General features: G+C 36.1%; 1 protein-coding gene across 1 annotated transcript; it reads right to left on the bottom strand.

The window, feature by feature from the left end:
• Window positions 1-16974: 16974 nt before the first annotated feature.
• LOC131061005 (uncharacterized) lies at window positions 16975-87189 on the bottom strand. Its single transcript, XM_057994506.2, has 6 exons — window positions 86261-87189; window positions 85521-85622; window positions 49928-50032; window positions 18296-18422; window positions 17990-18043; window positions 16975-17659 (listed from the first exon to the last, which is right to left on the bottom strand). Exons 1-6 carry the CDS (start codon window positions 86830-86832, stop codon window positions 17588-17590), a joined length of 1032 nt encoding a protein of 343 aa, XP_057850489.2. The 5' UTR covers window positions 86833-87189; the 3' UTR covers window positions 16975-17587.
• Window positions 87190-144179: the final 56990 nt, after the last annotated feature.

Consider the following 144179-nt stretch of genomic DNA (forward strand, 5'->3'; position numbering starts at 1 on the left):
AATTCATGAGTTGTTGTTCAACAAGAAGTAAAGAACAAGCTTTGTAAAGTTCTTCTTCAATAATATGGTTTAAATCTCCTACTAAAAAAGGTGATTTAAATTGGAAAAGGAAATCTTTGTTCTTCTCCAAAATAGAAGATGCTTAACATAATAGTTTTACAGGTTTGGGAGAAACTGGTATTGAAGTCTCAAATATATTCTTTGGCAACACACAAAGTTCCTTAATCTAGGACATGAATTCAATAGGGAGTTCAAAAGATTTATGACTTCCGCTAGTCAAATAATGGTCATTAAATTCCTTATTAACATGACTGGCCATTGCTTCTAAATGGTTTCACCTTTCCCCTGAAACACCACACAACCCTACTGCTGAAGTGGGTTTAAAATGGAGTTGAAGATCTTTGAACTCTTTCAAGCAAATGGACTGTGAATGTAGATTTGTTTTATAATTTGTGAATATTGGTAATGGAGTCTAAAACACAATATCAACAAAGGTATTAGAACATTCCTTAAACCAAGCCATCATATCCTAATTCAGTCCTGTATGTGTCTGCCTTGATATGATAATAGAAACCCCAAATAAATCATCTTTTACAGGATTTTCAGAATGTCTGAAATGCGTCCTCTTCAAATCCGATATTTCCCACTCATTAACTAGTCTATTATGAATTTTAGTAACCATTGAGTAATCTTTTGGATCGGTGGAGTGATCATCACAAACTTTGACATCTTCACAATTTAGACTTTAACACTCTAAAGTAAAATGACCCAAGGAATTTGAATGTTGATCTGGAATTTGAGGAGCTTGTACTATTATTGTTTGGTTCCATAACTCAAATTTTGAAACCACTGACAAATATTTTGGAATTGGCTTAGACAAATCCAGTAACAAACAAACCCTTAGGACGAGATGGGTCGCTTCAAAAGGGAGAAGGTTATGTTTGACAAAAATGCCCAACTGATTTGCGAAAATTTATATGGGATCTAAGTCCCTATATTCCAATGGCATACCAGGAAAAACAAGCCAAAAAGGGGCATACTTAACAGACATCTCCTTTGGGATAAAATTTGGGGTCCATGCCATTGTAAAAAGACCAAAACCTTTCCAGAACCAGCCTTTGAATCTATGGGATTTGCCTCTTAGAACTTTAGATTCAAAAATTACTTTAAAAAATTCAAATCCATAGTCAATAAAGAAAACTTCCTTTACTCCTTCACAATGTTTCTTAGCCCGTGAAAACAAATCAGAAGATTGAGGAGAAGTATCCCAAAACTTACCAATAATCACTCTCTCCCTTAGATCTGATATTGGGGCCTCCGATAGATGATCTAGCAAGGTAATCTTGAAACTTACTCCCTCTTTGTATCTTCCTACATTAGCCACCGCTAACTTTTCTTGTGGAATGACCGAGTGGACTACTCTCTTTCTTCTCCAAACTTTAATAGCAGTCAGTGGGTATTGTTTCTTCATTTTCACCTTATCATCTTCTGATCTCTTTACTTGAAGTGAATCCTTCAAATGTCTAGGGTAGCTTTCAGAAGGAGGGTTTTTCTATTTCAAAGGATCTCCCAAGGGTATATTATTTGGGGATGAGATAAAACCAGTATCCTTCCTTTTTCCAAACCATTCCAATGATTAAATGTTTTCCTATTTGTCAATGGGATATTATTAGGGTACATGACCTTCCTTCCCTGAAAGCCTGTTAGACCCCCAGTGCTTTCAAATACCCTGACTCTCTTGCAGTCTCTTCCCCATGGCGATATGGGATCCTATCATCTACACAAATGTCAAAAACAAGTTGCTTACCCTTACTAAACCTACATATTCCTCTGAACCGAATCCAGTTGGCTTTTGAAAATCTGTGGCGCTCAAACTCCTTGCACTGCCAGTTAGAGTTCAATCTCGGTCCCAACCTATGTATTCCTCCGAAAGGGTCCATTTGGGTTTTGAAAATCTACGATTCACAGAATCCTTGCACTGCCAATAAGAGTTTCATCTCGCTCCCACCCTGATTTGGAAATTACTTCTAGCTAAAACTACACCCAATCCATTAGCATGTCATTGTCCTGCCTAATTCTGCCCATTTTTTAATCAAATTTTGTCATTCTACACCTTCAAATTATCAAAAAAAAATCCCTCCTGGAGCCATCCGCCCCCGCCCATCTCGAAAAAAAATATTACTTCATCAAATTTGTCAGTATGTTGATTGCTTCGATTACTTTGTTGGTAGGTGGCTAGGTTTTTTGAACAGGTGATTCAAGCTACTATGCAGTTGGTCAAATCTCCTGCACAGGTGGTCAAATCTCATTCACAGTTGGTCAAAGAGAGGATTTAACCAATTTGTTCAATCTCATTTATAGGGTTTGACTGAAAAACTTGTTATATGCAGGGTTTTGATCATTTTGACAAGTTAATTTGTGAGTTTTGAAAGAGTTGAAGAGCATATTTGCAAGATTTAAGGCTTTCAATTTCACAACTCTCATCTAGGACCTAATTAAATCTTAGACTAACTCTTTTAATTTTATGTTGGAAAAAATTTCATCTGTGACCTAATTAGCTATTGGATTAATCTTTTTTATTTCATGCAACAAATTTCACATAGTTCTAATTAGGAGATCAATCAACTTTCAATTTCAGCCATAATCTTCATCTAGTCCTAATTTGAAAGCTAATTCATTTCAATTCAAGTTACATTCTTCATCTAGTCCTAATTAGGAGGCTAATTGGTTTCAATTCAAGCTACAATATTCATCTATTCCTAATTAGGAGGCTAATTGGTTTCAATTTCAGTCACAATCTTCATCTACTCCTAATTAGAAGAGCAATTGAACATTCAATTTCAAGTTGCAATCTTTTCAATCTTCAAAAAACAAGACCAATAAAGAGAACATGAACAAGAAAAAAGGAGATTTGAACAACAGCATGAACAACATCAAAATCAGACCAATCTTGCACCTCAACAACAAAATTTAAACCTTCTTTCACTCTCCTTTTGTCAATTTATGCTTAAATTAGGGTTTTATTTGTCAAAATTGAAAAATTGAAGCTCTATCAATTTGTTGCACAGGTGGTCAAATCTCTTGCGCTAGTGGTTCAATATGTTGCACAAGTGGTCAAATCTACTGCGCATGTGGTCAATTCTACTGCACGTGTGGTCAAATCTACTGCGCAGGTAGTTCAATCTGCTGCACAAGAGGTCAAATCTGCTAAGTAGTTGATCATTTTTTGGGCAGTTGCCAGGAACATCTAGACTCTTGATTTATCTTTGGCAATCAATTAAATAAGGTTTGATTTCAATTTCTTGGGTTACTAATCAATACTTGCAGCATTGTGGCATTTGTGGGACAAAGATTAAATTCATAAACAACTAATTTGTTTGATGCAGAATTATTGTCAAAGAATGAATGTCAAACAAATGTTTTAGTGGTGTAACTCACCACTACTATCTTTTCAATTTGGTTTAAAATGGACATGGGATTGCCTTCTGATTAGAGTAGCTTACATATTGCTATCTTTAAGGGAAATGAACTTTGTCTTTTGTCTCTAGAGTGGTTTCTCGATCTGTAGGGTGGACCAACTGTTGCATTGAGTACCTTTCCACCCGCCTTCGGGGCTGGGAGAGAGGGAAAGGTGATAACGATGCTCGCATTTTCTTTTATAGTAGAGGGGTATCTTTCACTAGGTATTTCATCACCTCACAAGGGTATCTTGAATTGGGACACGTTGGAGATATCGTCTCTCCCAACAAGATCTCAAGTGGTATTTTTTGAGCCGCTATATAAAAAACCCGATCGTGCAGATGAAGTGTTGAGTGAATTTGACGCATGTGGAGGCCTTCTCTACACCGATAAGCTTAATTAAAACCTTAAGTGGCTTGCTTCGAGAATCCATTGTTGGACTGGACCCATCAGAATATTACTACAAACCAACTATTTTTTATTGTCAAAAACCTTCTACTTGTTGACTCGGGCATTGTGATACATGCATGCCGAAGAAACCCCTCATGTACCCTTCAACTTGAGATAGAAAATTTCTCAAGATCTTCAGGTCTTTAGAAATTTGAAGCTTGGTATGCGTGAGAAGTGTGTGTCGTGGAGGGGAGCCAGTGCTACCAAGCTTCTATCTATCCAACTGGATGTGTTATTCTGGGCAATGGGATTCAACAAGTATTGTCTTTGCCTAACCTAGGGCTGTACTTGAATGTGTTCATTTCATAGTCAAAATCAAGTGGCCACTCTCTATTTTGTGTTTGATAATTACTTCGAAACAAAGACAAAATCCTTTTTCAGATTCAAACACTTGTCTAAAACACTTCAAACATTCCAAACAATCAAACAAGAAATTTGTCCAACCAGACAAACTCAAACATTGCAAAAATCTCAAAACTTGTCCAACAAATTCAAAATTGTCTCCAAAATCAAAACTGTTTCAACCAAGCATAGATTTCATCTTAGATTTCCATAACATTTTAATTATCCTTAGTTTAGGATTCATTTCCATATCATTGCATTATCCTTAGTTGGATTCATTCAAATATCATTGTCATTAACCATTATCCTAAGTCTTAGAGTCATCTTTGCATTAATCCATATCAATTTAGTGATCATTATCCTCCCTAGTCTCTAGGTCGATCCTAGCATTGTACAAATTTCATTGTTTACATCAATTCCATGTCATTTTAGGATAAGATTTTACATAGTCTTTATCCTCATAAATCATAGGGTCAAATCATTATCTCCATTTTGCATTATCTTCAAAAGTAGGGTATTCCCTAGTCCAAGTCCAAAGTTGTCATACTGGTCCATTTGCATTTCCCCTTAGCGCATATCTTTGCTATCCTCATTTTAAGTGATATCATTTCCTTAGTATCAATCTTCACATTTGCATTTAGTCTCCAAAATTAGATTTGTCAAACTTGAAGAATCATATCTTTAGATCATATCCAAAGTCATTGTTAAGGAGTCTTGACCTTGAGCAACCCTTGTCCTTTTATCAACAACAATATCTTGTCAAACCTAGCTTAGTATCCAAGCAATATGTGAGACTGTCAATTTGTCCCTTTGTCCTTTAAAGGTCTTGATACCATTTCAATCCCCTAGGGTATCTCTTTAGACTTGCATTCCTAAGGTTTTCCATAATCTTAAAACAACAAGAACATAAGTTGCATTGGCATTCTTTAATAATACATCTTGTCATTCCTTATCCAATTTGTCAAAAATGCCCAAAATTATAGGTTGCATTTGTCATCCTTAGCTGCATTTGTCCATTGTCAAAATTCTCAAAATCTCAAAAACATAAGTTGCATTTGTCATCCTTAGTTGCATTTGTCCATTTTCAAAATTCTCAAAATCCAAAAAAAAAATAGGGTTGCATTTTCATCCCTTATTTGCATTGCATTTCATCCCTAAACTTCAAAAATAAAAAAAATGGCATATAGTGCAATGGTAGAAACAAGCTCTCAAGCTTCTAGGAGACAACATTACCCCTATCAAACTTCCAACTTTCATGGGACCATGTCATTGCAATCAAACAATCAATCATGTCAATCTAACATATACATGTCCCAAGACGTACACCAAACTTATCAGGAACAAAAAAGTGTCATGCTTATTTCTCCATCACTTGAAGAAAAACTAGCTCGAGAAATAGAGATCTTAGAACAAAAAGTTAATAAAAGTGAAGAGAGTATATCCCAGATGCCCAAGCTATTTCAAAAATTCAGAGGTCCCAATACAAACTTAAAGCCAATAGACATACAATCTCTCATTGCAAAATCAAAAATACCATCTCTCCTCTCAAAAATAAACATGAGAAACAAATCTCAAATGATGAACCCAAATCAAGTTTCATTTGACCAAACTCCAAATCAAACCTCATATAATCAATTTCCAAATCAAGTCTCATTTCATCAAATTTCAAATCAAACCTCATTCAATCAAGTCCCAAATCAAACTTCATCGAGACAACTCTCCTATCAAACTCCTTTCAACCATGTCTTGAATCAAAATTTGTTCAATTCAACACAGCCAGAGTTTGGCATAATTCAACTAGGGCCACCACCAAAGATTGAACCAATTTTTCTTTTGAAGCAATCAAGTGTTCCTTAAGCAACTACACAACTCCCAACAACACAAATTGTGCAAACAAGCCAACCCCTTCCAAGGTCAAACACAATCACACAATCAATTTTTCCTTCAGTCACATCACATGTCAGTGAATATCCTCCTATATCTTCAAATACACCATCAAGGGTGTCCCAAACAAACGCAAGTGTGATTACAAATGTGTCACCCTTTGAACATCAATCTAACATAGTCAATGTGTCACCTATCGTGTAACAAGGTCAATCAACAACTACATTGGAACACATAAACGTTTGAACAATATCACAAACATGATAACCTAAACAGTGAAAATGTCAACCTGAAACTTTCAATGATTTACTTCAAATACTAGTTTGTGTGCAAGAGACTATTTCAGAACATGATCATCTGCCCATGTCTAGCAATGGCTCATCTTCCTATCAAGAACTTGACTCTAAGGTAGCCTCAATAGCTCCCACCATTTCCTCATCCCTTGAACTTTCACAAAAGCAGTCTACACCATCTCTTTCCAATCACACATCCAATGATGCAACCTCGCAAGGGCTATCCACAATAGGTTTACAAACTAATCTAATTCATGATGCTAGTCACTTCCATGATTCATAAATTCAAGACCCAATCACACCATATGCTCCTATTCCAGAGAGTCCCCTGCAAAGTCCATCACCCTCGTGTCAAAACATTGATTCCTTCACATAATCCCCTATAAAATTGCAAAGTCCAACCCCATGTCAAGAGGATGATCCAGAGAATAAATAAATGTCCCGAAATAGAACAAGGTCAAGTTCTTACAGCTTTCCCATTGCATCCAACGTTTGATCAAGATCTCATTTCCTTTGATGATCCCACTGTCCTTGCCCATCCTATCCAAGGTGATCCCTTTTTGCCTCAAGAACACATTGTCCTTCCAAGTCTTGTTGACAATCGGATTCCTAAGCAAGATCATTACGTCCCTTCCATCCTTTCTAATGATTCCATTCAAAAAAAAGAGAAAAACACCCTTAAAATGGAGTTGGATGATCCATGTCCAAGTCAACATCAAAGTATCCATTCACTTTCATATCTACCACAAGATCCTATAATCCCTTCAAATCCCTATCAAGATCCATCTATCCCTTCATCTCCATGTCTTAATCCTCCATGTCTCCCTCAAGATTCCATCTCACCAAATGAACCAACCATTTCTACTAATCCCCCTAATGATCCCAATTCCTCTGCGCAAGTTGTTTATGAACCCCTTACATATCAAGTGGGTTCCTCCACCTTTATCCAATCTAGTTTACTCCAATAGCCTATCATTTCTTCCATACCATATCCCCCCTCAAAATAGACTTGCGTCTTTTTCAAAATTAAAAAGTACACTATTGGTAAAAAGATTTGTCAATACATGCATTATCAAGGCAAAGGGTTAGGCCTACATGAACAAGGCATTTTAGAACCCCTCCATATCAAAGAAAATTTTGATGGTCATGGCCTTGGCTACATAACTCACTCTCAAGACATTGATAGCCCTTCTAAATCCTTCATTCATCCATCTAAGTCCAAACATTCATATTCCTTGTCCTCCAAATCCATTTTGAGTCCTCATATCCCAAAATCAAATCTTTCATTGCTTCCATCCATCTTAGTTCAATACATTCCTCCATCCACTAGCTAACAATACACATATCATGTCATAGGTCAAGATCAACAAAGGCACACATGTCTTAGAAACTTCCCACCATCTACTTACATCAACCCATCTAGAATACCTTCATATAATCCCTATCCATACATAAATTTCATTCCCGTTGGAAGCAATTTTGATGCCAAGCATAATATCCATAAGTCTAGAAATCAACATGTATTTAAGGATCAACATGTCTCATCTAATTGACATGTGAAAAGAACAAAGTATCATATGATCCAAAAAGAAAAAGAAAACGAAATATTCAAAAGGCCACAAAGGCCCATTGCAAAAAATAAAGGAAAGTCAAAATCCATATGGGTTCCTAAGTCCATTGTACAAACAATGCGTTCCAAGGAACTACAAAAAAAAGAAATGTCAAAAACTACATGGATTCCCAAGCAAATTCTCAAAGAACGGTATCCTAAAGGAAAAACAAATTTTCTATCAAAAATTGATATCCCTCCTTCTAAACACCTTCCACCTTTCAAATACATTTTGGGTCTTTATATCCCAAAATCCATAGTCATTCCTCCATCAAAATCTCAAAATCCATTATTCACTTTTCCTCCATTTTTCCACCACCCCTCGAGGTGTGTGCCAATGTTGATCTTGCCACCATTTTCCTCCACTCACACAAGTCTTTCAACATCCAATCCATTATCCAACACTTTTCCATCCTTCCATCCCTCTTATCCAGTCCTTTGCATAAATCCCTATCCCATTTCATCCAATCATCCATTTCATTATCCTATCAACGTCTTTGAGTATACCTTCATAACCATGGTCTATTGCAACACATGGTTCAAGGGCACTATCCAAACAACAAGACGCTTGATTCCTTCCTCCATGTCCTATCATGCATCCATTGTCTTCTGAAAATGAAAAATACAAAAAAAAATAGAAACATGATCCTAAAAAAAATTAATAATAAAAATTGAAAAGGGATCCTCAAAAAAAAAAAAGTAAAGAAAAATAATTCGCCACCGGTGAAAACCTAGCAAACAGATGCCTTGGGAAAATATCATGATGCAAACGGGCATGATGTGTAATCCTTCATCTTCTTGCATTCAATACTTGGGGGCAGGTTCCTTTCATGGTATCCTAGTGCATCTTATCTAGCATGTCCTTCATTATCCTGTCTCCATCTTCCTATCTTGTCGTCCTTCATTGTCTTTCATACTTCATGTCCATCATCCTTATATTCATCCATATTCCCTTTTCCATCTTTGATCTTGACAATGCTAAAGATCTTCCTAAGCACCAGACATTTTTATCTACCTCACCTTGTCCACATCCCTTTTGTCCATATTGGTTCCCTTATCATGCCCTGATCCTATTCATATCCCTTATCCATTTTTATCTTTCTTATCACATCCATGTCTTATTGTTATCCCCCTAATCCACCCTTGATCTTGATCAAAGCTAAGGACAAATAGAAAAATAAATAAAAATATATTTTCAAAAAAACATCTTGGCATGTCCAATCCTGTGGACCACATGCCATTTAGTGCACCATCCTATCATCTTATCTTGTCATGTCCAATCCCTTATCTTGTCAAAAACTTGTTATCACATCGTAAGATAGTCCTTGACAATTGAAGTAGCTTTAATGCCATCATAAACGCCCAATATCTTTCCTCTATCCATTTCCATTCTGACAGTTCGTTCATCCATTCATAATGTCTCTACCTTGCTAGACACTAGGGGCATCTTCTTTATCATGATCAATAAAGGGGGTCCTTCTCATTGTATAAACAGAGGATGCAACATGTACATAGCCTAATGTCCTGAAAAAATCTTTAAAATTGTAAAATATCTTGAAAAAAATCCTAAAAATTGCAAAATGTCTTGAAAAAAATCAAAAACATCTAAATAATGTCCTGAAAAACTCAATCCAAATATATTTGAAAAATGATCCTCAAGAAATCTCCGAAAAATATTAAATAACCACAAAATCCAAAAAAATGTCAACAATCAAAATTTTGAGCAATAATCATCATTATCATTCTTTCATCAATAAACTTGTTCTTCACAAATGGACAGATATTTGAGTAGACACGAACGGAAAGCTCGTAACACTGCACTTATCAAATCACGTATCAATAGACAAACTATCAATCTAGTCAGCAATCAATTAGATCAGCATGTCACATCAATCAACCTATCAAGTCCTTTTTTCGACCATCATGTGTCTTATATAGGTTGCAGTATACTCAAAACCAAACAATGTTTGTCTTAAACGAGGTACTTCATTCCTAAAACCAGACATCATGATCGTCTTATCAAACACAAACAATCAAACTATCAACTTTGACAACAAGATCAAAATGGTTGTTGGCTCGCTTGGTCTAGTGAGTCTTATCTTTTATTGATTTATCTTAAATCATGTTCCTATGCTACTCGAGGATATCACCAAGTGATGAGAGTGGCTAGGATGGTTCATGACCTCTTTTGTTTTTGTCTTCTGTTTGTAAGATGTTGTTCATGATGTTCTGAAACATGTATCTCTTGGGTGTCTGTGTTGGCTCCATCATTTTATGACTACTGAACATACCTCGAACCTTGACGTACAACCCAAATTTTTCAGAACATATCATGGATAAATTCCTTGTCTGCAATGTATCTATCTCTTTTGCAAAAAGATTGCATTATCGCTCTGACCATATATATGTCACGATGCGATGTATCCATTTGCCATATTAAATAAATCTCTCTATTGCCAAAGGTGTACAAATGAAAGCAAGGATTCATCATTACTAATTGTTCCTTGTCCAATGTTTTTGTTCCTTACTAACCTTTTTGATCTTTCATCATTTCTCCTATTTCATCTAACATTCTTCTTTTCTTTCAAGAGATCATTCATTTCTTTCATATATCAACAATCTCTCGAGGGGGCATTTGCTTACCTCCATCCCTCAATCTGCATCCCTTAGTTTGTTGGGGCATGATTTTTTTATATTTTATTTTATTTTTTATTTTTTTCAATTTTCTTTGAAACAACACTTAAAATCACAATCTCGAAGAGGGGCAAAATGTAGACACTTAAAATCTACATCACCTTCGTTCTTCGTTTTTAACCTTATCACGTGTATAATCTTTTTTAATCATGTGATCCCGTCCTATCCAGATTAATCCCTTGCCTTCCCATTTCAAGTTTGAGATTGCATTTTACCCTTAAACCTCATCCCTTTTGCATTGGATTGTTCCCTTGTCACTTTCGCAGTGATGTTTTATCTAATTGTACCCCGATTAGGTTTTTTTGCCCCTAATTCGGTCCTCCCGTTCAGCCTTTTTCACGCCTATCTAAATCTTTCCCCTTTCTTCCCGCTCTTGATGCAAAATTTGCATTTCAAACTCTGCTTCAGCCCCCTTGCGTTGGATTTTTTCCATCTCACTCTGACAGTGTCCATTTTGACCATTTTCTCCATCTTGATTTTAGGGTTTTTAGGCCTGCTTTTTAAGGTTTAGTCGCTTCCTGCCTTCCATTTTTTATCCCGTTGGATCCCCTTTCCTACCTAGTCATATGAAAAAGTTTCATTTTAACATCTTTCCCAGTCCCATGGCATCGCATTTGTCCCTTCTCCGTCTGGTGACCGCTTTGACTCGGTTTTGCTCGGTTTTACCCCAGTTTGCAATAATTTGCAGTTTTCACTCGAATCATCTCATTTCCTATCCAAAATTTCTCATTCATTCCAATTTCATCTATTTTGACCGAAATTGACTTAATTTGACCCCTTTTAGGTCCTCAAATGTCAGTTTGATTTATTTGCCTTTTTAGGTTTAATTCATTCATTCATTAATTAAGCCCTTTTTAACTAATTATTTTGCCCTAATCTTTCATCATTTCATCAAACCTCTTCCCCTTTTAAAATTAATTAAATAATATTGCATTATTTGATTAATTTTGATGTATCTCCTTTAATTAAACAATCTTAATTGAATTAAAGGTTCATTTATTTTAACCTATAGACAAATTCATTTAATTATTCAATTATCGAATTATCTCTTCGAAATAAATAAATATCTTTATTTATTTAATTTTCCTATTTGTCTTCTCGCATGAGGATAATATCCGCTTTTTTCAATTTTTTAATTGAAAATATCTTCCCAATGTTCGAAAATGGCAACTTTGTCTCATGAAATATCTTTGATTTTTGAAAATCTTAATATCTCATTTTAATTCAATTTTTAATTCGAAAATGAGGTATGCATCCCCGAAAATCCTTTTTTTTCTTTTTTGTCAATTTTTCCTTCTTCTCCTTCATCCTTCCCCAAATGGCAACTATGTCGTACATTCGATCTCATACATCCACCTGATCAAAAATCTTTTCGATCCTGCCCATCTGTCGAGTCTCTGGTTTTCTATAAATTGAGGACTCCCCTTCAATCAATTCATCTAACTTTCATGCATTTTTACTTTATTGAAACATTCATCTAGTTTTTATGCATTAATATTCTGTCAATCTTAGAATCTAACTTTCATGTAATTTCATTCTGTCATTTTGTCCATAAATCTAACATTGGCATTGTAATTTTGTCAATTTGACTAGACATCTAGTTTTTGAATAGCTTAACTCTGTCATTTATGTCCAGTTCATCATCAACAGTTAGCAATTAGCAATCATCCTTAATCAAATATTCCTAGTAAGGTTCGCACACCGACTCCTTCGCTTTCATTGTTTCATGCACCTAGCCTCTCAAGAGCGACATATCCACATTAGAACCAAAAGGAAGAGCATCGAGGTCTACCTGAAGAAGCGATGGATGGTTTGCATTCATTTTACACTTTGTTTCGGTTACTTTGTTGGTAGGACTAGGAATTTTAGCTTACAATCTAAGTTTTGTGATTAGCTTGAATAGATTGTATGCATATTTTGGTTTTCAAACTAACTCCCTTTTTCCTTGTCTACAACTTAAACCAATTAGAAAGTTATTTTTTTGTTAAAAATGTTGCCAAAAGTAACTCTATTCCATCCTCTTAACTTCATTTTTTGTCAATTTGATCTTCTAGGCCAAACAAAATATAGGGTTTCCCTAAACATGATTATTACACAAATCATAAACTAGCTACCTGAAATTCAGATGGGATGCCCACCTATTTGAAATCTAAGAGGAAATGAACTTATTTTAAGTTGATCGTCCAACTATAGGAGAAGAGGATTATGATTTAAGTCAACCCTAGAGATGGCAGTGAGAACAAGATTAGCCAAAGTATTTCAAGCATTAGAGATGATAAATCTATCTAGTATAATTTGAATAAGGTTACTCCCCATTCTTCCATTAGAACACATGAAAGAAGTATAATACAACTCAACATCAATGAGGGCCAGTATAAGATTGAAAATCAACAAATTCCACCATATTGTCTAAGTAGTCAATAAGACCTCCCAACTTTTCAAAGAGAAAGAGAGGAGTATGAAAATCTCTAGCAACCATCCAATTACAATCTCCTTGACCACATATCACATTAGTTAACTCATCCCACAATTGTTTCTTAGACAACTTTGAATTAGGAGCATAGACATTAATCACCATCCAATTTTTATTAGTTATCAAATAAGTGAAAGACATAATCAAATCGATTCTGCATGAGTTCATCCTCTTAGAGAGGCAATCAAGGTCCCTCAAGAAGCACCTTTCGCAAGGCTAATACAATACTCAACAACAAGCCAAATTTTACAAGCAATTTGAAAAAAAAGGAGAACCCTACATCTTGACATCTTGAATAAGAAGAATATCAACCTTATTGTCAAGGATACAAATTTTCAAAAGATGTCTATAAGGACAATTGAGGCCTCTAATTTTTCAAGATGAAATTTGCTTGGAGACAACAAAAAAAAAATCACTACCAACTAAAACCATGTCTATACCAATCCAACTATATTTAATAGGGCAAACCTTCCCCGAAAAGAAAAAAATGAAAAAAGAAATTCATTTATTAGATTTCCTACACCCTCGAAGGTTTTCAATGGTTCTTTGATTTCCCATTTCTACCTCATTTATTGTTTCTCGAAAATAACTTTCTCTCTTAGAAGACTGCCCCTGTTTAAAATTCTACAAGGCATACGATGCATTATTGGGTCAAGGTTGGTTGGTAGAAGTCAAAACAAACCACAAATGGAAAAAGATTGTAATCCCCATTAAAAATAAAGGTTGTGCATATATAATTGATCTAAAGAATCAATTTGTAAGTAAGGAGGTAGCTTCGAGGAAGTAGCTTCTCAAGTCATTAGATTGACTTTTAGATTTTGACTTTGAAGTGAATGGAGAAAAAAGCATGATCAAGACACCATGGAGCCAAATGTCAAAGGAATCTTGTAATTAGATGTGTTTGGAAGATGAAACAATTTCTTAAGCGGTATATTCCATTGACAAATGGAGGACTATAAGGTATTCTACCAAACTACAGTTTTTACTTAAGCCATGGATGTTATTGAAGATGGGCACAAATTACATGGTGACAAGAAGCAAATGAAGGAAGCAATTATAGTTTGAGAAAATTAAACAGAATGATTTAGAAAAACTGAACAATACAAAAAAGAAAGATGACATAAATGGTTTGTAGTTAACAAATTATTCTCGAAAGGCCAAAATTTATTTATTATGCAAGCCCAACGAAACTACCCAGCATGAAATCAATGGGCAACAATATGAACAAAAAAATTCAAGAAAAATTGAAGTTATTAAATTTTTTGATGTCTGCAGCCAATTAATATTTGTGGTAACGAATTATATAAGGACCTTAGTCAAAGTGCATATGTTAACAAACAAGGTGGCTAAAAGAAAAACCACCATACATTATATTAGTGGGTCTTCAAAGGAATTGAAAAATTATGTTGAAAAGGCCTCCATCGTAGGACAAAAAAAAATAGTTCTTTCTCCCAGCATATGGCTTTGTGATCATCATACTTCTACTGTGCACCCTTTGACTTAGTCCATTCCATAAGTATGGTAGGAAAAATGCTTTGAATGCCCTAAATCATTCACTATACAATCAGTTAAAATTTCTACAACTCCCTGGTATGCAGTCAATTTTAGGTTATACAATTCCCTGTCATACAATCAATTTTATGTTATACAACCCCATGTTGACCATTTTGTCAGACCGCCATCTATATCTATTCAATACAATTTTTTTAACCATTAAATACCTGCACATTGATTTGCTGTACAACCCCTTGGGTTATCTTTAGTTATTCAGCTCGTTGCAGTACAGTTGCAAAGCACTCCTCATGCCGTCCACTCTAAAACCCCTACCAAGGTTGTACACCTGTAGTTATACACCATCGTACAACAGAGACACTACCAATTTTCAATCATACAACCATGGTATAGTAATCAGTTTGCAGAAGCATTTTCAGGATCTATGTAATCGAATGGCCATTGGCACATACATTCCCTACACAATGCACAACTCAATTTTTTGTATGGCCATTGGCGCATACATTCTCTGCACAATGCACTGCATTCTAGATGATGTGATGATCAAGGTAAACTTAATAAGTTCTCATTTCTACTTTTAGCTAAAAGTCCATTACAAATTTCAAGTTGATTGTACCAGAAGATCCACATTCCATTGCCTCTTCACTAGTTCTTCATTGTGACACATTCAGGTTATGATTTTATTATTTTGGTTTAAAAAATGAAACATCAACAATTGGAACTTTCCCCTTCAATTACCACCAAAATTATGGAAAAAAATTAGTGTAATTTGTTCCAATTTTGTTTTACTGCTTGTTAGCTAGGAATCTGATTTTTTATTTTTATTTTTTATTTTTTGGGGGGGATGGACAAGCGAATGTGGGATGACGTAGTCTGTAATACTTGACTTTGTTATGTTATGTTTGTACCATGTATTAATTACTTGTCAACTTGTAGGTATTTGTTAGAGATTAGTTGTCAATGGGTGTCAACGATAGTGTTTTGCTTAACCACCACCAAATACTTGAAATTTGATTTGATTTTGTTCACAATCCTTCATGGTCTATAATTGGATTGTACAAGCACTTCCTTTGAATAAAACATTCATTGATCTTCATCTATGATTATCTCGTATGTACAGTTACATTCCATTTAGGTTACAATACATAGTGTTATTATTTGGCAGTTAACAGTGTTAAATTTGTGCCCTAGATCAGTAATCAGATTTGTAACATTTAATCATGCCCTAATTTATTAATCAAATTTGTAATTTAGTAAACTATAATCAAGTAAATTCAAGAATGAAACAAGGAACCAAGAGACAAACACAAATACCCTGGGAAAACCTCCAAGGAGGAAAAACCCAACATTAAAGACCCACAGGTCAGATTATGTATTCACTCTTATTGCACAAATACAATACTTAGCTTGCTTTTCTGAATCTGATCTTTATATATCAAATCTGCCATTTTTGCATGCTTCAAGACTGCACCAAAATGCCCTATATCCTCTTGAATAAGTTAGCCCAATCCTTGGACAAATTCGCACAACCTTCTTTGGTGATTTCGCACCTCTTATTTGCAGAGCTAATTCGCTGATTTCATGGATAACTGAATTGTATTTGCATTTGCAATTTAACCTTCATTTATATGAGTCCTTAGCCTTTATTAAATCCAAGTCGGCCTCCCTCTTTTGGCACCAATTTATTTATTGTGGCGTGGAGTATTTAGGGTGGCATGGAGGTATAGGGCTGGGCTCAACTTGGGGGCACGTTACCCCTTTAGGATAGGACCCAGTCCTATATGGGTTCAGATGTTGCCTTAAGGCAATCCGAACCCATTTTTACCTAGTTACAAACAACAAACAGTGTGTTCCCACGCATGGTGTGCATTCATGTGTGTGTGGGTGTTTGTGGGTGTGTGCGTGTTTGAAGGTACCAAAAGATGAATAAAGTTTATTACATTAGACAATGTAACTATGTTTATTACTCTTCTACGAGAATGGTTGCAATCTTAAGAACAACAAATTAGCTTCCGCTCTAACTTCAATTAATTTATCTACAATACTATTAATAATTATTTCAAAGAGTAAAGATCCTAAGATCCCTTCACAAGGATAATCATATAAAATTACAAATATTTCTCTAAGAGATGAATAAACTTAGTAAACTATGAAAATAGATGAAACAACAGTCCCCTTGCAATCAAAAAATTTATCAAATGTAAAATTAAAGTGGTAATGCAAAAAGTAAGAGAAGATGCATTGACTGAACACCATCATTACCTACCATAGTAACTGTGACTCTTCATACATGGATCTTCCTTACTTTGTGCATGTACCTCTTCACTCAAAAGAGTAGTTGGGACTTCATATATAATGACATAATGTTACTGAACTTTGAGCGCATAGACTCAAAATGGCAGATGCACGAATACATTTTATTGTGCTCAATATGTATGAAATCCGAACAAAATTTCTTTTGCGTGGAACCCCAGATCAAATCTGAAACTGGAGAAGCTTCACTTAAAAATTTGTAACAATAAATCATAAGGGCAATTAGAGTGGCAGTTTTACTGCCAAAGCACCAATTGCCCTTCAATATAAATAAAAAAGGCAATGTGAGCATGCTTGCATAACAAAAACAAGCAATGGCTCATGAGACTATGGGATCGCATGATTTGCATCTCTCAACGATTAACATTATAAAATCACTAATCTCGATTTTCATTGCCCAATTGATGCCCCCTTCAAAGGGGTTCCCATATCCATCTTGCGGGCAATGAATGAATGAATTTTTTCAATGGATTCTATATTGTGTATGTGTATTTACTTAAATCTGATGTATCCACTTTATCTTCTTCAAATTGCTGCGTATGATATATATATCACACCTTAAGCTAGAACAATGAGTATCATTCCCACAACCATCAAAATGACAAAAGGGAGCTTTTTCCAAATCTTCTCCTGAAATAAAAAACAAGATTCCCAAAACCAAATGAGGTCATTAAATCATTCATTATATTATAATGTATTTGTGCATTGATGGTAGTCTATATATCTAGGCATGGGAGCATATGCAAAGGTGAACATAAGTATGCTTGTGCATGATAGTTTATTCACATATGCCAATTTGTATATATTTCTGTACAGAAAATATGCACTGATCCCAATTTGCATGCATGAGTAGTGAAATTCAGCATCTAAGCTAGCATCTTAGATTTCATTTCTTTAATCTTCCAGACCAATGAGGAGTCAGTATGGAGCAAAAGTAACACTTTTCAGATCGAGAATTACCTTGAATACTACTCTTCCAACTATAACTGACAGTAGAACGTTACTCCTCTTTGCCTGAAACAGGTAAAATTAGAGATCAGTCAGGAGTTGTGAGGGATAGAAAACAGAAAATATAAACTCCCAGGCTTTTATCAATTCTGATAGAATTATATGTGAAATTCTTGAATCACGTGGAGTTTTGCAATCTCTCTTTTTATCTAGACATTCCATGAACTCCTTATGCACAATTTCAAATACACCTGTTTTCAATGTTTCTTCATTGCCTTTAAGTGTAAAACTCTGGCTGTTGAAGGGACAGTAACTCACCGCAATTGCATAGGAAACCAGCAAAGACTCCAAGCTCTTGAGATAGCAGATAAATGCCACTACTTCGAAAAAAGAAACGATCAAAAATGCAGGGAACCAACGGAATAGATGCTTAAAGGATCTGGGACTGCACAGGCCACAAGTACAGTCACTGTCTCATAACTCTCTATAGAAATAAAAAAGAAAGAAAGTTCCCTACAAGATAATTCAAAAGACAGACTTGCATTTAAAAAGGGCATAATATGGATGATGCTCCTCGTATGATGATAAATCACTGCAAATAAATTCATTGATTTCTGAACCTTTGAAAAAAATCTCCAACAAAAGTTCACCCAGGCAATCATGAGTAGGCAAAAATGTAAAGATGGAACCAAAAAGAAACCGTTAGAAAGCTACAAAGAAGCACCACAAGATTAAAAGTGTTTGACTTTGAGGGTTAGCCATTTTTTGGTAAGTGCACTAAACTGCAGATCACAAACAATGCAAAGGAAGAAATTTTGCTCATAACTAGCTAATTTTACAAGCATCTGCTATCTAAAATAAAAAATTATAGCTATAGAATATCGATGAGCTTTGTCCAATCAATTGACTCAAATCCTCTTGGATGAAGAGCGGTCCATTTGGCCCGCACAGGTGGTAGAGTTGGTTTGGGCCGTGGGTTTGCTCCCCATTGGTCCCGGGTTCAACTCTCTGCCCGGGTTAACCTGATGCACGGGGCTTGCGAGGACTTAATGCATCCTCAGGGGACTAGTCTCGCCTCTGCTCGCCTCGCGAATCGAGGACGCTGGGCAGGATTGTGGGGATACCCCTGAGTTAACAGAAAAAAGGGCAGTCCATTTAAACATTTGGTCAAATTAGTGATAATTCACTAACTAGTTTTATGAGGAGAGGGTGAAAAAATAAATCTTTGTTGCAACGAAAGGTTGTATATATGTATGTCTGTTTCAAGAAGGAGAATAGTATCATGGCATACCCCAGATTTGAACACATTAATCATGCAATCTTCCCAAACACTTCACAATGAACATGTAGTGAATCAAAAAGGAAAAACTCAGGTTTCTTGTGTGAATTTGAGAAGGAAACACTCAAGACAGATTTGACCTCATCATTTGCATTAAATGTTCAATGCTCTCAACTCGTAGGTAGCAAATTAAAACAAGTGTAATATTGGATAGCCCTTGTTAAGAAAAACAGCCAATTGAAAAAAGTGCAGAAAATGTAGGAAACCTATCAAATACAACAGATTAAGGACCAAATTTACTTTCGTTTTTAGTAAAATACTCAAATAGTAAGCTCTCAAACCATCATTAGTAAAAATATTCATGTACTTTATAAAAAATAATAAATGTAATGTTTAAATTTGACATGAAAATTTTAGACTGACCAGGACCTGCATTGCCAAAAACAACCTTCCAAAAGTAAAAGACATGGGTTCATCAAAATATTGTCAAAACCTGACACAAAAATACAAGACAATACTATTTTATGATAATAAATTAATCATCTATATTAGCCAATAAGAATATTATACAATGCCAACATACATTTATATAATAGAATATACATGCAAATTTTAAAAAATGTCCCCTATTTAAATTTAGAAGAAAACAAATAGGATATCAAAAAGAAAGAGCATATATGCAAGTGGATGCATGCAAAAAAATGATTAGGAGTAACTAAGACAACTCTAGTCAAATTAAAGTTGTAGATATTCATTTAATAATCTCCAAATACATTATTTTTTTTATTTTTTTTATTTTTTTTGATAGGTAATTGGCCGAAGCCTGAATAGTTTTTGACTGGAGCTATGAACTAGTGGGGACACAGTAGGGGGGCCCATCCCCATTACATATCTTTGAATTATTATTATTATGTTTGATTAGATTGACCACAAGACCTTCCCCATCCTATGGAAGGCCAAGAGTCACAGCTTAGAATTCCACTTTAGATATCCCTATTGGGAATTGAACTTGGGTCTCCACAATGAGAACCCAGTGTTTTAACCAGTTAAGCTCAACCCCTTGGACTCTCCAAATACATTATTATTAATAGCTACATGAAAAATAAAATATGCTTAGGGAAAAGAGAAACTACCCTGTCTAAGATGAATTAGTCCTCATAAAGACAAATGAACCAACATCCCTTTTTAAAATTATCTTGAGGAATCTTGAAAGGTGAAACTGTAGACTAACCCCCCTTACTAATAATATTCTGCACTTCCAACTTCAGACAACAGAGAACAGATCTGATGAAGAAGCCAAAGAGAGCCTAATGTTATAATCGACAAAAAAGCTTCAAAATGAACTGGTGCTGATAACAAAGCTGAAGTGATTTGGCATAAATGGCAGTTCAAGCAATAATGTCCCAACCAGCAGAAAAGGCTCAAAAACTAGAAGAGTGGTCCATAACACATGCACAAGGCAAGCGAAAAAGAAGAAATGTCAAATGTCAGCCTTTTAAGAGAGGCAGGAGTGTGTGTTTTAATCTTTGTTTGCCATTAAAATGCATATTAAGACTGGAAGTGCATATTCTAAATTTCAATGTTGCAAAAATTTGCAAGTACTCGCAGGACTCACAATTGCCCATGTGTCCAAACCCTAAATGAGCGCTCCCCATAGAAACTCAGGCATGAATTTTAACAAAAAATCACTGCACAATTTCCATTCAAAAATACAGAACTCACCAAAAAAACTGCCATACTCACGATTATGAAAAAAAACTGGCATAAAAAAGCACATAAAGTTCATATCAACACAATTTATTTTTGTAGATTTCTGGTCTTCGACTGCATTTTAATAAGGTCATCGGTCTGGTGTGAGGTTACAAGTTGATCTTGTGTGAGGCCGCTGCTCTCCAGATCACCATAAATTGTACAGGTCTGTGCTGGGGGCAGTTGCATATTACCCAAACTATAAAAACAGCAATTTGTGATTTGTAATTTTATTGATGTTGAAAATATAATTCAGATGTATTGAAAATTTGAACTCAATTTTTGGTCTATAATTTGTATTGAACTCTAATTGCTAGTCTTGAAACATGCTCCATAAATTCAATGATATTTGTGTTTTAAAGAATATTTTTAAAAATTTATGTTTTTTTTCATGTTAATAAATTTTCCAAGTTTTTCCACAAAAATTTGCTAGACTTGAATTTTTAAAATTTTTTGGGTTAGCCAAATAATTACTAAGTCTGAGTTTTTCAACTATGGTTTGAATAGAAACCTTTTACCTCTCTTTCTATCTCTTGATTATGTATTGCTTAGAAAATGAACCATGCTTAGCATATGATAACATCTCTCTTCTTATGAACATCTTTACTTATGAAAGAAAAGTGAACTAATGAAGTACATATCATATTATACTTCCTTTCCAATCTGATTATACATTAAAACTAAGAAATGTGTGACATGAATCTAGAGGTGTTATGATAGATTTATGTTGTTGTGTAGCTAGGTCGGATCCCTTCTAGGGCCAACCTAGTGCACAAAATGCCAAGTGGCCTGTCGTCCTTGGCATTTGGATATCTCAGTTGTATGAGTCTAATTTGGGGCAGGCCCTATTTGGGCGAACCACTTGTGTGTAACTTGTGATTAAGTTAAGAGTAACTTGCAACTAAGGGAGACTCATATATAACTTGTAATATATAGGTCTGACCCTATCCTTGGCGCCAAAAGTATATGACCGACTTAAGGTCTATTAGGAGGTATTGATTCATATATGTGCAAGGTCATGATTGCATCAATAGATATGAATTTAATAACATGAAGGACATGTAGTGTGCTCGGGGGTGATGATAAGAGCTTATCGTCTATGGTTGGGAAAAACAAATCTGATGTTTGCCTGTGGTTAACGAGCACTACCATAAAATCAACATGGTATCAGAGCAGGTTCCTTCTATAGAGCCTAACCTCTTGAAGGTAGATCTTGTGCTTTTGATTGAGTTCAATCAAAGTAATTTGCGGACTGAGAAATCTAAGTGCAGGCAAAAGTTGATTACCGAGCCTCCCAACTTAGTCGTGAGCATTGCATATGCTCTGTAGCGAGTAATGACCGTTGAGGTGCCAATGATTTCCATAGATTTGTCGTTAGTGCTCAATGACAGATTCAGTCTGATGCCTTGGCATTGAAAGTCGCCAAGCCTGGTATCGAAATGTTGATGGTAAGTGGAGTCGCTATGGACATCTCTGTCCGTTTTAACATTCTATATTCAAATTCTTCATTCGGGGAGGAGAACATGCTGTGGAGGATTCTCTCCGGCAATCGTAACATTTTACTAGCAAATGAAAGTGACGGAGATCGCTCACTTCACGACGCTCGTGGCTAGAGACATCGACAAGGTGGCAGCAAGCATTCTGAGGATTCAACGAAGCGACGTGAGTCAGGACGCGTGCTATCGACTGCTCAGTGTAATGGAAGGTTGAGATCGAGCAGTAGCATAGTGGCAAGTTTTGTGATGATCACATTAAGCCGTACACAAATGTGAAATGTGTGCGTATGGGAACGAAAGCGAATGGAGGCACCTAACGATCAAGAATAGTGGAGAAGGCCTCCGTGCCATAACGCCTTGCAACAACTCTCACATCATCCCAGAAGCTTCAAGAGTCACATGAAGCATTCATTTTGCTAAAGTCTGCATAGGCATAATTGGATGGGGTTGCGAATCGGATGATATTGCAACTAAAGGTCCAATTATTCGAGTTCTTACTTATGTCGCTCTTGAAGATCATCTGACATTTGTCCTAGGGTGGGCACTGCAACTTAGCATTCTGGCACACCCTACTACAGGTGGATTTATGTCGCATTTATGTGATTGGTCCATCACTTTGCTATGGATGGTATTAAAGGTAGTTCTTCAGATGATGCTTAAGCTATGCATGGAGCAGATATTGTGGACAGATGATGAGTGATGGCGAGGGCCAAAGGCCACGCAGCCATCAAATCATCACTAGGTGCTTTGGTGTGATCAATCCAAGTGAATGGAAATTCCATTGCTGAGCAAAATTATAAAAGATAAGTACTCTTTATGTTTGAATAATGTTCATGAATTTTTCATTAAGTCATGCTACATCATTGAATAGTGAATCATGTATTGACATTTCCCCTGACTATCATTATCTCTCTTTGAAATTCTTCTAGTACGAATTAGAGATTGCATTCAAGGAAGTAAGATGCTTGCATCTCCTCGCAGAGGAAGAATCAGCATTCAGAGGGAGTTTGACATATCGTCAGATGTAACATTGGACAAAGAGGTCAGAAGGTTGATATCTGCTTCAGAGGGAGCTTGTTTTCAGCTTCAGAGGGAGCTACATCGTCATGAAGATTTGGTTAAAGCATTTTTCTCTGTGAGGGAGAAGTTCGAGGTGCAATCCCTTGTTAATGAGTTCTTCTTTGTGAGGGAGAAGTTCGAGGTGCAATCCCTTGCTAATGAGTTCTTCTCTGTGAGGGAGAAGTTCGAGGTGCAATCCCTTGCTAATGAGTTCTTCTCTGTGAGGGAGAAGTTTGAGGTGCAATCCCTTGTTAAATGCATTCTTCTCTGCGAGAGAAGTTTGAGGTGAAAGCCCTCGTTCCACCCTCTGTGAGTAGGTATGGTGGATCCACCCTCTACGAGTAGGCATAGTGGAGATGCATTCTTCTCTGGGAGAAGTCTGAGGTTAAAGCCCTCGTTCCACTCTCTGCGAGTAGGTATGGTGGATCCACCCTCTGCGAGTAGGTATGGTGAGCCCACCCTCTACAAGTAGGTATGGTGGGTATCATGGAAGAAATTCCATGATGTGCTTGTTCACCCTCTAGGAGTAGCTATGGTGAACGTATTATTCATGGGAGTAGCCATGGTGGTAGTCACTATGTGACTTGGTTATTCAAAAGGAACTAGCTAAGAGGGAGTGTTGTGTAGCTAGGTCGGATCCCTTCTAGGGCTGACCTAGTGCACAAAATACGAAGTGGCTTGTCGGCCTTGGCATTTGGATATCTCAATTGTATGAGTCTAGTTTGGGGCAGGCCCTATTTGGGCGAACCACTTGTGTGTAACTTGTGATTAAGTTAAGTGCAACTTGCAACTAAGGGAGACTCATATGTAACTTGTAATATATAGGTCTGACCCTATCCTTGGCGCCAAAAGTATATGGCCGACTTGAGGTCTATTAGGAGGTATTGATTCATATATATGCCAGGTCATGATTAAATCAATAGATATGAATTCAATAACATGAAGGACATGTAGTGTGCTCAAGGGTGATGATAAGAGCTTATTGTCTATGGTTGGGAAGGCAACAAATCTGATGTTTGCCTGTGGTTGACAAGCACTACCATAAAATCAACAATTTATACCACACTTGCAAGACTTGCCAAGACTCGATGAGTCCTGAGGTGGTTAAAACTAAACAAATACCAGGGACTTGTGGCCCGAGTACCCGAAGAATCTTGAAGGGAAGACTCAGCCAGAGCAATTAAAAACAAAACGAAAAAAGAATAAAAAGACTTCAAATGACCTCTCACACCCTAAAAGCATATCCATTCCTTTTTTAAACAAAAGGAGGAGATTAAAAAACACTTCTGGAACAAAAAATACATGCCATTGAAGAAAAAACTAGCACATAGGTTGAATAAGAAACAGTGATTGAAGACCATTTGGTCAGGTTTGTAGCATCCCTTGGTGCATCTAAAGTATCCTACAGATAATTTCGAAGAGCCTGTTGTTGGTTTGGAGCAGCCTATATGCAATTGCTATTTCCTCAAGTTAGCAGAGTTGGAATGCAAATAATCATTGAGATTGAAATCTTCAGACTTGCACAAAGAGACCTCTTTGCACGAGAGATATGCAAGACAACTCAAACGACATTGCAACCCAATAAAGATCTATTAAGGCCATAATAAGTTAAAAAATTAAAACTTTTCCCTTTTTTACATGAATATTGAAACTCAAAGTTAGACAATGAGATTGTTGTTTCTTCTTCCCATTTCAAATGCATGATAGGTAACGTTTGGCAGTAAGGTGCCAAATCTTAAAAAGATTGCAATTCATGTTTTGAGCCAACCATGTAATGTTCCAAGGTGTGAATGCAATTGGAGTATGTTTAAGCACATATACTACAAAAAGCACATTAAGTTGTCAATGAAAAGGTCAAATGATATTATTTATGTTCATTACAACCTTCGCCTCCATCACAAACAAAAATTGAACACTAACTTATCTCCATCATTTTACAAGAGGTTGATCCACAATCAAATCGGATCACCGGGGTTGAGGATCCCACCTTCAATGATGTGGACCTTGAATGGGTTAATCAATTGTGTTGAGAGGTAGAAGCTATAGTCGTGACAAAGGAGGATAGAGCATGAGCAAACTCCTTGGATGTTGTGATGTCCCCATCCTCGACATATTTAGCATCAATAACATGTGTGATCAAAGTGTGGCAAACTTTGGACACTTCCAAGTATTTAGCAAATAAAAGTAAGAGTGTACATAGCAAACAACTAGTTCAAACAGTTAAATTAGGAGAAAGCTCCTTGTATTATCTTTATAAGTAATTATAAGTCTGTGAGACTTAAACAATGATTCAGCCTTACACAGCGATTCATTGGAGATAGTGGCAAGACAACATGACATATAAGCAATTGATCGATGGATATCATGAAAAGACAGAAACAAAGCCAACGATTCACTAATGATCAATAATCCATTACTATGACATGAAAAGAACAATTGATATCGGGTTGTGATCTCTCTATATGTGAGTATCAAAAAGGCATCACCACAGGTCGAAGAAATAATCCAACGTGGAAAGGAGTCAAATAGTCAAAGACTATAGAAGGAGAACTTAGTCAATCAGGAAACGACGTCTGTGATTAAGGAGAAGGTAAGAATCAAATACTTTAAGGAATCATGAGAGTTGATATAAAAGACACCAATAGTCAGCGATCTCTATTAAGTAGATGAAACGACATCAACAAATAAATAAAGAATATTATAATCGATATCTAAAAGGCATGATTATTAGTGACATTAATGTAGTGATACGATGATAGTCTAATTGTCATTGATTAAGTTTGATTATACAGCGATTATTGTTTGTGAAGGGTGCGATTACCAAAAAGACATGAGACGTGCCTTTTCCAATGCATTTCCATCGATCATCCAAGGCATCGGATTTTGTATTTTATTATATTCATCCATTATTGGATCTGCCCACATAAGCGATAGCTTTTTTGGAACTTTCAGGTTAAAAAAGTTTCCATGATCACTGATCAAGAAGGAATTGATTAAGGCATTAAGCAGTTCCCATATCAATGTTACAATGAGAACCACCAATCACAGCAAGCAAGCATAAACAGCCATCAGCACAGCTCCATAAGGAAGCATGTCCTATTGAATATTAAGAAACAAGCCATCTGATTAGACCTATTGAACTAAGTGTAATCAGCAATCCAAGGAAAGATGGTATTAGGTTGGAGATGGATATATCAAAGAGACCATGTGTACCAAGCATGAAACAAACCTTATTGCCATCATTAATATCATTGCTTGTAATAAGAGTTGTCAAACATGTTAACTAATCACCATGGGTGTCACCACTGATGGATTAGTTATTGAAGAGATGCGTTTGACAAAGGGCATGTTGGTTCGATCAAACTCAACATTACATATTAAAGGGAGATCTTTTATTTGTCCAAAGAGCATCGTCAAATTGTAATTTTCTTCTACTCATCCATATTTGGATCACTCATTTGAGCAGCACCCTTACTGGCAAAATCGGTTGCATACAATTAAAGCTAGCAATCAGGAACAGCTATAAGCGATTGAGAGGAGACTTAAAACATAAATTACATGGCCACATTAGAGAAAGCTATCAAGATAAGTTCCATCTTCCGAACTAGTCTTAGAATTTTAAGTTAAATATTGTAATAAAATATCTTCAGTTTTGATAAAATTATATTTATTAATAGATTACAATTCTCACTTTAAGTTGGAATTGTTGCCTCAGGACTAAATTAGGTAGATCCCAAAAAGAGGACGTTACAGATGTTGGTGTCAATGAGACAACTTGAAATCATCACTACATCATCATCAAAGACCTATCTTAGATGCCAACACAAAACCTCTTGTGGTGTTGGGATGAGTGATTGCAGGATCATCTAAGCCATAGACTAATAGTATTAGTTTTGACATTTATTTTAAATCCATGGCTAAATCATACTCCATGAGTTTTGTAAAAATTTGACAACATTTATAATTTATTTATCTAACAATGTTGTTTCATTCAACTAAAATCTGTTTTTATACTTATATGATTGATTTGTACTTGTGTAGCTGATCAAAGCAGCTTATGTTTAACTAGCTTATTATGTCCTTGAATCTTATTTATTAAAGGGTGCATAAAACAAGTTTTAAATCCTTAAAAATCTCTATATTTCATCGTTTTTTCAATTTGTTGAGCCTTGGCTGAATCTTGACCAAGTCTGGGCGCTAAGTCCAAGTCAAAAATTAGCTTGTTGAGTCCAAGCAACTGCAAGGTTTATAATACTTGTTTATACATTTATTATTGTGTGAAAAGGAGAAAGGATATGCTTTACTCTTATTGAATCTACCATCCCTTTCATTCTAAATGTTGATTAATAAGGTAAAAGAATCAATTATTGTTAGTTTATTTTTCCTTCTTACTTATAGAGTGTGGTGGTAGGCGCAATTGCATATACACTTATTTGAGGGTGAGACCCTATTTCCACAAAAGCATTATTTTGCTTGCTAGTGTGTGTGTGTGTGGTGCAGATGCATCAAGATGTGTGCCACCTTCATAGATTGCGGTGATGAAACCTCTCTATATTAGTGTTTCCTAAACATATCTTCCGTATGCGTAGAGTGTTCAAGTGCGGTGTAGTCATAGGTAACAACTACACCTATGTGTGAACATGCATTCCCTTAGTGTTCCACGGGGACGTGTCTCCCCCCCCTCAGGCCCACATCTCCAAGACGGGGACATCTCTGGGATGGGAAGACGGGGACGTGGTGTCCATTGCTGTCCCGCCACCGCCGCCGGAGAAGCGGAGACGTCTCGGCATCTCCAAAGCTCCTTGGAGACATCCAAGTGTCTCCAAGACTCCTGTGCTGGGACGTCACAAAAAGCAATTTAAAAAAAAATTATCTAACACCTTGTGCAACTTATCATTGCTACCCCCCAAACCCATTAGCATCTTTACTAGTTAGTGGGACCTACCTTAGATGCCTTCATAGGAGGGATGTAGGCTCCTAGTTATTGTTTTGATATTTGCTTGGAACATTTGATGTCATGGATTTCATATTCCAAGAGTTTTGTCACCTTCACCAAGTCCAAGTCTTGATTGAAGGAGTGAAAAGAGATAGATTGAGTGGTTTTTCTTTAACTAATTTGCCAAAGTTTCATTTGACATGTAATTCTTATATATCTTTTCAATACTAGTTTTTCAAGTACTATATGTATATCAACAGTGCTCCCCCCCCCCCCCACCCCTTTGCCACCACCCTGCCGCCGTCCCTCTGTCGTCCCCAAACTTAGGCTCCTTGTCTCCCCGTCCCCGAAACATGTCCCCCCCCGAAACATGTCCCCCAATCCCCAACCTCTGTGGAACACTACTATTTAGTGATGCAATTGTTAACATGAAAAATGATGGCCTTCCCTACTTGAATTCCTTAGAATGTTGTGCTACCAAACCATAATTCATTTAACCCTTGGAAAATATCACCTCAATTTGAATGAGCTTGGTGAGATCCCTTGTTAAATGCTCATTGAATACCTTGAACAATGGAATTTGGAATGACTTATCCAAGGCATCAATTATGAAGTAGATTGTGGAGTAGAACATGGACCACTACACCTATGTGTTGTCATGTCCCCTCCTTGATCATTATATATAGCATAATGAAAAACTTATTATTACTATTATTATATTAATTATTAGCAAATGATTATTTGAAATTCCTTTATTTATTAAATATTATTATTTAATTACTGGCAGCCTTGACCAATCTAAGTATTTAAGAGTTAAAAAAAAAAATATTAGAAGATTGAGGAGATTATCTTATCTCAATAAGGTGGGACAAAATAAGGAATCAATATGTATTAATCCATCAAAGAATAAAGACTTACAAGCATCAAGTTCACACGATCAGTAATGATTAGTCTTACAAGTGACTTAATTAATATACTGGTCGTTTTGGCCAAGTAGACTAATACATATACTAGTATGCAAGACATCGATCAAAAGAAGAAATTAATACATAAGAGGATAAGGCAGTAACAAAGACATAAGGCAGTGATCTCAATCTCAATATGACTGTCGATTTCATCAATGTATGAGTAGCAATCCATATATAGAGTGATATTAAGGTAACAACGATTGTAAAGAACAACGACCAATATATATGAATTGTTGCAATCACCCTAAAATCCAATATCATCTATTATCAGCAACAAGTATTTGAGTCTTCAGCGATCAAGGGGTTGACGTCTCAAATACGATCAGAGTTTCTAAGTTAACTATCAGAACACAAGTCTACGGTAATGTGAAAAAATGTTATCAAATGAAATTGCCTTAGCCGTAGAAGATGGAGACATCCTGAATAAATACCCAGCATTGAAGGCTCTCAATTATAAGTACGCAGATTAGTATCAGGATATAATTTTAGTAGCATCAATTGATCTAAAACCGAAAATTAATAATTACGACCATCATAAGCAAGTCTGGATAATAATAACAAGACCGATTCAAACACTTCCGTGCCACCGTAAATATTTAGTGGCCCTCAAATTAAGTCCTCTAACGAACGATGCATCCAAAGAAATATAATTAATTAGAACAAATGGTAATTAATTATGGGGAGGTGCGCTTTGGTTAATAAAGTCAATCTGTAGGGAAAGACGTGTCTCTTGAAGATTCAAAGGATGCAACCATTCTTTTTGCAAGATATATATTAAGGAATTGACCTCATCCTCAAGGGGGGAGGAAAATGGGAACATAATAGAGGGGAATAATCGAACAGGAAGGAATATTACCAAATATCGAAGGCTGTAATAACGAGATCAGAACTGTTATTAAGTTACAGGCAGTAACATCCTTGTTCTCGGTAGTATGCATAGGGATATGCTTAATACATATGCCTAATTTATGAAGTCTGATAATGTCTTTATGCAGAATTTTAATGATAATATTAGCATAGATTGAAATGTATATTAAAGTAATACATAATGTCATGACAGTGGCAGACCAGATCTGACATGCTTCAGATCTGTCAGCCATTACCAGCCCCTAAACATATTAATAACTAGTAATGTTTTAAGTAGTAATGTTTTAAGTAGTGGTAGTATTAGTAATTTATATAATAGGATATTAGCAAATACATAAATAAATAATTGGTAATATTATTTAAATCATTTATTTATATATATATATATATATATTCAAATCAGAATAAGGAATAATATGAGTGTAAATATAGATATTGATAATAATAGATGTTAATATAATAATTATAATTAATATAATACTTTTAGAAACTGCTCGTAGTAATACATAATAATTCATATAACTAGTAATTAATAAATACGTAAATGATTTATAAATGAATCAGAATAAGATTAATTATTTAGTATGGTAAGTTAGCAAGGACTTGATAGACTAAAGAAAGATAGAACATCACAGATTTGATTCATAAACTTGACTCTTAATCAAGTTAGTTTAAGTCATAAGTACTTGTAAATAGATTAATTATGGTTAAAAATAGACCAAATCCTAGAAGGGTACATTACATGTGAGAGCATGCTATGTCTGAGCATGGATTCCTTTACTATTTAGTGATGCAATTGTTAACACAAAAATGATGGCCTTCCCTACTTGAATTCCCTAGAATGTTGTGCTACCAAACCCTAAATCTTTTAACCCTTGGACAATATCACCTCAATTTAAATGAGCTTGGTGAGATCCCTTGTTAAATGCTCATGAAATATCTCAACAATGAATTTGGAATGACTTATCCAAGGCATCAATTGTGGAGTAGAACACGGACACAATCCATAGATTCATTTGCTTATTTTCCTTCGCAATTCCAAAATCTTGCAATTGAGATTATAGAAACTCGAACTTAGAAAGGAATTGTTCAAAATCTAGGAAATTGCTCTAATCTAGAAAAGACAACTTGTTTTCCAACTAAATGGCCCCAAGTTCATTTATCTCTCAGCAAGCTCACCCCATGCAAGTTTTTCAGTATCCTAATTCTGAATATGAAACTTCAACCCATCTAAAATATGCATGCCTATGAAGCCTCTTGACTCATCACACCAATTCAACAACTAGATCCTCTAGATTGCCTTTGGTTCTAACTTTGTTCCCAAGGTCATTTTGTATAGCCCATTGATCCATTACAAGTCTATCACAAATGCCTTCCATGTCTGAGAGATGTGAGGAGATGGCATACCATGTAATATCTGGTCAAGCATTGTAGCAAACAAAAAAAATTACAATATGCAAGATTTTGCAACCAACTTATGCAAAAGAACATGTAGTGTGCTACATAGAAGAGAATGAGAAGATAAGGAAGGCTTAGAAGAAGTAGACATTACAGCAGTTAAGTATTCAAAACCCTAAAACAATTGGTGAAAAACAAGAGAAGAGACAAAAAGAACACACAATTACAAAATGTATGCTTGCAACCCCCCAAAATATGTATTGGGCACTAAAAGGTGCAATTACAAGCTCCCAAACCAAGTTAAAGAGTTTGTCGGATTTTATCATAGAAATTTGAAATCCAGTGAACATTTTAAAGAAAAAAAAAATCATTTGAAATTGCCAAAAATTTCACAAAAGATCATATGGTTTGGAACAGGCAAATACTAGGGTTTGGAGCATGCTTTAGTGTGGATTGCACGGTGATCACATAGAAGAGTTTGAGTTTTGAGCATGGTGTTTATAGAAATGGCAGTTTTTGCAATGGGTGTGGGGTCAAGAGTGTTTTTGCAGCCCATTGTTTGTTGCTTGAAGGCTGGAAGGTGTGAAGAAGCATGAAGGACTGCCTTAGGTGCACAGACACTTGTTTGGATAGGAATTTCATTTCTTATTCTGTGCTCAAACAGTGATTCCAGCAACAGTTACATCCAACATGACCTTGCAGCGAGATGTGGTTATCAAGAAGCATCAAATTGTGGATGGAGCCCACCTCTCTTTGTTTGGTTGCATCATGTTCCCATGCATTTGTTTGTTTGTGTATGTTGCAGAAAGCATAAGACATCTTTTTTTGCCAGGTGTTGTCCAAGAGTTGCACTCATGGCTGTGAAGAAAGTGGCTTTGGAAACCTTTTTGAGGATATTTTTTCAATGTCAGGTTGGCATTTCATTTTTATTTTTTTTGTTTAGGAAGATTTGTGTATTAGTTCTACATTAACCTTTAGGTTTTTTAATTCTTAAATTAAAAAATTATTATTAATATTTTTTTTGTACATTGGAATTGGCACTCATTGGGACCCCACTTGTGACCCTAATTACTCAGCCCCTACAGCCTCTGGCCAAATGAGCTGCCCTTACTCATGCAGTGATTGAAGCCAGCGACTAAAACCTGCAACCACTATCCATGTCTTTCAACACCTTAACCATCCAGACCAGGTCACGTGGGCAATATCTATTAATATTTATAGTTTTATAAACTACTTTCACTATTTGATAAATTTATGTTACAGTTTAATTTTTTGTTGTATAAGGAAGAGAGCTCTGCAACTAGGGTTTTGGGCCTGATATGAAGGAGGCCACTCGCGCGTGTGCGGCCTGCCTCGCACAGGCCCAAGTCCGACCTCATTAACTCATCCCTATGGTGGTTTTTATGGGCAAGCCTGCCAAAAAGAATGGAGACGCCTCGATTGATGCTCCTCAAGACGCCAACGATGCCTGCGACAGTAACGCCAAATCTTTCAACCAAGCAGTGGAAAGCAGACCTATGATTCCAGAGGATGCCAAATTCCTTATCAGAGAAGATCTTCCTGAAGATGGCGGAGGAGGATCAGGTAAGGGTCACTCTGCCGACTGTATGATTGTTTTTCCAAACGTTCAAATGGTCAGCATCATTGTTTCTGAGAAATCTAGGCTTAGACAATCAGCAATTTTCTTAGCAGCTCTGGATATTACTAAGTTACTGTCTAGGAATTTCTTAAACAATTGGTTGCACAATGTCTGGTCTAAAAAGTTAGGGTTTACATTTTCCTTCTGTCATATGATACAAAAAGGGCTTTTATTTATTTTCTTCAATAGTTCGAAGAGTCAGTCTGAAGTCATGAGGAAGCAATATTGGACTATTGGTTCTAGCTGTTTTAGAGCCCTCTCTTGGGACCCCAAGGCTAACTTTGAAGAGATTTTAGCTCTGTCAAGCACTAGATGGATTACCATCAAGAACGTTCCTCCATATTTGTGGAATATGATCCCAAAAGCTCTGGAACCCCTTGGTAGGGTGATTAGGGTTGATGAAACCGCTTCCTTGCTCTCACACATGGATGCCCGATTGATGATTGCTCTAAATCCGGGGCAGGAACTTCCTAAAGAGATCAGATTTGAACTTATATGTGAATCCATCACCTGCCCTATCAAATATCTTGGCGGGATTAATGCCTGTTTTTTATGTAAAAGAGAAGGGCGTATCAGAAAGAATTGCTCGCTTATTAGGAAACAGAGTAAGCCTGGTCCCCCCAGCAACCCTCTCCCTAACCCTTTCAATTCTCCCCCTGTTGATGCTTTGGCCGACTCCCCACCTCCTTCAGCCTTGCACTCCCCCTCCCCATCTCCTGCTATTTCCATTCCTTCTTCTGCCAAGGCCCCTCCAATGACTGAATCTTCACTTTCCCCTGCTTCCTTGGTTGTTTCGGAAGGGGATTCACATGTCCTGGAGAAACTCCATGCTCTTAGTGCGGAGATTAACAAAGTCTCTTGCTCCGACAAAGATATATTGATGCCTTTTGCATCCTCAATAGATTTTTTTGTCTCATCAAAAAAGATGACATTGAATGCCCAACAGATTATCTTGGAGAAATTCAAAAAACTCAATGCAACCTGTGAGAGGGTCCAAAAATTTTTCAATCACAAGCCGATTAATGAGCAGGGGAGCTCTCCCGACATTAGTCCCCCTCGTTGCACAAGAAATCTCCACTAGTGACTCCCTTGCCACATCCGATAAGGTGGGAGACAAGGCTAAGAATTCCTCCCCTATTTGTGATGTCTCTCTCTTGAGTGGGAAGAACGATACCAGGGATTATCCTTCGAAATATCCCCCTTCTACTTCCAGTACTCCCCCTTTCAGATATGGCTTGAGAGCCACTAGGGGTGATACCTTGCCCCTGCTAAACCTAGGCCCCTCATTGGCAGAGGTGAATGGGGACAGTATGGAGGTGGATTTGGGGAGTGCAGAGTTAAATGAGGATGAGAAAGCTAGGGCCATTGTTCCTTTTAAAGACAAGCAGGGGGACAATCTCTTGGAAGAGGCCATGGATAAATATGGTATCAAGAAGGCGGCCAGTAAAAGGAAACATAAGAAACACAAGGAAAGGAAAAAACCCGAAGGGACCCCCCATTTGGGGGCTGATCAAACCTTCGTATTCAAAAGAGGTAGAGGGCGACCTAATAAAGCTAGCACTTTGCAATACCTCAAAGACTCCTCCTCAAGGCACCTGCCTAAGTGCTTTAACAAATTTAAACCCCTAGTGGATTCGTCCCCCTAATTCTTGCTATGAGCTTGCACTTTGCTTCCTGGAATGTGAGGGGATTGGAGACCCCAAACAGGATATATGTAGTGAAGAGCTTTCTTAGGCTCTATAAAAACATTGATATTTTGCTTATCCAAGAGCTTAAGGTTGTGGAATTCTGGCTTGATATCAACCTGAAGTGTATTTGGAGAGATGCTAAGTTCTTTGTTACCAATCATTCCTGAGGGAAAGGGGGGGCTGCCATTCTTCTCTCCCCCAAGTGGGTTAGTTGTGTTACTAGATGGAGGTGCTCTCCGTGCAATAGAGTGGTGTGGATAGTGTTGTGTTATAAGGAGAAGGAATTTGGTATATGTTCTTTCTATGCTTCTAATGACTATAAGGAAAGGACTGAGCTTTGGAATTGGATGACAGAATTGGAGGACATTCCTTGGATTGTTAGGGGTGATTTCAACATGGTTGAATCTCAAAGAGATAAATCAAGCGGTAGTCGTTTGGAGTGGAAAGGAGAGGAGAGGTTCTTTTGGTACAAAATGTTAGGTAAGCTGCGACTTGTTGATCCCCTTGCAAACTCACCCAAAGAGGATCACAACCTATGGTTCACTTGGTGCAATTTTCAGAAAGGGAATAGGCGGATCTATTGTAGGCTAGACAGATTCTATCATCATTAAGATCTCTTCAGAGTGGATAGAACCCAAGACGGCGCACTTATAAAAGTGACTCCGTACACCCTCTCAGACCATCATCCTATCCAAGCCCAGTTCTCCTACGTCAACCTCCCTAGTAGGAGTTCTTGTCCTAGAGACAACTTTGCCCTTAATTCCAGTCTGTTGGAGGGAGAAGAATTGATTCATGCTACTCATATTATTAGCCAATTCAATAAGCATGTTAACAAGTGCAGTTGCCCTCTCTCTGAGTGGTCTCAAAATGTTCAAAGCTGGAGAAATCTATTCCAAACCATGGGGAAGAAATTGGCAAAGGATAGTAGAAAGGAAGAGACCCTTGCTCATCATACTCTTCAGAGGGTTGAGGAGAGAGTGCAACTTAATCCCCAGTGTGAAGAGACCCAGAGGGCAACTACTCCTTGCTAAGGATTGTTTGAGGAGGATTCAGAACAGGAGGATACAGGGTACAAGGACCAGAGCAAGGGTTAATTGGTTGGATCAAAGGGATAGAGGTATAAGTACTTCCAACTTCTCAAGACCAAGGAAGTTAGAAATGGCATCGACATTATCTATGAAGATGGGACCATGGTAATAGATTAAAACAATATTGTGCAAGCCTTTGCCCAGTTTTACCAAAGACTTTTTACTACAAGGGATAACATGGGGGATAAGGCCAAGGCCCAGGAGTACATCAAAGGGCTTATTCCAAATAAAGTTCTTGAGGAAGACGCTAGGAGGTTGAATAGTGAGATCTCTTTGAGAGAGGTCAATGATGCTATACAAGCTCTTGGGAGTGGTAAAGCCCAAAGTCTGGATGGGCTGATTGCAGAATTTTACAAAGCATGTAAGGAGTGGATTGAAAAAGACCTATTGAGAGTATATCAAGAAGCCATTGCCAAAGGATCCTTGGGTAGGGAAATTAATAGAGGACTCGTTAAGCTTATCCCTAAAGAGGTGAAAGGAACTCAAATCAAGAATTGGAGGCCAATCACATTATTGAATGTGTCCTACAAGATTATGGCCAAGGACTTGGCCAAGAGGCTGGAACCTATTCTTCCCAATATTATTAGCCCCACCCACACAGGCTTTGTTAAAGGTAGGTACATCCTTGAGAATCTTCTCTCCTGTTGGGAAGCTATGTATTGGGCTAAAGAATCTGGTAAGAAGACTGCTCTTCTGTCACTGGACTTTGAGAAAGCATATGACCGCATTGAATGGAGCTTTGTTGATATGATGATGGAAGGTTTTGGTTTCCCCAGTCACTTTTGTAACATGGTTAAAGTGTTGATGAACAATGCTAATGCTTGTGTAGAGGTAAATGGCATTAAATCTGATTCCTTTGATCTCTCTAGATCTATTAGACAGGGGTGTCCCTTAGCCTCGGCCTTCTTTGTTATCGCAGTTGATGCTCTATACTATCTCATGAGAGACTGTAGATCCTCTAACAAGGTATAGGGACTCATTCTTCCCAATGGAGAGGACCTCTCCAACATTCAGTTTGCTGATGACACGGCTATTCTCACTAAACTTGAACAGGATAATATGGACACTCTGATGGCCAAGTTGGAGCTCTTTTGTAAAGCCTCTGGCAGCAAGATCTCACTGCCTAAATCTATCCTTCTTGGCTGGGACCCCTATCCTCCTCCCTGGTGCAACAAATTCTCTCTTGGGGGGGTCCAAACCACTTGGTTAGAAATCTAGGTATCCCTTTTGCTATTGATCCTAACCTGAAATCCATGTGGGAATGGATTAGAGGAAAGATTGACAATAAGCTGGGCAAATGGAATAAGCATTTTCTTTCTCTTGTCGAGAGAGTACAAACTTGTCAGAAAATTCTCTCCTCCTTTAATATTTACTTCACTTCTGCATGGCTCTTTTGTAACTACCAATTTTGTCATATCCAAAAGCAAATCAGGGACTTCCTGTGGTCAGATGGTAAGGGTCGAAAGAAAAGTCATGCAGTTAAATGGCAGTGGTGCACCCGAAATAAGTAATTGGGAGGACTGGGGCTTAAGGACTTAAGATTGCAGGGTATCTCATTGGCTGCTAAATGGATTTTCAAATTGCTACAAGGGGATGAACCCTGGAAGGTGCTTGTTAGACATAACTTGGCCAGATCTACGCCCAAGAAAGGCCCGGCATGGAAGGGGCTCCCTCTTTGTGATATTGTGGCAAGTAGCTTTGATGTTAGACCGACAGGTTCTTTAGTATTTAAATCTATCTAGAAGGCTTGGGAGGTTGTGAGGAGGCACATCTCCAATAATGATGTTTGTGGTTTGGATGGGGTAATTTGTGGAGAACGCTCTATCTGGTGGAATTTGAGGTATAATGATAAGCCACTTGCTTTGGTTCAAGGTTGCTCATCTAGACTATGGGCAGCAAAAGACATCAATACATTGGCTGATATTCTTAATGATGGACAGCTCCCGAGCTGGAGCGATCTCTCTACTAGCTTCAATTTGCCTTCATCCCACAGCAAGACCTACTCCCTTCTTCTTGCTACTTGCTCCTCTCTCTCGCTCCCTAAACCCTGCCTCTCCAATGCTTTTAGATTCCTTTCTTACAAATGGACTGATGGTTCCTACCTGCCTAACATTAAAGCCAAGTCCGTTTACCTGTCCCTTACCAAGGATGGTTCCATCTTAGCCCATGCCAAGTCTTGTTGGGGTTTGGGTCTAGATAATGAGTCTTGGCAGAAAGTTTTTATTAATCTATGGAGCAAGCCTAATGAGCCTAAGAAGAAGGCATTCCTCTGGTTATTTATGTTGCACAAACTTCCTATGAGGAAGCCGGATGGGGACATTGTCATTTGCTCTTACTACAGAACACCTAAATCTGTCTTTCATATTTTCTTTGACTACATGTTTGCCAAGGAAGTTCGGAATCTATTTGGCATCTCTGCTGGTACAAATGTTAAGATTTCCGAGATTGTTATTGGTAGTGTCCAGAGCCTCTCTAGAATTGCTAATTTGATTTGGTCTATTTTTTCTACTGAAATGTTATGGCTTATTTGGACTTTCAGGAATGATAATCTTTTTAATGGCAGAGGTAGGTCCCTTACTGAATCTCTGAGGAGACTCATTGTGTACAAAATTGATTTGCAAGTGATTGTGACTATGCGATTGGCTCGAAGGAAGTTCGATAAGCTCTTACAAGATTGTCATGCCAGTGTTTTTGTGTGGGAAATTTCACATGGTTTCTCGTGGACTAGGACCACTAATGAAAGGTCTACCTTTGAGGAAGGGCTGGCTAATTTTGTTAGAGAACTTCAGATCCACAACAAGCGACTCCTTGCTCCAGAGGTACCAGTGGCTATTCCGGTTGTGCACTCATATGTTGACCCCATTTTATGGGGAAGACAGCTGAAGTTGTCCGAAAGCCCCCTAGGCTAGACGGCCTGGATGGAGACAGTGGGTGATGACAGGAACCTTGATGGGGCGGTTATTAGTTGATCCTTCAGCTACTATCCTTTTGGTTGTACTTTATTAGAGTTGGGCTCTTGTTTTGACTTACAGACTCTTCGGGATATATGTGTAGACTCTCTGTGACTTATATATAGACTCTCTGGCTGTATATTCTGCTTTATAATTTAATAGAAAAATGTCATGTCCCCAGATCAAAACAAGTAAACCAATATTACATACCCATGGGAAAGCTCCCTGTGTTATATTTATAAAATATTAGTAGTTAATATAACGATGACAAGAGATTCAATTAGATCTTCACAATGCAGCGATAAACTCGATATACTGTACAAATAAATACAGTGATAAATTCAGTATATATGCAGCAACAAACTCAGTGATAAATATGATTAATAAGACAAATAATAATAAAATATTATTAAGCAAAGTACTTCATAATAATATTATAAAAATATTTAATAAGATATTCATATAAATAAGATACTTGAATATCTAAAATATTGAATGCAAAGGCTACCAAGTCTGACGTGGATGCAACTTGTGAAGATGCTATGTTTCAATAATCTAAACGGTGGTCAAAGAAAAGTTCGAAGCTTAAAGATTGGTGGTGATTCACAAAAACTAAACCGATATACAATGTGATGTGATAAAGGTTGAATTAAGAATGCATTCGATTTATGAAACGGTGTATCAATGTTTTACAAACTCGACTTATTAAGAGTCATTGACTTGGCTAAGGAAAGCAACGATTAAACAAAACACAAAAAGACTATGAAATACGATATAGTCAAATAACAAAAGATTATGGAATGAAACATATCATTATTATATAAAACAAACCAAAGATGGAATACGATAGTTAAACAAATAGATGTCTCTTTATTTTTAAGAGTTATGTCTGTTGGAGATAAAAGATATATATGGAACGAATTGTGTGGTTTGTGATGGAGAGAGGAATATATATAGTTCAGAATAAAGATAAATTTGTGGGTTTATATGTCCTGAGATTATAATAATTCGGATCAGGCCAGCAAGACGAAAGAATTTCCTAGCCTACCAGCAAAGATAGGAAGAAGTTCAAACAGTGACAAGTACGTATATACACAGTTTCTTGGTCCAAACATTAAAATATATCAGTCAGCTTGTTATATATTGTTGGTGTAAATAAATATTCATTATGGATATTATTACACTTTACTTAAGTTAACTTAGGATAATGCATCTCTTCGTAGTTTGGATTTGAGACACTTAGGGAAGTGTGCACATAGGGATAGAGCTTGTAAGAGAAATTCCACCTTTTGTGGTCTTGATTTGTTGTTACACTCCACATTCGGTGGATCATCCACCTCTTGTGGAATATTATATTATTTCTCCTACCTACCCCTAGTATTTCTTACCTACCCTTGTTTCTCATTGAGCCACATGTCATGATTGTGTGCTCGTACATCCATATGGCCTTGCCTATATAAGAAGGCCTATATTCATTGTATTGGAATCCAGTTCATCATTTTCATATTGATGAGAATACAGTTGTTCTTGTCATTCTTTTGTCTCTATTTTTATACTTTTCATTGTGCCCTTGATCTTGGCAAATCCTCACATGGTATCAAAGCCATTGGGGCTTCATTGATTGGTTTTTGGAGACATCGTGGAAGGCTTCTATTTTTGGATCTGAGGGACTGCATTTTTTGGAGGCATATTAGAGCGTTTGCAACCTCACCATTGCGTCTGGAAGGCCGTTTTCATAAAAAAGGAGTATAAATTCAACCTATTTTGGGGAAAATCGATTTTTGGGTGTGGAGGAAATTTTCTGCCCAACTCGGGCAGTACGGTACGGAATTTTCGGATATATATATATATATATTTTTTATTTTTTTTTCTGAAAATTATTTTCCAGTTTGAAAAAAAATTTTGAAAAAAAAAAAAAAAAAATTTGAAAATTATTTTTTGGATCCGTACCTTCTACCCAGTCAACAGCGCACAGTCAGCGCCCAGTCAACACCCAGTCAGCATTTTCTTTGGAAATTTTTAGACCCCTCTCCATTGAGCAGTTTGGATTTTTTGGTCAACTTTGGAGGCCAATAACTTGGCTCAATTTTGCTCCTTTTTTGGTGCAATTTTTTTTTATTTGGGCTAATTTTTCGTGCTCTTCGTAGTGGTGTGGTTATTTTCTGGTTTTGGTGCACAGGGTTTTTGGAATTTTCAGATTCTCTCAGCTGTACCTGTCCAATCCTCAATTCTACAACTTCAAAGGCCTCGTTTGAGCTCATATGACCTCCTTTTCAGGTGCTGTTTTTTTTTAAAGTGCATGTTTTTTCATATACTTTCATAATCTATGATCAGATTCCAGAGATTTTAAGTAGAAATTGTACTTTCAGATATTGGTCTTATTTGGCCTATTTGGTACTTGTAAATTGCTTGGATCTTAGTTTAGATCTCTTGCATTATTAGTTTAAGTCTCTTTTGGCCTTATTGAGGCAGTTGTAAAATTGAAATCAGAAGTCCACTTTGCCATTTTTTGCAAGTGGCCTATTGTACATGCACTAAGTATAAAGTGTCAAATCATCACTTTTGGGGGGGTTCTTTGATTGAGTGAATTTGGGGGGATGTCTTGTGTGATTGTGCCTCTCTTTCCTTGTGCTCTTTCATTTTTGTTGCAATGAGTCCTTATAAATTTCCACTTTTAACTCCACATAATTATGCATCATGGAAAATTAAAGTATGGAGCAAATTAATGGAAAAAGGTCTCACGCATTACATAGATGGAACAATAGCAGCACCACCTAATCCTAAGGCTGATCCTAATGCTCAATTAGAATGGCCCACTAAGAATTGCATGGCTCTTGGAACTTTGCGCAAGTATGTATCAGATGACCTCATCTTTCATATTGAAAAGTGTACTACAATCAAAGATGCTTGGGATATGTTTCAGAAATTGTATGGTCAAGTTGATGAAATCAAAGGTTATAAGATTGACAATGAGATCACCAACTTGGATCCCAAGAGTTTTGATACAATCCAAGATTATGTCACCAAAGCAAATGAGCTAAGAGCAAAGCTTAAGGATTGTGGAATTGACAAAAAGGATGCTCAGTTGATATTCAACTTGTTGGACAAGCTTGCACTAGAATATGCAGCATTTGTGTCTAGCTTCCAAACTCATCATTTGACAGTGGGGAGTTCCTATGTTATGCCTTCATTTGATGCTTTCACAGAAATGTTGATATTGGAACAATCTAAGTTGTTGAACATGGGGTTTCTCAAGTCTTCAAAGTCCAAGGCTTTGGTGGCTAATCAAGGGAATCAAGTCAAGGCAAAGATTCCAACAAGAAGAAGAAGCAATCTAAGTCACAGCCACAACAAGAAAAAGGACAATCATCCTCTCCATCACAAGGCGATTTTTCATCCTCTTCCAAGAAGGGGACACCACCTAAGAAGGATAAGCCAACTTGTGCATATTGCAAGAAGTATGGTCATGATGAGCATCGATGCCACACAAAGCAAGTTGATGAGTTAACTAATCTTCTTAAGAAAAACAACATCAACTTGCCATCCGCCTACACAAAAAAGGATTCATCTCCTTCCTCTTCCTCACATTCTAAAGGAAAAGGGCAAGCATTTGTGGCTACAACAGGTTCTTCATAGTAGTGGATACTTGACTCAGGTGCCTCATATCACATGGGTTCTACAAAGGAGCAGTTTTCTTCATTGGAGCCATCTAAAGTACCTCACATTTACATAGGTGATGATACACAAGTAGAGGTTGAAGGGAAAGGTTCAGTTGACATGGATGATGGAACTTTTGAGAATGTTCTCTATGTTCCTAACTTGTCTACCAACCTTCTCTCTATCTACCAAATCACTCACTATGGGAATGGGAAAAAGGTTGAGTTTACACCAGATTCAGTTGTGGTAAAGGAACTTGATGATGATGCCTTGGTAGCAGTGGGACAAGTCAATGACAGCTCAAGGCTTTATTCATTCTCCCACTTTGTGCCAAGTTCACCTTCTAGGGCCTTGCTTACTCATTCAAATTCCGAAAGTAAGCTATGGCATGAACGGTTTGGTCATCTCAACTACCGCTATCTTCAGCAGCTCAGCACTAAAGACATGGTCACAAGTCTACCTCGAATCAGTTTTTTAGAGGGTGTAGGTTCAAGGTGTTCCATGGGCAAGCATCTCGAAGAGAAGTTTGATAAGGGGAAAGCTTGGAGAGCTTTGGAAGTTCTTCAACTTGTTCACAGCGATGTAGCAAGTCCATTTCCAGCACCTTCATTTAGCAAGGCCCACTATGTCCTCACCTTCATTGATGACTACTCCCGCTTCACTTGGGTCTACTTTCTCATTCATAAGAGTGAAGTATTTGACAGATTTCAGGACTTCAAGACTCGTGTGGAGAAGCAATCTGGGAAAGTGGTCAAGATTCTTCGTACAAATAATGGAAGGGAATATGTGAACAAGAGGCTTGAGGATTTTTGTACACTTGAGGGAATTGATCTTCAGCATTCTGTTGCATACACTCCACAGCAGAACAGAGTTGCAAAACGCAAGAATAGAACTCTCAAAGAAATGGATAGCTGTATGATACATGCACGTTCTCTTGATCCCGCCTTTTGGGCAAAGGCTATCAGCTATGCCACACACATCCAGAATCAAGTTCCTCACAAAGCTTTACAAGGTATTACTCCTTTTGAAGCTTGGGCTGGTAGGAAACCAAATTGTGAGACATTTCAGAGTCTTTGGGTGTCCAGCATGGGCTCGCATACCTCCGCAAAAATGCAAGGCATTGGAACTTCAGAGTCGGCCTTGCATATTTGTTGGATATCCTGAGGGTGTTAAGGCATATAGACTGATGGATCGTGAGACACATGAGGTGTTCATTGAGAGGAGTGTTCACTTTGAGGAAAGCTCTCCTATCTTAGCCTCTCTACCTCCTCCATCTTACTCCATTGTGGATAGTGATGTTAGTGATTTAGATGATGAGACTCCTTCAACTCCGACTCGCAGGGTTACACCTCCGCAGGGTCCACTTGCAGTTGAGGAGCCTCGTTCTCCACCTCCACCTCCACCTCGTTGGGCTCGACAAACACTTGAGTCAGCGGATTCTCTTGTTGGGGATCCTTCAGATACACGGAGGACTCGATCACAGCATCAGGATCTTCCACACGCATTCATTGCTACCGCTTCCGATCCACATACATTTCGGGAAGCATCAGGGGTTCCTGAGTGGGACCAAGCTATGGAGGAAGAGTATAGTTCCTTGATGAGGAACAACACATGGGATTTAGTCCATCTCCCTAAGGGGAGAAAGATGGTTCGATGTAAGTGGATCTATCGGACCAAGTATGCAGCGGATGGTAGTGTGGATAAGTACAAGGCTCGGCTTGTTGCGAAAGGTTTCTCCCAAGTAGCAGGTGTTGACTATACTGAGACCTTTGCACCCATAGCCAAGATGAACTCCATTCGCTTAACACTTGTTATTGCTGCAACTCATGGTTGGGTTGTACATCAGATGGATGTGAAGAGTGCTTTTCTTCATGGTGATCTTGATGAGGAGATTTATATGGAGCAGCCACAGGGTTTCATCCAGGATGCTTCCTTGGTTTGCAGACTAAGGAAATCTCTCTATGGCCTTAAGCAAGCCCCCAGGGCTTGGTATGCCAAGATGGATTCCTTTCTTCTCTCTGCAGGGTTCACCAGGAGTCATTCTGATCCGAATGTCTACATTTTGCGACAGGATGACTCTCACTTGATACTTGTGCTCTATGTTGATGACTTGATCATTACAAGGAGTACTGCATCCATCATTAGCAGGGTCAAATCTGCTTTGCATGACAGATTTGCTATGACTGACTTGGGTCTTTTGCACTACTTTCTCGGGATAGAGATTTCACAGTCACCTTTCGGGATTACACTATCGCAGCCCAAGTATGCTCTTGATCTACTTGCATGCTTTCATATGGCTGATTGTAAGCCTACCCCGACTCCCTTTCTTTCAGGAGTCAAGCTTGAGGCTCATTGTTCTTCTCCACTAGTTAATGCCACTTTGTATTGTCAATTTGTGGGTAGTCTCATCTACTTGACCCATACACGCCCTGATATTTCATTTGCAGTTGGCATGGTTTCTCGCTTCATGCAGGAACCACATGAGCTTCATTGGAAAGCCACCAAACGCATCCTTCATTACATCCAGGGTACACATCACTATGGGATTCACTATGCAACAGGCACAGGACTTCGCCTAGTTCATTACACAGACTCCGATTGGGCTGGCGATCTTGATGATCATAAGTCTACTTCCGGTTACAGTTTTCACCTTGGTTCAGGCCCCATTTGTTGGCAGAGCAAGAAGCAGCATGCTATTGCTCTCTCTTCGACTGAGGCCGAGTATCGAGGCGCTATTAACGCAGCGACTGAGACCATTTGGCTCCAGCAGATTCTCACAGAGTTTGGGTTCACCACTCCATGGCCGATAGTTCTACATTGCGACAATCAAAGTGCTATTGCAATCTCGAAGAACCCGGTCCAGCACCAGCAGACCAAACACATCGAGATTCATATGCACTATATCCGAGAGCTCATTCAGGAGCAGGTCATTGATTTGCAGTATTGTCCTACAGCGGGGCAGGTTGCTGACATATTCACCAAACCTTTCACTGAGAGTAAGTTCCAGCAATTGCGAGCTCTCTTGGGGGTGCAGGATGTGTCATTAGGGGGGGTCAGCTGACTTCTCCTTCCTCTCTTATGGGGGGGACTTTTTCCTCTTTGAGGTTTTTGTCCAAATTCTTTGAGAGTCTTTTGTACATTCATCTCTCTTTTGGGGGGGAGTTTTTTCCCACTGGGTTTTCTCCATTTGTGAGAAATTGCTTTGCATAGTTTTGCTTGCATTTTCATATTGTACATGGGTACCTATCATGGCCTAGTAGCCGGGACCGATCTTGCATTATTGACTTGAGTCTTCATTCCCCTAAGTTGCACTTAAGGGGGGGTTGTTGGTGTAAATAAATATTCATTATGGATATTATTACACTTTACTTAAGTTAACTTAGGATAATGCATCTCTTCGTAGTTTGGATTTGAGACACTTAAGGAAGTGTGCACATAGGGATAGAGCTTGTAGGAGAAATTCCACCTTTTGTGGTCTTGTTTTGTTGTTACACTCCACATTCGGTGGGTCATCCACATTCGGTGGGTCATCCACCTCTTGTGGAATATTATATTATTTCTCCTACCTACCCCTAGTATTTCTTACCTACCCTTGTTTCTCATTGAGCCACATGTCATGATTGTGTGCTCGTACATCCATATGGCCTTGCCTATATAAGAAGGCCTATATTCATTGTATTGGAATCCAGTTCATCATTTTCATATTGATGAGAATACAGTTGTTCTTGTCATTCTTTTGTCTCTATTTTTATACTTTTCATTGTGCCCTTGATCTTGGCAAAATCTCACATATATGTTTAAGTCCAAATGTATGCATCGGTAGATAAAGAATTAAAAGGGATGTTCTTAAAAGATTAATGATAATTAATATGTTGTAAATTGAAAGGACAAATTATGTTTATATATATCTTTCAAACAGCGTTAAAAATACAGTACTGGTAAACATAACAGATAAGTACTTGCACAAACCAAGGATATATATAAAACAATCAAATTCAGGTTGCATAGATTACTGTAATACTGATATGGGAAATAATAAATTAATGGAACACTGACAATGAACAATACTGATACAGAGTAATATTCAGATAGTATTTATGGTAATACAAGACACTAAGTTATATTGTGTAATATGAAAATTATGTCAACCGTGATTGATTAGCATAATGACATAAATTGAATAAATATTACTTCACTGGAATATCATAAATGATTCGTAGGAAAGGAGGGACTCTTTTTTAAGTACGCCACTCCATAGTGGATGCCTAACACCTACCACATGGAGCCAAGAGGGGTGAAGCATCTGCTCTTGGGCTTAAGAGAGAGGTTGGTTGTGATGAGGGGGAACGGCGATAGAACATCTCGCTGGGTACGCCACTCCATGATGGATGCCTAACACCTGCCATATGGAGCCAAGGGGGATATGGTATTCTGCCCTTGGGCCTAGGAGGGATGGTTTCTTGGACACCCCGTCCAACTAGCCTACCCTAGTGTAATAAGGAATTGGATAATTAAGGAAAGCAACTAACCTATCACCTGATTTTATCTAACAAACCTGATTGCATCTAATAAATATAACAATCCGAATTTATCTAATAGATCTCCTACTAATGGTAATTAATGCATTAAGATTAACAACACTCAATATATTTCTTTAGTATGTGTTTCAGTTTATTAAGTATCATTTCATAAATGTTCCCTGGTTTTTATATGAAGGAAAACAGTAAACAGAGGTATTCCCATAAACTTAATTTACTTATTTTAGATTTGGGTAAATTTGGGTTAACTTTAAAGGCATAACTAACTAGGGGGCATTACAAAAAAAAAAAGTTAAGTTTTGACTATTTAAAATGTATCAAAGTTTTTTGTTTTTTTTTAATCTTGTTTATTTTTAATTTTAAATAAAAAATAAAAAATTGCAGATTTCTATTATTCAAAGAATCAAAACTAATCACGAATTTCCTTCCAAATTTTACAATTAACAAGCTTGTTCTGAATTTTTTCATCATTGAACTCTAACACAAACATGAACCCTTGTGATATAACTCCCTAAAACTTCTTGTATTCAAGTAGAAATATTGCCCTTGAAAGGGAGATAACGATGATAAACAAATTACAGTAGAATATCTACCAAATATTGTTAGTTTAACTTGATACAATCGATGAGTACCAAAAAAATAACTATCTTGAAAAAAATGGCAGCCTCTATCTCTTCTCACTGAAGTTATGGCTCCAAGAAGTTTATTGACTAGGAAGTGGTAAGAAGATGCCTAATGATCAGCTCCCGAAAACAAAACAAAAAAGCAAAAAAATCCATCCACCATGCTTAATATCTCCTAATCATCTTTCCAACACAGCTGAAAGACTTAGAAAATTCCTCTGTATGACACACATTGTCAAAAAACAAAACTCTTCAAAACAGTGCTCACTTGTGAGGGATCTTCAAGAATAAAAAAAGTGACAAGTACGTTCTATAAGCTGGTCAGATACTGCTTTAGCAAGAAAAAACATGATTTTGACTGTTTGTCAAAACCAAGCCCCATCCTCTGTTCTTCAAAATACAAAAAACATGTCTAGTACAAAATCTTATTCCGAGGCCTTGAACTCAAGACCTTCCACATAAAAGGTCAATAATTTAACAAAGATTTGCTTACCTCTACACCACACATTGGACCTATAATAGATACCACCCTTTTTAAATTTGCTAATAAAGAAACTAGTTTTTTTAAGGTTTTAGAGTTGGTACTTGAACTTGTTTCCTTTCATGGTCGAACACTTTTACAAAGTTTTATATGCCAACATACCAAATTCACTTTCAATGAAATAAAAAAAATGGACAAGATAATGATTAAAGATCACTTTGCATTCCATTTTTCTTCTTAAATGGTGTTTGAAGATGCAAATCACTTGTAAAAACAGAACAGTCCACAAGAGAGAATACCCTGTTTATAAAGACCAAGATGTGGCAACCGAAGACAAACCAAATATGAGATGTACGGCCAAGCGAATGTAGACTATAAAGGGTCTGTGATCACCTAGGTTCAACCTCAAGGTCAACGGAAAAGTCAGCAAGATCACTAGGGCACATGGCTCTCAACCCTCTACAATTTTTTTGTTTTTTGTTTTTGATATTTTAGAAGTATTCTTATAAAACCCCCTTCTTTAAATAATTTTGTAATAAGAAAATTGGACGATAAAATAGCTTTAAATAAAAGGTTCTTAAATCCACTTTCAACCTTAAAAATGTGTCTTCTCTTTCAATGTAGCTCTTCCATAGAGGGCGAACAAAAAACTATTTTAGAGATTTTGTACCCTTCCAGTTGCAATGGTGCAGATCTAAATTTTCCCAGCTCTCCTTAAGTCATTAAATCTGCCACATACTTCTTATTTCAATGAAATACAACTGAGAAACAGTACAAACAGAAAAGACAAGGTAAGGGGAAGGAGAGCACAGGCTCAAAGCTCTACCACCATGTTCAAATCAGACATAAACTTGTAGCTCGCCAGGATCTGCCTTGCCAAAACAACCTTCCATGCTTACAAGACACAAATTCAATATGACTTGACACAGAAACACAAGACACTAATATGCTATAACAATAATCTCTATTAAACAATATGAATATTATACAATGCCAACCTCTATTTATAACAACGAGAGGATAAAGATGAAAAAAGATTCCCATAGTTGAACTTAGATGAAAGCAAGTAGGAGATATTCATGTAAAAAAGGAGTAGGCATGCAAACAGATGACTTGAGGTAACAACTAAAACAACTTTAGTCAAACTAAATTTGTGGATGTTCGTTAAATTATCTACAATTACATTATTATTTTCATGTAAAACGAAATATGCTAAGTTAGGGAAAAGAGAAATAACCTAAATCTGAGATGCATGTGTCCTAGAACAAACAATATTCCAACATGTAAAATGTATTTTGGGATGACAGAAAGTTAAATGCACCAAATATTGAAACACAAATATCTGTTCCATATAAAGCAAAAACTTGGTTTCCACCTCTGGCTTATTTCTTCCTTCAAAGAAAATGTACAACTAAACATATACAATAGAAAAAGGTAACTTCACTCCATTATGCAGACCATTATAAAATCTCAAATGTAAACTAAAACAAAAGGAAGGATTTAGATAATGTCATTTAGTTTGATGTAACAAACCTTACAAGGATCAAATAAAAGACAACTGGTATAGCCATAATAACACGTTGAACTGCTGCAAATGAAACTGGTGATGGAGACAAGTGTGCTCCCATTTTGTCCAAACTGTAAAAAACATCAAACAGTAAGTTATTAAAAACAGAGTAAAAACAATCAACATAACCTCAATACCAATCAGCTTCTCTCCATGATTGCATATCTAATTTGACCTCACAAGTGCAGACAGATCCAGTCCAGTATTTGCACTTCTTTTTCAAAATTATATGCCTCCATTGGAATATAGTGTCTTTGCATCATAGTAACATTTATAAGTAACAGGGCAAAATGGGCTAAGTAACAACCCTACAATCAACGAAACACTTATAAGCCATGGTAGCTGTCAACAAACCGCCACCGTGGCAATTAGCAATCAATGCTCACACCAAGAGGCCACAGCTCATGTAAAATTAAACATTGAAATGTTATTCCGTTTTGTTAAGAGTGTGGGCTGCAGATTTATGCACACGATAATCAGAGTGGAGATTATTTTCTAAGGTTATTTTGTTTTGTTAAGAGTGTAGGCTACAGACTTATTGTACATTTACAATAATAGGCTGCGGTTTTACATTGATGAATGCTGAAATTTAAAAGTTCTTTTTGCTTTGTGAAAGACTTGAAAGTGATAAAAACCAAAAAAAAGACAAGTTGGTGAATACCGTAAATGTGTAAGGATACCCACTTTATCTTACCTTCTCATTAATTTATTTGTTTAGGCGAGCAAGTAATTTGCATGATTATATACACTTCAACAGCAAGCAAGTCTTTTATTTTAAGTCATGAGTATGATGAATCCAAGACAGGATTGAGAGGTGAGGGTGAATCAGTCTAAACAAAAATTAATGCAGCACATAAACAATTAATCAACAACACATATCCAACACATGAACACCAAAATTTTCTACGTGGAAAACCCAAACAGGGAAAAACCACGGTGAGCACCTGCTCACAAAATATATCCACTATGTATATCAGATTACAAAGAATGAGCTCACTGCTCTGGTCTTGCAAACCAAGGCTACCTGCTCTTGGGGCAAGATACAAAAAGAGAACTTGCAAACCTAAAGCTAACTGCAATTGGGCAAGACACAAAAATTAATTGAAAAGAAGGATCTCCTAATCATGAAGTTGTCCTTGAACTCTGCATCAAGCGACCAACATCAACACACACAACTTTGATCTCAAACTATCTATACTTTGTATCATACCTCTACCTCAATCATAACTCTTCTTCTTTGCTCCGAATCCCTCTAATTATCTTCACATCACATACTTCCTCTTATCCTTTCTTCCACACATCTTCTCACTCATCATCATTGTAGACGCCTAAAATTGTCTTCTTTAATTATATAAATATTTTATTTATTTAATTATTTTATCCTAAGTCTTCTATTAATTAAATAAATTCTTATTTATCTAATTAATTCATTAATCCTCTTCTAAGTCTTTCCTCATTTAAATAAATACTTTTATTTATTTAAATTGTCCTTTTCCTAAATTAAATAAATATATTATTTATTTAATCGATCCCAATTCCACTATTAATTAAATAAATCTTTATTTATTTAATTCATTCATTAGCCTTTTCTACCCATGACACATGTCACTCATCTCTTAACTCTTCTTACCTACCCCCTTTATCATTTAATTATTTCCTCTACCTACCCTTTAATCCTAGCCGATCATTTAGCTTTACACCTCTTGTAATGGACACCCCCTGTTCAGTACTAAATTTATGTCCTTTTTACTTAGTGTAATTTTGTCAAACAGTTGGCGTGCAAGTTGACTACTGGATTTTTTGGTTCTTGATTTGCTATAGGATAAATTTGGTAAACTGATATTTATTGTAAAGCTTTCAAAGTTTATTCAATATAAAAATAACTAGACATATCAAATACCAAAAACAAGAGGATTAGTGCTGATGGTATTTATTTAATTCCAACTCCAAGCATACAAATCAGATTTGAAGAATATTACAGACCATATGATAATAAACAAATTCAAACCTGGACTCCACAAGTATAGAACCTGCTGAAAACACTGTTCATGCACTGTAGCTGCACTATTCACGGCACTGTAGCATTTTTACTATTCACGCAACACTGTAGCAAAACACTATTCACGCGGTACTGTAGCAAAAACACTGTTCCCACGGTACTGTAGCAAATCACTATTCACATGGTACTGTAGCAAAAACACTATTCACGCGGTACTATAGCAAAAACACTATTTTCAAATCTGCACTTTCAAACCCCTGTAAAAACATCATGCGAGAGCACCAAATGAAGCCCAATGTGTTTCCTGAATGAAAACACCATTAATCCTCCTGACTGTGTCTTTCAACAGCGAAGAGAATGCTAGCAAAGAGGGATTCCGTCCTCCAAGCCCAATAATCAGATTTCTACGAAATCCAACAGCATAACATTAATTCATCCCAGCATATCCCAAAAGAGAGCTCTCAACCTCCATTTATATCTTCTCCCTGGATGCAAACACTTCATTTCCTAAATGTGGGATAATACAATTAGAATAAAATATTATTTCCCACAATGTACCATTAAAGGGAACTTTTAATATTTTAAACATTACTTTATATTCCCAACCTTATAAAATAACGATAAAGTTAAATATTTAATTTAACTTTACACTTTATCGTTAAATATTAAAACATTGTTGATAATCCCTTTAAAACATTGTCGCCTTCAAATATTTTTACTGATAGTTATGCCAACCAGGGAAACACTAAAAATTTCAAGTCACTGCTTGGAGACTAACTTACTATAAATAGTAAGTGTCTAGAAACCCTGTCAAAGCAGCACCGATTGGCCTGAAATCGAAAACACCTAGGCCAAAACACCTCAGGATCCCATCAATGTCCTTGTTAGCCTTCGGGACCATGTCAGAATAGGCTAACGACACCCCATATCATGTTGCGCTAAAAAGGGGACATTACAGTCCGCCCCCCTTGAAATTGCTTGTCCTCAAGCAAATTCGGTCCTGAATGTTGCAATACCTGCTCATTCTCCCATGTAGCATCCTCATCTGGCAGGTCTCTCCATTTCACCAAGTATTCCTTAACGATTCTGTTCCTGAGTGTCCTTTCCCTGATATCCAGAATAGCTTCGGGTACTAACACAAGCTTCCCCTCCTCATCCAAAGGGGGTAAATCTGCAGAAGGCACTACACTCTGACCAATGGCTTTCTTAAGCCTAGACACATGAAACACATTGTGCACCCGACTGCCCTCTGGAAGCTCAAGCTCATAGGCGACTTCGCCCACTCTGCGAATCACCCTGTAGGGACCATAAAATCTAGGCTTCAACTTTTCAGCTCCGCTCTTCTTGAGTGATGACTGTCTATATGGTTGTAGCCTCAAGTAAACCATATCCCCTACCTCGAAACTGCGCTCTATTCGGTGCTGATCAGCGTACAATTTCTGTTGATTCTGGGCCTGCTGTATATTCTCCTTGAGCACTTTCAGGATGTCCTGACTATCCTGCAATAAGTTTTTGGCTTTGGGCACTCTGTTGTCCCCCAAAACTAAATCCATGAAGCTAGGTGCATCATAACCATAGAGTGCCATGAAAGGAGTCATCCTGATGGACATATGATAAGTGGTGTTATAACAATACTCTCCCATATGCAACCATCTGACCCAAGCTTTTTGTTGTGTAGTTACATAGTTCCTCAAATATCCCTCCACCCATTTATTCACAATCTCTGTTTGCCCATCTGTCTGCGGATGATAACTAGTGCTAGGTGTAAGATCTGTACCACACAACCTAAACAACTCCTGCCAAAAAACACTCATAAACTTACTATCCCGATCACTGACAATGAATCTGGGCAACCCATGTAACCTGAATATCTCTCTAAAGAAAAGATCTGCCACCTGTGCTGCTGTGTAAATGGACGGAATAGCAAAGAAGTGAGCGAACTTCGTCAAGCGGTCCACCACCACATAGATGCAATCCCTTCCCTACACTCGTGGTAAACCAGTGATGAAGTCCATCGAAATACTTTCCCATTTCCTATCTGGAATGGGCAAGGGCTGTAATAAACCTGCAGGAAATGTGTGCTCTCCCTTATTCTGTTGACAAACCGCACACTCCCTAACATACCTCTGAACATCATCCTTGAGCCCTCTCCATGTGAACCGCTCTCGGATCTGCCTGTAGGTCTTGAAGATCCCCGGATGCCCAGCTGTGGGTGCATCATGAAATGCCTTAAGTATCACCTCTCTCAAATGTGATGACGGAATCAAATAAACCCTGTCTTGAACTCTGATCAATCCATCTATCACCTCATAGCGATCATCCTGTATAGTACCTGAAATCAATCCAGAAGCCCAAGCATCTCCGACATACTCTGCTATAATCTGATCTCTCCAAATCTCTGCCAGAGCACATAAGTGAGGTCTCCGAGATAAGGCATCAGCCACCACGTTTTTCTTACCTTTGACAAACTCTATGTCAAAGTCATAAGCCTGCAATTTAGTAACCCATTTCTGTTGCCGGTCATTAAGATCACGCTGGCTCATGAAATATTTTATGCTATTGTGATCAGTTTTGATCACAAACCGTCCACCTACTAAGTATGATCGGAATTTGGCCAATGCATGCATTATGGCCAACATCTCCCTGTCATAGATAGAATAGCTCCTCTCAACACCTCGAAGCTTCCTACTCTCGAATGCAATGGGATGTTTCTTCTGCATCAATACTGCCCCTATCCCATCACCTGAAGCATCACACTGAAGTTCAAATGGCTTCGTGAAATCTGGTAGAGCTAAAACTGGACAAGATGACATCACTTGTTTGAAGTGGTCAAAACATCGCTGCGCTGCTTCTGTCCATACAAAGGCTCCCTTTTTAGTGAGGTCTGTCAAAGGTGCTGCAGTCTGTGAAAACCCCTTAACAAACCTCCTGTAAAACCCGCATAAACCAAAGAACCCCTTAAGCTGTGTGAGGTTTGTGGGAGTAGGCCAATCGACTATAGCTCTAATCTTTTCGGGATCAACCCGAACACCATCCGCACTAATAATATGCCCAAGGTATAATAATTCTGTCATACCAAACTCACACTTAGACTCCTTGGCATACAAAGACTCTCTCTCTAGGATAGATAATACCTCCTCCAAATGCTGTGAATGTTCCTCCCAGGTCTTACTGAAGACCAAGATGTCATCAAAGAAGATCAAGACAAATCTCCTCAACTGCTCCCTGAATACCTGGTTCATACAACTCTGAAATGTAGCGGGTGCATTGGTTAGTCCAAATGGCATAACCATAAACTCAAAGTGGCCATAGTGACATCGGAAGGCTGTTTTCTCAATGTCCTCTGCTCTCATCTTGATCTGATGGTATCCAGATCGCAAATCAATTTTGGTGAAGAAGCATGCCCCATGCAACTCATCAATCAGCTCATCAATCCTAGGAATGGGATACCTGTTTTTAATTGTTTTCTTATTCAATGCCCTGTAATCGATGCACATGCGCATCGTCCCATCCTTCTTCTTTACCAAAACTACAGCTGAAGCAAAGGGGCTTTTGCTAGGCCTGATGTGCCCCATTTCCAACAACTCCTTAATTGCCTTCTCTATCTCATCTTTATGTTTCTTAGGATGACGATAAGGAGTGATCATCACTGGTTTGGCTCCCTCCTCGAGCTCAATAACATGCTCTGCACCCCTGTTAGGAGGAACCCCGTGAGGAATATCACTGAATACCTTGGCATGCCTGTCAAGAATCTCCTGTATATCTAGTGGATAACTCTTCACCCGAGGCTCCGGTGAAGTTGGCATAACTAAGCACTCTGTCACCCACTCTATGTCATTATGTCGAAAAAGTTTCTCCATTCTCCTCAAAGAGACTACCCTGCAACTCCCATCTGAAAGTCCCCTGAGTACAACAGTCCTACCCTCATGCTGAAACCTCATTTCCAACTTCGCTAGGTTGAAAGTGAACTCAACCAGCGATGCCATCCATGTCATACCGAGGATGACGTCGTAATCTCCCATGTCCACAACATAGAAATCATCCTTCAACTCATAACCATCTCCAAATCTAATGTGAAGATTTGAAACCTTCTGAGTACATAATAGCTTTTGGCCATTAGCCACCATGACTCTAAAACCATCATGCTCCTCTGTCTGTAAACCTCTCCTGGCTACCAACTGTGTATCTATAAAGTTATGTGTAGCCCCAGTGTCAATGAGAGATATCACTTTCTGCCCCTGGATAGTGCCCCTGACCTTAAATGTGATTGCCTTTTGGGCCCCTGTCAAGCGTGCCAACGATCTATCATCCTTAGGAATGCTGCTCTCCTCTATCGTGTTACCCTCATCTGAATCGGAGTGCTGATCCTCCCCCTCTGACTCTGACTCCTCTGCTGAAAAATACTCCATTTGATTTGCCTTAGCCTTGAGAGGGCATTTATGAGATAAGTCCCAAGGCTCTCTACACTGGAAGCACAATTTCTTCTTTCGAAGTTCATTCAAGGTTTCACTGTCTAGTCCTTTTGATCCTTCTTTGGGTTTGTTATACTCTTTCTGAAATGGTTTTTTGTCTTTGTCCTTGCGGTAGGAAGAATCTGTTGAATGGTATTTTCCTTTGTATACCGAAGGGGCTAAATCTCGTGCCTTTTTAGTTGCTTCTGCTAAGGTGAGTGGATCATGTCCCTTCACCCAACCACGTAATGGATCAGCAAGCCCATCACAAAATAACACCACCAATCTCCTAGGAGAGATATCAGTAACAAGTACAGACAAACGCTGAAACTCGGCGATGTAAGCATCCACTGAACCTGACTGTTTTAACTGTGCTAGCTCCTTGAAATGTAACTCGAGATCCCTAGTGTCAAATCTCTCAATCAATCTTTCTATGAATTCCTCATAGGATGTAATCTGATTATGCCCTAGAGTCACCATGCCATGATGCCACCATTCATGCGCAACGCCGTCCAAATGCATAGCCGCATACTTGATAGCCTCATCCTCAGGCATAGGATTTAGCTGCAAGTATGTATCTATCTTCTGCACCCAAGCTCGTGCAGTCATCTTCCCTGAAGCATCATAATAAGGCAAGGAAAGTTTTCCAACTTTCTTCCTCAGCTCAAAATTCTGATTCCTCCCTCCTGCTCTAGGCATATGTCTCATCCTCAAGTCCATATAATCTCTGAGGGAAATATCTGCCTGAAACTCGGGTCCACTGGCCTCCCAGTCCCTCCTGAACTGACCCTGTAACTCAGTAATCTGCGGTTCGTTCACTGGTTGAACCGGATCCCTAGGTGGAAAGGTGGGTAGAAGAGGTCTCGAGCTCGCTGTTCGAGCTGGGCGTGCAATGTGTCTAAAGTTATCCGCCTCATTCCCATTGTTGCCATGTCCATTATTACCATTAATATTATTCTCAGGGCCATTGTTGTTGCCTCGGCCTCCATTATTATCATTGCCCCTATTGTTATCGTTTCCCCTATTGTTATTGTTTCCATTGTTGGCATCACCTGGATTAATATTAACGCCCATCTGTCTAGCCATAAGCTGCAACATCATGTCCATTCGCCTATTCTGCTCCTGCTGCATACGCTGCCCTTGCTCTAACGTACCCAACAACTGTCTGAACATTACCTCCCCCTGATCTGGAACGATATTCCTCTCATCTCGGTCACCCATACTGCTGTCCTGCTCGAAGAATATTTCCTCTATGTCTGTATGACTGGATTCTATGTCCACCTGCACGGATGAACTAGACTGCTCACTCTGACTATCCGGATTTCTATTTTGTCTGGCCCTGGTATTGCGAAAATTATAATGCCCCTGTCGCATGCTCAATCATACATTCTGGACCTGTTTTATTTCTGCAATATGTTTTGGTGAAAGTTTCCCACAAGATGGCAGAATCTTCTGCTCTGATACCACTGTAATGGACACCCCCTGTTCGGTACTAAATTTATGTCCTTTTTACTTAGTGTAATTTTGTCAAACAGTTGGCGTGCAAGTTGACTACTGGATTTTTTGGTTCTTGATTTGCTATAGGATAAATTTGGTAAACTGATATTTATTGTAAAGCTTTCAAAGTTTATTCAATATAAAAATAACCAGACATATCAAATACCAAAAACAAGAGGATTAGTGCTGATGGTATTTATTTAATTCCAACTCCAAGCATACAAATCAGATTTGAAGAATATTACAGACCATATGATAATAAACAAATTCAAACCTGGACTCCACAAGTATAGAACCTGCTGAAAACACTGTTCATGCACTGTAGCTGCACTATTCACGGCACTGTAGCATTTTTACTATTCACGCAGCACTGTAGCAAAACACTATTCACGCGGTACTGTAGCAAAAACACTGTTCACGCGGTACTGTAGCAAAAACACTGTTCCCACGGTACTGTAGCAAATCACTATTCACGCGATACTGTAGCAAAAACACTATTCACGCGGTACTGTAGCAAAAACACTATTTTCAAATCTGCACTTTCAAACCCCTATAAAAACATCATGCGAGAGCACCAAATGAAGCCCAATGTGTTTCCTGAATGAAAACACCATTAATCCTCCTGACTGTGTCTTTCAACAGCGAAGAGAATGCTAGCAAAGAGGGATTCCGTCCTCCAAGCCCAATAATCAGATTTCTACGAAATCCAACAGCATAACATTAATTCATCCCAGCATATCCCAAAAGAGAGCTCTCAACCTCCATTTATATCTTCTCCCTGGATGCAAACACTTCATTTCCTAAATGTGGGATAATACAATTAGAATAAAATATTATTTCCCACAATGTACCATTAAAGGGAACTTTTAATATTTTAAACATTACTTTATATTCCCAACCTTATAAAATAACGATAAAGTTAAATATTTAATTTAACTTTACACTTTATCGTTAAATATTAAAACATTGTTGATAATCCCTTTAAAACATTGTCGCCTTCAAATATTTTTACTGATAGTTATGCCAACCAGGGAAACACTAAAAATTTCAAGTCACTGCTTGGAGACTAACTTACTATAAATAGTAAGTGTCTAGAAACCCTGTCAAAGCAGCACCGATTGGCCTGAAATCGAAAACACCTAGGCCAAAACACCTCAGGATCCCATCAATGTCCTTGTTAGCCTTCGGGACCATGTCAGAATAGGCTAACGACACCCCATATCATGTTGCGCTAAAAAGGGGACATTACACCTCTCAATCTTATCCCTTCATTTCTTACAGTGTTCTCTATATAAGAGGATGCTCTCTTCATTATCAACCCTAACAACTGTTTCAATTAAGCCTTCTTACGATCAAGCTATCAACCACAATCCGTTCTTTGTTGAGCTCTTGTGCACACATAAAATCTAAGAGTAAATATATCAAACAAGATCCATGGAGATAGGAGACAATGGAGATTGAAACCCTACTAGACATGTGAATAGTAATATTACTTTATTTTGTTGATTTGCATGATCATAGGTATCTCTATTGGTATTGGTGAATGTTTCATTGTAGGACCTAGATTGTTTGAGGTTGGATCTTTATGGTTTTACAATAGTTTATCATCACTTTTCACCATATACAATCATCATCATCAATTCTTTATATACAAGATAGATCATCAAAACTTGAACCACATCGGCCTGAAACAAAATATACCTTCCAAACCAAAAACACACATGCTGATCCACTCCGGGAGAAAGAGGGAACCAAAACGCATCTTTCAAAGATCAATTCAACGATCCGCAATCACCAAAACATAACTAACAGCATACCAACACGCTACACATTCATATAAGAAATTAACGATCAAAACATATCCTTCGATACAAATAACTCTAATCAAAATCTCCACACGCTACGGTGAGACCCATATAACACATCAAATTACCTTCTACAAATCATATCTGGACCCAAAGATAGGTCTAGCATAGAATATCACAAATAGCTATGAACAACACCACAACATCCAAAGAACACGAAGATATTTCTAGACCACAAAACTAACATATCCATAATGCCAAAACTGTAACCAACGAAAATAACAATATCAAACAATGTTAGCAACACTTTCCGGACCCGAACACTTCCAAAACAACCAATAGAACAACTACAACACCAACACAGCAAAATATCTCTGCACCACAAACATTCCGAACCAACAACAACCCAGAACAACAAGTTTGACATCAATGACAACCACACCAACACATACTTCCAATAGAGCATAATAGTGAAGTTATTGGACAAATCATATAGTTTTATTTTGATTTAACCTCTTTGATTAGCTTTATAATTTAAGACTTATATTAATCAAAAGAAATTTAAAAAATTATATAAAGTGAATTGTCAAATTAAGGAACTAAGCGATTCCGTAGAAATGCATTGTCAAATAGTGTAAACAACAGTATCTCCAATAAATAAAATTGGTTCTTTAGAGTTTAGACTATTGGTTGATTTTTTTATCATAAAGGCAAAAGAAAAATTATTAGAACAATAACAAAATATTCTGCCAGTCTTAAAAAGGTTCACAACACACTAATTCAGAAAAATCAAGAAAATCCAGATGGATCAAAAATAGACAATCAGAAAGAGAGGAGGAACCCTCCAAGCCCCATAGGCAAGGCATAGGCACTTGTTCCCATAAAGATTGTACATGTTCGGAGTGTCAACAGTAATGTTTTCCTTTATATTCAACAAAATTGAAACAGTAGGAAAACCACTTAAAACAAATAGTAATAATAAACTCAACCATAGGGAAATATACAAGAAGAACCCCACAAGCACCAGCACACCAGCAAAAATCAAGACACCAAGGAGGCATTATAGTAAACATTCACTAGAAGATCAAAGTTTCTGCTCCAGTCCCAAACAAGGCGATCCTAATTATTTTGAGTATCAACCTTGTAGTAATTCCACTTAGAAGCTGATTTAGCCAAGAAATCATCAACTTGATTTCTTTCTCTTCTAGTATAGTTTCATTTAACAGAATTGAATACATGAATGAGGTTGTTCATGTCTTTCTTACATTCATGAAACAACCATTGTTGAAAGTGAGAAGTGAAGTTCCTTTTGAAGTGATCAATCAAAATTTTAGAGTCATTAGCAAAATTATTAGAACCAAAACCAAGACTACAAACAAACCAAAACTTAACCCTGGCATTATAGCCACAAGAAACAGCTCCCATGCTAGCATTTCCAATATTGTCTTTTGAAGCCCCATCAACATTAATTTTAACCAAGCCTAGAGGATGTTCCCATTTACTAAGTTGATCTTCCTAAGAGTTTATTGGAAGAGGCAAAAGAGGGATAAACCACAAGAATAGCAAGTCTAGTCAAAACTTTGAATTCCCACCAAGAACTCACTTGATAATTTTAAATCCAAACTTGACAGATTTCTTTCAGATTGGCCTAATTCTACCCCAAACCTAATCAATGTGCCTAGTTGTGCCATTGAAAATCCTCTCATTGCATTCCCACCAAATATTCCAACAGATCAAACCTGGGCCAATATCATGCAACATATTAAGGGTTTTTAGCATCAACGAGGGTCATGGCTAATTCACAAGAGAGGCTTGGATAGAATCATAACTATTCCATGAAACACTCAACAAATCACACCATAAATGGAAAAAGAAACTGGCAAAGGGGCAGGCTAAAAGAAGATGTCTTCCATTCTCTTCATCATAAAGGCATAGAGTATATCTATTCGGACCCGTGTTTCTGAAGATTATCATAATGAAGAAATTTATCTAAAGCTGTTAGTCATATGAAAGCATAACCTTTGCCAATTTTTAGGATGCTAGACCCTTTTCCAAAGCTTAGAGTTCTTAACTTCAAGTTTTTCTACCAAAAGAGTTTTAGAACAAATTTACAGTGTGTAAATCCTAGAACCTTCCAAACCCCATCCAAGGACATCTAAATGTCTATCTAAAGGAACCTTCCAAGATGCTAAAATATAAGCTAATTAGTCAAATGAGAAGAAGGGTTTTGCTAAGATCACCAAAGATCTTTAGGTTTCCATTTCTGAATCCTACACCATCCTACATGACTTCATACTAAATAGTAAAAATCAAAAACATAACTCCAACCAGCTTCAATACAAATATATTTTAATTCAAGAAAATTAGAGAATTCCACACAAAAAGGACTGTGTTGGTCACATCCTTCTTCCCATAAAAAAGTAAGGTCACCTTCCCCTGCAATCTAGAAAATGCCAATTCTAATCAAAGTACTACCTAACTTGATTGTTTTCCATATCTAAGAACCCATACCAATGGTTGGCATCCTGGGAAAGAAAGAATGATTCTTGAAATTCAAGTACTTGAGCTTAAGAATTCTCCCCTTAAGTTTGTTCCTCCACCACCATCTCCAACATAATTAAGCAGCAGGAGTTCCAAGTTACATTGTTAAGGTGGGAAGATCTCATACCTAATCCACCTCTCTTTAGGATAAAAAAATTTATCCCAATTAACCAAATGCAATTTTTTTTTCTCTAAAATTCCTTCCCAAATAAACTTTCTTATCCTACAGTTTAAATCATGGAAGATGCCTTTTGGAGCCACAAGAGCCATAACTCTATAAACTGGGAGAGCTCGAATCACATCCTTGAAAGGACTATACTACCAACCAAAGAGCCAAATGCCATTTCTTTTTCTCTAAATTTCCTTCCAAAAGAAATTTTCTTATCCTACAGCCTAAATCATGGAAGATGAGGATCCATAAGGAAGAAGAAAAATTGAGAATTTTATTCATTCAAGAGTTGACCCATATGCACTAACATAAGTGTCAAGAGCTCACCTCAGAGCAACAGCTTCCTCAAGACTGGCATTGTCCATCAAACAAGTGTTATCCACAAACTGAAGATGGGTAAGTGGATCCTACCTTCCACAATGTGAAAGCCAGAAAGGGAGCAAGAACACTTGAGGTGCTTTCTAAACTTGCGAAGTCCTTTTTTCCAAAAAGAGAAAGGGATACTAGAAAGAAGATCTCCTTGACAAAAGCATCTTTCAAAATGAAATATAGCTGAGGGAGAGCCATTTATAATTACATAAAAAGATGTAGAGGTACAACAAGCCGAAACCCATTGAATCTAGTTATTATCAAAACCAAAGGCATACAAGATATCTTCCAAAAACTTCCAACAAACCCTATCATAAACCTTAGAAAGATCAAGTTGCATGAACCTAAAACTTTTCTTATTAATATTCATTGAGTGAATAGGTTCTTCGGCAATAAAAATACCATCAAGGACTTGGCATCCCTGTGCAGACCTTCCTATGCTTGAGAAGTGATTGAAGGAAGAAGCCATTTCAACTGCTCAAACTATAATGAAAGTTCAGACTTACAATCACAAATTGCATATTTATTGTCACCAAAAAACAACATATCATTATATAAAACATGATAACAAAGAATTGACAACATCTAGGTTATAGAATATACAATGATTTGATTTGGATCTCTAAAAACCTTAACCCAACACAAAGGAATCAAACATTTGGGACCACATTCTAAGAGATTGATTGAGTCCACATAAAGATTTTCTCAATTTGCAAACCAAAAAATCCTTACCTTTAGCAACATAGTGCTCTATGTCATGTAGATCTCTTTCTCCAAGAATCATGTAGGAATGTTGTCTTCAAATCCATCTATTCTATCTCTAAATCAAATGTTGTTGCTACAAATAATGAGAACCTGATAAATGTCAACAACTGGAAGAAAAATCTTACCAGTCTATCCCCTCAAGTTGGGAATGCTTTTTAGCAACCATTCTTGCCTTCTACTTTTTCAATGCTATTATTAGAACCGATCTTTTTCTTTAACACCTGATTACAACCAATAGGTTTTTATCCATCGAGCAACCATACCAGATCCAAGGTGTCATTATTTTTCAATGCAACCATCTCCTCATCCATAGCTGCTCTCCAAGACCCTCATCCATATCAATCCCCTCCTTCAAAGTTCTAGGCTCATTAGTATTAGTAATTAAAGCACAAATACATGTACAATCAGAAGGGGTATACCTTTCTAGTTGTTATCTCTACCAAGTGGACCTTCTCAAGAATTGCGGAGGAGGTTCTACCTCCTCTTCAAAATTATCTGAGCTATCTTCCTCTTTAAGTCCTTTCAAGAGCTTCTGGTTCAACATTCTCAATCTTGGGGGTAGCTAAACTGCAACTTTCTTTCCATGATCTTCTGGCTACAACATTGTGCACGAATACTTAATCTCTCTAAGAAGAACATTTCTGCCATACAAGACTCACAACCACAAGATCCCAAAGCTTGTACCTTTCACACTGACAGCATAGCAAATAAAGATACATTTTATTACCTTGCTCTCCAACTTTGACTACTTCTCTCTAAGCCCATGTGCATATGCCTCAAAACCAAAAACTCAAAGATGTTGTAATGAGAGCATTTTGTCTATCTATACCTCTATGGGGGATCTTATCAACAAGAGCTAATGTCAAAAACCTATCAATCAAATAATAAGTTATAGCAACCACTTCTATCTAGAACTTAGGTTCCAAGCCAACTCCACTAAGCATACTCCTAGCCCTCTTCAAAAACATCATGTTCATTCATTCGACAACTCCATTTTGTTGAGAGGTATGTGGAGTTGTTTTATGTCGCTCAATACCATGCTCTTTACAAAATCTGTCAAAATCTATGAAATATAATTCACCACCATTGTCAATCTTCAGGCCTTAATTTTCTTAATAGTTTGATTTTCCAAAAGAGCCTTAAACTCCTTAAACTAAAGCCTTCAAATTTACTTATAAGAAAATACACCAATGTCCTATAAAAATCATCTTTAAAAGATACATAGCAGAAATACAGAAAATGAAGAACATTAACATACCCAAAAACATCTAAATGAATTAAATCCAACACCATAAAAGATTTATGACAAGTAGAATAAAATTGAATGCGATTCTATTTTCCATATATGCAATGTTCACAAAAAACCAAATTCAAGATGACAACCATTCATCCCCTTAATAAGATTTGTATTTATCATGGACTTCAGACCTTTGTCACCTATATGACCCCTTCTCTAGCGATCTGAAACATGAGCTCACTCTGGTACCAAAAAGCATAGGCATCAAAAATAGATGCAACACTCCTCTTTGTTCCAATGGTGAAGGTGTGGATTTTGCAAGTCTCTTCAAAAAGCAGATGGACACAACACTCCTCTTTGTTCTAATGGGTACCAAAAAGCACATAGCAAATAGGAAAGCGGGGCCCCCCAGGCACACCTCTCAATGGTAAGCTGGAATTGCAAAGGTTACCCTTGGAAGAGAGGTACAGGTTTAGGGCCCACAGCAGAGGGGAAGGTATCCTCATTGAAACATATGAACGTGAGGGATGTAAAGTTCCGAACTTTGAGGGTTACATGAAGGTCGTGGAGGGGTCACAATTTTAGTAAGAGAATCTTGGGAAAGAATCATACAAGTTGAAAAGGAAGACCCAAATAAGTAGTACATATGGATAACAATAAAGGTTAAAGGGTCCATAATTTATCTTGCAGCATGATACTTTGTGCCTCATGGTTCAAAATTTTATAAGAAGAAGAAACTAGACAAAGAGGATCCATATGCTGTCTTGAAAAAGGACATATACAGCCACATAGGAGAAATTATTATAATTGGGGACTTTAATGCTACAACAGCAAATAACTAGGCCCTTTGCCTTAGTAATGAAGAGGGAATAAGAGACAACCCTTTATGGCTAGAAGAGGAAGAGAATCAAATATGGAAGAGAGTCTCTCAAGATGAAAAAGAAGCTATCACCCAATATGGGGTAGAATTGTTGGGAGTTTGCAGCTTGCATGATTTGACTATTTGCAATGGTTTAAAAAAATTGGCCAAGCTCAAGAACATTACTTGCCACACCTACAATGGTCAAAGTGTGGTGGATTATGTAATCAACTCAAAGAAACTTATTGTCCAGATTAATAGATGTAGAAGTGAAGGTTTGCCCCATATAAATGAAATCAGATCACAATCCGAAATATGAAAAGATCAGTATGCAAAAAGATAATCAGCAACAAGAGAAGATGGAACAAAATGAAAATAAAGAGGCTACTCAACGTAGAAAATAAAGAGGCTACTCGACGTAGAATCCTTTTGACACGAGGAAACCAAGAAACTTTTCGCACAATCAGCTCCACGAAATGGGAATCGATAAGATGGCCAATATAAATAGGAAAACAATAGATAGCATAAAGCTGACCTTAATTATCCACAAAGCTCTCAATGCATGCAAAAGATCTAGGCCTAAAAGAAGCAACAAAAATAGCTTCCCAACAAACCTATGGTACAATGAAGACTTCAAAACAGCAAAGAGAATGGGCAAAATGAAATGTCCCCTTTTTGATTACCTTAGAAGGCTGGGGCGATTACCTAATTCTGTCTTCTTACTTTATCAAATAATTACAATTAGAATCAAGTAAAGATGTTACACAAGATACCTATTGATATTTCTGATATATATGTATGGATATGTGCAAAATTGATGTTGAATGAGTAGCAATGTCTGATATACACTGATGGAAAATGCTATGAATGTTTACTGCTCTACCACTTGTAGTGATAAAGAATTGAAACTATGTCTGTACACAATATGCTTGTGTAAACGATATGTATTGCTTCCAACAGTAGGATTGCTATATCTGATATATCTATTTGTATATGCTATGATGACTGTAACGCTATTCTAGATTACGACAGTAATATCTTGCGATGAAAATGAGCTATGTCTGCTATACAAATTGATTGTTACATGCTCCGATATTGGGCCTTCGGCTTTGCTATCTTCACGCCTTCCAAGTTGGAATTATGAAGATATAAATAACTTTGATGATGTCATTTTTTATTGGCCTTTGAGTGCTTGCGTTAATGGTGGTGCCCTCTTTAATTTTGAATGTGTTCTTTATGCAATTGATTCTTGACTCGAGGTCAAATGCTCAGATTGAGCTATCCAATAAGATATATAAAAGAGATACAAAATCCATGATGATCAATTGGGAGATTGTGAATGCTCTCTTATATCGTGCGAATGATTGCCAAAGGATATGTCTTATGCCTCTTCTCTTCTCTTACTAATAGCACCTTTTCATTATTGGTTAGATTTGTATTCTAATCGCACCTATTCACAATGTAATTGATTAGCCTTCAAATTCAGATTGATTTGTCTTGATGCTTAGTCACACCCTCTTCCATTATGATTAACTCTCATACTAACAAGCGTTGTTTGTTAACTAATCATCTTTTCATACCGATTGTGCTTAATAATTAATATTCTTAATTGCCCGTGTTTGTACTTAAGATTGGATAGCAATCCAATCATCATCGATGTGGAATTTGTTCATACCTCACGTGATGATAATAGTAATCATCCTTAACTTCTTCAGAATCGGTATTGCACACAAATTTCTATCCCGATGAATTTGTTATTGAGAGATCCTTTAATACATTGTTATCATTGATGACGAACCCATCACTAATTATTAGTAATGTTCCTTATAATGTCAATGATGTTCTAGATCACTTAATCCTTGTCTGGCGGTGCTTCCTCATGGTGCGATAACCATCTTTGCTAAAGATTCGATTAATCTTCCCTTCGAGGTGTTAATTATCTCTCTATAATAATATTGACTATTGAATGATAACCAATAGCTAATAGTCGGTTTTGCACCAGCTTGGATATTGTTCTTTTCATCGCAATGGATTCGTGCCTTAGCCGAGTATCATCATATTCAATCTTTGAAGTATTGTTATCACTCTCGACCTATGTTAGTCATTGTCCATTAATTCCTAATGGATTTTGCTATTGATCCATCTCCCACCGAAGCTTGGTTCAGTCTTCTTCCTTTCGATAGTTATTGTGGTTCTATGATATATTCCACTCGCTATCTCATTCATTTTAAGTCGCTTAATGAATATTATATTTTATTATTATTATTTTTTATATTATTATATAAAAAATACATATATATATGTTTATTTATTTTAATTTCAATTTTATCATTATTATTTATCATTAAATTGTGTTTTAAAGTGGGGACATTACAAAGTTAACCAAGATTCATATGTTCCATGGTCTTCCTACAATATAAAATGAACAACATGAATGTGAAGGTTGTCAGTTGGGAACGTTACATTAAAATAAAACAATAATAATAAATAATAATCATAACAAATAATAAATATTAATAATCATATATTAAAGGAAAATCGTGAAGTCTCATAAATGAGACGATTTTCCAATATTATTAAATGTTAATTAACAAATGTTTTAATTGTCATCTTTATTTAATCCCATGTCCAAAGAGGGGTTATGACACAAAACATGGGGTAATAACAAGGAATATGCAAAACTAGTAAGATTGAAAAGGGAGGATTATATGCAAGCGAGAAGGAAAGAGTTTATTTTGTTGGGAAGGCACAACCCAAGAGGCTTTTGAAGAGAATTGCCGAAAAAAAACACAAATAAAGAGAACAATATCACAAATCTTCAATGTCTTTAGTATGCAAAACAGCTGTATGAGAGAGAACAGGATAAAGACATCCCCCCGGTAATCAAGTAAGGGCTAAGCTCTTCTCTTCGAAAGACATTAAATAAGGAATTAAAAAGCTTGCAGTGGGTAACGCACATGACATAGATGGCCTACAAGCAGAATACTTAAAATGGGGCCTAGAAATCTGTAATGTCCTCACTTTGAAATTATATTTAATAATAAATAATAATAATAAAATTAAAATTAAAATATTAAAGAATTTAATTAAAATTTAATTAAGCTAATGAATGGTCAAAAGACATAAAACGAAAAGTTGTGACTCCCTCAAACGTGAGATACAAAAGGGAGAAGAGAACCTCATTTGAGGGGGGAGAATTTGGGGGAATCAGAAGTGCAGATCTGATTTAAATAAGAAGTGCAGATCTGATCGTGAAAGGTTGTGTCCCTTTCAAAGTGCAGAAATGATGAAGAGTTGCACTCTTTCGAAGGGTGTTAATGGTGAAAGGGTGTGTCTCTCGCCAAAGGGCATACATTATGAAGAGGTGTGACCTCTCCCTCGCATTGAGAGATATAAAGGAAAGGAATCAAAGCCACCAATAAAAGCACCATGGATCAGATCAGATCATAACTGTTATTAACTTACAGGCAGTAACATCCTTGTTTTTGGTGGTATGCATGGGGATTATGGAAAAGAAAGGAAGAAGCCTACACAACAGAGATTATCGAATCACAGGAGAGATATAAATAACAACCTTCAAATAAAGGAGAAGCATCTTCAGTAATCAGTGAACTGAAGGGATCAAGCACAGCGGAACACCAAGACATATATATATATAACAGACTGCTACATTAGGCAACCTGTGAGAAATTAGAAATATAAAGGACCTGCCAGCATTACAACCATATTGTCAGTTAATGCAGATCTAGTATGATCTTCCCTATCCATGACTTTATAGCATAATAGACTATAATTGCAGATCGAATGTCTATTAAGATTATACAATACCTTGTGACCAATTATATTGGGCATATCATTCTTGGTAATAAACAATACAATAAGAATTTTTTATAATTACACAATTATGAATGATATATGTAATTCTTATTATATCTGGCATAAGGAACAATCAATGATGGACAATTATATATATTGAGCGAACTGCCATGATAGTAATATAAGGAAGTACAAGGAGGGAGAACGGTGTTGAGGTCCTCCTCTAGGTACACCATCTCATGGTAGTTGGCCGATGGTCCCATGAGACCAAGGGGGTGTAGACAAAGTCCACCGCTCTTGGACTTAGAGGGGAAGGACGTTCAAGACACCCTATTGTATCTTTCCAAACACTATCATGCTTGATTATTGAATTAAGGGAATTCTAATTGCAAGAGAAGAATAAGGATGGAAGTGATGAAGGGTAACGGTGATAGGATACTTCACTAGGTAGACCACCTCATGGTAGTTGACCGATGGTCCCATGAGGCCAAGGGGGCTCTTGCTCTCACTCCATTATTGGGCCTAGGGTAGAGGGTCTCTTGGACACCTTATTGTTCCACCTTTGTAATGTCCCTACTTGGGATTTTCCTTAATTTAATCCTGAGACAACCATTCAGACTTAAAGTGAGAACTGTAATATAAAATTTACCCAAACTGAGGACATTTCATTATGATATTTAATTTAAATTTTTAAGAATAGTTCAGAAAATAGACTTATCTTCGCAATTAATGCTATCAATTCTCCTCTTCTATATTTGCATATATCTTCCTTGTCAATACTATTGATACATGATAGCCTCGGTAAGATAAATGATTGAATGAGAGATAAATGAAGTCTCTTATTCAATCATCTATCTTATCAATAGACTATGATAAGACTTCAGTTATCATTCCTTCATTTGATGATTATTCTTCGATTTATATATATATAACCTTGCTTGCAAATTCCGATCAACATCGGGTTCTTAACCAATGTCTAACTACCGATTAATATCGGTTGCAAATCATAAAGCACAGAATACCGATTGGTATTGGTTTCACTTGTTAATCATATGCACACCGATTAGTATCGGTCAAACATGTTAACTATATACACGCCAATTGGTATCGGTTAAACGTGTTAATTACATGCACGCCGATTGGTTTTAGTTAAACGCGATTTGGTTGAAGAGGTGCGATCAAGTAATATCTTGATCGGTCATGTCTAATAGACATGACCGGTCAAGGTATTGCTTGATCCTCCTTATTGGCATATATATATATATATATATATATATCTGCAACATTCCAGATAAATAATCAGATTTATTATATTAAGAAATAACATATACTTGAATGAAAAATAACCTTGAATATAACTTGCATCTTGAATTGGAAATTGAATAACATTTACAAATACTTCACCCAGAATCCATCTTGTAATGCTCTGTGCAAACCACTTCAGATCTATTCCTTTTAAAATATGCATATACTACTTTCAAATGTGCCTGTTCATGTTTGTATAGCTGTTCGTATTCCTTGATAAATGTCCGTTCTAAGATGATGGGTCTCTTGCTATTACATTTATTTTAAATGTTGATATCATTTGTATTCGTTTATTAATCCAAATAGCTGCTTATAATAATCTCAGTTGCTGCCTGTTCCTCCTTCTACCATTCCTCTTTTTTTCTTTCTATTTCATGTCCTTCATTTGCCTTAAGAAATGTGTGCTCCAATCTGAGCTCTCAATTTGAATTCAATATATGAATAAAAATCATCCCCTGATCCCCTGGAGTCCTCACGTCCATGCTATTTATTCCCATAGAATGACAATAAGGATGGTGTCTTTTCACTGGGATCAGCCTCCTTGAACAATCATGTCTCTCTTATCTTCCCCGTTGGTGACTAATCTCCTTGATTTGTTTATTTACACCTTAGTTTGTTCAATATACTAATAAGTGCATTGTTTATAATGTTTTCCATAACATAACTAACAAATGGTTTGTTTAGTCCAATCATTCCAATATACAAATTGAACTCCAACATTGCCCATGAGAATTGACTGAGCATATTAAACCTTTGCCGTTTCATAATATGATAAAAATCGCTGCCTTAACTAGACATAGGATTGCAGCCTGTAGAAGTTTGACGTGGAGTTTTAAAACTTTGGTACCATATTATTTCCTCTAAGGAAGGAAGCAATTAAAGTAAATAATCTGGTGAGTTTTAGATGCTCATTCCCACCTCATCTTTAGTCAATGCAGCCCCAAAGTCTTCCTAAATCTGACGTAACATCTTATTGTTTGATGTAGTTTTAAGGGGACCAAATCTGACACTATTCTAACATCCTCTGTGGGTTGTTTGCTGAAGGCAGGGACTTAAGGAATGAAATTAACTTTAATGTTCCATAATATATTTCGTTGGTGAACAATTACTAACAATCTGAAGCATTGTTTCAAGCTGGTGGGTCCCGGATGCACAGTGGGCTGAAATACTAATACTTTATCTCTGATCTGATTATTTGTTGCAGTATTTAGTATTCTGTATTTTGTTTCCTCTTCATCACTTGCTCTGTCTACAACATCAACAACCCTTCAAATTATTGCACTATAATGACCAATCCTCTTTTTATAAAACTTTTTGGGAGCATGATAGAAAGACAAATCAGTATTTGGGCTGAAAAGGAGAGAAAGAGGGCCAAACGTCAAGCAAGATTTAGGCCAAAACATTCTACCATTGACCATTGCATTACACTTAGACACCCAATTGAGAAGGTTTGGGATAAACAAGGAGGTGAGGTCTTTTGCTGCTTTGTTAACTTCAAGAAAGCTTTTGATGTGGTACCTAGAAGCAAATTATGGAGTAGAATAGAGGAATTAAGAATTCCAGAACAATATAGAGCTGCTGTCCATAGACTGTATAATCAAGTGTCATGCTCCCAATCTGATTCATACCTGTTTTGCCTCATCGTAGTAACATGATTACAACAAATGGAAGAATGAAAATACATCAAATGCCTATGATTTGATCCTGACAGCAATTGACATTCGATCGATTCTGTCTGTCCTAGTTCGCCATGATAACCTGAAGGTAATTATTGGGGAGGAGGAAGGACATAGAATGCATTTGGTTCAGCAAATAATTAAGTGTGAACACCACATATTAAGGGAAAGCATCAAGTGTGATCCATTAAGATTATGGATGAGGCACCAAATGATTTGTTAAGTCAATAAATTAGGCAACGGGTAAGGCACCAAATGAGACACCACCCTTCAAGGGAGAAACCCTTCCAATAGACACAACCTCTCAGCATGAAGAGAAGGTTATATGAACAAGGACGGATGGCAGAAGCAAGGATCAAGGGGGAATCATTCCGAATACATCTGCAGATTCGAGTATCAATCATTCACCGATCAGAAATAATCACTCAGCAATGAAGAAAATAGCAAAGGCAGATCAAGACCTACAGGAACATTTAGACTGCAACAGCATCATGAGCAATCATTCAGCAGTACATTTTCAAGATCATTGACTATGAGTTAAGCACCGCAAATCAGCAAATAAGCAGATCCAGAAGTCATGTAAACAGCAGAAATACAAACCAAGGCAGGCATTAGCCAAAATACATCATTGAAAAATACAAAAACAGATCTTCAAATCATCAGCAATCATTCAGAATTACATCCTCAGAAATATGGGATAAGACATAGTGAATAGCAGTCCATAAGCAGGCGTAGAAACCGTGTCATTAGCAGGGACAAATCAATCAGATTCTCATTAACCTGATTGAGACCTGCTATAATTAGTATCTAACGATCTAAGTAACTGTGCTTGTGGTATATATTTACTTATGCATTAATTGTCTTATATGTATACATGTTATTTATGCATAATAAAGAATGTTTAAGCATATCTTATGATAGAAAATGAGATGTGCTTGATTGACTGAAACCCACATTGTAGGAAGGGCCTAGGATGTAAGCGAAAGGGGTATACAAGGCTAAGTAAGTAGGCTGTTCTAGAGTTGACCGTGATGGCTCCTAGGACCAGAGGGCACTTACATAGAGAGCCGAGTAACCCACTTACAACCGTCACCCAAATTCCACAAGATAGCATCTTTAGGGAGATAAGACATTGATGGGGAAAGCAGATACAAGCCACCATGCAAGAGGGTTGTAGTAGACATCCACTCTTGGGCTTGGTGTAGAAATGACTTCAGGCGGACTCATCTTGTCCCTTCTCCCAAACCCTAATATGCTTGCATTATTGATAATCTATGAATATGATGTAATTGCCTAATCCTAATGATTAAACATATGTATATGTGTATATTTGCATATGCTGTTCATGTTGTGAATGCAAGATTCAAATCCAAGATTGCATCATTATAGAGATATTTATATGGTAAGATGTAACCCTAACCCTAATTTGTTGCATTTGTGATTTTAGCGCAAATTAGGAAGGACACATTACATCAAGTTCGGGCCAAAATTCGAACCAAGCAAGGATCATCAAAATGTTTTGGAAGTGACATTGAGGTCAAACAGAGCTGCCCTTTATCTCCTATGTTATTTGGGTTGTACATAAACAAATTAGAGAAATGGATAGACAAGTTTGGTGGTGGAGAAGTCCACTTGACCAATTATGTAATAAGGTTGCTTCTATATGCAAATGATCTTATTTTAATGGCAAAAATAGCTCATGATTTGATGGAACACTTCAAAGCTCTAGAATTATTTTGCAATGAGGTAGGAATGAAGGTGAACACAAGAAAAACTAAGGTCATGATCTTTAACGTGAAGAGAAGGAAGGTTCATAGGAAATTTATTTTTTATGGAAGCCCCTTGCAAGTGGTTTATGATTATAAGTACCTTGGCCTTGATTTTCAATATAAACTCAGTTGGGAAACTTGTAGAGCAAAAAGGAATCAAGGGAGATGGGAAACCTTAAATTCATTACAAAATAGATACAAAAGAGCTGAATTGTGGGACTGGAAAACCAAGAAAACTCATTTTGGACTATTAGTGGTTTCAGTGGTGCTATATCGGAGTGAAGTCTAAGGCAGCAACACATCAGCAAGAAAGTGGAGACAAATAGGCAAATTAAAAAAACATCTAATCACCAGATTGTCTCGAGATAAAATCTTCCATTTCTTAAGAGATTGTCTTGGCTAAGGTCGGGGCCTTTCTAGTTGAGACATTGGCTATGATCCAATTGCTATATTATTTAAGAAGATTAGAGAACATGGAGCTGCATCGTTAGCCCAAGATGGCAGTAGACGAGAAATTAGACAGAAGGAAGAGCACATGGATGAACAAGTAGGATATTACCACAAAAGAGTGTCCAAATAACAAAGGGAAAATAAAAAATTAAATGCAAGGAAAATTCAAAGAAAGCATGTGGACAAGGCAACTTGCAAGGAAAAGAGAAACCTATGTCAAAAATTTCAATCGCACATATGACCATACTCAAAAGAACTACATAGGAGCAGAAATAAAATGGAAAGCAAAAATGTTAATGGCCCAGCTAAGAAATAGTTCACATCAACTCAAATGTGAAATTGGAAAATGGATGATACCTAAAGAAGAATGGACAGATAGAAGATGTTATAATTGCACCCAAGAAGTGGTGGAGACGGAATGGGATTACATCATGGAGCGTTCCACTTACAAGGATATTCCGATCAATTACATTGAGACGTTAAACGTTGGCACCTTGAGTAACCTGTTTGAGGAAGAAAAGATAACAAAAGTTGCTGACTTCTTGATCAAGATACAGAGGACAACAAAAATTAAGCAGTCAGGCTGTGGCTGGGCCCTTCTTTGTGGGTTTTTTGTGCTTATCTGCTTTGTTGGCTATCTGTGGGTCCCATAAGCTATTTGGCCTTGTGGACGTTATTAAAAGCATTCATTCAATTCAAAAACACAAAAAACTATTGCATTGAACAATGCATGCATCCAACTAAAATAGAGTGCCCACGCAAACACCCTTAATGAGTACAATAGCTCCTTGCACCATCTTACACCCTCTTTTAGCAAAAGCAACTTGCACACCCCTATCATTATATTTACTAATTATTAACAAGTTTCATGCCAAACCAAGGATGTGCAACACACCATTGATCCCCTTCAATCATCCATCAGGGAATCAAATTTGGGCTCTACCATGGCCAACTTTGCTCAAATGAAAACCATCACCAAGGTAGACCTCCCCACCTTCATATTCTACATACTTTGAAAACCACTCTACCATATTTGGGCTTTGAAAACCTTCATATTTGGGCTCTACCATGGCCAACTTTGCTCAAATGAAAACCATCACCAAGGTACACCTCCCCGCCTTCATATTCTACATACTTTGAAAACCACTCCAATGGGAGAACATATCAAAGGAAGCTCCAAAGTTTATCAACCACATACTTCTAATGCATGAGTTGCCAAAAGCCACAACAAAGGCATCCCCATCCTCTTGAGAAGACTTTTAGGACTAATTATCTAAATAATCATTTTTTTTCTTTTTCTCATCTTTACGATCTACAAAAGTGCTCGATCTTGCCATAGTTCCAACAGTTAACCTTGGACTTTCCAAGAGATTTGGATCTCCCACATGACTTGGATCACAGCTCATTTTTCCTTTTTGTCCTGCTCCTAACCTTTATTCTTTAATCTTTGACAAACAACTAGACCTTCCTTAGTAGATTCAAAAGCTTCCCATTGCATCTCTTCAAATAGCAATGCAACCACTACCTCATCCACTTTGAGTTTCAAGACAAAGCTCCCAATTGCCATCACCAAGTTATCCCAGGGGCCTGGAAAAGAACATATAAGTGTCATAAAATGATCCTCCTCCATTTTCAATCCAACAAGGTGTAGTTGGGTCACAATCATTTTGAATGCATTCAAATGCTCCACTATAGAATTGTCATCATCCATTCTCAAGGTGTACAACTTCTTCCTCAAGAAAACTAAAGATTTAGCTTGGTACAAATATTCCAACTTCTTCCAAAGAGCTTGTGCAGTGGCTTTTTCATGTACATTCAATACAAATGGAATTTAGCAAGCAAAGACTAATAAGGCCTTGCATCTTTTTGTCCAATAGATCCCAATTGACTTATGACATTGCAGTGGGTTTGGATCTAGATACAGCAACCTGAAGATCCATTTCTATAAGCATATCCTCCATCTTAAGCTTCCACAACACAAAGTTAAGTGCATATAAATCTCTCCATATCTATTATTGATTTACTTGTCATTTTCTTGTAATAAGATCTCCTTCTACACACTCTCCCATTCAATCCAAAATTAGTACCAAAGAAATCTTTGTCCCTGACACCTAGGCCTTAAGGTGGCAACCTCTTGTACCAAATCAAACGAAGCAAAGGTGCAAAATACGCTTCCTACAAACCTATGAGAGAGAGTATGTACAAAAATTAATTTAGATCATACAATTGCAAGGAAATACAACACAAAAACAACAAACCATAACACAATGATTTACATGTGATAATCTTTTTAAAAGAAAAACCCCACACTCCAAATTAACTAAATGTATTACTCAATAATCAATACAGTTACAATACACTTGCAAAGTTTAAGCCTTCCCTAAATATCACCAAGAAAAGATCTAGAGCAGTTCTAGCAGCAAAATATACTTGCAAAACTCAATATGAAACCTGCATCGCAAACACTCAATAAATATAAGCAATACTCAAAACCATCAAATGGTAATTGGGCAACCCTAAGCTAAAACTGTTGATATTTGTAGCTAGGTCAGATTCCTTCTAGGGCTGACCTAGCCTATGGGTGACTATTTGGCCTATCGGCCTTAGTCACATTAACGTGCAAAAATAAATATGTAACTTGTATTTTGGTCTAGCCCTAAATGGGCGATGTAACTTGTGAATTAAGTCGACCATATAATGGGCATCACTTTAAGAGCATTATATAATTCTTCTTGTGAAGCCGACCTAGATGAATAAGGTGGCTATGTTGCATATATATACAAGGTCCAATCATGCTTCAAACACATTCATTCATTCACACATTCACTCAACGATCAATCACCTTCAGCAGAGTAGCGAACTCCTTCTGATCAGCGAATATATCCCTAAGGCAGCGAATTCATTTCCAAGAACAGTGAACCAATTCTGGAGCAGCGAATTTCATTCATGGTCAGTGAATTGACTCCTTGATCAGCGAATTGTCCTAAGATAAGCAGCGAATTGACTTCTTTGATAGCAAATCATCTTCAGTCAAGTATATTGCAGATAAGTTTATCATGCTGCTGTGTATGCCCTGGTTCGGATTCATCATACTGCTGTGTATATGCTGCTATTCATATTGCTTCAAGTGTTGAAGCAAATTTGCAAAGACACATACTGATTATTGTCTAATATAAACTGAGATTAATTGCTGGGGTTTCTACCTCCAAGAGGGAGATTTTCCCAGGGTAGTGTTGTGTTCTGTGTGTTCATTGTGTTATTTCTGGTTATTGCTATCAGTCTGATCTAAAATTAACAAAAACCACCCATAATGTAGCACCCAAATCCCTAATCAAAATCCAACATCCAAATGCTGAGATGAGTCCACAAACTAAAAACAAGATATTCCTTACACCTATCATCATCTTGTCTAAATCCACTCACTATATTGAGCACTTCATTTTTGCTCCATTATCGTAATCTAAAGATGTCTTATAACATGTCATAACATGCATCGTAAGTTGGTCAACACGTATAAGTCCCTCTTATAGCTCTCTTGTGTGTCATAGATGCTCTTACATTTCAATATAAGAGCCCATACTTCTGCAAGCCATAACCTTTGATTCAAGAAGCAAACTGAGTACTTTTTCAAAAAAAAAATGAAAATCTCAGATAGATCCATGTCATTGTAACCCACTTGCTGTAGTGAGGACCCATTTTCAATGAATTTTTGAAGCCAAAATCGTCCTTTATTGCCCAAAAATTGCTTTTTTGTATTCTATAGCCGAAAAACTGCATTTACACGTTCTTAACATTAAAATGCAAGGTTAAGACACCTTTTCTAACACTAATGATGTGGGAACTTGCTTGATATGCAAAGATTTGCTGATTCATATTGAGTTGGTGATTTGGACAGCAGTAAGTCTACGAGGGGTTATGAGTAACTGTTTGGAAGAGCTATCAATTGGACGAATAAGCAGCAACCCATGGTTGTGTTGTCCACTACAAAAGCAAAGTATGAGGCTGTGATGCATGCCTATCAAGAGGCAATATGGTTCTAAATATTGTGTTATAGTATTGGCTTTCAATGAAAACAAGTCAAGATTGGATGTGACATTCAAAGTGCTATTAGTTTGATTTAGAACTCAGTGTACCCTGCTTTACAAAGCATATTGATATTCAATATCACTTTATCTTCATTCAAAGTAACTGAGGGTAGCAAAGTCATGATACAGAAGGTTGTCACTTAGGATAATTTTGCAAGTTGTCTCACTAAGCCAATGAAAAAGGATGAATTACGTTGACACAAAGAAACCATATACATTGTCTTTTCTAACACCTAATTCATTCTTTTTTAGTTTCCTATTATGTATTTGCAATGTAAATGTCAAGTGGAGAATATTCGAATTAAGTGTGCAATTCACCTTGCAAATCCTATCTTAATTAACTATATTTAACTATGTAGACAATCAATTATATATAATTTAGTAGGGGCATTATATTATTTATTATTTATTTTCCAAGATACTTGGAATATTGTCTAAAAAGGCATTAAATAGAGAGGCTACATTGGAAAAGTCAAAATTGAGAGTACTCTTGTACTACTAGATTACTATCAATCAAGGACATAAGTGGATTCTATTGGTGTACTCTATTTTCAGATATTATACAAGCTTGAGTCTCTTTGGTGGAAAAGTTTTTTCTTGTAAGAGTTTCTCCACATATATATGGTGTTCATATGGTTTGTGTATTTACATTTGTTTCTCCATTGTTTCATTAATATTATATGCCTTATCCCAAATTTAATTGAATGAAACACTTAATTGTTAATATTCCCATCGTAATGTTAACCGTTTAATCAACAATCCTCATCAATGCAATTGTATTTTTCATGTTTGGCAAGCAAGCGAAAAATTTCGCAGCTAGGCATGGAAAAAATACAACCTTGTGTTGTCAATGTTCATCTTAAAATTCAATGATACAAATAAAATCTTGTGGTGTCGAAAATTGCATACCCCTTTGTAATTTGACCTACATCTTTTGTAACCACTTTGGTGTCCATTCCCCTAACACCTAAGTAGGCTCACTTCAGCCCTTGCATCAGCCTTTTCCCTCTCAAGATGCTCAAGACACCTTTTCAGTAGCTATTCTTCATCTTTTGTGTCATATTAGCCGCATGTTTCTCTTGCTGCTTGTCATTTTTTAGCATGATTCGTTCAGTCAATAATGCGCCGCGATAACGCGCCACACAAACATTAGCGCATCGCGCGTTAGTCTCATGACATCTTAACATTCAAATGTCAAAAATGAGCATGCCTTTCCACTTGTCACCTATCTTGGTCAATGGAAATGGCTCGGAATCTTCTAAACGGCTCGCCGCACTCCTCTTTTCCCTCCTCTTCTCTCTTCTTAAATCTATCTTTTCTCTCCTTTCAATCTCTCTAGCTTCTCCAAGCAATTTCTCTTGGCTCTTGACTCTCTTGGTTATTCAACCCCTCTTGGCTCTTGCTACAACAGTTTCTAGCTTGCTACAGCACTCTCAAGCTCTCACAATAATCTCTTGCAAACTCTTTTAGCTTTCTCAGGCCACTTCAGTAATATCTTTCTATCTATCTATTTATCCTATCTTTGAGCATCTTGGGATTCATCACATCCCTTATCCATCAAATCATTTATCATTTATCTTATCTTGCATTTATTTTATTTATTTGTCTATCTATCTGGGTTGTCCGTGGAGGTGGAAACACCAAAAATGGGGATCTAACTGAGGCAGAATCCAAAACACAACCCCCACCATTTTCTCTCTTGCTTGTGTGCAGGTTCGTAATCAAGGAAAGGAGATTATCTTGCTGGAGGCTTCAATTGTGGACCGGTTGTAAGCTTCCCTCAACTTCCTTTTACCTTATTTTACCTATTAACATTCTATCCCTTTTATTTTATTTATCACAGCATTGTTGATTTAGTTATATTATTGCATTCGCGTCCATTGTACGGTTTCTGTACTCTGTCCATACAGGACAATAGCGCGTCGCGCTAGTGTCCCAGCTTTGCATGTTCGTCCCAAAGACAGAGGCTTCACAGGATCGTTCAGAGGTCTTCTAATTTTGTTGTTTGCATCCCCTGGCTCACCCTTAGCGCCAATTTAAGTGAGGTAGCGGCAAATAGTTTGTTCTCTAAGATTCACAAATTCCCACCTCTACATTTTGGTGAACCTGACGTGAACACTTCTTCTATATTAATTTCAAAAGCATTCTTTATCATTCCTTCAGTCATGCATTGCTTCTTTGAATTAGTTAACTATTTCTAAAATGCATTTGTTATCTTCTTTTATTAGTTCTATTTATAATTTTATTCATGATGTTCTTTTTCATGCTTGTGATGGTGACTTAGCTATACCTATGTCACTTTATGCCTTTGATCCTTCTCATAATATATCTTCTATTTCAGAGGATATTTTGTTGCAAGAGAATGAAATCATTGACACCTTTCTTAATGTTACTCTATCGTCTCTTCATTCTAGTGCACTCTCTTCTAGAGATGATGCATTAGTGAATGATGAGTCAATCTGATTTTCCAAAGGTCGATGTTGAGAAAATTCCTTAATCTAAATCTTCTACATATCATAATGAGTCTGTGAATGTCATTTATTTCTCTACCGCCCCTAAAAGGCCTAAGAGACCAATCATTCATATGACTGCAGCTAGTCCTTCTCCAAAGAAGGTAAAATCTATTCATGGTGTTCCTTTTGAAAGTGACTCACCTGATCTTTTTTGAGACATATGCACAATCTAAGGCTCCATCTCCTTCCTCTCAATCAAATGCATTTATTGGTGATGATTGGGGTTCCTTAGACTTTACAAGCTCCTTCATTGGAGAATATAAAGTCAACTCTACCCACCTTAACTTTCCAAAAGTATCATTGACACCAACTATCGAAGATGATTATTCTTTTGTATCGCAGGATCATGTGAACACCACTGGCTACACCATTAAAGGTGATCCTCCCCCTTTGGAGGAGTTGCAATCACGTTATGGTCTAGGATTCAATATTGCTTCCAAGTATGGATACAAAGGAGATGGTCTTGGGTACTCGGATCAAGGAGTTAAGGTCCCTTTGGAATCGAAATTACACTCTTTTGCAGTGCGTTTAGGTTACAAAGCTTCTCCTTTGTCTGTATCCCCTTCATTCTCTAATGTTCCTACATCTTCTTGTGAGCAGTCAAACTCTTCTTCCTAAGAGAAAGGGTTGCTTCCTACCCCCCATCCTTTATCTGATCAAGAGCTTATTTTGTTGCAACTTCTTGAAGCATGCTTGATTGCTCTTCCTCCTCCTACACATAATAAGTTTCCTAAGAATGATTCTTTTTGTGCATACCATCAAGTGCTTGGCCATTCCACTAGCGAAAGAAAGGCCTTGAATGACAAGATTCAACAACTTCATCAATAAGGTGTCATCGATCTTTCATGTATTGATATGCCTCCTTGTTCTTCTTTGCATAGAAAGTGACATTGAGGTGTATCTCTATCTTGTTCTTTATCATATTTCAACCTGCTTTACATTCTTATCATGTCTCTATCTCGCACCTGTCGTTGTGATTATCTATCTCTCGCCTGTCGTGGTGACTATCCTTTTATCGCTTTTTCATGTTTGCCTAGGTGGGGGCCAAACCACTCGATCTTTTTCTTTTTCAGGATTGCCTAGATGGGGGCCAAACCACTTGATCTTTTTCTTTATCATTTTCTTTGCCTAGATGGGGGCCAAACCATTTCATCTATCACTTTTGCTCACCTTTGTAGGGGCCAATCTACTACTTACCAAATCTATCTTTGATTGCCCAATCGCATGGCTATCTAGAGTATCGCTACCCATGCCGACAAATCTATCTTTGATCGCCCAATCGCATGGCTATCTAGCGTGTCGCTACCCATGCCGACAAAATCTATCTCATCGCCCTATCATATGGTTATCCACACCGACATAACTCATCGCCCTATCGTATGGTTATCCATAACGCCATATCTCATCGCCCTATCGTATGGCTATCTAGCATTATGCACTTTGCTAACCATACTAGTGTATCTCATATCACGGTGGCTGCTTGTCTTGTATCTTTTCGTAACAAGGGGCTTTCCTCCAAAGCGAGGCTCGTTTCTGTTACATTGTCTTATCTATCGTTTATCTCTATCCTTTATCTTATAATCCAACATGTTAGTGTGCAGCTAGCGTGTTTGCGATGTATTGATAACAATATCTAATCCATATCTCAACTTCATCTCGTTGGGGGCAATCTTGTCTGATCAACGAAAATCTGCTTCCCTATCGCGACTCTCTTCTTTATCTTCCTCTACTTTAACTTTGCATCTATCTTTTTTATCCTTATCAGTAGTGGCCTTCCTTCTGAGCGGGGTTGGTGCTACTTATCTTTGATCATCTGGCATAACACAACTTGTTATATCTATCTTTTTATCGTCATCATGTCTACATGACCGCTAGTGATGCATCAAGCTAGTGTTTGGGTCATCGATATTGATCACTTCTCTGACTTCTGGGTGCATTCTTCCTTGAAATGATCAATCCTTGCATTCTTCTCTTCATTTTAGAATTCCTCTATCTATTGTTTCTTGTTATTTTAGGGATGACGCATGGTACTGAGACAACCTTTAAAATCGAGGTCTCTTTTACTTGGCTGACTCAAGATCGTAGTTTCTATGTTTTGTGCTTTCATGTGTGTGCTATCTTTTTCTTTATCATGTTCTAACCCTGTTGTCTTGGGATTCCCTTATTCTCTAACCCTGTTCTCTCGCGCAGGTTTTTCTATCTAATGCATATGTTTTATAGGTCTTCAGCTTGGGGGCGTGCTTCCTTGGCTTGGAGATTTATCTGCTTCCTCTACAGTATCCTTTTGGTATCATACTGTTATTTCTTTTTCAATAGTTTTCCTTTAGCGTGCATATTCATGTTCATTCAAAAGCCCACTAAAGTTAGGGCAAAATGTAGTGTCAAAAATTGCATACCCCTTTGTAATTCGACCTACATCTTTTGCAACCACTTTGGTGTCCATTTCCCTAGCACCTGAGTAGGCTCATTTCAGCCCTTGCATCAGCCTTTTCCCTCTCAGGATGCTCAAGACACCTTTTCAATAGCTATCCTTCAGCTTTTGTGTCATATTAGCTGCATGTTTCTCTTGCCACTTGTCGTTTTTTAGCGTGATTCGTTTGGTCAATAATGCGCCGCGATAACGCGCCATGTGGATGTTAGCGCATCGCGTATTAGTCTCACGACATCTTAACGTTCAAATGTCGAAACTAAGCATGCCTTTCCACTTGTCACCTATCTTGGTCGGTGGAAATGGCTCGGAATCTTCTAAACGGATCGCCGCACTCCTCTTTTCCCTCCTCTTCTCTCTTCTTAAATCTATCTTTTCTCTCCTTTCAATCTCTCTAGCTTCTCCAAGCAATTTCTCTTGGCTCTTTGCTCTCTTGGTTATTCAACCTCTCTTGGCTCTTGCTACAACAATTTCTAGCTTGCTACAACACTCTCAAGCTCTCACAATAATCTCTTGCAAACTCTTTTAGCTTTCTCAGGCCTCTTCGGTAATATCTTTCTATCTTTCTATCTATCTATTTATCCTATCTTTGAGTATCTTGGGATTCATCACATCCCTTATCCATCAAATCATTTATCATTTATCTTATCTTGCATTTATTTTATTTATCTATCTATCTATCTGGGTTGTTCGTGGAGGTGGAAACACCAAAAATGGGGGTCTGACTGAGGCAGACCCCCATAACACAACCCCCAACATTTTCTCTCCTGCTTGTGTGCAGGTTCGAAATCGGAGAAAGGAGATTATCTTGTTGGAGGATTCAATTGTGGACCGGTTGTAAGCTTCCCTTGACTTCCTTTTACCTTATTTTAACTATTAACATTCTATCCCTTTTATTTTATTTATCACAGTGTTGATAATTTAGTTATATTATTGCATTCGCGTCCGTTGTACAGTTTCTATACTTTGTCCGTATAGGACGATAGCACACCGCGTTGGTGTCCCATCTTTGCGTGTTCATCCCAAAGACATGATCGCCTAATACTATTGTTTGCATCCCCTGGCTCACCCTTAGCGCCCGTTTAAGTGAGGTAGCAGCAGATAGTTTGTTCTCTGAGATTCATCATCTTAGAGGTAACAAATTCCCACCTCTACAAATCTTAAGTTCACATGTTTACATGAGTTTCCCATAAAACGTCCAACCTTAAGCAGCTTCAATTCTCAGAAAACATATGGCAATGACGGATATTTTTAGATTTATATAATTGTGCAATTGAAAAAACAAACATTAAATTTAATTAATTATATTAATGTCCACAGATGGCCCAAAAAGAGAAATCATGGCATTGTCCATGCATGAGAAAAAGGACATGAGAAGTACTCGGTTAAAAAGAACCTAGGTTGTGAAAATCAAAAACTAAGCACTGAAAAAATGTTCAAATAAAAACTCACGTAGATTGCTTGAGGAGCATTTAAGATTCTGTGGAGGAATTGTATATTGCTAGATGTCAAAATCAAGCACTAAGCAATAAAGACTAATATCATTACAAGAGGAAGAAAGCAAAAGTGGGTAAAGGACTAGCTTCAGTTGCCATTTCCAATTCTGCATAAAAATTGTTCACTAATAACTATTTATGTAATTTCCTTTTCTTGAAAAATGTGCAATTCATCGCAACTGGGTATGAACATTATCCCATAAGCTAATTATTTTGGTCTCCTGAATCAAGCACTTTGTATATGAGAACATAAGAAATGGCTCCCATAAATGAAAACCAGAAAAAAGGAGAGCTTTAAATAAACTTAGCTAATCAGAAGATGAACTGACCTATTACTGATGCTAAACACTCCCGCAACACCAAGCATTAGAAGGCTACCCTCTTCCCTCCTCAGTGCCAAAAGTGGCTCAAAAACGTGGCTGGTAACGACCCTGCAAAAATCTTCCCATTAATTTCCCAGTATATAAGAAAACTTGAACATACATTGATTCTGGACGGATCATACGCTCCGGGATCAAATGCAACTCCAAACAAATGAAATCTTCAAATTATTAAATCCATGATTTGTGAAACATAAATCAAATACCCCTTCTGGTTTTCGCCCAACAATTCATTAAGTCGGCAAATATCACAACCCAATTATGCTCACAAATGCCTGTTAATGTGAGCCACACATGTAACAAAAGAATGACTACCAAGGGGACTAAACCAATGAATGCATTCAAATCCATCCATATATGGTATTTTTTGTGTTCAAACATTTTTTTTCCTCCTTAACCATTTTAATTTTATCGATCGACTCCCACTTTGCTATACTTACAACCCTACTTTTTTTCACCTTTCCCTGTAATTCAATAACACCGCCTAACACACTAAAGCAGATGTAGGTGGACAAGCAAGGTTTGGATCACTCAGGAACGTGTTCTTGAGGTGAGAACGCAAGGAGACAAAGATTTAAAAACATGTAAGGTAAAGGGAACCCTTGGCAATCTCATATGCCAAATTGAGCTAAGCATGGCTGTGGCCTAAAATACAACCTTTTAGAAGAGAATGAAGTTTTAAGACATACCAACGAGAGAAAGACTTGAAAGAAGAGAGCTTCTTTGTTTCTGCAGGCCAAGAAACATCGAGTGAGCCTTCTGGTTCGTCTCCCTTGTTGATAGCGGTCTTGGCATGGGCATCCAATGAGCGATCAAGAACAAGCATGTAGCCTCCCACAGTAACCACCACAACACCCAAGAGCCCCCTGGCACTGGGTAACTCGTTCATCAAAAAATAACTGGTGAAAACAAGTAAAACAGGTGTAAAGGCCAGATATGGGATGGTGACAGACATGGGAGAGACCTGCAAAGCCCTCTGATACATGAACCCTGCCATCACCTTCAGTCCTGCACTTATCACCAGAATTCTCAGCAGTTTTTCATCTCCATTATGCCCTTCCCACACAGAAGACAGAGATCTAATTGTCTCCTTCGAACCAAAAATCCAAACAAAAGCAGAGAGCAAAAGCGCATCGAGGAGACCCACCAGAGCAATGAGCTCTACAGGGTTGAAATGCTGGGAGGCCATTTTCCTGCTGACATCGATGCAGCTGTGTCCAACAGCTGCTCCTGCTGCATATGCAAATCCCTCCCACTTCATCACCAACAGACTTCCTTTCTTCTTTCTTTCGTTCTTTCCCCCACAACCCAGAACCCTTCCAAGCTTCAATTTTTCTGCATTTCTGGTTTATTTAGTTTTGAAAACACACACAAAAACATATACACAGTATAAATCTTGAATTTCACGACACACTGAAACGATGATTCCGAATAAAGTTCTTGTTGGTACTGAATTTGCCGCCCCGCTGTGTTGTGAACGCTTTCTCAGTCATAGGGGTAAATTTGATGGTCGCCCCACCTGCCAAGTAAAATCCTTTTGACGGTTATCGGTTGAACATTGCATTCGCATGTTGTGATTCTTTCACAGTTGGTCAAGAAACGTAAATAGAAAACTTGCAGATGTGAAAAGTATTTTTTTGTAATGTTTTCTTTTTTTTATTTCAATTCATTGTTTTATGTTCTCTAGGGGAGGTTTTTAATACACAAAATTTTATATGAATTGTTCACTCTTCACTACTATTATCTTTTTTATTTTTAAATTATTTTGTGTTTAGGTTAAGGTTATTTGTTTGATCTTGATTTTATGAGTATCACACTTGTGACTTTGTTTTTGTAATTTCAAATTTAAATTTTGTTGTGATTTCAAGTTGGTTCAACTTAATGTTATTATTCTCTATTGACTCACGTGTCAAAAAGTTTCAAGTATGTGTGTAGGACTTGTATAAAAGGATATCACCCCAAATCATTTTTTTATGAAGAGAGATTGTCAATCATTACCCTCCATCATGCAATGAAAGACAAATAATCACTACCACCTATGTTATAATTGTCTTCCCATTAGTCATTTCATCCACATCAACAACATTAAAACCCCAATTATTGCACTTACTCTCCAACTTATTGAATCATTGCACTTCATCTATTCCATTAGGTCTCAAGCACTCATTATCGTTGTAATACATCATTGTTAGCTACTTAAGCATATATTACTTGGTCCATCTTCCAACTTATCACACCTTCATTGAATCAATCAACAAACTTGACTACATTCAAGGAAGTCTTGAGGATTCTTTTCTGTCATGGATAGTTTGAATAATGCTTATCAACACCACCAAGTTTTCTCAATTTGTCAATACAAACACAAGCAAATGGTCTTGTTATGTACCAAAAATTTTAGAGATCAAAAACCCAATATTTCAAGTCAAAACTATGTAGAAAATTAAGACTATGAGAAAGAAGATAAAAATCATAGGTGAAACCTCAACTCTATATAAATTATAAGAAAACCCCCATTTATATTTAGCCAATTTGCTTCCAACACATACAATTAATGTGATTATGATCTATGGTTAAAAAATTGTAATCAAAATAGTTGACAACTAAGTTGTTAGAAGTCAAGATGACCCTTGTAAAGTTCAAGATCACCCATGTGGCCTTGATTTGAGTCTTTGCATAATTTTGACTTTCGTGGGCAATGCATTTGTCATATCATATCCATCTTAGATGTAGTCTCAAGTCATGATTATCAAATATCTATTAAAACAAATCAAAGTTCTCCTCTCTAGACTTGAGGTACACATTTCATTACAAAGGTTTTATCTTTATTTTAGTTCTAGGTTCATAAATACATCTATACTTATCTCTTTTATCTAAGTTGGTTTATTTATTGTTTGATTATTGCATGTACTAGTCTTGATGTTTTAGAGATGGTTTATTTTCCTCTTTATTTTGGTGGACATAATTGATCCTATTTATTTTCTTCTTCATTTCGGTGAACATAATTGATCCTATACCTATAAGGTTTAGCATTCCACATTCTTGTTTCAAATATAATATTTTTTATTGCTTCCATCTTTCATTTTAGATTTGAACTTGGTTCATACCTCTATTTCTTCAATTTCCATTCTGTCTACAATTTAAATTTTGAGTATCCTTTATTCCATCTATTGTTTGTTATGTACTCAAATGACTCCTTTCAAGATGGACACACATGAGTCAACTATTAATAATTATTTTTCATTATGTATACCTCTCACGTTGGATTGATAAATAATGATTGCATCTTCATAATATTTTTTCTTTTGATACCTTGTATTTATCCCCTTGTTAGGTGTATACTTTTATGATGCACACATGTAACAATCTAATAAGTTGTGCCAAAAACAATTGTATATACCAAAGTTTTACATATTCTTTCATCTATATACTCAAGCAGTGATAAATAATTATTTTATCCATAAGAGATAGGTATTCATATGTTTATACATGACACAAACATTCATTATTCGTATGAAATAAACAAATTTTGTTGTGTCCAAAGACATTGACTCATCGACCCAAATTTTTATATGTAGTAGGTTGATAAGTATGTGAGTCAATAAGACCTAATTGATGTAAGGCATTGTCGTGGTTGCATTTTATGAGCCACCATGGACAAATGACCATGTGGGCCAGTAGGAGTCTAGACACGAGTCAGGCAATAAATATTGGTCCTAGAAACATTAGACCAATCCTTGGAATAGGCCGAATACACCTTGGAGTCACCAAATTTGAAAAGTGCAAGTTGACAACTTTTGTTGTCATTGCAAAATGTTGTAAAAAAGGGTAACTAATCCTCCAACAGTTCCAAAGTTTGAAAAGTGGTTGGAAACCGTTAGGGAGGCTATATTAGGCCCACTTGGATCGATTCCAGGGTTGTTGTAGTTTTTATATTTGATGTGGTATTTTTGTGGAAGTTGTTGAAATTGGTGATGTTTTTGGAGTTTGAAGCAATACAATATACTTGGAGTTTTCTGAAATTTTGCGTGTTTGATGTTCTTTTCTGACCAGTATGAATCGGTGGATGACTGAAACCAATTGGATGAGTTAGGGAATTCTCTTACCATTCATTTGAATCAAGTTTGAGGTCTTGTAACAATTGGGTTATAGAGATCCATCAAAATCTAACTGGACTGGTCACAAACCCTGCCAACACCTAGGGTTTCACTGTAAAGATGCCCTTAATCTGACATTTTCACTAGGGGACCAAACAACCTATGGGAAAATGTTAGAGGAGACATTATACCATAAGATTGAATTAACCCTAGGTGGGCATCTCTATGTGACCGCCTGAACTATATAAGTGAAAATCACTTGCAGTAGACAAAGAAGATGGGATCAAGTCCTGAAACCTTGGATTTGGTGGTTTGACACCTTACCCCACCTTGAAGAAGTGTTGGTTTAGTCAGGGGACTAATACAAGGGGTACTTGCTTTGGAAAATAGGCCTAATTGGCTTAATTAGGTCTGGAAGGACAGTAAGGATATAGACCTTTCGAACTTGGGGTTAGAGTTTAAGCCTTTAGGGAATTATGTAACTTGATAAAGGGTATCTGAATCTGCCCTTAGTTTGTCTTTTCCGTTGGAATTTTATTAATTTGTGTGTGGAGAACTCAACTGGTAGGGCTACTAGACAAATAGGACAGTTGTGAGAAAAGTACCCCCTAAACCATTTGACAGTCAGGTCTTATGGATGTTTTGTGTTGGTTGGACCACCAATAAACAAAATCCAATAGGTTTCCATCCCACCAATACCGGAAGATTGTTTGCCATTCACACAAGGGTAGAGTGTTTTCATCCCACCGGTATCGGAAGATACTAATTCGGTATGGATCCGGTCACACAAATTGTTGTGTGAGTTGATAAATTGGTATGTGTGTTATTTGACACCTTGAACAAACAAAACAACTTGGTTTGGGCATAGTATTTGTGGGTGAGAGAAGGTTATCACCTAGTTCGTTGTCTGACTCTGCATCAATTGGTCAATAACTTTACTATTTACAAGTAAAAACATGTGCAAACAACTTTTACAAGTATAGAACCCTAATTCATTAGAGATCAATGTTGCAAGTTTCAAGTTGAAACAACATAGAGATTTAAGGTAACAAGGAGGAAGATCGAAGTTATAGACATAGGCTTAACCTCGCCTAGATTATGAGAATGATATAGTTCATATTATATCATTCTGTTTCCAATTTATCCAATTTTGAGTAATTATAAGCTACAAACTATAAAGTCATTATCAAAATAGTGGACAATTATATTGTTAGAGATCAAGCTCAATAGAAATGTCAAAACCACCAAAAAGGGGTCAAGTTACACTTGGAAGGTTCGGGGCCATCCTTTTGGCCTTGATCAAAGTATTCACATAATTCTAGATTTCATAAAATGCATTCATCACAACATGTTCATCCCGAATGTATTACTATATCTTATCTATCAAATATTTATCACAACCAAATCAATCTTTTTAATTCTAGATTTCAATATGTTTCTAAACTTTGCTCTTTTACCTAGATTAATTTTGTTATTTCTTAATTATTGTTTGCATTAGCCTGGATATTTAGATTGTTGAAATTTTCCTCTTTAATTAGAATCCTCTAAATTTTATGTTGTTGCACCTAAAATTTTCATTTATCGGATCCTTTGAAAATGATGATTATATTTAATAATTAAAATGATTAAATAAGTTCACATGGTCATCAAATTTAAGCTTGTCTCACAATCTATGTTGTTAACAAGTGGCATATTTTTCGTTACTACAAAGGAATTGATTTGAGTACACGTTTATAGGAACACACTCTATAAAAAAGAATAATTTTATATTTTTTTGTCATCAGATAGACGTATAAGATTAATATGAACGTATCATTTGTTTGTTTGTAGGTGTAACTAAAAGTAAATACCCTAAACTAAATATGTTATGTTTAATTACTATAATTATATTTTGTCTCTTTAATGATTTAATTTTAACCAATAAATAGAAATAAATTACTCTTTAGATTTAATAAAATAAATAGAAATGTGAAGCTGAGGTTGTGCGAGTTTATGTTAAGCTAAGAACTTGAAAGAAAGAGTACAAAGATAGACCTTGTGTATGATTTAGAGTTCGTAAAAGTGATAGAAGGATAAGAAGACACCATGAGGAATTTCAATGAGTAAAATTAATTTTTAAATAGCTCTTTTTTATGCTACATTATGTAGTGTCTTTCATAGTTTCCCGGCATGTGTGGAAGTGTCCTTGCATATGTGGAAGTTTTGCACAAGTAGGGAAGCATCTCATAATGTTAATGGAATGTACTATATGATTGTTGATGTAAAACCCTATGATTGACAACACATTTGCTAATTTCTATAGTATCCATTATGTTTAAAAATAAGGAAAGGGATACTTAGGACACATTTAGAAGCTTTCCTTGGTTAAGCCACTAGGAAGCGTGTTTTAGTTTAAAGCACAAGAAGAGTTGGAAGTGTGTGGTCATATAATGACCCTTAGCTAAATATCTATGTAAAAATACTTAAATCTAGAATATTGTAATGAATCACAAGTAAAATGGTTAAATCTAAAATATACCCAAGGCACATTCATACAGATAGCTCATATCAATTAATTGGAACAAAGAATTTTGTTCAAATAATTTATTCAATAATTATAAATATTTTCTACTTCAAATGTTTGTTATAACAAAGAGTATAATTATCACAAGATATTTATAAAATACTCGAAATAATAAAATGTATTAATTATGGGATCTTCCCAATTGTTGAAGGTATCCAAATTGAAGTGTAAATGTAACCTCTTCAAGAAGCTTCCCTCAAGAATACAAAAGGGTTTTATCCTATGAAATATACGAAAAAAAAGGGATTTAATCGACTAATCTATAAAACCTAAGGATTATATTCAATGGATACAATAAATGAACACAAGTGCTCAACTATGCAACTCGGGGATTGTTGATATGATGTCAAACTATGATCTAAACTAATGAATATGTCTACCTTAAACAAAGGCTCAAGGCCTAGCATGGGCCCAATTTTTCCTATCATTTTATCACATTTGTGAATTACTTAATCCAAGTGGCTTAATTCTAAAAAAATGCATGCTTGAGTGTGGGAGTCCAATGAAATGCATACTTAAAGAATGTAATGGTCAAAAGCAGTTGAGATCAATGGTTAGTGAAATCCAGTGCATAGGGAAGTAAAATTTTATGGGTTTGTGAACAACAAAGGAGGGAGGCCAAGGATTAGGGTTTTGGGATCTTTGGTACTAGCTAGGGAGCAGGGAATGGCCAAAAGATATAATAATATGCAAAAGCTAATTTATACCTAGTGTTATAAAATGACTCAAAATTCCTCATAATTAAGATAAGGGACATTGCAAGTCTATCCTTCCTAGAATTATTTGTTCTCGAGTAATACAATTTTAGATGGTTCAATATCTTTGGTCCTTCCCAAGTAGCGTCTTCAATATGTAAATTCTTCCAAAAAATAAAATGAATTGTAATGTTTCTACTCCTCAACTTTTGTACCTAGTTATAAATATTATCATCGAGCTCTGATATGGGTTTTCCCTCATCATCTAGAGGTGGAAAATCCAATAGCAATACAATATATTTCCCAAGGGCCCTCTTTAGGTGAGACAAGTAAAACACATTATGAATCCTACTATTTTTTAGTGATTACAACTCATATGAAACTTCACTGACTCTTCTCATGATCCTATAAGGCCAATAAAAAATATGGGTTGATCTTTTTAGCTCCACTACTTTTGATGGAGGTATGACTAAAAGGATACGATCTCAAAAGGACCAAATATCCAACTTCAAATGAACTTTATTTGTAATTATGATTTGTAACGAAAAAAATTCAATTATGAGCTTTCTACATGTGATATTTGAGTGATCTTAATATATCTTTGCCATGCTTCACCAAGCCACTAGCTGCTAGTATTTTGATATATGTGAACACTAAATCAACAAAGTTGAGTGCATCATAACCATACGATGCCATGAATATAAACATATAAAAGGACATATGTGTACTATTCTTATATCAATATTCTCTCAAAGGCCCTACTAGAATTTCTATCTTACAAAAAATGGATTACATTGTACCAAAAAGAGTTGAGGAATCTATTATCTCTATCACTAACAATGCAACCTAAACACTTTTTTAAATAATACATTTATCACATGATGCATGATTTGATTCTAAAGAACAAAAAAGAATCATGTATACTTAATTAACCCATCTACAACAACATGGATGTAATTTTTTCCCTATACCTTGGATAGGGATGTACTAGAATCTACCAATATAATTTCCTACTTTTGATTTAGGATAGACAATGATTCAATCAAACCTAGACTAGAAAATTATATTCTACTTTATTTTTTGACAAGTCAAACATTATTGAATGTGTTTGAGGACATCCTTGTCCCTTGTATGAGAACTTTTCCTTAATTTATTTGTGTCTTGTAAAACCCTAAGTGACTTACCATTGGCACATCATGAAATTCCCTTAAAATTCTCTCCTTCATTCAGGATTGACAAAATATAGTATTTTATATGAATAATGAGACCATCTATTAGTACAAATGCATATTACTTTGCATTTTTCTCAAGGATATTAAATAAAAAAACACATTTTTACATATTATGCAATATTAGAGGCCTTATAATCAACGAAATAGTAGAAGCAAACCATAAAGTTGGCCTTTTAGAAAGAACAACAATAACTACATTATTTTTCCTCTCATGTTATAAATATCAAAATCATAAGCTTGGAGATTACTCACCCATTTTTGTTGCTTGGAAATCAATTCACCTAACTTTAAGTTGTTAGACCTATCTTTACCATAATTTATCTATGAACCGAATATTGTTGAAACTTGGTTAAAGCACACATAATAGCCAACATCTCTTTTTCATAGATAAAAAGTCTCTTTTCTAATTCTTTCAATTTCCTACTTTCAAATGTTATGAGATGTCCCTTTTACATCAAGTCAACTCCAATTCACAATAATATAGAATAAAAAAAGTGAGGAATGAACTTATTAGCTACTTAAGTTTATCAAAATATAATATTTTCTTGTTTTTACAAAATCTTATTTCTTTGTCATAATATTTAAAGGTGTTGCTAGCCATGAAAACCCCTTATCAAATCTCCTATAATAGCTACAAAGGCCAAATAATCCCATCGGTTGTGTTAATGTGGTAGGAAGAGACCAAGCTAGGATGAATTTAATGTTTTGTTGAGCCACTTGAACACCTCATAAATTAATGGCATGGTAAAAAAATAAATTATCTTTCACCCCAAACTCACATTTTTAATCTTTTGCAAAGAGGGCATATTGTTCCAATATTTCAAATATGATATCTAGATGCTTCAAATGATATTCTCAAGTCTTATTTAATTTTTTCTTATACACATCCTCATCCCGAACATGGATTTAATGGTACCTTGGTTTTAGATCAATCTTTAAAAAAAATTATACCTCTATGGAATTCATCAATTAACTAATCAATCTTAGGGATGAAATACCAATTTTTTATGAACCTCTTGTTGAAATACCTATAATAAATACGTATTTATATTGTGTCATCCTTTTTCTTCACAAGATCCAAAAATGAGGCAAATGGGTTGGAATTCAACCTAATGTAACCCATCCTCAAGAGCTCTTTAATGGATTTTTATATCCCTTGTTTGTGCATTCTTGGCTGGAGATAAGGAGTAATTGTGCTAGGCTTAGAGGTTGGCTCCATCTTTATGATATGTTGAAATCCTCTATTAAGTAGTAGTTCTGGAAGTAAATCACTAAACACCACTATCAACATCATAAGTGTTTTTCTCACCTATGCATAAATTTGTAAGCATGATCAAATAATTTGTTGTTCAATCAACTTGTTCTTTGAAAAATTTATTTTCCATCCATTTAGAGGTGGTCATAATGAAAGTAAAACCAAGGTTCATCTATAAATTATGGATTGTTAAATGTCAATGAATGAGAGTGGGTAAGTTTTCTTGCACTTCAAACTCAACTTAAACCTGGAAGGGTATTCCTAGAGGTGAACTGAAATAGGACTGAAGGTGTTGAAAGGTAAAACAATAAAATATATTTGCATTTATATCCAAGCAAGTTCAATAAGAAAATATGTCATTGGGTTAAAGACTTTCCAACTCCACACATACCTCTTATATAGGCAATAATATCATTGAAATATATGCAAAATTATGATACACAAACATGACTCACAAATTATTTTTTCCAATAATGCTCATGAGATAATATTTTTCCTATTTTTTATAATTGGATCGTGAATCTAGTAGATATGAAAATTAAATTCAAACTATTAGTTAATGATTTTATTTGTTTAGAAGGGTTATCAAGTAATTTGTTTCCTAGGACCAATGCATATTCAAATGGATAATAAAGTCACTTTTTAAAAGAGGAGAGAAATGCCAAATGGAAATATAGAAAGGATCTACATATAAATGCATCATAAAGTGTTTATTATGAAAAAAACATAAATAATCATCTAGAGTTATGGAAGTACAAATCCATATACAAGAAATAAATGATTACTATTGGTTGACTCCTTCTAAATGCAATAGGTTGATGCAAAAAAGTTAATGCATGCAACTTAATGGTGCAACAAATCCCTTATCAAGTAACCTATCATCTCATAATGGTTCATTCAACTATCTACTAGGGACGTGTCATCTTAGATGATGTTGGTACTATATATGCAAAAAATGGTTCTCTAAGTTATCATATCAATTACTTATAGAAATTAACTAAAAATAGCAACTTGAATTGGAAACAAAACAATGTTGAAAGTAAACCTAAATGTACAATAATGTTTGTGTATCACTAATCAATTGACACAACAATGGTTGCGCGTGATTTCCTATTACGACTATGTTGCATTTTGTATCTTAATACACATACTCTATTTTATCAATGATATCAATTGATAATGTCATCTGAATTAAAAGAAATAAGCATAGAAATTAATCTATGAAATTAACTAGCATTAATATTAACAATCTACACTACAAAGAGAGTTACAATGCCTCAAGTGGCCCTTACTCGAGTGTTATAATCACTGATAACAATGTTGGGTCTAAGTTGGAATATAATCAACATTTCATCCCTTATTCAAATTTAAAACAAGTACACAAGTTGATGACAACTATCTCACTGAATTGACAAGAAAATATGTCAAGATCTAATAACTAGATAGTTGATATATCCTTGGTAACCCCAAACTTTGACAAGATCTAGAATTTATACATAAACATTGAGTGGATTACTTTAGGACTCTAAACAATCTTACTAACAATTATCGATTCTTAATTGTTGAAGGGGGATACTCCAAAAGAGCTGGAAAAGAAATTAAATCAGAATCCTCGTGTTTAGTGAGGGGATATGAGATTGATGTTCTAGATGATTTAGTCCAAGATGTTATTCAAGACTTAAGGCTCTCACTTTTATGTAAGTTCTAGGCCATTCGTCCTAACGTTGATCAAGTTAGGCATCGGGTGGATGGGTTTTGGAAACTGAAGGGAAGTGTAAAAATTAGTGCTATGAAAAATGGTTTAAATTTCTGCTTAGATTTGTAAAAAATGAAGACCTCCTAAAAATTCTCACAAGGGGTCCTAGATTTTTGGTTTTAATGATAATAATATTCTTTCCCTTTGCAAATGGAAACTGGGTTTCAACTCAAAAGTTGATTTGGGTTCTATCATTCCTACTTGGATAAGGTTACCTAACCTTTCATTGGAATATTAGAACACCAAGAACATCTTAGGAATAGCTAGTGTTTTTTGACATATAATGGCAATGGACAAAGTGACTTTACAAAAATCTAGGCTAGTCTTTACATGATTTTGTGTCAATGTCTTGGTGAATATGGTTTTTCCAACATTCATAGTTCTCAAATCTAAATATGGCTCGTGGACTCAAAACATTGAATATGAGAATGCTGTCCTACACTACCAGAACTGTGGTAGAAATAGGCACTTAGGTCCTAATTTCAAGAATCAACCTTGTCTTAATCCTAAATTTGATGACCTAGAAAACCAAACTTCGGTTAATCTTGAGAAGAATGTTTCGGAGACTAGAAAGGATCATAACCCTTAAAAGTCTATCCTAGGGGAATCAGCCTATGATCCTAGTGAGAGGATAGAGTTTCAAAAACTGGTAGTTGCAATGCAAGCTCAAAAGGATCTAGACAATGAGAATAGCTTGATGAATCAAACAATCCCAAGTAGCCAAGATGATAGCAGCATCCCTTCTCCTTTCCAAGAAAGGAACTTGAACATCACATATCAACACTCTAATGAGAAACCAAAATTAAGTAGTAGGAGGTATATAAACCAAATAAAAGATGATAGGGAAGAAGTGGAGGAGAATCTACCCCAAATCAAAACAAATCAAACTCCCTTACAACATAAGAAAAGTATGCAAAACCAAAACAAGACAAACAAATATGTCAAGGATATAAAATCTGGAGATCAAAAAAATATTTAATTTGAGGGTAAGGATATGATGTCCCCCTCTCTTGGGAGCCAAAACCAAGAGTTATATCCTAAAAAAAAGAGTAACAAGGGCCCAAGAAACAAAATTGTGGATTTAAAGACTTAAGGGAAAATTTGGATATTCTAGGTTTTGCGTCAACTCCACCTCGAGGAAATAAGAAATCAAACTCATTATAAGAAAAATGGGATAGGGAATGGACCCAAGTTAATAACAAGGCTAAGAAGAAAAAAAAAGTTGATGTTGGTGTTGAAAGTAAGATTGGACGCCCTTCTTAAAAAGAAACTAGAATCAAAGATGTTGCAAGAGAGATAACAAATGGTAGGCAAAACACCCTAGATGATTTATTAGAATAAAAAAAGAAACAAAGGTAAAGGGAGTTGGTCCATTATCAAGGAATCACAAAAGTTACAGTTTTGCTGGTGCTTTTTGGGAAAGTTTTTTATGAAGTTTATCTCATGGAATATAAGAGTGTTAAATAACACTTCCAAGCAACATTTCCTAAAATGTACCTTATTAGATAAAAAAATGGATGTCGTTTTGATTCAAGAAACAAAAATGAAAAGTGGTTGTTTTGAAAAAGCAACAAATAAAATCTGGTCGAATGCTAATTTATTGTCTAGTGACTTTGAAGGTGCTTCAAGTGGCTTGGTTATTCTCTGGGATTCTAGTAGATTCTTGGGTATTTTGATTGATAGATGTAAAAAAATTCTTACTGTAAGGATGAAGTACAATATCTCTAATGAAGAATAGAACTTGATAAACGTTTATGCCCCAATCTCCAAATCTGCTAGAGCATCTCTATGGGATAAACTAGCTACCTTGATAATAAACAATAGTAATGAGCATTGGTTTTTGGGAGGATAATTTAACTCTCCTCTTTATCCTTCGAAGAATTCTAGCGAGGTCAAAGAATTCTTAGATAGTATGTCTGATCTTGTTGATCTTCTTCAAAACGTGGGTCTAGATAATATCGATCTTCAAGGTCAACAATTTACTTGGTCTAACAGAAGGCAAGGGAATCACTTGATCCAAGTGAAACTTGACAGATTTCATTTTCCTAGTAATTGGCATATTTTGGCTAATTAATCACTTAATACTCTCTCAAGATCTGGTTTAGACCAAAATGCCTTGATTCTTGAGATATTAATCCTAACAAAGGACCATTCCCCTTTAGATTTGAGATTATGTGGACTTATCATCCAAAGTTTAGAGAATTGGTTGAAGAATGGTGGAACCTCCCACATCATGGGACCCCAATGCTCAAAATTAACCAAACACTCAAAACTATCAAAGATAGGGTAAAAGGTTGGAACAAAATCTATTTTCGTAACATCTTCCATAGAAAAAAGTTCCTTACTAATAGATTGAATGAGATTCAGACAAAAATGGAAAAAGGAGATTCAAATGATAACCTATGTAAGGAAGAAAGAGCATTGAGAGTAGAATGGTGGAAAATATCTAAATAGAAAGAAACTTTTTGGAAGCAAAAGTCTTTATGGTTCACTCAAGCAGACAAGTACACTAATTTTTTTCACCAGCGACTATGAAGCACAGGAGCTGAAATAGGATAAAAAGTCTACAAAAGAGGACAATTCTACTATTTTTGAGGGAAATGAAATATCATAAATTGTTGTTTCCTTCTTTACTGATTTTTAAAATATGAATCTTTCATGAGTCTACTATGTTGATGTCCTTGAGGTAATCCTAAAGGTTATAGGTCCAGATGATATCAAAAATCTTGAGAAGTAGGTAACCCTTCAATAATTGAAAGAGGTTTTTATTTTTATTTTGGAGTTTTTAAGGCCTTGGGGCCAAACAAATTTCCCCCTGCTCCTTTTCAATAAAAAATGGGATATTGTTGCTCGGAATTTGTTCAATATGGTAAAAAAAATTTAGATAGGTAAGCTCCTTAAACAAATCAATGCTACTTTCATCGCTCTTATTCCCAAATCCAAGGATGCTATCTCAATGAAAGATTGTAGACCAATAAGCTTGTGTAATACTATTAATAAAATTATCTTTAAGGTCATAGTAAATAAGCTTAAATTGGTGTTGGATAGAATCATTTCTCCTAGTTAGAAAGGATTTGTTAAGGGTAGACAGATTTTAGATGTTTCTCTTGCTACCCATGAAATGATCCACTCCATAAATATGAATAAAAAAGGAAGGAATGATCCTAAAATTGGACATCTCTAAGGCTTATGATAGAGTGGCGTGGCCATTCCTTATTGAAGTCTTGAGAAAACATGATTTTAAAGGTAAATTTATTAAAGTTCTTATTGAATGCTTCTCCACCCCAACCTATTATGTCCTAGTAAATGGCTCCCTAGAAGGTTTTTTCTCCTATGGAAGAGGATTAAGGCAAGGGGATCCTCTTTCCCCATACCTGTTTATTATCATGGCTAAAGTCTCGGGCAAAAATATCTAGAAAAATTTAAGGAATGGTACAATTAAAGGGGCTAAAGGAACTTCATCTCTTCTCCCTTTCACCCACCAATAGTTTGTGGATGAGACAATTATCTTTTAAGAATCCTCCATGTCTAAAGCTAAAGGATGGAAGATGATCCTTAGGAAGTATGTTAAAGCCTTGGGCTAGTTCATAAACTACAATAAAAGAAAACATTACTTCTTTAGTGTTAGCCAAGCCAATAAACCAAAATTATTAATATCCTCAACTGCCAAGAAGTTGCTTTGCGTAATACTTACTTGGTTCTACCTCTTGTCTGCAAAAAAACTAGCAATACCTATTGGAACTAGATTGTTGACAGAATCTAAGAATTTATCAGATTGGAAAGGTAAACTCCCGAGCTAGGCAGGGAAAATTCAATTTCTCAAATCTTCTCTCCAAAACATCCTTGTGTTTTACCTTTCTCTTTTCAGAATCCTTGAATTCTTAGCTAATAAAATTGAGTAGATCCAAAGGAAATTCCTTTGGACTAGAGTGGAAGAAAAATCAAGGATAACTCTTGTGGGAAGGGACAGGGTTTGTGCTCCTAAAAGACAGAGTTGCCTTGGAATAAGGAAGGTCAAGTTATTTAATAAAGCTCTTTTAGCTAGGATTGGGAGGCGATTCATTCAAAATTCTAAGGATTGGATTAATAAAATGAAAGCTAAGTATCTTCGTAATGAATCCACAAATTAGTTGTTCTAGGAATCTAAGCTCCCCCAAGGATCAATGATTTGGAATAATATTCTAAACATCATATCTATTCTTAAGAAGGGGGGAAGAAAATTGGTTGGCAATGGTAAGAACATGTTATTTTGGGAAGATGCATGGACCAATGAGGGGTCCTCATCTACTATACCTTGGTTGAGATCCATCAAAAATCACCTCATCAACAAAAATGATAGATTTATAAATAACTATGTAGATTATTAGAGGGATAAGCCTAGATGAAAGAATTTTAAAGAACATGTGGTAGATGTTAATACTTGGGTAAATAGGGACCTAAATATATGGGATCATGACATTGCTATTCTAATGGATTAGCTGGAAGGATGTGATTTCCTTGACAAAAATTCAAAGGATGAATGTATTTGGAAGTTGACTACGATGGGGAAGTTCTCAGTTAAGTTGAGATACTCTTCAATGTAGAATCACAATGATTTATCAATGGATTAGAAACAAGCTTGGATACATAATTTGATCCCTATATTCAATTGTTTTTGGTGGCTGGTATCCCTCAATAAAATATTGACTATTGATAACCTCATTAAAAGAGGATTCTATTTTGTCAACATATGCTCTCTATGTTGTAATATTTCATAGGATGTTTAACATTTACTTATGCATTGTCCCTATACCATGGACGTTTGGAAATTTGTTCTCTCCTAGCTTAATGTTGATTGGGTGATGCCTAGTTGCATTGGACATATTATTTCAACTTGTGGCCCTCATCTTGTTTTCACACCCTGTCATTAAGGACATATGGAGACAGATTCCCCCCTTTGTTGTATGGAGAATCTAGAAAGAAAGAAATAATAGGATACCCATAGATTAGGGAAGAGATGAAAGTGTCCTAGCACAAGTTATAAGAACAAATCAAAGAAAACATCAATGTTGTTTCCTATGGGGTAACTAAAATAGTGCCTAATTATACTGAGTTGAGGGAAAAAACAACTATGGGGAATCAATCAGGATCTACTTAAGATCAATTGGAAAATGATAAATGATAGAAAGAATAACAAATGAGAAACTTTTGATGAAGGATGGATCAAATGCAACTTTGAGGGTTTCTTAAAATGGAATCTAGGAATCTCTGCGACAAGAGGAGTTATTAGAGACCACAAAGGATATCTGATAGAGGCATATGGGTGTAATATAGGAATCTCTTCTAATAAGAAAGTTGAAGGGTATGTTGCATGGAAGGGACTTAAAACACACCAAAAAATGAACCTAGATAAGATTATCCTAGAGATATAGACTCTAAACTAATTATCAAAATTTTGAATGGTCAAATACCGGCCCTTGGGAGATAAGAAAATTGACAAAGGATAGCAAACAAATTATATAGGGTTTCCCTAATTTTAAAGTGGTTCATACCTATAGGGAAAGTAAGATGTCCACAAATTTAATGTCAAATATTGCCTTAAATTATAAGAAATGGGAGATTTTTAATTTTAAAGATTGTCCTAAAAATTCGACACAAGTCATCTTCAAAGAAAGGCAAAAAGGTGGGACTTTTAGAAACATTATGTGATATAATGAACACTAACCCTCTTATATACTAAAAAATGTGTAATTCTTGTCACCTTCGCACGAGGGAGAGATACGGGCATCAAAAGCCCCCTTTGGCAATCAAGCTTGAATTAAATTTTAAAGTTGAACAAGGGATATACAATAATGAATTATATAGGAATAGCTATAAAAATTTCATGTGGAAGGACACTTGTATCATTGAGAGGCATGCCAGTGTTCAAGAAATTTCTAAAATGAGTTTTTGTAAAAGCTTAAGCATCATTCTCCCTGGTTGCAAGTTTTTCAGTGTTGAAAGAAATAAGGTGATGTTGCAGGAGTGGAACCTAAACCTTTCTGAAAAGGGTGGAACTATAAAGAGAACGATGTAGAGGGATTGTTCGTTACTTCAAGAAAATGAAGAAATTTGGGTCCTACTTGACAATGTCGAGTCAGTTCCTTATATCCTCTCCATGAAAGGTCATTTAAAAACCTTCTTTGCTAACTTTTGTAATTATTGGTCTAAAGGAATGGTTAAAGTCGTTAGTGTTAGCTTCATTGTCACTCTGTAGTTGATTGTGGAGGCCACTGGTCTTAGTTATGGCAGAGTGAAGGTTGTTAAAAATATTTTAGGTGATTATAAGGTGTTCGTTCAGAAGTTTATAGAGAAAGGTGAAAAGCTTAAAGTTGTTCAAAATGGTTACGAAAGGGAGGACCTCCCTGCCCCGTATGCCTTGCTTAGTTTTTATTTGACGAGGTATTTCACATTGGAGGGGTGCTAAATTATTATGTGTGGATACTACTTCCTTCTCCTAAACCATATTTATCACAAGGAGTTCATAAATGTGCCCTACTTTATTTTCACCTCTCTAAGCAATAACATCAACACTGGAGCCTTCCCTCCCCTTCATCAAGGGTTGATATATGCCCTCCACATGCATGAGCTTTATAAATTCCTCATCATAACCGTTTCTCTCCCTCTATCCAACAATGTTGCAAGCCAAGTGAAAATCGAACTAATTGAGAATAGAGCCCATACCCTGGAGAAACCCTCTAGTTCCAAAAAGACAAAATTGTAATCCAAAATTGTTGGCCTTCTTTTGGGGGAAAATTATGTTTCACCTAATAAATCCACGATGAATCTGTCAAGTCAGAATTTACCAATCCCTAATACCTTGATGAAGATGTTGAACTAATCAAGCTAACCCCTAGAGAAAAGAAAAATTTCAGAAGCCAAAATTGGTAATCCAAAGGAAAAGAAAGTAAAGATCCAAGAACCAAAGTCAATCAGTGGGGTTATTATAATTGAAGAAACCAACCAATACCCTGAGCATAATACAGAAAAAGAGGGAAGCGACTCAAGAGAGAGGAGGTCTGAAAGGATACAACATAAAGATAAAGGTAAGAAGATAAACAAACAAGAGACGATTATTGAGCTTGAGATGGAAGCGAAATATCTACAAGATGAGGAAGAGGATTTAGAAAAAATAGAGGATGATTTTGAAGGGGAAATGGAACGAGGCTCTAAGGTTGAAAGCGAAAAAAATGTTATTGTGGAGGAAGAAATGGAAGACAAAGATAATAAAAAAGACCCAGTATACTTGCTAGGGCAATGAGGATGATAGGGAAGAAGAATACAACTAGAAAAACTAGTATACTAGCTTGGGTAATGAGGACAATATAGAGATGGGTTATTGCCTGAACTTGGAGAACATAAATGAGGGTAGAGATGATATCCTCAAGACCCAGATAGGAGAGATGCAGTAGCGCACTATGAACCTGGAGGCATGAGATGAGAAATTCAATGAAGCTGAAAAGGAAATTGAGAGTGCTATAAACTCCCTAATTCACATAATCAACAACATAATGTATAATCTGGTTATGGGAGTGGTCTCAAGAAAATAAAAGATGAAAAAGATGCTTAATAAAAATAAAAAGAGATACAGTAGGAAAGAAGAAGACTATGCCTTGTAGGAGGACGACTGGAAGATCAACATCCAAAATCTAACTGATGCCTGTGACAAGATCTTGGAATCAGATGATTAATGTTGTTGTTTTCTATTATGCTTAGGTTTAGTTTCAACTTAGATTTTTTAGCTACTTTATTTAAGACTAGTGGCCTTCATGGCTTATGTTGTGATATTTTGATCTGCTACTCTTGTGGTTTGGATAGAACTATGCTTTTTTTATGTGGACTATTGATAATTTTTTATTGGGTTTGCTGATGATTCATACCTTGTTGTTTGTTGTTCCTTTTTTAGTTAATGTTATGTTGATGTAAGGCATTGGGGCTCTCTCCCTACTTAATAAAAAACAATCGTCGATCCTTCATGAAAATGATGATGACTCATTCTTCTCCATAACTATTAATAATACCTAACTAACAAGAGTTGATGGTAATACAATTACAACCAGACAAATCAAATATCATTAGGAACCATATTTTCATTGTTCCACTAGATTATCCTTATCCTTTGAATGCATTTATTCTATAATGATAACATCAACAAAAAGTAACAATCAACAACTTTCGTTCTTGATAGTTGTATTACCTTTAGTACCTCCATGACTGTTGCCTTGCGAGCTATAGGGATGACATCGTACAAGTAAATTATTTTGGTTGTGGATTAGAAGTTGAACTTATTGCTACAAGTTAGTGTTTTGAAAAGAATTCATTCACATTACTATCATCTCTAACATCATAGAATCATATCATGTATTAAAAACATATAAAATGTCTTGTAAAGTGTGAGATAAAATAGGTAAACCAAGGTCAATCCTAGAGCTCATCAACCACTAGTTTTATAGTGTTTTAAAAATGTTATGATATCTATCAAATATTTAATATGTTCATGTCAGCAAATATGATAAGAGATAAATTGTACAAACTATTACAGATTACACTAAAGACATATATATATATATATATATATATATATATATATATATATATATATATATATATATATATATATATATAAACTTGAAACTAATATGTCTCAAACCTACACAATAGTCATTGAACTTCAAATTATTTAAAACCCATTATACTTAAAAACTTGGCAGTCAACCATTGAAACCCTAAAAGAATGTTTTACATTCACATAATTCCACTAGAAATATTAATTTGACCAACCCATTAAATGATACCAAAATTTCTACATATAGAAAATGAGAAAATTAACACAGGAAAAGCCCAAAAAAGTGTGTAATATATATATATATATATATATATATATATATATATATATATATATATATATATATATATAAACTTGAAACTAATATGTCTCAAACCTACACAATAGTCATTGAACTTCAAATTATTTAAAACCCATTATACTTAAAAACTTGGTAGTCAACCATTGAAACCCTAAAAGAATGTTTTACATTCACATAATTCCACTAGAAATATTAATTTGACCAACCCATTAAATGATACCAAAATTTCTACATATAGAAAATGAGAAAATTAACACCGGAAAAGCCCAAAAAAGTGTGTAACAACTCATGTTATTTAAGTTGACCAGCTATATTAATGGAAACCTGCATCATAGTTTAAAAAATAAATGTAAATACATCTAAGATAAATTTTGCAACATTATATCTCCTTTATTTGGTCGAGAAGTATAAGTTTGAAATGATACAATTCAAATCAAGCCATACTTGAAAACTTGGAGGTTATAGTAGTTGAATAGATGCATACATATTAATGGCTATGGAGATCATTCATAGGGAATCAAAATATTGGTTCTACCCTCACATTGGATAATATTGTCAAGATAGATAATATATTTCACCAATAAAAGTACTTCACAAGCTAATAAAATGCCCATGACTTGCGAGATTTAAGAAAACATATAATTAAAATAGGAACACACTTGTGAATAAGAGAATGGGATGGTAAAACTATAACTCTAAAGGGAATTAATGATAATGACATAACTAATTAAATTTGATAAAATATTTGACATGAGATTAGAAAAGTTAAGGCAACAATATAAAAGGGGTTACAAATAAAGTGTTTATAGTTTTAGAAAAAGACAGCATAACAATCGCAGGTAACTCCAACATTGTAATAGCTCCAATAGTGACTCTAGTTTGATATTTGTGTTTCTTGCAGATACAAAAAAAATTAAAAATTCTCTAGGAGTAGATCATAAAAAGGAACAACAAAGGACCCTTGTAAAACACCTAATCATGACAAAGAGGTGCCATAATTATTTGTAGATAAATATGAAAAATATGTAACTTGTGTTCACCAATCAAATGACTTATTACTTATGAAAACTAATCAAGAGGTTGGCCATGCACTAGTAGCTTCATGAATTCTCCAACTAAGTTTTTGAGATAGTACACATTAAATCATACCATTCAATAATCTCATATAGCCCTAGCCATAAAGGATCAAAATTCATGTGCTTTCCCTTGTCTTCTAATTTGACATTCCATAGGAGAACCACACCACCAATATAGAATTTTTTTGGTAGTCTTCTTATCAAAGAGATATTTTAATGTTTGTTTATATAAAAAAATATTTTCATGCATACCTCTCTTGACTTCATCTAGCTTTACGAATTCAAGTATTCTTTGAGAAACTATACCATCTCAAATTCTCATTCAATATCACAAAGCTTAGTAGGTATATAAGTAACTCTAGATTGATTGGTATTTTAACTTCTACTCCATAAACCAACTCAAATAGGATCCTAACAATAACTTGCTTGAAATTTATTATAATATCTCAAATTGTGTGCATCAAATTATCATCCCACCTCTTTTAATTGATATCCAAAGTATTTCTTATGATCTTTGTGAGGTTTTTGTTGTTATATTCAACCAATCCATTGCTTTGAGGATGATAAGGGGATGAATGTATCACATTGATCCCAAAATTAGAACATATATTTAACATATCTTGGGATATAAAACGCATGTACTTATTAGCAATAATCCTAGAGGGGACATGATAAATAGTAATTATATTGTTGACAAAGTATACTACCAATTTGGATGTATCATTATGAGTTGAAATTGCCTCACCCCCCTTGGTGAATTAGTTGATGGATACAAGTATTTGCTTGTAACCATTGTTGGATATTTCTTAAATTTATCTAGTAAAGTATATCTCTATAAAAAAGGAACATCAATTATGACTATTGTTAGAGGGAGAGCACCTACAAACTTTAGCTTACCAAAAAATCTTTGGAAACCATCATATTTTTTTACAGTCTTAGCAACATTCTTAAACATGATGGACCACCAATATCCTATCTTGAGGATATTATGGGTATGGTCTTAGATTTGAATTTTCCTCCATAAATACCTTAATGACACTCAATAATTAATTTCTTTGATTGTTCTTGGTCTAGGCATTTAACCAAGGACCTATCATGATTTATCCATGATAAATCATTTTTAGTAGTACATACCCCTATGGATGCAACTTAGTGTTCTCTACTAATTTTTGTTCATCTTAGAAGGGAAATTCAATTTTTCTTGATTAAATAAAATAATCTTATACCACTAATTAAATTGTAGATGACAAGAGATATAAGTACTATTGGATTCTATTTGTGTTCACCTTTATTGATTCTATAGTAGCATCCACCATAAATTTAGATAGGTCTTGACCCCTAACCAATTTAATAACTTGCACTTTTATATCATACTCTTGGATCTTATTGTTCCACTTGTATATTTTAAATAAATCTTCTTGTCAATTAAAGATGTTCTTCATTACTAAGTTTGGAACACAATAAATGACCTTTGTCCTGATAAGATAAGGTTTGAAATTCTCTATGACCTTTAAAAGGACATGAGAATGTTTCTCCATAATTGAGTATCTCAAATCAACATCTTGCAATGGTTTACTAAAGAAAACAATGGGTTATTTATACCCTCTTTGTTCTTTTGAAGAAAAACAATAATAATCATATAAAAAGAAGCAAAACAAAAGTTGGAATAGTTTGGAATGATTTGAGATTACAAAAATAGGTGCCTCCTTAAGAGCTAATTTTATACCTTTAAATGCTTCAATTGGTTTATCACCCCATATAGCCAATTTCCCTTTCTTTAGTATCTCGAGATTGTCTTAGTCTTCTTATTAAGGTTACAAATAAACCTCCTAACAAAAAATATTTTTCTAAAGAAGGATTGCACTCGCTTAATTGATTTGAACTAAGGGATAAGATCATTTACCTTAACTCACTTTGGTTCTATCCTCACCCCACTCTTTTGACATAATGCGTCCTAACAATTTACCTTCTTCAACACCAGATATATATTTATTGGTATTTAAATAAATCTCATATTCTAGATATCTTGTAAAAAGTATCTCTATAGTCTTTAATGATAACCCTTCTTTGGAAAATATAGCAAGAGCATCTTGGTATACTACCATGATCTTGTCAATAAGACTAGAAAAAGCAACATCTATATCCTATTGGAAAGTAAAACTTGTATTTTTCAACTCAAATGGCATCCTCACATCAACATAAGTGCTCTAAGGAGCTACACATATTGTCTTATATTAATTTGAATCCTTGACCCCAACCTAGTTATTCCTTGAGACTCCATCCATCATATACATCAATTTTTAACCTATCACCTTTTGTAGAAAATGATCCATACTTGGGAGAGGGTAGTTGTCCTTAAGAGACTTGACATTGATATTTCTAAAATCTACATATTCTAATCCCCCCAATATTTTTGCTCACTAGGATACATTTATAAATTTGTTAAAAATACCTAATAGGTTTTTTGATACCTCTCTCCTTCAATTTCATTAATTACTTTTACATTTATGGAGTAAGGGTTGGGTTAATTTACATATTAAACAAAGGACCTTCAAGTTCCTTAGATGGTGGTATTCTAGAGTAGGCACGGACAGAGAAAAATGTAAAATACTCATTTCTAAATTTTTTTGGTTGTGAAGATTTCATCCATATTGAAATAGAAAATAAAACAAAGCTTGAGGAAAAATCTAAGTGTACTTTTATTGTATATGGAGTTGTAAAGGATTAAAATTAGGAATTAGGGTTTCACTTAATAAAACCACTAACAAACCTAATTTACCCAATACATTGAAATAGGAGTGAACCTAATAGATCTAGCCACAATCCAAATAAGGAAAGGGTTGAAATTATGATTAGATTCACTGTTTGTTGATAGTAATCATCTTTCTTAGTTGAATTTGGAAGGTAATAGTGAAATTAGGGTAAAACAAGGAATGATTGAAGTCAACTGTCGAAATCGAATTTTTACATATATCCCATAGAGCCACAAACTAGGATCTGGGCAAAATAAGACATTTAGAACCTATTCCTAGAAGTTTGTCTTGATTTTTCTAGACTAGGTTAGTACAAATTCACCTTGGTCCTTTGAATTTTCTTCCATCAAAAGATAAACTTGTTCGTTGCTATCGACTTTGTCGGAATCCCCAAGTATAGCTACTGAGCCTATTCCCTCCACACGGAAAGAAAGGAAATAAGCTTGTGGATAGGGGTTTGCCTTAGGTCAAACCTCTATTTAGGAATTAAACTTGAATGAAATAATGCAAATTTTGAAATAAATGCTAAGGGGATATACCTTAGAACCATAGTTGTTAATGATGATGCAATGCTCCTTGAATGTAATCACAAATGTTGAATGTAATGGCATGAAAAACACTTGAACATGAAAAAACCTAATCTCACATACATGCTTGCATGAATATTGATGTAAATTTGCTCCACAATACTTGAAAGATAAAATGCAGTCTTGAATCTCTGAAAATGCTTGATAATGAATGCTTCATGGATGCACAAATATTAGGTATATCATGGATTACCTCTTACATGTAAAATGAATTGATATAATGTCTTTATATAGGGTTTTGTTGGTAAATTACCAATTAGGTTGACCTACACCAGTCGAGTGTAGCCATGGGGACTGGAATTCATTCAGGAGATATAGGGCTTGCCCCATTTCAAATCGGGGCCAACTTAAGATGGACTAGGGTGTTTTGGCGTTTCCTAGTCTAAACCAAGATGCTCCACGTCCCGGTCCTCATAAAAATAGGACTAGCACAAAGGGAAATGGGGGAGAGACCTCCAGGATGGGGCCCACTCAATGATGTTCATGACATAAAGGTTTTAAAGGGGACCAAAATGGACCTATTGAGGGGATGGAGATAGGACACGCTAAAGTAGGATCACAACCATGAGGTATAAATTGGACCAGTTACAATTTATGATGCTACATTTAGCCCCCACTTTAACGAGAGTATGAGCCTATGCAAATACTCATGGTAAAATTGAAAGATGAGAGAGAGGAGAATTTAGGAGTGAGATCACAAGGAGATAACACATCACTAATTTTGAGAAACCAAGCCCCCAATCTTAGGATCTTAACTCACACAATCACATGCAAGGACACACAAAACAAGTCAACTAGTTGAAGAGACCTCGATAATCAAATATCTCAACCACTAATGTCACTCTCAAAATTATATCATAAGATCAAAAGTGAACACATAAAAAGAGAAAGAGCATGCACCAAATGATCAACCGTGATCCATAAATAGCAATGCTATGAGCTCATGGGGAAGAGAAAAGGGAAGACATGGATGTCGCAGGCTAGCAAGCTATGTTATGATAGGTGATCCATGGGAACATGAATAATCATAAGATAGAAATTTGTATTATGTTGTGGGATTCATGTAAAGAGGGAGACTCATAACAGTCTAGAAAGTTGTGTTATGCTAGTCAACTCACCCTGCTACATATGTTGTTGTCTAGTTTTAGGAGTTAAGCATCTTGTATAAGACTTGTTGGTTTGGTTTCAAGCATGCAACAACTTCTATGAGACATGAAATAAAATTAAAAAATGCTTGGTTTTGAGCATGAAGCATCTCGTATAAGACTTGTTGGTCTGGTTTTGAGAATGAACACCCCATATAAGACATATAAAGGGTTTGGTCTGATTTCGGGCATGAAGCATCTCATATAAAACTTGTTGGCCTAGTTTCAAGAATGAACACCTCATATAAGACATGTGAAATATAATACACAAATATAGTACAAAGAGGGCGTTATGCATGCCCCCTCGTAATATGTCAACATAGTCCTATGGTGACGTCTTAAGGAAGTTAGAAACAAGGATACACACCTTCAACACCAAGGAGATGTCCTTTTAGGAAAAAATATTCATAAATACAAGCTAAAGAGGAATCACTCTTATAAAGAAAGGACAAGATAGTTGAAAAATAAATATTTTGCAACAAGTGTAAAGGGAATCCTTTGGAGGAGAACAAATATTTTCTCTAAGACATCTACCTCCAAGAGGATATTTTTGAACAAAAATGACATCATTGGCCCAAAAGAAAGGAAGGAGAACAAGAATTCATACCTTTACCCTATTGCTAGGTAAATTGGAGGGGTTTGTTTATAATAGACATACATTTCCAAATGAAGAAGAGGTTGGAGGCAAGGATACAAACCTCTTGCATAAGAGAGAATCCTTGAGAAAACAAATAAATTCACACAATGAATGACATGGCATTGTAAGCAAAATCCACTCAACAAAGGAAAAGTGGATCCTTAGAAAGGATAGGAGAGATAAATTCCCCCCAAGCACAGGGACAATGAGAAGGATTACATAACCTCCAAAGAGAGATTATACATAAGAAGATGTAGCACTTCAAGCAAAGAAAAAGGTCCCAAACAAGGAACACAAACGTGCTCACATGAAGGAATATTAAATGTGACAAAAGACATCAAGATATGCAAAATGCAACTCTAAAGAAGAGGTAATGTTTAAAAAAGAGAGTTGATTATTTTGTCCTTGTCCTTCAAGCGAGGAGACAATGAATAATTTTGTTGTTGTCCAAGTATGATTGTTATTGAAAATGCATCACCACTCATGACAAAGAGCACCCAATGAAGTTAACTACTAGTTTCATAGGGTGAGGAGAGACATGATAAGGTGAATGGAGTGCTAAGGCACTACCTCTTCACCAAGAAAAAATGCAAGATTAGTTGTAAGAGCTATGCGAGCTTGATAATATTGTTCATGAACAAATGCTTTAAAATCTTTACGATTTCCAAGAGAACGAGAATAACAACGATGAAAAGGACAATACTTGTCACCTTCTTGATTCTTATAGCTATATTTTATGGGAGGAAAAACAAAATTCTTATCATATTTCAATCTCCAAAAGTTTCTTGTAGCTAATTTATCTTGATTGTTAATAGGGGCAAGTCTTGTCTCTTAAGATGTAGGACAAGCTTTGCTAGAAGGAGAAGGATTGTCTTCTATGATTTTCATAGTTCCATTATCAATGAGTCCTTGTATTCCCTTTTGAAAATTAGGAAATCATTGACATGATGGTCATTAGTTTGATGATATGAGAAAAAAAAAGGATTATTTGAGGAAGAAGCACCTTTAGATGGATGATAGAGTTTATGTCTTGCAAAATACTCCAAAAGATTCTAAACTTTAAGGAGATTATCCATAGGTGAATGATGAGGATGTCCTAGACCTTTTGTACTAGCTTGTGAAGGGGGTTTTATAGAGACCTTGATTCCTTGTTCATATTTTCCAAGTCATTGTCCACTATAACCTTGTTTTCAGATTATATTATAACCACTCCTACAAGAATATTTCAATTGTGTAGAAGAAGGACTATTATCATGGATTTCTTTAAAATTGGTAGTGTAAGGACACACAGAGGGATCAAAGAAATTATTTGATGAAAAAGGGATATCCTTTGTAGGGAATTTCTCTTTTTTACCATAACTATTCAAATCCTATTTGATAGGTTGGGAAGGAGGGACCTTATCCTCTAAGGCTTCATCTTTGCTTCAGGTTATGTGAGGAGATAGATCATGAATAAAATGCATAACATCGTCTTCTCTACAAATATGTTGATGATTAAGATAAGCTTGAGGAGAATAAGGAAGATCTCAAGAGATTGATATACCAACGTTTTGATTTTGATATGCCTATGAGAAGAGGATGGTGGTATGTTTCTCTTCAATGCTTGCTCTCCAGTAAAGAGATCATTGATAGGAATATTGTTTATTTCCTTGTTCACATTAGATACCCTAGGAGAGTTACAGGTGTTAGCTTTTTCAATGCTATCTCGAGGATTATCATTGTCTACAAAACCCTCTATGTGATCTATACATGTCGTATGCTTAAAATCATCATTGCTTAACTAGAAATAATAAGGAAATCATGAATCCCTATTCCAGCAAAAAAAAATTATATTGATTATAGAGTAACAATTAACAAAAGTACAAAAATGAAAGTTTCATTGCCTTAGCGGCCTCAAAAACTCATGCTACCAGAATGGACTGTTTATATTTTACCCTCCTCAATCCCAACCTATGAAGGACTGACAAGTGTTATACATCTCATTAGATACAAAATTATGACAATATGCAAAATGACTGATAGTTCACATCCATGCAACCCATCCCATGGGGCCTTGCATCCAATATAACCTCTGGTCATCTCTCATCCTGGCTGAGTATATCATCTGCTGGTGAATCAGGGCTCTATTACCTCTGATTTCCTCCAAAAGGGCATCCACGACACTAAAAAAGGGGGTACCTTCAACATTGAGCCTATGCCATGTGTAGCCATGAGAGAGATCATGTACAAAGATCCTGGTATGGCCATCACTCAAAAATCTCTAGAACTTCTCCTTGTTCAGCATGATCACTAAGTCCACCTAAGAAGAGACAAAATAATGTGTGAGTCTACGAAAAGACTTAGTAAGGACCCTATATTTTCCTTGAAACCTGTCTTTATTTCTTATCTTCCATATCTAACAGAGAATTTCACATGATAATAGATTCCAAAATAAATTGTTGTCTTTTTTAAGGCCTTTAATATAACCGGTAACAATATCAAGAAGATTAACATGCAATGGGAACGATAAACCAAACATTAACCATATTTCCTTAGCAATAATACAATAAAAAAAATATGCCTAGTAGTTTCAATAACATTACAGATGGTACAAAGCACATCTCTATTATGGTCAAATCTGACATGAAGCTTATTAGTAATTAGTAGCCATCTAAAAATCTTCTTTTTGGGAGCTATCGGCCTGTTCCATACTGATTTAAACAGTTTACCCCATTGTATGGGCATCAAGTCAGTATACCAAAGAGAGTTAATGTGATTGAGAATGCAATCATTGTACATAAGAGAATTATAAACCGAGATGGATTTCAACTTACATAACTTAGCATCGTCACACCAAGAGAGGTCTACAAACCTGCTATCAATAGTTACACATCTTTTGGGGAGTTGCAAGGCAACACAAGCATTAAACGTTATATTATAAGTTCTCCTATTGGAAACAATAAATTGATACTTACCAGAGAGTTCTGTTAGACACAATGTACCACTGAGAGGGGGGTGAATCAGTGGTTTGCAAACTTTTCTCTTTAGCTATCCTATGTGTGTACATCGGTTAACATATCCAACATAAAGCAGACATACCAGTTGATGGGAAGATAACACAAATGCAACCACACATGAAAGGGACACCACATAACACCATATGTACAAGGAAAACCCAAGAAGGGAAAAACCTCGGTGAGAAGTGTTGCTGGAAACTACTACTCCAATCCAGCCTCACAATGAAAACCTCAGTTACAACATTTAGGGCATCAACCCAAGGAGTACCACTCCTGCTTAGGGAACCAACCCAAGGAGCACCAACCCCTGATTTTAGGGCACCAACCCAAGGAGCACCAACCCCTGCACCAAGCTCCAACTCAGTGATTACAAAATTATATTTTGAATACAAAAGTTATCTTCTTATTACAAAAGAACTTTGTAACTCTCATGTATGTCTCTCCACCGGTTCTCCTCTCGATAGATCTCTATTAGTTCTCTATTCACCTTCTCTTAGCTGCAACCTTACCGGTTCAACCTCTTCTCCTTCTCTGCCAGTTCTGCTCTCTTCACATTGTCGGTTCTCAGCTTGCCGATTACTTTAGTTGCAGGCTTAACTCTGCATTTATTTCTGGGTTGCTGGATCTCCTCTACTGCTTGATCTGCACTACAACTCCTTCTCTGCCTTTCTATAGGTACAGGCACTACCGGTTTGCCCCACTGCAACTCACTTTGCAGTATATCGATTACTCTAACCTAGCCGGTTAAGCCTCTGGTAAACCCTCTCACCAGTTGCACCTCCAATACATAGTCTATATGATTTTCGATGAAGTCTTTGACTGATTGGCTCACTTTTGCTCATTCACACTCTATCATTTATCATCCAACCTGCAACATCATCAATCCTTTTCAGTCATGAGTTGACATACTTATACTTGAGTTTTCTCACCATGATCGACATTCAAACTTATGGTTTTCTAGGGTTTCTTCATCAACCCCGAGGCAGACCAAATCCAATCAGATCTTTGTCCAGAGATCGACCACCTGCAATAGATCAATCAGACTCCACCAACCCTGTTGCGTTTAGAATACGTTTGCCCTATTTGACAAACATGACACTTTCTTCAGTCTGCACATGTCAAACACCTATGAAGCTATCACACAGATAGTTTCACCTACCCCTTATCATGACCTAGACATTTGACCTCGCTCATAAAGTCACCAAATCAGATCTTTGTCCTCTGATTAGTCTCGAGCTGCACTCTTAAGCTCTCGACCCCTGCAATATGCTATCGACATTAATGTCGACCAGTCACCACCTACTCCATCGACAACTCTTCACCGACCATCGTATACATGACACCTTTCTCCTACGTGTCATCATAGTTGATATCCACCTCTGCTAAGTCTTCTATGTTGATCCATACAAGATCACCGACCAACCACACAACTGGGTTCATCTACCGGTTCAAAGACCTTCTCGGTTATACCCTAACCGGTCTACCATCAAACTTGCACTCTGCTTCTCTTCCAATGGAGCACCAAAACCGGTTAGCACATATGCCAAGCTACTTCATGATCACCTTCATCAGATGGGAGCCTTTTGCATCTGCACTTCATCAGCATTACCGGTGGACATACTTACCGGTAAAAACCTTGATGACACCATGTCATCAATCTTCAATGACCTCCATTTGTCTGCATCTGTGGTAACACCTTTCTTCATGACTGGACTAATTCTGCTATTAACATGTTTGTCAAAGTGACAACCATATCCTTCAATCTCTATACCGACAACTCAACATGTCTACCATGTTGATCCGATGAATATCTCTGTTCTCATGCACCTAAGGCAACTTAGTGTTTCATCGGTAGATCTGGTGCAAGCCTTCAATCACCTTCCTTCAATTATTTTGTCTTATCTCAGAGGACTATGATGCATTCTATGCATAAGAGGAGATAAGCTCCACTTACCAATGGGAGTGGATCCTTGCAATCTTCATCCTGCATTGCACCAATATGGCTACCTTGTTCGAGTAGACATATCCTCAAACTGGCACATATGATCCGGTTGGGCACATTCACTATCAGTCATCTCTTCATATGCTGACTGCATCTTTGTCTGATAGGAGCCTCGTTGTTTCACATCCACACAACATATTGGTGGCCTCCACATACTTCATCTCTGGTGTTGTTGTGATTCTTGATAGCATTCCCCCTCTTCATCACAATCAACAACCCAACATCTTGCTCTCTTGTTGGTTGGAAACTATGCACTTCCAACATGTCACTTACCGGTCTGCAGTCCTTATGTCTTCAACACAAGTCAATAGTAACTTGTGTACCGGTAACTCCAATGGCCATTATGCTAGATGACCTTCTCTTCCTTACCGGTGACCTGCTATGCTAGTTGACATTAATGGCACCATTTACGGTATGCATCAATGACAACACTGCTCGTCAATCTCCCATACTGATTGCCATCCTATACCGGTTGACATCAATGACAACACAATGCCAACAAGATCATCCCAACAGATGAGACCATCATTTAAAAAAATATCTTTAAAACAACAAATACCTCTAATAGCCCAACTTTTGGTTGAGCAACCTTGAGTAAGGGCTAGGGGTTTACCATTGTGAAATAGATTCCACCATATAGACCTTTCCCCACAAATGAGATCATCCCTACTAATCCAATTGTTAGATATGTTGTGCCTAACACTCTCCCACGCCTTCCAAATTGACTTGAACACCGATGAGCCCGTAGTAGAGACAAAGAAATTTCCAGCTAAGAGGTCACTAAGAGGGAGGGATTTCTAGGATTTAGCAGTCTTGGGAACACCCACCTTAATATTATTCTTAATAAGAATCTTCCATGGCTCAATTCCTTTTAATGCATTAAATATCCATTTAGCTGCTAGGGCAATCCCTTGAACTTTAAGTTCCTTCAGGCCCAGACCCTCGATATCCTTATCCATACAACACCACTGCCACTTGACTGAGTGAGCTTTTCTATTCCCTTTTCTGTCTGACCATAAGAAATTCCTGATGATTTTCTGAACCTCATTAATTTGGTAGTTACTGAACATCCACACCAATGCACAGTAAATACTATATGAAGAGAGGATTTTTTAACAAACTTGTACTCACCCAACAAGTGAAAGGTATTGGGTATTCCATTTGGTAAGATTCCTTTCAATCTTGCTTTTGATCCAATTCCACATATCCTTGAGACATGGGGATACAGAGAATGGAATCCTGAGGTATCTGCCAATCTTGTCAAGACCCCCCCACTAAAACCCATATGGAGCAAGCCAATCAAGAGGGTGATCCAACTAACTGAGCAAGGTGGATTTGGCCTGAGAGATTTTTGCACCAGATGCTTCACAAAACATCTTAAGTTTAAGGGATAAGGAGTCCATGTTTCTTTTAGCTAGTTCAAGAAATAGCGCAGTATCATCTACAAATTGAATATTAAGTCAGATAGATTTATTTATTTCCTTTTACTCCAGGAGATAGGGTGTCATCTCTTAATAGGTAGTATAACGCTTCCGATGCAATAACAAAAAGGGCAGGGGAAAGAGGACAACCTTGCCTAATGGATCTACTATGCTAAAAAGCCTGTGAAATCGAGCCATTAATTTCAATGTGTGCATGGGCATCCATGAGGAGGACCTGGACAAGGTGACAGAATACCTCGAGAAAACCAAATACTTCGAGCATCATGATAATGAATTTCCATTCAACCCTATCATAGGCCTTTTCAAAGTCAAGAAGAAACATTGCTGCCTCCTGACCTGAGTTATTAGCCCACTCCATTTCCTCCCAACTAGTGATCAGATTTACAAGTATGTATCTGCCTTTAATGAAGCATGTCTGAGTGCTACATATAAGCCTAGGAAGAATATTTTCCAATCTGATGGCTAGCATTTTGGCTAGAATTTTATAGGAAATGTTGAGTAGAGTGATAGGTCTCCAGTTATTTATGAGGGCTCAAGGCCTTATCTCCTTCTTTAGGAAGTAATTTAATAAGTCCTCTATTAATATCAAATCCAAGGGAACCTTTCCTAGTGGCTTCCTTATACACTTCCAAGAAGTCGTCAACAATCTAGTTGATATTGGCTTTGCAAAATTCAATGGATAACCCATTTGGGCCTGGGGCCTTATCATTATAAAGAGAGTAAATGGCAATTTTGATTTCCTCCATAGAAAAAAGGTTGGTTTAGCCTCTGGTTATCTTTGGGTGAAAGGAGCTAAGGGATGAGAGAGAAACATCTCTTCCTGGAAATGATGGAGATGGGTGAGTCCTTGATTGAGAAGAGCTTCTTGTAAAAGGATAGGAATCCTGCCATAATGTCATCCTCACTAAAAATCTCTCTATCTTCAACCCACAACTTATCAATTTTGTCCCTTTCTTGCTTTTGTTTAAGATACTTAAAGAAAAATTTAGAACCTGAATCTCCCTATTGCAGCCATTGTATTGTGGCTCTTGCCCTTGCTCCTAAAGATCTATCATGTTGCAGTTTCCTATGTTTGTCTCTAGACAAAGCCACCAATTGGGCAAGAACCTCATTACTCGGGCCAGATTGGATCCGTTCTTTTGCCTCTTGCAGGTTGGATGTGAGAATAAGTTCAACAAGTCTCACATCCTTGGCTTTCTTTTTGCCCATGGTCTTAAGAATGTTTTTCCAACTGATCAGTGATGCGTTCCATCTTGCAATATGGGTATTAGAGTGAGAGTTCCATCTGTTTAAAAGCCTGACAATGTGGAGGGCAGCAAGGACATCCTGATCTTCTAACAACTTTGTGTTGAGAATAAATTTGCCAATGCCCTATGTCTCTCCTTTGATACCATCTCCGAGGGAGAAATGGGCAAAAAATGGGGTGATGGTTAGAGAGAGAAGGCCAGAATCTCACCAAACAACCATAATGATCATGAGCAAAGGAAAATAAGTCTTTATTGGCATAAAATCTGTCAAGTCTAGAATAAATCCTACTTTGCCCTTTTTGGTAGTTGCACTAGGTAAACCAAATACCTCTGTGGGAAGATCTCATACCTTCTAATGGGTCATACAATCTCTTCATTCCTTTCATTTTGTCTCATATCATTTTCTCTCCTCCTTTCCAATCCACTCTGCAACCTCCTCTCTTATCCTCCTGTTGCTCAATCATGTTAAAGTCTCCTCCTATGATCCATGGGATGCTAGGTAAGGAAGCAAGCCATTGCCATAGATTATCTCTTTCCCTATAATCATTAGGGGCATAGATTGTACAAATACCAAATGTGTTATCACCGCTTTTAACAAAGACTTAGACTGTTTTGTTACACGGGGATACATCGGAATACACAATTGAGTCTCTCCATTTTGAATTGACAAGGATCGCAGCTCTCCCTTTCCCCTTTTCATGTTTGGTACAAAACTTCAGAGCATCTTTCCAGACAAAATTCGAACAAACATCCAATGTGAAACTGATTGCCTTGACTTCTTCAAGCATAACAATGTCCAGTTCTCTATGTTGGTTAAGTATTCTTCTGACAATATACTTTCTGTCAGGAGATTCTAACCCCCAGACGTTCATGACATGTACTTCATAAAAAAAAACTTCTTAATTGTCTTCCTTAGCAACTTGGAAGCTACTGAAACACTTAGGCATGCTAGATTTACGGTTATCTTTTTTATGCAATGGAGAGTTTTTATTTTTGGATCCTAGAGGTCTGCCTCTTTTTCTCCTCACATTAGCCTCTATTTCATAAATTTCCTCATCCTCTCTCCCCGACCCCCTCACCACTCGTGACCGAGTAGTTGGAAATAAGGTCTATCTCTACTTCAGACTCATGATTTTCCAATGAGGGGCCATCTTGCGGGTTATCATTCTCAATTATGCCAACTTTGGTAAGAGTGGGGGAGTCATTAGGGTTTGACCTGCCAACTAGAGGGTCAACATAGATGATCTCATAGACCACATTGTCAGGATCAATCAACTTTTTAGAAACAAGGGGGGCAGACACTATAGTATCAGTGTCTTGACAACGACAAGGGTAATCTTCCTCCTCTCGGGAATCCACAGGATCAATCAAATCCTTAATTGGCTCAGTTTGAGAATCAAGAATCTGAAATTGATTAGATTTCAGTAGGATGGGGAAATTTTTGAGAGGAGGACCGACTGTCTTCGTCTTCCCCAAGCCAGAGGTACCTCGTTCTACCCCCTCAAAATTCCTAATGATAGATTTGACAAGAGACTGTCTATTATTATTATCAGACAAGTTACTCTTAGGTGAAACATCAAGAATATCTTCTTCCATGCGTGACACAGAGGAGCATTTATGCACATGTCCATGCACCCTGATTTTTTTTCCAATGCGAGTTGTTGTGCATTCTTCCTCCTTGACCGCTTGTCCTTCCTAGTTACCACCTAGAAGCCCATATATTTTGATTCCTCCAATTGCGAGATGGCTTCTGACAAAGCAGAATGTAGAGGAGGATCGATATTGAACGTGCCAAAGGTAGTAGAGTCATCAATAGAAGGGAGTACTACATCTTTCTCACTTGGGAAGCCTGAAATGATTTTATTAATGACATCTTTAAGAGAATCAAGCTTGCCCACTAAGGGAGAGACGTCGCCCAAATTGGGGGGCGAAGAGGAAGGGTAACCATGAGATTTAGAAACGATATCAGTGGGGTTTTTAGAGGCCGCCTTCCTAGAATTCATAATAGTGTAGGACCTTCTAATGTGCCCTTCCTTCCTACACAGAAAACAAGCATTAAGTCCACCTAGGGTTTCAACATGACAAGTAAATCGTTCATCTCCAAGATTAATGACAATAAACCTAAGAATATCTAAACTAGGATTAATGAAAACAAGAATGCGGGCATCCAGGTGAGGAACCAGGTTCAACAAGCGGTCTACCCTTATCATTCTGCCTATTGGTTCCACGATTTGAGGAATGAAATTCCAAAAAATGGGAGGAAGATTCTTAATTTGGATCCAACAGGGGCATGATAGAGCCATTTGTTCCCCATTGTTATAATCAAATGACCATTTAAGAGCCCTAAATTGGTTTTCCCCACGACCCAAAATTGCTTCTTAAGAATTTCCGCCTGAGATTTATTGTCATTGAATAAAATAATGAACAAACCTTTCTGAACCATTCTGCAAAAAGAAAACTTAAACCCTAATTTATTTATCCAAATATTTTTGAACTAGTCATCCATAAACTTCCTAGCTGGGCATCTATCAATGTCAGTAATAGCAAAAAAAATATCTATATCTTGCAGCCTATCCTTTTCCAAGTCTATAGCCATAGCCACCGATTCATTAGGTGAAATGGACAAGGTAGACAAAGGAGAAGAAGGGTCCTTACCAAGGTTTCCTCCACGACCACCGCTCCCTGGTTCGAAATCACTTACCAAAATAAACTTGGCTTCATCCGGAACTTGCATATTCGACCCAATAATGGCATCTCGAAAGGTTTTTCCATTAATTCCATCGGCCTCGGCTGTAGAAATCGGCGGCTTGATCGAGTTAATGCTCGACCCTATTGATTGTGTGAGATTTTGCCAAGATCAAGAGCTCAATGAAAAGTACAAAATGGAGAGATAAAATAGATGATAGGAATAAACTGTATTCTATCAAGAGTAAGTACTGATCATCTGGATCATCAATCATTACATACAATGTAGATGAGCCTGCTTCATAAAGGCAAGGCTAAGAGACAAGAGGGAACACAATGATGGCATGTGGCTCAATGATATGCAAGGGTAGGTAGGAGAAATAGTAGAATAGTCCACATGAGGTCAATCACCCACCGAAGGTGGAATTATAACTCCACAATAAGTGGATATGATAAAGTAACAACAAGATCACATCATAAAAGTTGGAAATTCTCCTACATACACACTCCCAATGTAGCACATCTCCCTAAGTGTCTCATATACAAACTACTATGATATGCATGTACCTAAGTAAACTTAAGTAAGGTGTAATAATATCCAAGATGAATAATTAATTACACCAACAACCCCCCTTTAGTGCAACTTAGGGGAATGCACTTAAGTCGACAATGCAACTAAGCAATGCAAGATGACTCCAGCTACTCTGACACCTACTGCTCTGACAACCTGCCACCATCCACCTGTACACTGCCACACGGACTCCACGACCCCGCCATGCGTAACCTACAACCACACACTGCATCACTAGAACGTAGGTTGCCACATTGGCAATACAGACTGACACATCAACAAACAGTCTACCTCACATCATCCGTATAGATGTCCAGTCTCCCACACAGTCAGTATGTCTATACGACCACATCAACATTATCAACCAGTCATTTTCTGCCACGTCATCATGTCCGTACGATACAAACAACACGCAAGGTGGAGGTGAAGTTCTCGCGATGGCCGAACGACCATCAAATTTAAGCTTATCATTTGCTGACGTTAGTGTTGCGTCAGCAATATTTTGAAACTTTTTTACCCCCTTCTCATTGAGCTTTTTGATTTCGCAGTCCGACTTCAAATGGCCGTATCTTGCTCATTTTTGCTCCTTTTTTGGTGCAATTTCTTTTTTGATTCAGGCTAATTTTTCATGCTCTTCGCTATGGTGGAGGAATTTTCTGATTTTGATGGACAGATTTTTCAGAAATTGCAGATTTTCATGACTGTACCTGTCTAATCCTTGATTTTGCAACTTTAGAGGCTTCGTTTGGGGTCATACAACCTCCTTTTTAGGTACCGTTTTTTTTTTGAAAGTGCATTATTTTTTAACTACTTTCATATTCTACCATTAGTTTTTAGTGATTTTGAGTAGAAAATTTACTTTAAGTATTTGGTCATTTTTGGACTATTTGGTACTTGTATTTTACTTGGATCTCAGTTTAGATCACTTGCAGTATTTGTTGAAGTCTCTTATATCTCATTTTGAGAAGTTGTAAAATTTAAATCAGAAGTCCACCTTGCCTTGTTTTGCAAGTGGCCTATTGTACACACACTAAGTATAAAGTGTCAAATCATCATTTTATTTTTTTTTGTGGGGGGGGGGGGGGGGTGGTTCTTGATTGAGTAATTTGAGGGGGTGTCTTGTGCCTCTCTCTATCTTGTGAGTAATTAATATTTTAAAAAAAGGTTAAATGATTAATTAATGAGAGAATTGAAAATGAATTTATTTAAATAATAAAGATTATTTAAATTAAAGGATTAATAATCACAATTAATTAAATAATAAATATTTAATTAACATTAAAAAATGGTTTAAATGATTAAACTATGATAGAATTGAAATAGAATAATTAGTAAGATTACGAGGAAATATGAAATTAGAAGAATAAGAGTAATTAACTTAATTAAATAATTAAAGAATAATTTAACTAAATTAGATGAATAATTAGTACATGATTAATGAGACATTTTTAGGTGTCTACACATGTAATGTGCATTCTTAAAAAATGTCATCATGAAACCATATATAACATGGATAAACACTTTGAGATATGATTTGCAAGTAGGAAATGTTGTTTAAACCTTAAAGATGCAATATGCAAGAGTACTATGAATGAAAAGAAGTAATGTAAAGTGAAAGAAACCATTATCTAACACATGATTGTGATAAATGTAACTAAAAAGCAATGTAATCATATGTGAAATGGAAAACTAATCAGATTTAATAAATTCCATTATAAAATAAATTAGATCTAAAAATATAAATGAAAATTATGCAACCCACGAGTCAATTTTATAAAAATAAATTGGGGTTTTTTATGAAATCAACCACTAAATTTATGTAATTTAATTACAAAAATGATTTATGAGTGCAAAATTTATTTTTAAAATTTCTACAAACTAGGTCTGAGACCATTAATAGAAAATACGCATGCAAGGAATTGAGTTCACCAAAATGTAATGGGTGGAGATTAGGAATTAGGGTTTCAATTAATAAAACGTGCTAACAAACCTAATTAACCCAATACATAAAAAGAGGAGTGAACCCAATAGATCTATCCACAATCCAAATAAGGAAAGGGCCGAAATTCTGATTAGATTCACTAGTTGGGAATTTTAATCCTCTTTCTTAGTTGAATTTGGAAGGCATTCATGAAATTAGGGTAAAAAAAGGAATGATTGAAGTCAATTGTTGAAAGCATACTATTATAGACATCCTACAATGCTACAAATAGAGATCTAGGCAAAATAAGATATTTAAAACCTATTCCCAAAAGTACAACCTGATTTTTTGGGACCAAGTAGTATAGATTTTCCCTAGTCCTCCAAATTTTCCTCTGTCGGAAGCTGGACATGTTCATCATTGTTGACTCTGCTAAAATCCTCGAGTATAGCTCCTAAGCCTATTCCCTATACACAAAGAGAAAGGAAATAGGGTTGTGGATAGGGGTTTGCCTTAGGTCAAACCTTGATTTAGGAATTAATTTGAATAAAATAATGTAAATATTGAAATAAATGATAAGGAGCTATACCTCAGATCTACAATTGTTGATGATGATGCAATGCTCTTTGAATGCAATCACAAATGTTGAATGTAATGGCATGACAAACACATGAACATGAAAAACCCTAATCACACACACATCCTTGCATGAAGATTGATGTAACTTTATTCCACAATGCTTGAAGGATAACATGCAACCACGATTCTCTAAAAAAGATCGATAATGAATGCTTCATGGATGCATAAATACTAGGTATATCATGGACTACCTCTTAGATTTAAAATGAATTAATAGGATACCTTTATATAGGATTCCCTAGGTAAATTATTGATTAGGTTGACCTCCAACGGTCAAGTGTAGCCACAAAAACCAGAATCCATTGGGGAGATATAGGGCTTGCCCCATTTCAAATCAAGGCTTTCTTAAGCGGGACCAAGGTGTTTTGGGGTACCCTAGTCCAGACCAAGGTACTCCATGTCCTAGTATTGCAACAAGCAAGACCAACACAAAGGGAAATGGGGGAGAGACCTCCAAGATAGGGCTCACTCAATAGTTTTCATGACATCAAGGGTTGGAAAAGGGACCAAAGTGGACCTAGAGAGGGGATGGAGATAGGACATACTAAAATAGGAGCACAAACATGAGGTGTAAATTGGATCGATAACAATTTACAACACGACAAGAGTTAATGATTTTCTTTATTAGTTATGGGATTATGAAAACCACAAAATCATTAGGACTAAAGATGTCATATTAAATGATAAGGTCATGTACAAAGATCAATTTCAAGGAAGGAAACAATAAAATGAAGACACAAAACATACAGTGCTTGATGAAAACCTAGAAAATCTAGTTCAAATAATGTTTGAAAATCAAAATATTCAATAACTAGAACAACAAAAGGTACCTCAAACTCCAATACGAAGATCTACTAGAATAATTAGACCCCTTGAATGAATGATACTCTCCTTCATTATATTATGTATTATTGACTAATTCTTGTGAACCAGAAAGTTATACAGAAGTAATGTAGGTAGAAACCAGAAAGAAATAGGGGTAGGGAATGAAAGAGGAGATGCACTATTTGATACAAAACCAAACTTGGGACTTAGTTCAATTTCATGAAGATAAAAGATCATTTTTCCAAACAAATGGGTTTACATGTTGAGGGAAGAACATGGAGGCAAGAAAAGGTATAAGGCAAGACTTGTGGTAAAAGGTTTTCCACATAATAAAGTAATAGATTTTGATAAAAATATTTTGGCTTCTTCTTAAAATGACTTCAATAATAACTATTCTAAGCCTTGTGGCTACAAAAGACTTGCATTTTGAACAATTACATGTGAACGAATTTTTTCTCCATGGAGATTTGAAGGAAGAGATTTATATGTAGTAGCCACAAGGATATTAGGTCAAAGATAAGGAGGACTTAGCATGCAAGTTAAAGAAGAGCTTGTATATCTTGAAACAAGAATCTCGACAGTGGTATTTGAATTTTGATATTTGTATGTTTGAACAAGGTTACAATATATGTCTTTCTGATCACTGTGTCTATTTTAAGAGTTTGGATAATGGTAGCTATATTTCTAGTTATTATATGTTGATGGCATGCTCGTCATCAAAACTAATATTCAATATATAACTTAGCTTATGAAAAAAATAGAAAAATAATTTTAAATGAAGGATTTGGGCACAACAAAATAAATCCTTGGTATGATCTAATAATAAGAGAGGAAAAAACACACATCGACATTGTCTTAAAGTGAGTATATATAAAGTCTATCGAAAAGATTTCATATGTAGGATACAAAATCAATGATTAAACCTTTTCCCAGTCATTTTAAATTGATTAAGGAGACGTGTCCCAAAACACAAGAGGAGAGACAAGATGCCCAAGGTTCCATACTCTTCAGCAATTGGTAGCTTGATGTGTGCCATGGTGTGTGAAATGTTAGATATTCCACATGTGGTAGAATTTGTGAGTAAATAGAAATAATCCTAGAAAAGAGAATTAGAATGTAGTAAAGTGTATTCTTAGTTATTTGAGATGTACTACTACTCAGGCATTATGTTTTGGAGGTTCCAACTCTAATCTCTGCAACTATGTTGATTCAAATTTAGCAGGTGATATTGATAGCAAGAGAAGTATCATAGGGTATGTGTTTAATGTAGGTGGAACAACACTCAGTTAGATCCCATGATTGAAAAAGGTTGTGGCACTTTTCATAATAGACCAAGAGTATGTTGTTGTTACAGAGGTTAGCTAAGAGACGATTTGGTTACGAAGCTTTATGGAGGAATTGATAAAGTCATGGAGAATAATAGATTGTACAATGATAGTCAAAGCACCTCATTCAGCTTTAAAATAACTTCCCTTTCATTCTAAGACTAAACATATACAACTCAAATACCATTTCATAAGATCAATTTTAGAGGATGGACAATTTAAGCTAGAAAAGATACAGACTAGTTAGAATCTTGTAGATATGTTAACAAAAGTAGTTAGTCGAGAGAAACTAATTTCCTTCTTAGTTCTTCTGGGCCTTCAAACATGATAATAGTCGATATAAAAAATAAGCTAAGTCCGAGTATATAAATCTAGTGGGAGTGACAGGTGCATCAATGTTGCTACAAGATCAATCTCTAAGTGGGAGATTGTTGGTATGTGATAATTGATCACATTGTTGAGCTTTTATAAAGGAATTAGCTATTATTTTGGTAAGTAAACCAACCTTTTTAAAGTACCAAAAATGTTTGATAAATAAGTGGGTATGAAAAATGAAAAATCATTAAATTATAATTTGCTCTTTATTAGATAATAATTAAAAAAGTGGACGATAGTTTCTTTATGGTGTAGCCCACATTAGGTGAATTGCATTAAATATGTGTGTTATTATGAATAGTTATTTTTGTCATTTATTCTCTATTATATTTAATAATTTTTATTACTCTAGTTTTCCTAAACCTTAATGAAAGGTGATGCCTTGTCAATACCTTGTCAAGGTTTTGACGATGTTCTTGCCATCTTTCTATGCGGTTTGGTATTTGGCATGCAATAGGATTGAGGATGATTACCAATAGGTAGGGGGCATTTTGTGTCTAATTTTTTAAAATAATTTCCTTATAGAGAGTGAGTAGTCCTGAGCTCAAAACCTCACAAATATGCTATAGAGGATGCCTAAATTGACACAATTTTGCCCAACAACTCAATCCGAAGTGCCATAAATGCATAATCATATTTGTAGGGAATTTAAAGAAGGTTGTAAGTGTTATTTAGAGTAGAATAATAGGATAATTACAGTGTCCATTCTTCATTAATATTTTCTAGGGTTGTTTTGTCAAAACAACCCAATCCTAAGTGTGATTTTAGAAAATATTGTGGGCAATTCTTCTTATATCTTGCACTTAAATCAGTGTCCCATTAATTTCAAACTGTGGGATAGGTTAGAATGATATTTTTAATGCCTTTTAAAGATCAAATCACATTTGAGTGGAAGCTTGTCATTTAGGCACTTGGGGAGATTACAATCAAGGTTTTTCTTTATTGTACAACCATCTAACAATTTTCATTCCTACCTTTGATGAGTATTTTTTACCTAGGTTTCTATTATGGATAGATGATCATATTTTTTTATAGGGGAGAGTAGTGCAAAGCCATTGAAAGAGAGATTTTTTACAGTAAGCCATAGTTTTCATAATTTCAATGTTGGAAAAAGGAAGTTTTTATATTGTAATGATCTAGGTTTATTCCAAACCTATAATAATATCTTGTAAATATTTGAAGATTGAATTATTAAAGAACAAAACAACCTTAGCTAAGTGTCTCCTTTTTTATGGTATACATTTTTTGAATTGTGTGTTGTTTAGTTTTTCAACCAAATCTCTAGAAAATTTTTGTAGAGCCTATGCAAGGTATATTAGTGACATAGTGAAGGAAATGTATGAGAATGTTTTTGGATTATTGAGTAGTTTTTCTTAGCATTCTACAACCATTTGTGATTTTCTTGAATAAATGAGTAGAATATAGATTTCATGTGCATTCAAAAATATTTAGTCGTATGCATAGTGTACTGATTAATATACATCACCTCATTTATTGTTGTTGCATATTTCATTAAATACAAAGACTTTGTTTCGTAGTTGGATTAAAACATTGATCTATTATTGGTTTCTCTCCCCACCATCATCAACACACTCATTATTCATCAACTTAAACATCATTCCAATTTTATTAATTTAGTGTGTTCTTACTATCATGTCTCAATGTGCATAACATATTAAGTAATTATCATAAAACACATTCTCATATATTTACATCGAAGGTTATTTAATTTATAGGGTGCTAAGCTTTATATGTCCAAACTATTACATATGTATATTGTGAATCTAGTATTGGAATACATTGGGTATAGTTTTCTATAAGTAAGTTTTCAATCTTTCAATCATTAATCTAGTACCACTTGGGAAACCCCCTAGTTTTGCAAAGTAAGAAGTGAAAGCGGTCTTACCCACCTCAAAAAATGGTTCTCAGTTGCCTACCCTGAAGATAGGTTTGTGGTGATCTTCCTAAGTTTGACACCCTTGACTCTTGGGAGAGCCAAATCTAAGGGATTTGAGTTTTAGAATTCAAATAACCAAAAAAACATATATGATAAACAAAAAGAGTAGCTATGTTGGTATTCAATCCCACATAAAGTACCTTTGGTCCAATGCTTCTTGGTTAATACATACTTTAATGTTTAATCTACACAGAGAACAAACTCCCTAGGAAATAAGTGAAGCCTTTATTTCTTCAATATGGAAAAGATGACATAGAATTATTGGTCATAAAGATAATACTTATATTTTTCCTCATATAATATCTTGGTAAAAAAGGTTGTAGACCTACCCTCTTGATTCAACGCAACTCTAATGGCTTTTTCACTAGTATTGTGATCCCCTTGAAACATGTTTTCAAACTTAGGTGGCACTAATACTTGTTATGTTGTCACTTTTTTTTAAAATATTAAATCTTATCTCCACTTTCATTGTTCATGTAAATATAACCTTCTTCATACATGAAATCAACGGTGCATAAATTCCATTAAAACATCTCATGAATTTTCTATAAAAACTAAACAATCCATAGAAACTTCCTCTATAGCTCTTTTTTATGTAGGCCTATCTCAAATTGTAGTTAGCTTTGCAAGATACATCTTTAACCCTTCTTCAAATATCATAGAAGCCGAATATTTTAATTCTTCACACTTCTTCATATTTATCAACAACTTTTCCAGTTTCATTTTTTAAAACCTATCTCAAATGTTGTAGATTTTATTCTTGAATTTGTTAAATATAAATATATCATCACTATAAGCCACAATTTTTTTTCTAATAAACCAATTTATAACCTAATTTATTAGCCTTGTGAGGGCACTAGGGGCATTATTTAAGCCAATGAGCATAACTAACCATTCTTATAATCCATCCTTAGTTCTAAAGCCAATTTTCCACTTATTACCCTCTTTTATCCTAGAATCTAATGTTATACACCTTTTAAATCTATTGTTGAGTTCAATATCTAGAACTAATTAGACAATCCAATAAAACATCCATTCTAGGTAAGGTGAACCTATATCAAATGGTGATATTATTGATAGCCCTTGAATCATTTTGAATTCTCCTTTTTGATGTTAACACTGTTGGCACTACGATGTAATAACCTTACCCGTTATTTTTAATTTAACAATATTTAGGGATTTGATTTATTTTTGTTAGCTTCAAAATAACCAAGAGTTTCCTTTAAAAGTCATAATTTATTTTTGAATAGTTTATTACCACATGTAATGTTGAGCTTGAATGCAGCAAAAATCTTGATTCAAAATAGCCTTATAAAATATAAACAACCCAAATCTCATAAAATTAAAAGAAATTTATTTGTAAATATTTCAATTAATAATGGAGTCAAAATTATATGCAAGCACATAACAACATGATAACCATAAGTAGTAGCCACAACAATAACTAGTACAATGATTATAAAAACAACATATAACACCAAAAGTGTCGTACAAATTTCTTACAACGGTCTTCCAAGCATATGACACCAAAAGTGCCTTACAGGTTTCTTACAATAGTCATCCTACTAGGTAAAAGTCTTTTTGTCTTCATTCTTGGGAAACCCAAGGGTTTTCATCCTCTAATATTTGAAAATACGAGTGTTTTCATCCCTAATTCTAGTACCTCTAAATAAAGCATGCTTTGAATACTATTTTCTACGGTTTCCACAATTGTCAAAATTGAGTACCTACCCAAAACATCAATTGAGATTTCACAATGATCAAGAGGGTTTAGGTTGCAATTATCACAATACATGAATTATCATCATCTTTCACCATCAATATTACATGTACAATTAAATCTAACCAATATTTTCCTAGGTGGAAAAATGCCCTTCTACAAAGCTATTGATTCAAAATGTGCCATTAATGGTGCTCAGTATTGTGTAGGTAGGTAAGTGGGAGGATTAGGCTAAAAATATTGGAAAGTTTGACTTCGGGGGAGTATTGTTAAGGAATTTAAATCAATGATAGAGAATACAATAGTCTGGTAGTATGTAGTGAGGACAGACTTTAATAAGATCACTGCAATGAATATGTTTTACCTCTGATGTTTATATATATAAATCTAACTATTAAACTTCTATGATGATATCGATAGCTTGCTAGTTCTTGAAACTGCCACGGTTATTGGTATCAATTCATAGCAAGTGTCAATGGTTATAAATAAAATGATGGAGAGTCATGTCCACGTAGGGGCATGAATTCTACGCGGCTTATACCACGTAGAGTCATGACCCTACGGGGACATGACCCTTCGTCCAATGTTCACCGCTATTAACAATAACGATGATGCTCGACTTACTAACTATTTCGATCCCGATAAGTATCAGAATTATTCCATTTTAGTAATTCTTGAACATGTCAATTAATATATAAAATAATGAATTTATGTGTGTGTGTGTGTGTGTGTGTGTGTGTGTGATACTTGCTTCAATCCAAATGAAGTTGTATCCTTAACACTCCCTCTTAGCAAAAGAGGATTGAATTTCATAATTAAGTCTTACGGAGCAAAATTCTAGATATACACATTCATTTGACATGATCATTCACTTAGTAACACTTACTAGTGAAATACTTCATAGCTCGTGTGTGTGTGTGTGTGTGTGTGTGTGTGTGTGTGTGTGTAATACTTGCTTCAATCCAAATGAAGCTATATCCTTAACACTCCCTCTTAGCAAAAGAGGATTGAATTTCATAATTAAGTCTTAAGGAGCAAAATTCTAGATATACACATTCATTTGACATGATCATTCACTTAGTAACACTTACTAGTGAAATACTTCATAGCTCAGAGAGATATGGGTTATCTGATATCTAGCACACTGGGACAACAACTACTTGAAGTCTTATCAGATTACAACCTTGATTCTAGTGACAATTGTAACATTGTCATTATCTCAGGTGAATAATTTCAGTATCATTATATCCGGCACATTCCGGGACAACAAATTAATGTAGTCAATCCTAATATGATTATTATCATTATTTCTGACATATTTCAGAACAATCATTTAATGATAACAATTCAATAAATCGTCATAGCAAATTTAGTATCAAGATTTCCGACACATTCCGGGACAACAACTTAATATAGTCAATCTTGATAACAGATCAAGCTATTGTGAAAGTCGTCACCTTACAATAGCGATCTTACACTTACATCACATGAAAGATCGTCACCTTCCATGACATAAAACATACATGCAATATTGCATTCAAGATATTCATGAATATATCAATTACATATGATTAAGATTAATATTAGAAATTTCCATTATAATTTAGTCATACGAAGTTTACCTCTAAAGTACTCCACTTTCAACTTTGCGAGAGGTTTGGTGAATATGTCGACACTTTGCTCTTCAATGCTGATGTAGGTCAATTTGATGACATCTCTGTCTACCATATCTCTTATGTAATGGTATGGGATTTCTATATGCTTGGATCGATTATGAAAAATTGGATTTACAGAAAGTTTGATGCAACTTTGATTATCACAGTGAATCACAATGGGTTTTAGGGGCTTCCCAAATAGTCCAACTAGTAATTTCCTTAACCATATTGCCTCACTTGCTCCCATGGAGGCAGCCATATATTCGGCTTCAGTGGAACTCTGAGCAACTGCTGACTATTTTATGCTAAACCAGGATATCATAGCCGATCCAAGACTAAAGCAATACCCCGTTGTACTTTTACGATCAATGGAACTTTCTGCCCAGTCGGAATCAAAATACCCTTGGAGTTGTATCTTAACATTTTTATACTTCAGGCCAAGTTCAATAGTGCCACGCAAGTATCTCAAAATATGCTTAGCAGCCATTAGGTGAATCTTCTTAGGTTCGCACATGAAATGACTAAACACATTGGTAGCGTAACAAATATCAGGGCGAGTGTTTACCAGGTACATAAGAGATCCAATAATTTGTCTATAGTATGTAGGATCTGTAGGTTCTGAATCTACTACTTCACTTTTGAGCTTATGAAGATTTGTTTCCATTGGGATGGATAGAGGCTTACAATCTATCATACCAAATCTGGTAAGGATATCAATGGTGTATTTTCCTTGATTTAGGAAAATGTAATTCTCTTTTTACCATACTTCTAGGCCCATAAAATAGTGTAGTAGACCTCGATCCTTCATATTGAATTCAGCCACAAGATCTTGTTTGTATTTTGCAATGAGGTGATCTTCTCTTGTTATCAACAAGTCATCAACATAGAGAACAAGTATTAACATATCACCATCCGATATTTTGAAGTATATGTTGGAGTCTGCTTCATTTTTGGAATATCCTAGTTTGGAGAGATAACTATCTATCCTTTCGTACCATGCCCTGGGAGCTTGCTTAAGGCCGTAGAGAGTTTTTTTTAGTCTACACGCATAGATATTTCTATCATGTGTAGCAAAGCCTTCAGGTTGTTCTATATGTACTTCTTCCTTAATAACACCATTCAAAAATGCGGTCTTCACGTCCATTTAGTGTATCTTCCACCCTTTGGAAGCTACAATGGCAATGATGGTTCTTACAGAAGTATATCGGGCAACTGGAGCAAATATCTCTTCATAATCAATTCCAGCCTTTTGAGAGAACCCCCTAGCAACAAATCTGGCTTTGTGTTTTTCAATACTACCATCTGGTGCATATTTGATTTTGAATAACCACTTTGATGAGACAACTGATTTGTCTTTTGGTCTAAGTAGAATGTCCCAGACATCATTTTTAAAGATAGATTGGTATTCCTCAATCATTGCATCTTTCCAAGCTTGACATGTTAAGGCCTCTTCAACATTTGATGGTTCAAATTTTGTAAGTTCGGTCATCAGTGCAACATAGCATGATTGAATTCTTGTTTTCTTATTCTCTTTGAAGATTTCATCGGGTTCCACATTATTTTCTTCAATCATCTTTCTTGCCCATAGTGGTCTTTTCTTCTTGTTAGGATTTTCAACATTCTCCAAATTAGGTGATTGAGGTTCATGATTTTCTATGCTATTCTCCCTCTGATTTTCAATTTTAGGATTTTCATTTGATTCTACGGTTAGATCATCTTCTGCACTTAGAGATAGTTTATAAGCAACATTTTCTTCAAATTTGACATCTCTATTGATTTCAATAGATCTTTGTCCTGGAATATAGACTCGGTATCCTTTAGTGGTTTCACTGTAGCCAACAAATATGCCTTTCTTCTCGGAGGGTTCTAGTTTGGTTCTCTTTTCTTTAGGAACGTGAATATACACGTGACAACCAAAGATTCTTAGATGGCTTAAATCTGGTTTATTTCCTGTAAAGGCTTCTTCGGGTGTTAAATTCTCTAGGACTGAATGAGGGCATCTGTTTTGAATGTACACAGCTGTATTTGAGGCTTCAGCCCAAAATGAGATATGTATATTTTGATCATGCATCATGGCTTTAGCAGCTTCAATGATGGTTCTGTTTTTTCTTTCTGCAACTCCATTTTGTTGAAGATTATAAGGTACAGTACACTCCCTCTTAATCCCAATTGAAATGCAAAATTCTTTAAAATTTTCAGAGATATATTCACCCCCATTATCTGATCTTAGAGTCTTTATTTTCTTCCTAGTTTGATTTTCCACTAGCGCCTTAAATTCTTTAAATTTCGATAAAACTTCATTTGATTCTTTGAGTTTTATGAAATAGATCCAAGTTTTCCTAGAGTAATCATCAACAAATGTCACATAATACAAGAATCCCCCTAGTGATGGTAATGACATTGGACCACACAAATAAGTGTGAACAAGTTCTAGTACAACTTTTGATTTGTGTTCACTTGAGGGAAAGGACCCTTTTGAGTTCTTCCCTAGAGCACATCCTTTACAAGTTCCAACATGATCAGATTTTAGATTGGGTAATCCTGTGGTAATTTTTCCTATCGAAGGTAGGGCACTAAATCAAAGATGTCATAATCTTCTATGCCAAATTTCATTAGAGTTTGATACTTTATGACTTAGTGCTTGTTTTTAAGTATCACATAATTTGTATAAACTACCATCTCTAGATCCTATAGGAATAGCATTCTTTGTGTTAGATTTTTTAGGCCAGAGTAAGGCTTTGTCTTCATGGAAGGTGACATGATATCCTTGATCAGCTAGTCCTGCAATAGAGACCAAAATCCTTTTGATACCTGGTACAAAGAGAACATCTTTTAATTGTAATGTACCTCATGTTCTTAATTGAATTGAGCAGGTCCCAATTCCTTTCACTGGATAGGTATAATTGTCTCCTATTGTAACTTCTTCAGTTGAGTGGCCTTCAAAGGTTTCAAATTGATCTCTAAATCTGGTTATGTGTCGAGATGCTCCACTGTCGATTATCCACATATGTTTGTTTGAGTTTAGTTTGCTTGATAAGGCTAATAAAAATAGAGGATTCTCTACTTCCTTGACTTCAACTATGGTTGCTTGAGCTTTCTTTCTTTCTGGGTAGAACCTGTGAGTGTGTCCAAATTTATCACACTTGTAGCATTGAATCTTGGAGAAGTCTTTTCTTTTGTGATTATATCCTCTCTTCAGTTTGAACTTCCTTTTCTTCCCTTTGTTGCTTGTGTTAGCATGTAGTGCTTGAATTTCTCCCTCTTTGTTTGGATCCAATCCTCTTGTGATTAGTCAAGATTCTTCTTGAATACAATCATTCTTGAGTTGATCGAATTTTGGTAGTGTCGGACGAGCACTAATGCCTTGAATAAAGGATTCCCAACTGGATGGTAATCCCTTAAGTGCTATTAGAGATAGCTCCATATCATATATATTATTCCCAATAGTTGACAATTGGTCTTTTAATTCTTGAAATCCTCATGAAGTAGGAGGTGATTGTTTCTCCTTTGTTCATGTAGATATGCATTAATTGTTGTTTTAAAGTGAGCAATTTGCTTGCATTATTTATTTCATATGAGTTTTGAATGGTATTAAACATATCATAAGTTGTAGTTAGTTTTGAGATGGTTGGGAGAATGTGATCTTTAATAACATCAATTATGATTTTCTTAGCCTTGTTGTTGTGTCTTTTCCAGGTTGTTTTCTTTCGCTCGTCTTCGGGCATCTTAGTATCTTCTTCTATGTATGCATCTAGTTCGAGTTCTTGAAGAATTGTTTTTATTTGAATTTTCCATGAGACGAAGTTGGATGCGCCTTCGAGTCTATCCTCCACTCTAACACTGTTCACCATGATTGTCTTTCCTTTGATTCTGAGTGCAAGTTTGAATTTGTTAGAAAAGAGGTGTCACTATTTTATTATTTCTCTACCAACTTGGCTCTGATACCATGTTAAGGAATTTAAATCAGAGATAGAGAATACAATAGTCTGGTAGTATGTAGTGAGGACAAACATTAATAAGATCATTGCAATGAATATGTTTTACCTCCGATGTGTATATATATAACTCTAACTATTAAACTTCTATGATGATATCGACAGCTTGCTGGTTCTTGAAACTGCCACGGTTATTGGTATCAGTTCACAACAAGTATTGATGGTTATAAATAAAATGATGGAGAGTCATGTCCACGTAGGGGCATGACTTCTACGTGGCTTATGCCACGTAGAGTCATGAACCTACGGGGACATGACCCTTCGTCCAATATTCACCGCTATTAACAATAACGATGATGCTCGACTTACTAACTATTTCTATCCCGATAAGTATCAAAATTATTCCGCTTTAGTAATTCTTGAACATGTCAATTAATATATAAAATAATGAATGTATATATATATAATACTTGCTTCAATCTGAATGAAGCTATATCCTTAACAAGTACTACTTGATGCATTCCACAAGATATGAGTTGAGTTGTTGGGAGAGGAACACTAGTAGGGAAGGGTTCAAATGTTGATAAGGAAAATAGGACCTAAGCTTTGTAAAATGGTGTGCCAAGATGATAAAGTTGAAAGGAAACTTGCAACCAAACATATGATAATTTTCACATAATCCAAATTGAGATTTCAATCAAATAAACACATAGAATCCATATTCAAAAAATAAACAACATACCCATAAAAGTTGACACAAGTTATACCCTAATAAAACCATCATGAGGGAAAAACCCAACCTCCAAAGCATCTATCTTCTATGTATTATTGACAATGCAATTAAAAAATTACAACCATAAAAGCTTTCAAAACCCCAGCCATCAACAAGCATGCAACAACACATCCAATGCCATGCTTACAACCTCCACAAATGCTAAACCCGGCTAACCCAAATAACTACCCTTTGTTATTGTGAGGATCCGGTTATTACTGAGGAGGGGGGGTGGGGGGGGGGGGGGGGGGGGGGGTGAATCAATAATAGCAATAAACTGAAATCTTTTATCAATCTGAAAATACTTCTCAAAAATAGTTCATAACCAGTACCGGTAACTCCTCAATCAATCACTTAAAGCAGATTTACCAAACTATTCATTCATGTGTTCATCAACATGTAAGCAATGTAATGATATCAGATTCATACATAAACAAATCAACCACCATATGAACACAAAGATTTTTCACGTGGAAACCCAAATGGGAAAAACTAGGGTGGGAATTGGTACCCACAAAATTTGCACTCTTTCGTAATGCGCCATGTTAAAGGCCTAGCCCGGTTAAGAGCTTTACAATAGTGCCCGGTTAAGAGCATACCCTGTTAGGAGTCACCTGGTGAAGGGATTTTAACCGCAGCCCTATTAGGAGCTCTACCTCGTTAAAAGTAACCTTGCTAAAGGATTTAAACTCAAGTTAATGAGCCACCCGGTGAAGGGATTTACAAGATCAAGTCTGTTAGGACCTACCCAGTTAAGGGATTTTAATACTATTGTAACTGTTAGGGAACAATAGGTAAATGAAGTGATCACAACACTCTCTACTTGCTAGTACAGATCCATTTCAGCTCCAATCTACTTCACACATGTAGACATGTCAATTTGGTTCGACACACTCTCCTCTGATCATTGACACAAAATCTCTTCTCAAACTTGACCTAAATACACTTTTCAAGGTCGGTTACATAACCCTAACTTACAATGAATTTACATCATAGATCATATCATATCATTACAGCAAATTTCAAGACAATTACGGTCGTTGAATGATCATAACACATCACCGCACATCAATCTGATAAGCTGTCAAACCCTTAACACATTATGTTAAGCACTTCATTGTTTCCCAATAAATTTGCTCCTTGATCATTCTCAAACAACATCATATCACTTCACACAGATTCTGACATGTCACCACTAAGATAAGATCATGGAAAGATTCATCGCCAAAACATAAAACATCACTGGTTAAAGATCTTGTCACCGATTCTCAAACCCTACACTAAATAAACAACAATCAACTACAAATATGACTTCAAGTTCTCCAAACATGATGCAGTTCCTGTCAGACTCATTATAATGTCATAAGCATACATTCCAAACCACAACACCTAAGTCGATATGGATCTCTACCGCAACCATCTCCTTCTCTGTTCCTGCTTATCGGTTGACTGCAACTGAGCAATTTTGTTGTCCAACTCAATCCATTACCAGTTAGGCTATATTGGTAGACTTAGATAGCTTAGATGACATATAAAACATAAACAAACATGGTTGTCATCAATGACAACACAAATAATTGATCATAAAGCATCATATCACAATTATATCATCACCAACAGTCCACCAATCTCCTCATATCAACATCATCCTTTACCGGTGCATCATCACCTCCATCAGTTATGCCAACACGCCAACACCCTTTTGGTTTCTTTTATAGACACAAGCTCCCACAAAACCACACAGTGGTATCACATCAAAATCATGTGCGAAAACTATGGGATAACTACCCCATTAACCCCACATCTAATATTGTGTAATTTATGAAATTACTTTCCTCAATATTAACAAAAATAATATAATATATCCCAATGTTACAATACAACTCATCAAGTGGCGCCAATAATACTCGAAAACAATCTCTACACTTTACACATCCATGTGCAACTCACATAATAAAATAAAATATTACAATTATATATATTATTATGCAAGGTGTACAAAACCTATTTTCCCAACAAAAGTTTGAAACGTTGAAAAAAAGTTCACACGAAGGAGTTTGGATCCAAAAATCTCTAAACCTACAGAAATTAAGACCAAGATGGTTGGGATCAGTCAAGCTTAACTTATCAAAAAAATGTGAAAAGGACTTCCAATTCACAATATGAATTTATTGAAATTAGGAAATTGTGAATCCGCCTTTCGTAAAAGTGTCTATCCTTAAGAAATGCATATTAGCATTCTCCAATATTTATGTGGTGTCTTCTCCAAGTCAGAAAACTCTGATTACTTCTCCTTAGGCATCGCATTCTATAACAAATTTAGGAGATAAGTAAAGTATATAAAGTATTGGGCACAAGCTTATTACTTGTTTAAGCATTTCAAGAGGATCTTAAGCAACTTTAGTCCATTCAAAGGCTCCTTATTTTGTGAAATCTATTGAGGGTGCAGTAGGATGAGAAAATCCCTTAATGAATATCCTATAGTAGTTGTACAACCCAAAAAACTCCCCCAAATATGTTCATGTGGTAGGAGGTGGCCAATATAAAATGGCTTGGGTCTTTTTAGGATTTTCTTACACTTCCTTGACACTTATGATATGCCCTAAATATGTAATCTTTGTTATCCCAAAATCACATGTGGACTCCTTTACAAAAAAATAATTGTAGTTCTTAAATACCCAACATCATGTCCAATTGTTTCAATTATTCTTCTTAGGCTTTACTATAAATTAGTATGCCATTAAAGAAAACTAATACAAATTTTCTCAAATGCTTACTGAATAGTGGATTCATGCTTTATCATTATGTAGTTAGGGCATTTGTTAAACCAAAGGGCATAACTACGAAATCAAAATATCTAAAATGACATTTGAATGTTGTTTTGTGCACATCTTGATCACTTATCCAAATTTAATTGTAGCTAGATCTTGGATCAATCTTAGAGGACTACACAATTCCATGTAGTTCACCTATTAGCTCATATATCCTTGGTCTAGGATACCTATTCATGATGGTTTTCTTATCTAATTTCCTATAATCAATACACATTCACATGTTTCCATCCTTCTTTTTTCACAAAATCCACTAGGAATGCAAGTGGATTGGAACTAGGTCTTATGTGGCTCATCTCTAAAATTTCCTTTATAACCTTTTTCAGTTTCTTTCTTATACACCTTTCAATGGTATTTTGGAGTGGTTATCACTAGTTTTGCACGTAGGTTTAATTATATCACATGTTGGAATCCTCTATCTAAGGTAGTCTTAGGTAAGTCAATGAATACCATATTATACCAATTCAGATGTTTTTGAATATCAAAACATTGAGGATATCTCTTCTCTCTAAAATAATTTATGGCCATGACCAAACAATTAGTTTCCTAGGCCACTTGACTCCTACTTTTCCATTCTTTTTTGTGACAACCCTAGGGGTGGCATTAGATATCCCTTTATGAACAATATATATCATATTTGATTTGATATCGAGTTACATGGATTGATAATATATATCCTAATGAATGCAATCATTGTACACCCAGGACTATATCTATTTCTCCAAAGCCAATAACGTAAAAATAATCACACAACTTATAAAATCCTAGGGCTAGGTATAGTTTCCAAACTACCTTGGTACAAGAAAAGTTAAATTCATTTCCAAACATTATATTGAAGCCCTCAAAATCTATCACCTTTGTCCTCTTTTGACCACCAAGTCTTCATCAATTAAATTATGGAGTTCCTTTTTGTTTATAATCATTAAAATTCATTGTTCATACAACACTCATTTTGAAAGGGTGGTATTTAGGTGCTCTTGAAAGAGTTACAATAGTGCCTTCATTCCTTTCTTCCTTCCCTTCTCCCTTAGGTTAATGGTCTTTTGAATCCATAAATTCCTCTTGTCCATCTAAATCAAATTATTTGTCCGATATAGCCTCAATTTAGTGCACTTGAACCTTACTAAGACGCCTACACCTCAAGGTCTGAGTTTCTTTGAAAGTAAGACATTTTTTTTCTCATTAGCTCATTTTTAGTGTCCTCTAATTTCTTTCGCATAACTAGAGGGGTGGTATTTTGATAAGGTGTATGAAATATCTTTTTATGTAAGTTAATTTTATGCTATCCAAACATTAGTGTCTTGGAATGATAATAACAAAAAAAATCTTCATAATAGGTGGTTCTAGAATTAGAGCTCTTTTAATAACCTCCTAAAATGTATATCTAATGCAAAATATCTAACAATTGCATTGAGAGGTTCAAGGAGTTCAACATAAAGATATAATTATTTCTTTTGAATTTTTTGTCACCATAACTAAAATTTTATGAAGCTCTGCTACATGGGCACTTAATATAGTTTGTTTCTCAATCTTAGAGAGTTTGTTGAAGTATTATTCTTCCTGTTTGAGCTTGAATCTATCAAGTGCCCTTTGGAAAAATTCCTCAAATGTTTATATTTGATCATACCCTTATGTGATGCAACTATGGTACCACTAGTCATGTGTAACACCTCCTAAAGATAAAGAAGAAAATTTTCTTGTATATTTTACCTTCATGGGGTTGAGGGTGAAATTTAATAATTTCTCCAACCAAGATTGAGCTAAAATCTTGTCACTTTCATCAACAGCAGGTGCTTTAGCCTAATTTTCAACTCCTCGATTTCCTCTTTTTATATATTCCTTGATCCTTTCTTATAGAGGGCAATTCTTCTTACCATCCCAATATATTTTCAAAAAATAAGGATTTTCTCATGACTTCAAATTAATTTTGATATCTATCCATTATTGATTCTTTATGAGGGATGGGGGGGAACTATTTCAAATTCTTCCTATAAAAATATGGGTCTTGAGCATTTTATGATGTTATCACTTGTTCCACTACTTGCTATGGGATTTTACTTTCCATGGAGATCTATTATGCTTAACAACTGAACCAACTTCCTGATTCAACCTTTTTTGACCTTTATCTAGACTCCAAAAAGTCATCTAGAAAAACTCTTTCTTCTCATCTATTTTTTTTCTTTTTTTCCTGATCTCCTTTAGCCATACTTTCTTCTCTAGTATCTGAGCCTTTAGTGTAGGATCCTTCATCCTATAATTTTCTTTGTTCCTATCTTAAGAATCTAGCCTCTTTGTCAAAAGGAAACATAAATCATTGACATACCCTGGATTTTCTTCTTTGATAACATTGTAATAACCCTAACAATCTTTTATGTTAATATTTAGAATTGTGATTATTTTAGTTAACTTCAAACAAAACAAAATTTTCCTGAATAAACCTTAATATTTAACTTTAATAGTTTATTATCAACTTTAATGTTGACCCCGAGTGCAACAAAAAATTGGATTCGCCGTAGACATACATAGAAACAACCCAAATCTCATAAGAAAGATATAGATTTGCAGTGCTTTGGGTTAATAATAGTCAAAATCATATACAAGCACATGACAATGATAAACAAAATCAACAAACACAATGACAACTAGTAGAAGGATCACAATAGCAATAGATAACACAAAAAAGTGTCTTAGAAGTTATTTACAAGAATTTGCTAGGTGTATTGACATGCTATAGGTTAGGTCCATAACCATGGAGTCTTCTCTTAACCTCTAGGTAAAGTTGTCTTGCTAAGTAAAAGGGTTTTATTCTTATGTATGGGAAATCAAAAGTTTGTTATTCTTATGTATGGGAACTCAAAAGTTTTATTCCTTTAGGCTTAGCAAATTTGAGGGTTTTCATACCAAAATCTAACAACTTTGAACATGTTCTCTAAGAAGCTAGTAATGCTTCCAACCTTAGATAACACAAAAGTGCATTGTCACAATTGAGTTCTTGTCCAAAACAACGATTGGGATTTCACAATGACCAAGCG

This window comes from Cryptomeria japonica, chromosome 9 (assembly GCF_030272615.1).
Source record: "Cryptomeria japonica chromosome 9, Sugi_1.0, whole genome shotgun sequence".
Taxonomy (NCBI): Eukaryota; Viridiplantae; Streptophyta; class Pinopsida; order Cupressales; family Cupressaceae; genus Cryptomeria; species Cryptomeria japonica.

Bases quoted from the DNA above. Each gene is read 5' to 3' on its own strand.
- LOC131061005 (XM_057994506.2), bottom strand. From the start codon at position 86,832: ATGAAGTGGGAGGGATTTGCATATGCAGCAGGAGCAGCTGTTGGACAC. The intron at 85,623-86,260 runs GTATGTCTTAAA...AGATTTTTGCAG, and splicing joins TTCAAGTCTTTCTCTCGTTG to GGTCGTTACCAGCCACGTTT. The intron at 18,044-18,295 runs GTGAGTTACTGT...TACCTGTTTCAG, and splicing joins TGGTTTCCTATGCAATTGCG to GCAAAGAGGAGTAACGTTCT.